The sequence below is a fragment of the Anopheles nili genome, chromosome 2, assembly GCF_943737925.1.
Source record: "Anopheles nili chromosome 2, idAnoNiliSN_F5_01, whole genome shotgun sequence".
In the NCBI taxonomy this organism is placed as follows: domain Eukaryota; kingdom Metazoa; phylum Arthropoda; class Insecta; order Diptera; family Culicidae; genus Anopheles; species Anopheles nili.
In genome coordinates, this window is record NC_071291.1 from 33,841,307 (window position 1) to 33,953,102 (window position 111,796).

Below are 111,796 nucleotides of genomic sequence, written 5' to 3' on the forward strand. Positions count from 1 at the left end.
TGCACCCGGGAAGGGTTGCAGGTAATTGCGTGCGTGCTCTAATAAGGGTGGAATATAGGTTTCAACAGCCCCGAACGAATGGTGAAGCAAAAAAAAGCAAAAGAATTAAAAATGGAAGGCAAACATCCACTCATCCAACTGTGTGCTCCCTCGTCCTTTCAGGCGCCTTTATTCAACGGTTTTCCAGGACGCACGAACGACCGCTTGTCTCGGCACCATCCTGGGCGCCCTATTACTGTGATTACTGGCCCTTTTCCTATTAACCCTTAAGGGGGTGTGCGTGAGTCCTGGTAGTCCTTAACCTTCAGCTTCCTTTGCGAAATGGTGTGCGAATTTTTCCCTCGAAGCAGCACCTCTTTTGAGCGCTAGTGCTCCCGGACACGCGCTATCTTTAAGGGATAAACAGCCCCCAAACGGTTCTTCGCATGAACGCGTGCAAGTCCCTTCAACGTGATGCACGCGTTCGGCAGGACCTTCGTGTCGTGCCTTGCATGGCTGCTAATTCCTGCACCTGTGCAAAACAACGGAAGGCAACGAAATGAAAGAAAAAAAGGGTGTCCGTTGGGTGGGATAGGAGAGCAAATTTTCCGAGCAAATGAAGGGAAGCAAAAAAAAAACGGAACCCCCCACCGAGAAGGAAATCCGCAGCCACAGCATATTCGACGATCAGTTTAATCCTTTTTTTCTCTCTCTCGTGTCCACCTCCGTCCGTCCTTGAAGGTTTTTCCACCGGTCGGGGTCGGTACGTCGGTGAACGTGTTGGATGTCGAAAGGGCAGGTCCTTGCGTGCCTTTTGCACAGAGTCGCCACGTGCTGGGCTGCTGACGAATCTGAGTGCCATATGCGAGAGGGAGAGAGAAAGAGAGAGAGAGAGTAAGAGCGAGAGCATGAAAAAGGCGACAGCAAAGGAAAAATTGGTGGAGGATCGTAGCGCGCTATCGTCAGAGCGCGCTTGTTGGCTCAATTGACACTCGATTTGCTTTATCGTTTATGAGCTCGCTGCAGCAGTAGCTGGAAGCTGAAACCGCTATCGCTACCTATCGCTGGTTTGTTGTGAGGGTAAGCATGCAAAAGAAAAAAAAAGAACCCAAAGAGCCCTCAACGCCAGGTCTAGCGAATCGCGCGTTAATTATGCCCCTCGCGGTGGTGCGTTGTTTTACAATGTAGAGCTCGAGTGGTTAGTTTCTATTTTTTCGAAACGCTTCATGAACGCCAAAAAACAAATGCACAATCTCCTCTTTCTCTCCATGCCATGCCTTGATTGTGCTGTGAAAGGTGTGGCTGGAATTGATGGGAGACTTTTCAAATATTCGTCTGCAGCGAATTAAGAAGCGAAATGCTGCGCGAACCACACACCAGGCCAGCCCGCGGTCCGTTTTTTTTTGGCGTTAGCGCCTTTCCATGTACCAGCATCGGGTGGGTTTGTTGTTGTTGTTGCTGTTTTTGTATGATTACCGACGTCTTCGGTTGGTAGTGATTTTTAATATTCCCCCGCTGCAAAACGCTCTCGCCAATACCGAGACACTAATACACGCGCGTGTGTGTCTCCTTTATTTCTATTGCTTTTCGCTTTTCGTGCATTTTCCTGTAACGTCCTTCCTCTAAGCCTCCTGATTGTGTGTGTGTGTACACGAGAGTGAAGCCGAGATGAACCAGCGCGGGATGGCGTGTGGAGTTTTTCTCCCAACAACTACCCCTATAAAATATGGATTTAAGAAAAAATAAAACAAAAGCGTCGTTCCGCACGCTTGCAGAATAGAAGAGAGAGGGGAGGGGGTGGTGAGGTGGTACGGAGGCGAATATGCTTAGAGTTCGCTCTTTTGGGCACATTATTTGCTCAAAACCAGCATAATAGCCTTGTGCAATCGCGCGGTGCCGCATTTCTGGCTCCCTTTTGCGTGTTTCCTCCAGGATGTTCCCTCCAGGAGGTGGGGAAAACAGCAAGAAAGAGACAGCGAGAGAGAGAGAGAATGAAAGAGTGAGGGGGAACGGCCGAGATGGAGTCTAGTTTGGCCGTTTGCGCGCGTTACTTCAGCCGCGTGCTGATGTTGCTCCTTGCACTCGCGTATCCTTTTTTTTAATGTGGTAGTTACATGACTGACTGACTGACTTCGAGACTCGACTTAGGAGAACAGCAAGGACTCGTGCGGCAGTAGCGTCCACCACCGGAGGCTTCTAGCTCGTTCGCTCCTTCGTTTTTATTCACTCACACGCAGCATTCGCCAGCCTCCCGTTCCGAGCGCTCTCGCGCGAAACTTCTCTCTGTTTATTCTTTGATCTCTCATTTCCCTGATTTTCTTGTGCATTTCCATCGCCGCAGCGCTTCCGTTGCTGGAAGAAGAGGGTGAGCAACGAGCGGGAGCTGCAGTGGACACAATAAAACCATCGTGTTTTAGCAAATCCTTCGAAGGCTGCCGTCGCCAGGACGAGACACCGATCGACCAGATCCCGCGCTTTAGTGCGAATTTTTATCCTTTTGTTGTGCCTAATTTCAGCATCCTTGGAATGGCGTTTGTTTTTTTTTTGCTCTCGTCCAGACGCTGCGTGTCCTTGGCAACGCATGGCATCCTTCAGGATGCATTTTTGTTTAACTTCCGTTCGAACATCCTTTAGGACGTTTGTTTCGCCCAAAGGACTTCCCTTTCGCATGCGGTGCATTTATTTTTGTTCCTCTTTTTACACGCGAGCTGAAGCGGATTTTTCATTCGAACTATTATTTTAAACCCTCCCAGCCATCATCCCAGGGGTTGATGAAAATTCCCCCTTTTCCATTGCCCTTGCAGCCGCGAAACATCGCCGCGACGGCACACACCACCGCCTACTAACACTAAATCCCTACGCACTGCTCAAGGGCCGCATTAAGCGCGTTGTTTGAGCGAGACCGCAGTAGGCGGTGCGAGCGAGATAGCGCAGGCTCCCTGCTGCTGCCGGTGCGATCCTTTCCGCCGGGCGGGTGGTCACGAATTTTTATGTTTTGAGCGAATTGTGTATTTGTGCGACATTTTTCGTTTTTTTTTTTCATTCAACCGTCGCTCATATTTGTATTTATTTTTATTTATTTTTTCCCCTGCCGAGATCCTTCGGTTAGAGCCCCGCGTTGAGCAGTAGAAGAGCCCGTTACTTGCCGCTGAAATGGTATTAGTGATGGGCTATAATGGTTTTTCGGCGGTTGCGTCGTCCTTTCGTTCGTAGTTTGTCGTCGTCCTCGTTCTCGTCGTCGTCGTCGTCGTCGTCGTCGTCGATATGCGATCGTTAAGGAGCGGTTGTTAGAAGCGAACGGTTTTTATGAGAAGAATTTTAGACGTTCGCGGAAAAGGGCCACGCGGCCTGCTGGCAGAAGCGAGAGCGAAAGATGCTTCTGCAACAAGGCCGTGTAGCGATGGAAAACTCGCCGTTCCCGATGGGTGTATTGGGTGGTTGGAAAGAGACAAAAAAAGCGAGGTGAAAAAAAACACCGCACACACAACAGCATGGAAAGGGGGTAAAGTTTTTGGTCGAGCCGCGGAAAAAAGCGAAGTAGGCTTCGGATGTAAACGCGAACGGCACGCGCAGCACGTGGAAAGCGATGAGCGAAAAACACGCGCGCGCTCTCTCTCTCTCTCTCTGCTCTAACACACCGGCGGTCGGTGTGATGGCCCCAGGTCGGGACAGAGAGCGAAAATATGTGGGCTAATAGAAGTAGCAGCAAGTGGCAGCAGCAGCAGCAGCAGCAGCATCCCGGATCCGCGTTCGATGGGAAACACTGGTCGGCACGGTACAGTGCGTCTCCATTTTTATGGCCTTACTATGGCCTAATGAACAATTAGCTAGAGGAGTAGAGAGTCTAAGTAGCCTATTTACCATTGGCTCTGTATATACTATCACAATAATACGAAATATTTTACACATGCAAAACTCATCTACATCAAATTAGTTGTTAGAAATATAGGATATGCTGTTGTTAAAAAAATATTTAATTTACAACAATTACCAATCACTGTTTGCAATGTAATGAATTTAACATGATTTATTGTTCCCCTCTCTCTATATATTGTTTTGCATTCCCTTTTTGTTAGTATTTCATCGATAATCTACAAAATGCCTTTTAAAAAAATGGTATTAAAAATGGTAAAATTCTAACAGTAATATAATCTTATTTTGCTGTGACACTATTACAATTTTAATGCACTCTCATTGGCCTTTTTCTTCATTAACCAATTTTTCAAACGCACAAACGCCTCACAGAACGCAAAAAAGTCCCACCAAGCGCTGCTTTTCCTACACTCCCGAGCGCGTGCTGCACAAAATCGGCAGCGCACTGTAGCGCGGGGAAAAATCGGAAAGTAAAAGATGCTGAATTTTTTCGTCGGTTTCGGGTGCGCGCATTTTTATTTTTCCCCATTTTTCGCCGGCCCGATGTTCCATCTCCGGTTCGATGGCGCGACCGGGTGCGTGGTGGGTGGTTGGTAGGAGGAGGCCGCACTACTTCTGGTTTTCCCGGCGTGGCGTGTCTCGAAGTCGGTCGGTCGGTCGGTCGGTGGGCCGGAGCTCAGTTTTTCCACCAGTTTTCCCAACCCCGTGTAACTTACAAGAAGCACGCACACATAGAAATTGGTGGCCTTTCCCCTTCTCATCCACCCCCCGACTACCACCCCTTGGTTGCGGTCGTTGCGCGCCCGAGAGATCCTTACACGACGTTGACGACGGCGCGCTTTCCCGTCTCGCTTTTCCCGCTGGCTTATTTTTTTCCACTCTCGATTCCTTTTCTTTTTTTCTCGCGCTCGCGCTCGCCCGCTCTCACTTTTTTCCTACCGGCCACGAGACCTCCCCTCGGGCGCGCGATTCTCTCCGCAGCTTCTTTGCAGGCTGCTACTTGAGAGAGACAGAGAGAGAGAGAGAGAGAGATATGCAGCGTGACAAAGATGGAAGCGCGGGAGTTCGCGGGATTCGCGGCGCGGAGATCGGCGGGTACGGATTTTTGCGCTGTTTCTGACGTTTTCTAACGCGCGCGCCACTACCCGTCCCAGGGTTGGGCGGGTGGGTGGGAGAATGAAGTGGAAAAAGGACGAGCGGGGCGGGTGGAGGGGATCGGAAAAGTTTAGTCTCGCTCTGGCCCACGCCGGTTCGGCTCGACGCGTCCTATTCCCGCGAGTATATAATGGTGTGTTTTAGTGTTTGACCGGGCCCCGGAGTGTGTGCGTGTGTGTGTGTGTGTGTGGATGAAGGAACAAAAGGAGGAGAAGAAGGAGAAGGGGGGGGAGGGATGTCTTTTTCCTCCCTAAACATCCCGCTTCTCGCGTTGCTACGCTTCGGGCCACCCGCCACCTGGCGTCTCCTTGCCCGGAAAATGCGCACACACAAACACACACCCACACATCTACAGATGCGTCCCCTTTCGGGCCGGATGAGATGAGATGGGCGCAACAACCGAGGCTCGAAACGACCCGAAGTAATAATAATGGTTATATATATAAGGAAAAACAACATATCATTACATAGAATTTTCACTTTTTTCTTCACCCTGGTGGTGGTGCTTCATCCCCTACCACCCACCCGCCGTGCGACCGCCACCTCCCCTTCCCAACCCACCGGGTTCGGGCGCGCGCGGAATAGAAAGAAAATTAGTGCAGCAAATCAGCAAAATATCTCAAACCGCCAAACTAATAGCACACGGGAAACGGACGCGGATCGACCGGATCCGACCGGAGCGCAAAACCTCTGCGGGCGCTGTTGTTCGCTGTTTTCGCTGCTGCTTCCCTTCGACCGGGCATCATATCGCGTGTGTGTGTGTGTGTGTGTGTTTTTTTTGTTATTTTTCTCTCGCCCCAAAAAAAAACGGTGGATTTGCGCGGGGTTTTATTCGACCGGTAGTTGGTTGCGAGCCGTTTGCAAAACTCCTCGGAGTAGGTAGAAGCGCCAGTACCTTTCGCGGTGGTGCTCGCGACCCAGAGTGTTGTCCGTCTTCAAGTTCACGGCAGAGCATCCGCGGGAGTGTCCCCGTGCGTGTGTTTGTGTTTTGTGTCGTGGTCGCCGAGTCGGTGTCACGACTCGATGGAGCCGCTGTTGGCGATAGTTCGGTGACAAGGCTTGCTCTGGCTGGGGTTTTTTTTGCGATGCATTTTCCAGTGCGTGTATCCTTGTTGATTTACGGGAAAGCCCAGCTGTTGTGTGTATGTGAGTCATGTGGTGTGTCCGGGGAAAGTTGACCCATCAACCTGTCCGTGTCCGTGACCACGTGTGATTGTGTGTGCAAAGGGCTGCTACAATTGACAGGTGTTTGAAAGGGAGTTGATACGAGTTGGAAAACGATCATCGCAGTAGGCGAGCATCCGAAACGTCAACCAGCGCTCGTGTTGCTGGTTGTTGGCTGCAACAACCAGTTTGTGTTGTGATTGATTTTGCTTTTGATCCTGCACATGGATCGTTTGTGCACATGGTGGTGATGAGTGAGCGGGTTTTTCGAGACGATGATGTTTGATATTCCTTTTTCCCGCGTACCTGGTGACCTGGTGTTGGTGTGTGGCTCGTGTGCGGTCGTTTAGGGTGGTCGGAAAAGCGAGCGATGCCCTTGTTTGGATTATTGCGAGTGGAGTTTTAACGATCGAGGGGGAATTTTCACACTAGTGCTGCTCCCACGGCCAGGTGGTCCAAAGGGATTTCGCGTTTATGGTTCCCATTTAATCAACCGAGATCAAAGATCTAACCAACCCCCAACGGTGGGGATACGGCACTGTATGAGCTCTCTTTCACTCGCTATCTCTCGCTCGACCCTGATTAACGCCTCAGGCCGGGGGTGTTAAGATCGTTGAGTCACGCGACGAAAAAGACACCGCTAAATTGATGCCCATGCCATCCAGCGTGTGGATTAACACGCTAACAGGCGGCTTTGGATAAACCGTGCTGATAAAGGCGAACGAAAGTAATCCATCACGCTGCTGGTGAACGGTTGCAAAAAAAACGCATACAGCATACAAACAATGAACACTCAAAATGGGTTACAGCTAATCGAGATGTTTGAATATTTTTGAAGCCAATCGAACTCGTATTATGGCTATTGAAAGTGTGCTTGATTTTTGCTGTTTGAAATTGTTTGAATTTGTGGCTGTTGGAAAACCGCAAACAACGTGTCGAAAGTGTGCGCCTGGTCGTTCACGTTGGATGAATCTCGGAGCTAATGGCTCTCTCAAATCACCTCCTTCAATGGAATTGTACCGTGCTACTAATCTGTCAAACGACGTGTTTTCGAATTCACAAATGAGGGAAAAATCATCTTGCCGCATCATCCCTTATTTGCGTGGCCCCAAACAAAGCGCTTATCAGTTTCCGAAGAAAATGAAAAAAAAAGCGGCGTCCCGATTTGTGTGCCTTATTAGTGCAGATTTTTTTTTGTTTCGCCCCTCTTGCCTGCACCATTATTCCGATCGAATTGATGGCTGCCTTCTGGCCAGCCAGTTCGGCAACGTTCGATTACTTTCGCGGTGCCACGTGATCGTCGTCATGCTGGTGGGGTCGCCATTTGTTTGCATGTGTGCGCCCAATGGTGGGGTGTTTATGTGCGCGTTCGAACGTGTTTACGGCCGTTAAGGAATTTTGAAAATGCAACATTCAAACCAAGAAGTGAATGTTGGATGCAAATGCAACGATTGCCATTCGTTGCAAGATTATTCAAGGTCGCTTTAGCTGTGCCTTTTTAAGGGGAACTCAATTATGAAACCATTTTAAAGAGTTAAAAACATCTACCAGCCAAGTTTCGATAACCCCAAGCAGAGATCACGCCATCCCTTGGTGCCCCTAACTAACCCTGTTCTCGTAAAAGCAATATTTTTTTTGCATCTCATAAACGAGGGGATGATCTTCCTCCTCGGGAAAATCTAGCAAAATAGTGCGTGTGTGTTTTTATTCTGTTTGCTTCCCGTCCGTGCGTTGGATTCCTCGCGAAAACGCACACGTTTAGCGAATTGCCAAACTCGCAGAAATCGCGCTCCTCTCGGTGGTGTGCCAGTGGTGGTGATTATTGGGAGCAAATCACCCAACCCACCCACTCCACGCACACACTCCGCGTGAACCGTGGAACGTTTAGTTCGCGCCTGTCGATGATGGTGTAGTTGCGGTTCTTTCTTTCAGTTTCTCTTTCTTTTTTGTTTTTTGGTAATTACTTTTTTGCAGCAGTTCAACCTTGCGCTGGGGACGGGTGATGGCCAACCATCACCACCACCACCACTAGCGCCTTAAGGGTGGCTGCTAAATTTACGCGCCCGCGGGAAAAGGCAGGTGTGTGATGGATGGTGAGGGCTGCTGCAAAGGCGACTCACCAGTGCCAGGGTTGCACAGATGTACGATACACAGAAGGGTGACCGGGATCTTGAGAGGCTCGCGAGGAGACGATGTGTGATAGTGTTGCGAAGGCGATCACCCAACAGCGAGAGAGAGAGAGAAAGAGAGAGAGAGAGAGCGAAAGAGAGTGTGCGAGCGAGAAACGAGGGCCCCGCGGAGCGGCTTGAGTTGCAAGCCCCGAAATACAAACCAAGCCCACGTTGATAACGGCAGCGCCGAAATAGTAAAGAAAACACAGACCCGGGCCATTATTATCTGCGGTTAGGCCGATTTTTTCGCCCCACCATTGGTCTCGCGAAGTGCGGTTTTAGTTACGGTTGCGCACGTAACCGGGCCTGCTGTTGCTGCTGCTGCTGCTGGTGGCGTAGTTTTTGCTGCTGCTGCTGCAACATTGCGGCGCACCGCTGGTTGATGACGTCGATGACGATCGAAAGCGAAAGGGATATATCGCGCGCGCCGTGTCCTTTCGGTTTCGCGAAGAGAAGTCGATCGGTGGTGTGAGGGCTTTTCGAGGCCATTCTTCGGGATGAAAATGGCCGAAATGCAACTGCTCATGCCACAACGGTGCAATGTAGCTTTTTTTGCTTGATTTTCGTATGATCTTCCCCGTGATCGTGTACGTGCATCGCGTGACTGTGTGTGTTTGCCGGACTTCCAAGTAGTGATTCTGTGCGTGCTCTTCATGGCTTTTTTTGCTAGCCTTTATGGGAGGAGGTGTTGCAAAGTAGTAGAACACCTGCACAAACAGTGGTGAAAAGGCATTATAAAGAGGGCAACTATACTCGCACGACGTACGCGTGACGACAATATGGGCAATTTCGCCATTTTCGGGCGCGTTATCTTATCGGCGAATTAATTTCTGCAATCGATCATACACCGGTTTCATGGCCAGCGTTTTGTCACTGCCCTAGCGGCTAGCGGAAACTATGGATCTCGGGCGTGTGAGAGACCGTCCTGGGGAAGATCGTCCACACACGAGTCTTTGGTGGGGTGTTTTGCATGATATCATCATCCTTCCTTGGGAGGGTCATTGTTTTCGTTTTCGTTGCATCTTTTGCAACACCCCTTCGGTGAATGGTGTGTCAATGTCGTCACTAACGTTCGGAGCATCCCTTTTTTCCAGGTGCAATAGGTAGTGGGTGTAACGTAGGTGATAAAATAGCATCAACGCGATACAGGGTCGTCTAAACTACACATTCCTTTAGAACTAATGGGCGAAGGAATGCGAAAAGAGTGCCAATAGTGTGTCACGAGTTCTCGCACATTCAGCATCATATCTACTTCGTGAAATGTGCATTTTTTTTTTAATTAATGTGTACGCCAGTCGTTGTTGTACAGTGCTGAAATAAAAACGAGCTCTCCCTCTTCCGGTGCATTGCGAAAGTGTGTGCAAAAAGTTTTATCTCTCCGCTAGGGCCGGTTTTTTCCATCGGGAAACGGAAAACGGATCTCCCCGTCGATCACGCAAAAGGATACAATAAATCGTGTAAATCCCCCCCCTGTGTGTGCATCTCGCCCAGAGGGTGCATAATGCGCTTCTCGTGTGCTGCTGTTGCAAGTGCATCACCGTTTGCCCCCGATGTTGCTGCGGTGCGTTGATGTCTCGACAGAAAAAGCATGCATTGTGCGGAAGACGCCGGAACGCAGCAACGGGTGGCCGATGATAAGTCATTGGAGTGCAGCAAAGCAAAAATCAACCGCGATTGCGAAAGCGAAAACGACGGCAACACCGGTGACGCAAAGGGCGGGCGGTGAAGGATAAGCCCAGCAAAGGCGTTTCGAGGCCGCGCGTATGTGTGTGTTTGTGTTGGTATGTGCGCGGTCGGAAACAAACCGTGTCTTTTAGCTGCGTGCATGTGCATGCGACGAGTGCGGGATATGTGTGCCTGTGATACCAAAAATCGTTGCTAATCTCGAAACTAATCAACGATCGCATTTGATTGAGGGCGGTTCAAGGGCCCAAAATAGAAAAAAAAGGTTACGCGATCGAATGAATCCACAGAGCTCTGTGGTACACAATACAGAAGAAAAACTAAGCGCCGAACTCCTCGATGTTGCGAACGCAGGCTAAACTGCTGCACAAAAGACAACGCGTAGAAAAGGTACTACAATCCAGCTGAAATGTTGCTCACTTTTTACATCACCGTTTGTTTACTGCATTTTCGCGAATTTTTTTTTTGACGTGTCAAATGTCAAACGGCAAGGCCCAGTCCAATTTTTAATTCATTACAATTTCACGCAACTGTTATTGATGATTTTTATTGTACTTTAATACTACCCCACGTGGGTCATTTACTCTGAGATCTACGCACATGATGCTCGCAGTCGTGCCTAAACGTGCTGTTTCCACCAAATCAACCCAATCGGCACGATATTTTAAGCTAGTGATTAGCTCGTCGGAATGCATGAAACGTTGGCGGTGTTTTGGTTTGACGCAACGTGCTTAGAACAATCATCCCCCGTTAGGCCCATTTCCGTTTGCCAAAACACCACCGTGACAACGGGATTCTTCGAAGCCTTGATTTACTACTCTTGATAAGGCGTAAACTGCAAACTGATAGTGGAACACGGGCCATTAAAAAAAAACCCAAAGTGACCCAAAAGATGAACGACTGTGACAAAATGGGGAGCATGGTTTTGCAATTGCCAGTCAGGGAGCACATGAGCGTTGAGGCGAGAGAGAGAGAGAGAGAGAGAGAGAGAGAGGGGGGGGGGAATCAAGCGCGTTTTAAGGCTGGAAGGTGTTATCTTATCGATTGCACGCGGCGCACGATGGTGTACTACGTTCCGGTCATTGAACGAGTGTCGTTTTTGCACGTTCACATACAACTACTGTCACTATTGCCGTCTCGAGGTCGGGGAGATTTCGGTTGCATTAGCTCACGTACGCAAGCGTTCGATGGACGTTCACGAATTATCTACGGTTCAAGAAAGTACCACGGTTGTCGGTAGAGATGGCCTTGAAATGGGGGCGTATCAAATGTTGAAGATAGCTTCTAGAGCAGTGCACATTTTGGGTAGCATTTGGTTTTAAATTGTCGCAAATATTAATATGCAACAATGCTTCATTATTTTGACTTTCGAATGTCCATATAGAATATGAAATCTTAAGCGAAACACAATTAATTATACTTTATGGAGTTTTATAAATCAAAATGTTACCAAAAACAGGTTCTTAAAACGGAGAAACTTAACTTATTTGACCCCTATTTTGTCCGTAATTATTAGTTTTATGGCAAAGCATCTAGTTCCTTAAGGAGATAGGGTGATCGAACCTTGGTTTGCCATTTTATAAATTATAATGAACCTTGGTGATCGAAACTTTTAATTATTATTGATTGATTGATTGATTAAATTGTATATTTAATATCTCTTATGCGTTTTTCAATTTTTGCAAATATTATGCCATGTAAAATTTGTTTGAAAAAGTGAATTTCGTTTCGTTGGTTTTCGAACAACGGCAAATACCAATCACAAACTCGTGCTTGTAGAGTACCCGTGTATGGAAATTCCACTGTAAGCTCAAAAAATGATCAATGTTTCAGCCACCTCGAACATAAGAAATCCTCACATTTCAATGCTCTTCCTTAATCGAATGTTTTCCGATCCTCCTGCAACCATCCACAACATAACATACACATTTCATTTTCAATTAAACACACGCTGCGTTGTTCTGTCTGAAGTCCTTCTCTGGTCTTTCGTCCGGTTGCGAACAGTTCCACTTTAACGATGGGTGCGCCTGGTGCCCCGTACAAATCGTTGTTTGACCTTCTGCACGTACACGACACCGAGCACCACTTTGGGTGGATGTTGCGTTTTCTCGTGCCCGTGCCACGGGAAAGTAAAGCAAAAGGTGGCGAAAAAAGAAAAAAGAAAATAGCGCCACCATAAAAGCTGCACACTTTCTTTTTCACACTTTGCCTATCGTATGGAGGCCGCTGCTCTCGCGCTTTTCTCACCATACCATACCATGAAGCTGGAGCTCCACATGTTGCATATATATGGTTCACACGGTGGACTGCTGCTTGGTCGGTGTGTGTTTTTTTTGCACGGTATTCGGGACTCGCGATTTCCTCCCAGAACATCAAGCACATGGTATGTGCAGACGTCCTGCTGTGGAGAAGTCACAGTCCCGAGAGAGAGAGAGAGAAAGAGAGCAGGAAGGCTTGGAAAAGCTTGCCTAGTGAGAGATAGTAATGCCAGTTGCCTAGCCGGGTGCAATTCACACACGTATGATGACCGTGATGGATCGCCACCCCCGCCACACGTGTGGGTGGTGGGCGTTTGGAGTCATTGAGCAATGAGGCATAGGAGTCATCATATCGCTGGAGAGAAAGCAAGAGAACACATGAGCGAATGAGAGTGAGAGTGTGGTGTGAATGCAGGACTCGTTCCAACCACGACGATGGGTGGTAAGCAGAGAACGAGCACACATTCCTTTTTGGTGGGTCTGGTTTTTTTTCTCCTTTTCCGACGTGTTGTGGGAGGTCGGTTCGCTTTGTATGGTCACCATCAGAAACTCACTCATTCGTCCGTTGCCAGCGTTCGCCCGTTCGTTTGGCGGTTTTCCTTGCTAGGACACGCGCACGGACGGGTATGTATGCATGCTCTAGTAGCCAGCATTTTACTTTTTTTTTGTAGCCGTCCTCCTGTGCATGCACGCCGTTGTGGCCGCACACGTGGCCGATGACGGCAGCATGTGGCGCAAAGGAAGGAAATAAGGACTTTTACTCCTTTTTGTTGTGTGCGATGGCTTCCACGTGGTGATGGCGCGATGCAGCTTAACCGGCTACTCGGCTACGGTAGCCAGCTGTTTCTAGGACATTGCAATGCATCACTCTCTCTCTCTTTCTCTCTTGCACTCATTCTGTTCCCACCTCCATCACTGGTCTGTCGTGACCTTGGGACCATTTCCGGGAAAATGCAAAATGCGATTGCGATCTTTCTCTACTTTTTTCTTCCTTTCTTTCGCCGACGTTTGTTTGTTTTGCGTCGCGTCTGACTCACATCACGACAGGGCGGACGTTTGATGCACACACGTGGTCGTTCGAAAAAGAAGCGACTTTTCACCACACAACGCATGAATGGGCGAGAATGCAGTCAGGAGTTTGGCTGGCATCTGGCAGAGGGTACTTCACATGGTCCCATATACATGCAGGATGAATAGTATGTGAGTGTGTAGGTGGTCTGGGTTGTATACGATAAGGTGAAGCGCAACTAGTTTTTCTCCCAGCGATGGGTAGCATTTTCACGGACACGTAAATGTTTTTCTTTGCATTTTCGCAAAACGCATGCACTTTGCAGTCGAGCTGGTAATGGCGTCAACATCTAGAGGTGATGGATTGTTTTAATGTTTAAAAACGAATAGCACTTTGTGCGTTAGTGGCGATGAATCATCAACTGATGAGTTGATTTGTAATACCTAGCGAAATGTGATATGTGTCATATATTCATGGCAATACAGAGAATGAGTTTAGTTTTGAAATAATAAATTTCAACTTTTTTCAAGAAGCATACCAGAAACGAAAGTAGAATATGAAAACCTGGTACATTATACTTGAAAATGTTTAAATATACAATTAAAAAATACAGTACAGCTTTATAATTTTTCATAACCTTCTGCAGACTTCGGCATAAAGCTTAAGACGTATCGAATATGCTATATTACTCACCGCATTTGTCGTTTTATGTGTTGTACATTATTTTATATTTGGCATTATGCTTTAAAGGTATTTCTCAGTGGTGTACAGTTTCCGTCAGATTCAGGTGCTTTTGTCACTCCTCGATTGATCGCGAAATGTTTTCTTATACCATTTCGCATTATTTTGTCGTATTCTCCATGCCGAACGAGTTTTTCGCACATAGATTTATTCTCCTCGATGCACATTGCATGCGGCACCAACTGCAACTGGCTACCTTTCACCTAGAAAACCCCGCGACCACAGAGCTAAGAACGCGAGAAACACACATATCGAGCAGCATAGCGGAACGCAGAATAAACCTCCCGTTCTTCGGCGACGGTGTGTTACGCGCGCGTACCGTTGGTTGTATCTGACCTTCACCTTCACCTAGAGAAAACACGCCGTCGGGCAAACGGTCGATTGCCTTTTGCATCGTCGTCGTCGTCGTCGTCGTCGTTGTCGGTGCGCTCCGGTGGCATTCTCAGCGATATTTTCTGCCTCTTTGCGTTCAACCTAGCAGCAGCAAACCCCAACTCGCCGATGAAAGGGTGTTGAATGGTCTGGTTAGTAGACGCGGCAGCAAACGTTCTGTCTCGCTTCGTCGATCGCGACGTCTTCTCCACTGTTTGCTATATATAGAAAGCGAGAGTGACAGCCGCCGGTGGTGATATCGGAACATACTCTGCAACATCAGGCACACCGTGTAGCAGACATATGCACATGCTTCTTAACCTTAGCATAGTTTTGTGTCGCTTCTGTTCCTTGTGGTTCTGAAACTCTGCTGCAGTCGTTTACCGGCATTAAATGTATGAAACGCGGAAGCTTTAAAAGGATCTCGAACACTTTCTCGCAGCTGTAAACACAGCTGTTGTTGTACTGAAGATTTTATTTAGATGTAATGGTTTTTATTCATTTTTTTGCCAATTGAATGAAGATAAATAAAAAGTATCAGTTATCATTCGACCACGTTTTGAGCATGTTCTTGCTTAAAGTCCATCAAACATTAAGTAAACCCCGATCATTAGTCCATGTAACGATTTTTTCATGTAACTTTACTTGTCGGGGAATTTCACATGCTTTCGTTTTCCAAAAAGAGACCAGTTATGCTTTCATTGTTCATAACACGGCTAATTACAAAGCAACACACACGCTACGCTGCGATTTGGCGTGTTTCTCTCATTGTTACATTGTCTTCACTTGACGCGATCGATTTTGTTTGCGTTCGCTATTCGCTGTGTAGCTATTCGATAGATCCATAAACAACTGCTCAAACTGTGCGATATCACCATCCCCCTCCGGTACAAGAAGGGCTCCTTCCTAACGTGCACTCGTACAAGGGCCCATTCGCGATAGGCGCAGTCGACCCACTCGACTTGAAGAATTAGATTTCCAACCTCCGAATGCGCCGGTCATCAGTTTTTGGTTTTGCCGATTTTTCAACCACTGCACGGACGGCTGGGAGCTGGAGTTAGCGATGAGTCATCAAAATGCGACTACTATGAGGTCTTTTTCTAACCACGAGTTGCTTCCAGGCGGGGTTTGGTCGCTGATTATGTTTCCGTTCAATAATAGTGCCACCGCGGAATCGATGAGAGAAGGAGAAGTAGCGATTCTTTCTACGTGTTGTTTGGTTTTATTTTGTAAACTTGCTCGCATGTAACTATCAAATTTGTTGCAGTAGATGCGTCGTGGTGAGGGGAACATTTGTTCACGCGTGGTGCGATCGCGATCGTCTCATTGGCGTATAACGCTGTTCTAGGATTTCAACGAGACACTTCCACCCGAAAAAACCTTCAGTTCCGATCGGAACCGTGACCGGTTCGCAGGGAGGCCAATCCGTATCGTGCCCAATGCTCAAATTAAGTGAAATGCAAAGTAAATACCATTAATTTTAAATTTTGTGTGCCACTGCTGATAAGTTGAGAGGGAGTTTTCTTTTTTTTTTGCCAGTTGATTTGTCTCTCCTTTTGTCAGTGCTCTACGCTAACAGTTGTGTTAATCGGTTGAAATAAATATACTGCACTTTTTCAATTGAAAACCGCGCGCGCGGCCCCGTTCGGTGCGGATTTGAGAATGAAATATATTATTCATTCACCAAACCAGGCCGCTGCAATAGTTCATAAATTGCGCTCGCTCCAAACGAGCGATGTCCTGGGGATTATCTATATCTGCTCGCTTCGATAGTGCGTGTGTATTTGGTGGCGGGGGATGATTTATGGGCGTGAATTCGTGAGTACCAAACGGGAAGAACGCTAGAATTGCATCACCTACCTTTCTGGCAGCAGCTTATGAGTTTTGGTTAAAATGGTTGCGTTTGATCGCTGATTTATGATAGGGTGGGGATTTAACAAATCTACCGTTCGTTTAATGATTCAATATGATCAGGTGCATTTTTTATCCCTCTTTCAAAACGCTTGCAATTTTTATTGTGTGCTGCGCACGAAAGCTTTCATCAACGGTCGAATGTATGAAGGAATGTTCCATCATTGCGGGTGAAAAACTTTTTTAAACTTGTTTTGATATAACAAAGCCCTTGTGCAATGTTAATTACACATACAAAAGAATGGTGAAAGCTTATAAAAAGTCATAACTAAGCTGATAATACAATTCTTGAGTTTAGTTTGAGATTCTCGTGTCATTGCCAAATATTTAGGTTTTATTGTCAAATGCAATATGCTTCATGAATTTGTAATTATCTCAAAAACCTTGTCCTAAAATTACCCTAAGCCAATATTATCAAATACCTAACAAAAACTGTCTGTTTTCCTTCCTGTCATCCTCATTGCAGATTATTCATATCAACTCGTAAACGGTGTAGCAAGTTATAGCGTGTAGGACACAGAACGGCGAGCAGTGGTACAAAACGGAATCAAAAATACAATAAATCGAACCCACAGTGCAAAACAGTTGACAAAAATGGTGGACACGCAGCACTTCTGCCTGCGATGGAACAACTACCAGAGCAGTATCACGTCGGCCTTCGAGAACCTGCGCGATGATGAGGACTTTGTCGACGTGACGCTAGCCTGCGATGGCCGCAGCCTAAAGGCCCACCGGGTCGTACTGTCCGCGTGCAGTACGTACTTCCGGGAGCTGCTAAAGGTGAGTAGAATCCCCCCTCCTCCCGTTCGTGTCCAACGATCGATCGCGATCCTTGCTCTCCTTCCAGAGCACACCCTGCAAGCATCCCGTGATAGTGCTGCAGGATGTGGCGTTCACCGATCTGCACGCCCTGGTCGAGTTCATCTACCACGGTGAGGTGAACGTGCATCAGCGGTCCCTCAGCTCCTTCCTGAAGACGGCCGAAATATTGAGAGTGTCCGGTTTGACGCAACAGCAAGCCGAAGAAACACACGGTGTAAGTATGCGCGGTGAAAATGGTGCTCCTGCGTCTCGCCATTTCGAAATAGGCAGGTCGAAAGGCTCATGCTTTCCACCTTCACCACACACAGATGCACACATCACTCGGGGCCAACCTGCCGACGGGTGTCATCCACCATCCGATCTACCCGGAGAAGATGCTGGACGAGTCGCTGTACGTGTCGCAGGGTGTTTCGCCTCCACCGCATCTCAGCAGCCTGCAGAACAGCTCCTCCCCGCACAGCGTCATTGGTGGTGGTGGTGGGGGTGGTGGAGGCGGTGGTGGCAGCAATGGTGGCGGGGCACCGATGGTCAATCAGCTGCTGAAGCGGGCTGCGGCAGCGGCCGCACTTCGACGAGAGCGCAACAACTCGACACACTCGGACGAGATGGCACTCAAGCGGCACCGGATGTCGGTGGACAGCAACGGGCCGACGAACAACCGGGACCTGGACGTGATCTGCAATACGCCCCAAACGACCGCCACCGACTTCTCGTCGAGCGCCTCCAAGCAGAACATCAACCTGCCGTCACCACAGGGAAAGGACCAGCTGCTGCGGCAACCGGACAGCTTATCCGGACACGCGAACAGTGGTGAGTTGGTCCATCGAATCCAACCAATTCAGGATACTAAACGCACTCCTTTCGATCTCTCAAAATCCCAACTACAAACAGGCAGCAACAGTTTCTCCATCAACAGCTCGAGTAACTTAATAAAAAGTAGTATTAATAACAATAACAATAACATCAACAACAACAACAACTTGAACAACAATCTGCTGCACAGCAAGGAGAACAGCAGTGGTGGTGGCGGTGGCGTTGGTGGTGGTGGTGGTGTTGGCGGGATCGGTGTCGTCGGTGGTCTCTGCGGATCCGGAAGTATGCCGACCTCACTGGGTACGTCGAATGGCAGCAACGCCGGTAGCCTGTGCTCGGCCGAGAAGGAAAGCCTGGCATCGTCTCCGTCGGAACGATCGGCTGAGGACGTCAAATCGGAACCGCTGGAGCTGCTGTGCGGCACCGGTGGTGATCACGACAACAGCTCCGACTCGGTGACGGACGAACACGGGGACCTCGTCAAGAGTGGCCTGGATATGAAGGGATCCCTGCGGTAAGTGACGCGTCTACACACACGATTCGAGGAACGCGCACATATTTTATTGAACCGTGGGGTGGTTAATGTCACGCTTTGTTTTCGTCCTTTCGTTCTTGATCCTGCAACGCGCGGCATCATGCACACTAGATCACCGAACGATCATGATCTGGATGGTGCGATGCATCACCACGGTGGAGCACAGTTTCTCATGAACGCCAGCGAAAACAAGCTTTTTCAGACGCCGCCTTCCTTTAACTTTTCCATGGCAGCACTAGCAGCAGACCCCGCGGCGTTGGCAGGTGAGTTGTGGGCGTCCTTTTGGCGCGGGAAATCTGGGGAATATACATGTGATAGAGATTGAGGTGGAGATCGCCAGCCTCATGTCGGGCGCGACAGAACAGAAAGACTCACCGACGGTTTTCCCCCTTTTCCCAGGGTTTAACACACAGGCATTGCAGGCGGTAGAGCTGGCCGGATCGCCCCAGGGTAAGTTAGTTTCTGTTTCGATTTGTTATTTTCCTAAATTGAAATCTCAACAAGCCAACAAAATTTATACATACATCGACTACTATCTTTCATAAACTTTCTTATTTATACTTTTTTTTTACAAACGTTATATATTTTCCATTTTCCAATTGAAACCAAATTAAAACAACCAAAACAAAAAAGAAACATAAAATTAATTCAAACCAAAATCAATTACTAACTTGAACATACCTTTTGATAACTTTGTTAATGTTGCGCAAACGGCGGGAAAATATGGACTTTCTTTGTGATAATGTACAGTAACCGTATCATATCGTTTGAACTTGTTTACCCCGTAAAAAAAAGAAGTAAATCAATAATTGTTTAATCCTTCGAGAGAAATCATTTCCAAAACTAAACGGTCAGAAAATATTCGATATTATTTTATCACACTCACGAAAGCGCTTCGGTGCGCTTGTGGTTAAAGAAATAGTAGTAATCCCTTTGGAAAACCGTGCGGGTCTGGTGATTTCCATCACATCCTGGCCAGTAAATTAATTCCGATTCCATATTTTCTTCCTATTTTTTTTCTCACTAACCAGTAAACGCTTTTAACGAAAGACAATTGTACTTACACAACCGTATACTGGAATAAACAAAAATATGGCAAAATTTATGACGGAACAATCCAAACAAAAGCGTTACGATTAACGGTTTTTGACGCATATCAATGTCACTATTACTTTGTTTTAAAATTAAAGGACAAACTAGTTTCAAAATTCAACCCCTTTTTGGATGTGTACAATGTGTTTCTCTCCAAAATTGTGCTTCGGTACAATTTCCTCATCTGAGGGGAGGCAAGAAAACGTTGAATATTTTTTCTTTCTGTTCCAGCTTGTTCTGGATAATTTTTTGATCATTTAGTCTACCGAGAAACCAGTCAATGCAAATCGATGCAACTAACAAGGAACGCGGCTTACCGAAAAGAAAGCGAATTATGTACTACTTCAAGCGATAATTAATTTAGTTTTTTTTATGAATGTTTTCTGTAAAGGAAGGATATTTTGAATTAAGCATTTGTTTTTCTACTTTAAACCGGTGATTCATTTCTAATTGTACTCATTATTGCTTTTCCTCATAAGTTGTGTGCTGTTCCGATTTTTTGACTAGTGTAAGAATGTATAACTGTTGTTTGGTATAATATTACGTGTTTGATCGTGTTTATACGTCGTTGTTGTGTGTTTTCAGTTGTCAACAAAAAAAAAAAGAATTATACAAAACCTCTAAATGTTTAATCTTCATTCCATTCATATTAAAAATAAACAAACTGCTGCATTTATAAAAGTGAACGTGTTTTGTTTGGACATTGGAAATTTCACTTTTCATATCTTCTTTCAAAATCGGTTTTCAAAAAAAAAAATATACACGAAACATATATGGACTTCCTATTTACACTACTATTATAACCACTACTACTACCTTTACTACTACTACTACACCTTTTACTATTATTACCGCTGCCATTACTAAAAATACTACAACTTACTGCTACGTCTACTATTACTATCACTACTACCACCACTACTACTACTACTACTATAACTATAGCTACTACATCTATTGCTATCACTACCAAAACGGCTGCCACTTTTTACTATTACTTTGCCACTACACAATCAACTACTATTATCACTCAATATAAGTACATTTGTTTTTCATTACTTTTATCAACTGTTGGTGCCCGCAAATTGTATAAAGCAAACAAAACAAAAACAAAATCAAATTCGATAAGTATTTTGTTTCAAAAATTGAACGAATTGGATGGATCGAGTGAATAGAACAAAACATAACAAAACGGACAAAACAAACACAAACAAAAAATATAACCTAAGCGAAATCAGCAGAAAAAAAATTGTACAAAATATCTAGAGGTTTGGATTATGTATGAAACTATGCTGTTGTGGTTATTATTGTAATTATTTATATTTTTATTTAGTTTACGTTACTCATAAGATGGCTGATCCTCGGACACGGAAAAATTAACCTTAGTAACAAATCCAGGATGCTATGAAAACAACCGCTACTATTTTTAAGACGCTGTGTATCGGACGATACCTATCAGAGCCCTAATGTAAGACTATGGCACCCCAAATTATGCCACAAACAACTCAACACCAAAGCAATCTGTACAAATTATGGGTGGAGAAATTGGAACATGCTATATATTAGTTGTAAAAGTCGATCGCGATCGAATCGCTCGTATTACCGGTGTATGTACAACGGCGCAAAACAAAACGATCATACTTTGAACTAGTTTTGAACTGGTAGAAAACAAATCTGGTGAAATTCTTTTATTTTCAAATTGTCTCAACCATTCGTTTGATCAATGGAACGTTCTCGTTCATAGTACGAATCAAAAATGATCAACAACAAAATTCAATTGGTTTTCTTGTGGCTGATTGTGATAACAAGTCTAAAAACAAAAAGAATTCGAATAACAAACAACCCGTTGTACACACACACACACTGTAAATATTAGACCGTAGATCGTAAAGCATTTACACTGATCTTAAGAAGCTTTTTGGATAAAGTGGCTTGTGTATAATTGAGAGAGCAGCGAGTAAGCAAAACAAAATGGAGGAGCGCAAACACTAAAAAAATACCCCAAATCGGATCGAACCAAACAAGAGCAAAAATAAAACAACACTTGAAAAGTATCGAGACGCGTGTGTGATGCATTGGAAGGCAACATATATGGAAAAACACAGTTTCAATAATCGCCAATCACCTATGCCTATGCACCGAAACACCAACAAAAACAAAACAGAAACATCGAACCGCAAAACAACACTCAAAACCTTGTCACCCCCGGAGAGTGCATTTGTTTGAAATGCAAATGGAAGAGAAGAAAAAAAAATCCCCCAATTATCTCCTTCCTTTCCCTTCCGCTTGACTGCTCGAACATCGGCTCCTTCTTTCAAATAGGCAATCAGAACAAGTACAAAAAACAACACTCCTTCTTTTGGCTTTGGGTGTGGGTGATCGTCACATGTTGTCATCCGTGTGTTATACACTTCGGTTTAGAAAAAGCTATCAAAAACAAACACTTCCTCTTACCGACACCATTCGCAGTGCCTCGTATACTAATCGCGAATGTGGTAGCAGTTTGCTTGCCATTTGGATTTCAGTTCCATCTGCCGCATTCTAAAGCACTCTCTCATTTAAACCGCGAACGGGGGATTAATAATCGACACACACACCTCGATCACCTGACGAGGATGTGCTGGTTTCCCTGTCAGGCGAACATTTTCCGGGCATTATTTTCATTACACTTCGCAATAATATCGATACACGTGTTTCTCTAGCTGTTGTGAAGGTATAAAGGGCTCCCAGTCTTCATGACTTTAGTTTTGCTCCTGTCCCTGTACTGTTTTCCGGTTTTATCCCCCCATCCTCTTTACACTCGGTAGCTTATGGCGAACGGGATACAATAACACCGCCGTTAACCAGCATAGGCAGAGGGGTTTTTGTTTTCTTTACTTTGTTTTTACTTTTTTGGCCATATACATTACGTTAACATCCTTGCTGGATTTAGAGCTCCGCGTTGTGAAAGCCGTTTACTTGCGCGTGTATCATATGGCGTTTGTTTTTAGAGGTGCAAGCACGCGGATAATGTATTCTAGTAATCGTAGCAATATTGGCTGGTATCACTCTATATCCCCATTCAATCCCCTTACTCACAAATGCAAATCGCTCGCGTGTGTTGTATGTTACCCGGTTGTACACTGTCACCACCATGCTCCGGATTGCAGGACCAAAATTCTGAACCACTCATTAGTATAGCAAGCCTTGTGAAAAGAAACATTTCCCATCTCTCTGTCCTGCTCTTTATCTGCCGAAAGGACGTGAGCAATTATCGTTGGCATGTGTCCTTCGCTAGTTTGGGTTGGCAATGCACCGCAATGCATACACACAAGCAACACAAGCAACACAACTGACCGCCAGTAAATAGTTTTCCGTTTGTTCTCTCGGTGATGGTGTTAATCACGACGCGCGTACCAACTGCTAACTAAGCGACCCGTTTCCGTGGGTAATCGGATTGAACGAAGATCCGGTATCCAGGACCGAGGGTTTCGCAACTCGCTGGTTCGCTATGCTCCCGCTCAGTCCCACTTGGGACTTCGTTTCCCAAATTCCCTTCCCGAAGCTAACCACCATCACGTCCCGGCGTCCCGGTGGGTTCGAGGACGCACAAAAGGCTTCCCAATTCTCCACTCCGTTAATGCGTATGCGTTCTAACGACGAAGCTCTAATATGTTGACACCTCTCTTTATGGACTCTTCCGTCGTCAGGGCGCCTGACGACAAAATGTCTGCAATCGATCTCGTGCGCCGCCAAACCCATCGAACTGCCAAATGCTACCACCATCACACCACCACAACCACCACCACCACCATCACCGTCATATCCCATGTCATCAGTCTTAGGAGAGGATTTCCGGTGCGATCCGTGTAACAAAAACCTTTCATCACTAACGCGCCTGCGACGGCACATACAGAACGTTCACATGCGCCCGACTAAAGAACCGGTGTGCAATATCTGCAAGCGGGTGTACAGTTCCTTGAATAGCCTCCGGAACCACAAGAGCATCTATCACAGAAACATGAAGTATCCCAAAGACGAGAAGAAGTTCGCTCCGCTCACGCTTGGCGCGGGTGGCGCCAATAACAGCAGCCCCAGCTGCCCTCCGTCACCGATGCCACCCTCGACACCGCTAACGCCCATTTCGCAAGCGTCCTCCACCACCGCGGCCATTTCCGGTGGCGGCACGCATCCACCGCCGGCCGGAACAACCGTGCCCGGTAGCCCGCTCGGACCGGGCCGTCAGAGTAGCTACTTTTGAGCGCGCCAACCCAGCAGGCCATGCATGTGTCAATGCGCCACGTGTGAGGATCGCTCGTCACTAGAATGCCGCTAGATGTCGCTGCCGTCGCTGAGGAGAGACGTTTTTGGGGCGGTGTGTGCTGGCGTTTTTTTAAGGGTGGCATAATGGTGCCGGTGGGTGGCCAGGATGATCAGTACACCCTGGTTGGGTGTGTGTGTGCTTGCCAACCGAACCTGCGCACGGAAAGGATCACGAGAACGTAACGCAAATGGAACCAGTAATAGAAACGTGATTGAACGGAGATTTTAGCGTAGCAAAGCTGCGGCGGGGCGATACGAGCGAAAGAGAGCGCAACTGTTCTGATATATTTCTGCTCTCTCTCTCTCTCTCTCTCTCTCGCTTCGGATATGGTGACGATGCAAGATATTACACGCAGGATAATTAAGCGATCGTATAACTACCGTATTATTAAGTGAACACGACATAATCCCTCGAATAAGTGGGGCTAAACTGCGTCATCCCCACGTGGGACACTTAAACGCGCCCTTTAAACGTACTGTTAATTTCGTTTGTTGCACGAAGGCAATATTTTCGGTGGCTTTTTAGTGTAGTTTGCCTGCTAGGGAGAAGGCATTGTTAGCGAGGCAGCTCGAAGTAGCGGAGCGAAGAAATGAGAAAACGATCGGACGGAGCAAGAGGAAAAGCGAGAGTTAATCGATGTGGGTATGAATGAAATGTCCCTGAAAAAACGCCGAATAAGATGAAATTGTAGGTGAACTTAATCGCACGAGGGAGAGCGGAGGGATATGCAGCAAAAAAAAAAGAGTACAAATTTCACACCACCCATCGCGAAAAACTGGGGCGTTAATGGCACTGTGCACCGTGCGATTTATACTAACGGATAGGAAACCATCTCAAACTAACCCCCAAACCGAAGGTCAGCCGGGGAGCAAGTCGAGAAAAAAAGGGGGCAACTAAAGCGAGAGAGAGAGAGAGAGCGAGAGACAGAGAGTAGAGAGACTCGATTGGAATCAATTGGAAAAGAGGGACGATTTCTTGATAGCCACCTTATGGCGTTTATGTTTGTTTTCGAATTGGAAATATGAAATTGAGACACTAGTGACTTTCTAATCAGGCTTGCAAAACGAAGAAAAAACAACAACAATACTTTTATTCAATTGGTTTGTTTCTCATTTATTGAACCACTCTCACAACAATCACATCACACCGTTTATCGTCATGCGTTAGAAAAGCGAATTCGATTGCTAATGGATAGAAGCATTTTGATGTAGTTGGTCACCAACACTCTTGGTCTGCCGGTGGCTGAGAGTGCGGTCTAGGAATAATTTCGAACGATTTTAACATTTGTTTTTAACGCAACACTATGGTTACATTTTAATGATTAATTTCGCTAAACGAAACACCTATCAACACAAGAAAAGAACTACCAAAAAGAAGTGCACGTTTTCACTTTGCCCCCAGCGGTGAAGTTATTGATCCGACTGACTCTATTGGCCGTTACATATTCGATTTATTTTTTGTTTTTACCACGCAATACCTTTTTAGAAACGTTCCCAACACTCCCAATCCATCCTTCCAACCTTTACTTCCATCAGCATCGTGTTGTTGTTTGCACAATTGAACAACCTGCATTATTGTAGTAAAGCCGTTCAACGCGCTTTTTGGAGCGTTTGTTGATCCTTGAACAGCTACAACAGCTACCAACAACAAACAGCGGCAGGTACTAGAGTGTATCCTGATGCTTGTTTTTTTTTACCACTCTTAAATAAAAACCCATGCAAACGCCTGCTCACGGATGCAAATGTGTGTTTCCTTTCGGACGATTTGCATAGCAATTTTTTCGAATTCATAACACTCTAACCGAATCGTAGGCGGGTAGGGCCGAGAGCGAGCAAAGCAAACCAAATATCAGCAACACGCATTTAGCAAAAGGCAAAGCAACAATGCAAAACATGCAGAATGATACCATGCTGGAGGCAGCACAACACACGAGCGCGATTCGATTCGGTGGGAAGAAGGTATTTGCCACCGCACGAATATAAATCATAACTAGCTCCCCGAGCGGTGGGCGAATCTGTTTAAACGTAAGGGGCCGTTTTGGTTGCAAAGGATACGCGAGAGATAACAAAAAAAAACACACAATCATAAAAACGCAGAAAAATCTAGAAAAAAAACTGTGCTATGTACGAAAGCGCTCAACATATGCCTCCACGCGCGCGCTGCCTTCAGAATGTTTGGCAACTTGAAAAGTTATGATGCTCTTTTAATTCGATATCAATTGTAGATCGCGCCGATGCTCCCCTTTTTGGATTTGCGATGCTCTCTCTCTCGCTCTCTCTCTCTATCTCACTTACTTTCTCTCAAATACACACACAGTCACTTTCTAGCATTCTTTCCGTTGTTTCGGAAATTTTTATGTATCTCTCGAGTCCGAGGTCAGTTGTTGGAGATATTCTCTTTGCACACTAATGGTGCAAAAATGCATCCAGGGTTGCGTTCGGTTGTCGCGATCAGCATTTGGTTGTATCGAGCCTGTACAGGAACGCACACCGATAACTTCGTCCTTATATGGTACCTAATTTCATCAAACAACAACACCATAATTATCCTCATATTGTATAGCTTTTATTAATCAAACTACTATCCTCTCACACACACACACACTCCACCCACACACACCTGTCAGTTGTCCTTGCGCCGTTTCCCCACATGGCGGGCCGATGTGAATTATCCTTTCCTTTCCACCTCCTCCTGGCGCTCGCCATCGATCCGCCGTTCCCAAACCAAAGCTCCCCACAAACGACCCACGAACAAAAAAAACAAACAAACCCCACCCCGGGTTTATCACTACTTTTATTGTCAATGTGTTCTATGTGTTTACTTCTTTTTTTCACTTTCACTCTCTTTACCCTTTTGTTATTATTTCATGGATGCTGTTAACTATTTGAAAAATGGAAAATATAATAGCAACGTACGTTACCAATCAAAACGAACAAAAAAACCTTCCCCACTTTCCCGATTGGCTATATCACGCACATTATTCGGCCATGCATATTTGACTTGTGTTTCATTTTTGCCTTATTATTACACTCGTTTTTTTTCTTCTTCTTTGTGTTCTGCAATTGGTACGACCTTAATCTGTAATGTTTTCTATCCAACTGCAAATCGATCGAACGCTATCAATCGGAGAAAAACTAATCGGAAAAACCAAATGAGCACGGTAGAAACGAGAAGAAAAAATGCAAATCAGAACGCAATGTAAAAGAAACAAAAATGGCCGACAACCCCGAACCGGGTGGTTGGTGCATCTAAATTCAAAATCTCAAAATTTTGCTCCCCCCCCAAAAAAAAACGTCCCCCTTTTTACCCCCTTCAAAGTCGATAGTTTGCTTGAAAGATAGAGTTCAACACGTATGAATGTATATGATGAATGATTTATTCTGCCTACTATTTGACAAAACCAAAATCAATTGAACAAAAACAAAACAAAACAAAACAAAAAAAAACAATACCCAAATTAGGCAATTTCGTTTTCGACAATTCGATAATTATAGACGATAATGGATGATTGAAGCTAAAACCAAAATCCAACCAGAAAACAAACCAACAAATCAATCAATCAATCAAACAAACAAACAAACAAAAAAATAATAGAAAAAAAAAACAAACAAATCCACAATCGAACAAACAAACAAAAGCAACGCAAAGTAAGTCACTATTGTCTCTCTTTTCTTTTCCCGGTGCTGCTTATCGGTCGAATCACGATATATGCACGATATCACGTTTAAATGCCTGGTTCGGACTCACACACACACACATCTCCGTACTCTCAATGCTGTGCGTATGTGCGCGCGCATTCCGGCATTCCTCCGCATTCCTCGCGGGCGCCTCTCCCTTCGAAACAAAACACACGTGTGTCGGCACGCGTGTACCAAAACCCGCAAACGGACGCGCGCTCGCGCGTGTGGACCACGTGGTCGTCGTCGTCGTCATCGGCGTGTTGCGCGTGTGAAACAAAATGGCCACGTCGCAGGCATGAGCATTGCGGCCAGCATGGCGTCCCAGCAGCGATCCGCATCGCCACCGGACGGAGGAGGTCCCACGGTGCACGGTGGCCACGGTGGGGGCCACGGCGTCAACCGGCTCTCGCTACCGCTGCCTCTGGCGGCGTGCCATCGGTGCGACGTGTGCGGCAAGCTGCTGAGCACGAAGCTCACCCTCAAGCGGCACAAGGAGCAGCAGCACCTGCAGCCGCTCAACAACGCGGTCTGCAACCTGTGCCACAAGGTGTTCCGCACGCTGAACAGCTTGAACAATCACAAGAGCATCTACCATCGCCGGCAGAAGATCCTGCACCATCACCATCACGCGCATCTGCACGGGCAGCATCCGTTCGCGGCGGTTGCGGCCGCGGTTGGGGGTGGCGGTGGTGCGGCCAGTCCGCTGCATCATGGTTCCGCGGTTGCTGCTGCCGCCGTTGCGGCCGTCGCCGCTGCCGCTTCCGGTGGGGGTCATCACGAGATGCTGAACAACAATGCCGGCGCTTCCGACTGTGATATCAAGCATAGTGTCGCGACCAAGCTCGAATATCTGTAAATAGAAGGCATAGGAAAGGGACGGCGAGATTGGGTAGGGGGGGGGGGGGGGAGAAGGAGTGCGGTGGGTGGGGGTGTGGAAAGAGGACCTCTCTCTAAACCCCCCCATCGCCCACTGGACCGCCGCGTAGTGAGGCGCCCAACCAACCTACACCGGGTGGGTTTAATTTGTCGCGTGGAAAAAGCAGCTCCAGCTTTCCGTCGAAAGAGCACCCTTGTTTGTGAAAATCTCTCTCTCTCTCACTCTCTCACTCACTCTCGCTCTCACACTCTCTCAGTCTGACTCTTCACTCCCTCTCTCGCTCTTGCTTTGTCTCTTACTTCACGTTGCCCCAAAGCGAAGGGACTCTGGTGAAGGGGACGGTGTCCAATCTGCGCGAACTCCTGAAGCAGATCCTGAAATTGATGTAATCGTGTAGCTTAACGAGAGACGTCTAATGAGTCGGAATCTGTGCCACCCCCCCCAAAAAAACAGTCCTTTTTTTTTGGGACCCCTCTAGGGTCTCTACGGTCTCAAGGTTCTCTAGAAGAGAGAAAGGGATTGCAGGCAGGATCATTAGGTCACGTGTTCCTGACCGGGCGTGACTTAGCCAGGGGCGGATGTTAAAGGACATATATTCGATACCGGAAGTTGTCTTCCCACTCTCTCCTCCCCCGCATTTCTTCCAGGCGTTTTCTCCCACTTTGCGCGATCCCAGCAATATGTTATTGTGCTAGCGTTTTTTTTTTTTAATTTTTACATACATAAACATATATATATATAAAGAAATGTCAGACGAGCGCGTTCGTTTTCCCGTTTTCGTTACGCGGTCATAGCTCCTAGGGTATTTTGCAGCATTTTGCCGATCTTTTTTTTTATATGAATAGTTGATTTATTCTTCAGAATTGTTTTGTTGAACCTATACATACATATTTAGTACGCATATTACTCTTAGTCGTATCTCGAGCATGTAGCATATATGGATTATGTTGTCCCGCCCAACCTACCATCTTCCGGTCTTCTCGATGATCCTTCCGAGATCCGGTTCGCGGTGATGCAGTGTGCAGAAGGATATCCTTGCCACACACACACACTCACACAAATCCGCTCGCGTCGAAGGACATGGAGAAGGCTCCCCCCTTTCAGAGGCCCGCAACGGACGATAGGAGCAAAAAAAAAGCGGTTCCTATTCTCCTTCTTTTCGAGTTCTGGTCAATCGATGTCGATCAGTCTGTCTTTTTTCTCTTTCATTATCCTTTTTTGTCGTCCTGCTGCAGCTCAGGAGGCAGCAAAAAGAAAAAGAAAGGACGCGTGTGGACGGGATTCGCGAACACACGGCGCAACCGGCGCGCGATGTATAAATTAACCCTAACGTAGCGAAATTATTTGTTTTGTTTTGTCTCAAAGTGGAAATGGAAAGCCAAAGTCGCGTATTTTCGGTATGGAAACACACATTTATTCTGACTGTACGTAAAATTATTGCGAAGACTGATTTTCATCCAATACCATCTCCGGTTTAGTAATGTTCGTTTAATTTTTTTTTTGTTTATTACTTCGTGCTAGATTGTAAACACGGTTAGCGTACGTTATTTAATCGTTCGACTTAAATTAAATTAATGCTTTCCTTCCATCTCGCCCCCGCCCCCTCATTATATGTTTGTTTTTCTCCTTTAACTCTTTCGGAAATCGTCGCATTAAGTTCGAAAAGAAACCACACACACGCACATGCACATCGACATTTACCTTTTATATTTTAGTGGGTACAACTGGCACAAACGTCTCCGTTCGAAGCGCCTCTAGCAAAATAGTAGATATCGTAGGAAAGACAGAACAAAACACTGTATGCAACTAAGAATCTTTGTTTGCGCATGCTAGCGTTGTGGAAATGGAAATTGTGGAATGTTGAGTTCGCTTTTCCGCAGCTCCACCAAACGAACGGCTGACAGACCAGTCTGGTCTGAAAATCGCGCGGTCTGGTCGCTTTTGGGGACGTTAGGACCATCGACCGCAATTATCGAACGCGCATTACGCTGCCACTCTTCCATTAATAATTATTAATTACATTTAGCATAGTTATCTGCACCACATTAACTGCTGCTACTTTATGCGTACGAATGAGATGGACTAATGAAATCCCATGTTTTAAGTTTAAGTTAGATGAATACTACTACTTTTGCCGTCTCGCCGAGAAAGGGTTTCCGTCTCACCGAGGGAGGAATTTATGGAGCAGTTTATTTCGGAAAACCGGATGGGAAATGAAAAGTGAAACGAGCGTGTCCTTTCCTGTTATGTTTTTGCCCGGTCTCTCGGCTGTTAAGAATGTTAAGTTTATATCAGCTAGAAGTTCTTTTTTTATGCTTCTTCGCGTAAGCGTAACCACACCCAACAACGTGCGTTTTAACGGATGATGGATGTTTTTTTCTTTTGATTTTACACCAACTCAAACCCACCTTTTGGTCTTTTAGCCGATATTCGATGAAGTATGTTGCCATTGGCATTGGTTTGCTTGGTTTTTTGTTGTCCACGCAATAACGACCATCTCTTGGTGGGTGTGTATCGAATTGAATCAATTGAAAGAGAATGCTAGCTTCCTGCACCCAATCGGTTGTGTTGCTAGTTTTTTTCTTTCTCGTTTTTCGCTTCACCAAAATTTGTAAATTTCCCTGCCTTGGTACAATCACACAAATGGTTTGTGTGTGTCGGTCAGTGGCTCTATGGGACGTGGATTTTGGGATGCGTCGAATAAATCGTTAAAGGAAAACGCAACTTATCCGACGGGCTGGGCTGAGTCCAACTTGATTCACTCACAAGAACAGTAGGGAGAAGAAAATGAATATTGTCGTCGTAAATGTTATATTGTAAAAATAACTCGAAGAAATATCGAAGCCGATCAAAAAAATTAGATGGAGAAAATTCATGGAACGGATGAAAGATGTATTTGATCGTTGAACGTTTGTCAACCATGAGGTTTTGGCGGTTTGTGTAAATTACAAAAAAAAAAACAGAACTTTAAATAAAGAAGCACGCTGTAGCGGTGCCACATGAGAATTGAAGGGAACGTACATAGCTAAACGAATGGGGGAGAAAAAATAAAGCAAACATGTAGATTATGGCCTGCAAGTTACAATATGACTGATTAGATTCTAAATCACAAGTAAATTATTGAACGCGGCGTAGGAGAACAAGCGGAATACACCATATATTTGGACACCACGAATTTGGATTATAACAAAATTTCGAAACAAAAGCGAGGAGCGATCCTTTTTTTGGAGCGCTTAACAAGCAACGAAGGCAATGTATTAAGTGGGCGCACATAAACCGTGTATATGATTAAAAAGAAAAAGGGAAAAACAAATAATACAACCCCCCGATCGTGTGACGAAATCGCAGCGATAAAGGGTTGACAAAATTTAAGCGTTAGGAATGTAGAAGAAAAAAAAACGGAGAGGGTCAAAAAGACAAATTATAAAGCGACGAAAAAGTTACCAAAACTGATTTAGTATTACACAAGGCTATTTTTGTTTAGTGTTTTTTTTTTATTTCGGTCCCGGCACATGGGTGCGATCGTTTAGGAAGCACAATAAAACAAACAAAAACTGAGATGGGAAAATGTGAAACACTTAACTATGAACGTGCAGGAAGCAAACAGGAACACAGGAGCATAAGGACATAGGGTTTGACGCGATCTGTGTCGAACGGGAAGGAGCTGATAGCGCGAAATGTAGCGCACTAGAGACGGACATTTGATTCGTTGTTTTTCCACTTTGAAAGGCACTTTTCCTGAGGAACGGAAGCTAATAACAAAATACTAAAAAGCAAATGAACGATGAATTCTTGAACGACCGTATAGCTGAGACGTTGATCCGCGCGCATGTTTGCATTTAAAGATCGGCGTGTGATTTATGCTGTAGGTTTTTTTTCTTTCTTTCGTTTTGTAGCGTTAAGAAGTAACGTTCTCCAAATTCACCTGCGGCGCAGTACGCAGGGAGCCCACATTTTAATGCAACGCGTAATTTTACACACACACGCAATGCAAGAGCAAAATTAACGTTTAGTAAAGCACACAGAAGAAAGGGTGGCAAAATGGGGTGCGCGCAACACCGCAGTAAAAAAAATTAAAGGGAAAAAAAGAAACAAAAACCTGTTTGTGATTGTCTAAAAGACTGAAATTATATAATATTGTTGAATTGGCATGAATGCTCCCCTACGATAAGGAACCAAGGAAGCGGGCACGAGAGCAAACGTGAACCCGAGAATGCAAACAAGCAACAACAAAAAAAAACTTGATTGATTGCGAAGCAAAAAAAAAGTGCAAAACAAAAGTCTGATATTTAATTTTTGAACCAAGTGCGAACGCGGTGCGCAATTAAGGAAAAAGAAAAAGAAAAGAAAATGTTTAACGAACCAAAATTAGCAAAATATTTTTCTTTGTTTAGTGTAATTGTAACATCTGGCAATGTTTTCTGATTTACGTATACTTTTATTTATTGTTTATTTTTTTGTATAATTTCCCACCTTTTCGCCGTATTTTTATTTAATTTATTTTTCGCGAGGAAATCTGTGAAAAGATCAAGAGCAAAACTATGATGTGCGACACAATCATCAGCAGAGCAGGAGTGCATAACCAAAATTGAATACACAAAAAGAAAAAATAAAGCTACCGAAACAAAATGAAGCAAATGAAAACAAATTCAAAATCTCCAGCTTCGCCGCCCGCGTATGAAAGGAGTAAGCAAATCAATGTCATACAAAATTTCAAAATCTGTACAACAAGAAGGTGTCTATTCTGGCACGCCGAGATAATAGAGAACGAGTATCACTGATAAAAATGAAGGGAAATTAATTGAAACTTGCATGCATCGAGAATCGTGTAATCGTAGCAACGATTCCGATCCATGTTCCAAGGACATAGTCTACGAGCAAAGAGGAAACAACATCTGCTACCACCACCAACTCTATCATGAATTTCTTCTTACGCATCTTTATCTTTCATTCTCGAGTGTATCCGATAATGTAACACGGCGTACGTACGCGATTATTGAACGCAACTAACGCATAACTAGCCTAGCGGTGTTCTTAGTTTGATCGATGTGTTTTATCGCGTGAGACACATTGGGCCGGGGCCCAGTTTTGCGAACTGGATTCAAGCCAACAGCCAACGGAACGTAATGGTAGCAGAAGGTTGAGATACACGAAGAGAGAAAAAAAAACGCTAATAATAAAACAATACCACTGAGAAATAGTAAGAATGTAAGATGAAATTGAAATCAAACACAAAAAAAAACCCAGAACCTACGAAGCATACCGATAGTGTTACACCTTACAATGATGGTACTAATAAACGCAACTTCTCACATTATGTAACAAAACAGAAATAGACACAGAGAACCGAAAGGGGAGACAGGCATTACACACACAAAAAAAAACAGAATCATAGAAAATAGGGCAACGAGCAAACTTAAGCTGTACTTCTCTAATGCAAAATGGGAATTAATGTATTCGTGAATTGTAAAAGGCCCTTTCCGTCATTGTGCAGAAAGGAGCAAACTGGGCTACAGAAAAAGAACAACAACGGCATGAAAGAGTTCAAAAACGCCGTAAGGATAACAACACGCATGCGAAACTTTACGTTTGTTGAGCGCCACGAGCGATCAAACTAAATGAAGCATAACAAACACACAACACACAGGATCGCGAAAAGGCGCTCAAGAAAGAGAGAAAAAAAAATACCCAGAACAACCCAGCTTGTAAACAGTTAAAACAATTATCAGTAATTGAATAAAAACAGTATCTAATATTTCGAAAAGCGTTCTTCTTTGCACACTATTGCACCCACTGTTGCGTTGTACTTGAGCGGTGGAAAGCCAGCTGAAAACTATAAAGCAGAACAATAAATGAGCCGTTGGAGTGCAATGAGAGATGAAAGAGAGAGAGAGAGAGAGAGAGAGAGAAAGAGAGTAAATTGTGCGAAATTTAGTGTGGCATCATGCTGAGGAGGCTGAAAAAGCGAGTTACGAGTTTTTTGTTTGTGTTTTTTGTCGAAAACGTCACAAGGGCACTGCTATAATTGCTGTAATCATGTTTAACCACACGCCGTAAGGGATCGCTGTTGATTACTGTTGTATGGTTTTCACTGTTGTATGATTTTCGCATTTACTTAGCAAGGTTTTTGCATTAAATGTGTTTTTTTTAGTTGTTCATTTACTGTGTTCTACTCAGTTCAATGTTGTGGCTTTTATGTCAATGTCGAACAGTGTACCGTAATTAGTGTTCCGATTGCTTATCCTTGTTATACGTGTAAACTTATTACTGTGTTATTCCCTCCACCCCACTCAATTTTTTTCATCTTCGATCTAAATGTACTCACACCAAATGGCAACAATTGATCCGTACAGCGTCAGCTAGAGATGAGAGGTATGAATTGAACCCAACAACAACAAAACAATACAATAAAACAAACAAACTATCGCCGATCCAATATCAATGTACTACATTCCCACAACAGGGCAAAGGAATAGATGGCAACAGCGCGCAAACCTAAGACGTGCTAAGTAAAGCGAGATAAAGCAAGGCCAAGTGTAAATCTGCTACTATTTCCCGGTACTTTCTTCTCCCAAAACAACTTCATCCTGTCACACACCTTCGTCCTTGAACACCCCGGCGTGCATTCATCGTTCGACGATGCGTTAACGTAAAGAACAAGCGAAATTAGGAGGGCCTTTTGATACCACATTGATTATGCTTTTGTTATGCTTTCCTACTGCTGGTCATCCACCGACACATCACGTCTCTTCGAGTCTTTATCCTTCCTTCCGCGCACTGCTAATCTGAACTTTCTCTTTCTACCAAAGCCGCGCTACTTCTCGTTCTTATTCGTTTTTCTTCACTCATCAATCCATCTGTTTCCGGTATCCATTTGAGGGTAGTTTCCCTCGACGACATATGGACACCACCAACTAAAGCAGGTGAAGAGGTCCTTCTGGTACTAAAGGAAGTGCTATCGTCTTTCAGATGCTCAGCCGAAGGTCCTATCTATTCTATCACCTTGTTTCTTCTCTTTTCGAACTTTCTCTCTCCCAACTGAAACCCACACACTCTGAATTTGTATGCAGCCTTGGCCCTTCGGCCCATCTCGGGGTTGACGTTGCGTAAATTTAAAGTTATTAAACAAAGCAGAATGCGTGTACATCAATATACATCACGAAAACAACAGCAACTACAGCGACTACACAAATATATATATGTATACCCTTATGAAGAACGATGATGTCCGTATGACGGTTTGTTATGTCGTTGCATACGAAATGCACCGGGAAAGGACGTTTTCCCAAGGATTGCTATGAGGAAAAGCCTTCGCGTCTATGTTCAATTTGCGTCACAACCGGTACACGGTTCTCCGTAGTGTAGCAACAGCTGTCACTGTCTCTCTTTCTCTCACACCACACGCGAACATTCTGTCTCGTTCTCTTCCTGCAGACACCACACTCTATCTCATTCGCTCTCTCGCTCTCTTTCTCTCTCTCACTCTTTCTATCTTACGACTGTTTTACTCGTCTGTCTGTCTCTCTTCAAAGAATAATCTAAACTTAAAAAAAAAAAAAAAACACTCACCGATTCGATACAACCAAACCAATCAAACCAAAACATCAACAACAAATTGGGTAGTTTTTTGGAATGTTTTTCGTGTGTCTTGTTATATTGCAGGCTGCTCTCCTAAGAAACTGTTTTCATGTCAGCTGTGTGGCAAAGTGCTGTGTTCGAAAGCATCACTGAAGCGGCATATCGCCGACAAACACGCGGAAAGACAGGAGGAGTACCGCTGCATCATATGCGAGCGCGTCTACTGCTCGCGAAACTCACTGATGACACATATCTACACTTACCACAAGTCCCGGCCCGGTGAGCTGGACATGAAGGATGTAAAGTTCTTCTAGAACGCGGTGCCGGCTCCTCCGTTCGTTCCGTTCGCGCTGCCCTTCGTGCTACCGCCATTGTCACGTCCACCAACATCATCACCACCATCACCACCACCACCACCACCACTCCCAGTAGCACATCCTTTGCTCCCACAAACGCCATAGCTGCCTGTTTGAGAATGCTTTCGAACCGAAGCATTCTTCGCCGTACGCTCCTACCCGCCACACTAGTACCGTGGGGTGAGCGGGAAATGCGTCTGACCACGTGCGCGCTACCACGTGGTTGCGCACGCACTGGGTTTGTGGGTGTTAAGGTTGTCGTTTTTTCCCTCCTCCCCGCCATCAAAAACCCAAAAATCAACCAGATTCCCGAACAGCACACTCGTACACAGACAAGGATGAGTGTGAAATGGTGTCGCAAGAACGATGACGAGGAGCAGCATAGTTTGCACATATTCCCGCAGCAGGAGTAGCGCACGCACAAGAAACTTATTACGAAAAATCCTCACTGGCGTTCAGCCTCTCTCAGCCATACCAATCATCATCACGGCTACCATGCGCGAATGGTGAAGCTCAACACGGAGGAATGTTATCGGGGGCAAGAAGGTGCAGAGAAACTTCTTGCGTGATCTCAAACGGGGCCGCTGCACCGCAAATCGTGACTTTCCACGTGTCCTTTCCGCGGGGACCGTTTTGCATTCCACCAATGGCGACACATGCCAGAACCTATATGTATGTGTGTGTATGTGTGTATTTGCGAGCGTACGTGTGTGTGTTCGTCTGCCATAGTACCTACGGACCATAGCATAGCTGGGATCGAAATAGTATCTAAAAGAAAAGAAACGTACCGCCAACGTGCGTTTCCAAGCAACCGCGCGAGCGATGGCTGCGTGCGTGACACAACCATTCATTCAGCAGTGGCTGCGTGCTGTGCACGTGTTGGCGGGTGCCGCATGAAAACGCATGATTTGAACGCAAGCTCAAACGGGAAGTGCTCTACGCAACGCCATCTGCGAGAAGGATAACGAACGAGCGGCGACTCGGGGACCACAGGAGCGTATCGAAACAGCTGCCTCGAGAGCACCGGGGAGAAAAGCCGGCTTTCTAGCTCAACGTTCGCAGCACCAAAACAAACCACCACCCTACTTTTCTATCTCCCTCGATGTGCTTCTCCGTGCTTTCGCAATCGCAAATTTTGACTGTGTGAAAAAATGACGAAAAGGTTGAAGAGAACGATCGATCAGTCGAAGTACCAATAAGAAACTCATGAGAATGAAAAGAAAGACTTTATGTGTGAAAGGTTAGCGTTTTATGTTATTATTTTATTTCTATCTCTCCTAATTAGCTACCTGCCGCTATCTATTTAACTCACGTATCGAATGGCCTCCTTTGAAACCCATCCATCTGCCCAGCTATCTCCCACTATCTATCTATCCAATTCTATCGGCCTCTAGAAAGTATCCACATTTTTCCACACTCCCACTACTCGCTCCATACGCCTTTGCCTCTGCGTCGCTCTGTTAGTAGCTCTTTCACTTTCCAACGCTATAATTACTATGTAATTGTTCGGAGTTGACTACATCTAGAAGTGCCCTTCGTTCCAAGTTTCACGTTCCATTTTTTTGAAACGTTTGCAAATATAAATCTACTTCGCAAGCATACCTTCTATACATGCGCCTTTCGATATTTCTTTTCTATTAGTAAATTTTGCTAAAATAGACCACGTTACTTACTATTTAGGTAGATTGAGATTAACTTTTGTATCTTTGCTTACTCGACATATAATGTTGAATGAAATTTATTAAAAAAAATTGAGTAAACTCTTAGCCAACATAATTCCAATATATCGATTTTCTGCTATCAACATCTATTCCGCTATCATCCCCAATCTTTCTTTCTTTCTTTCTCGCTCTGTTGCGCTACTCCTATCGCTTGCTTCTGTGAAGCATATTGTTTACTTTTTCTCTATTTTACGATGTTAATTTGAATTTCGTGCTCTTTAGATAGCGTTGGGTTTAATCTTTAACATTATTCTCACTCGTACAAGACTCTCTTTGAGCCACGCATTCTCCCAAAAAAAAAATACAAATAGCTTCCTGTTTCTTGCCCTTTCTCTCTGTTATCTTCATGCACTTTAGATGCCCTCATAGTAAGCTAATTAGCTACTTAATGATATTTAACTTCCATGACCGCTCGACGAGCTATTCCACACTGTTTCCCCTTCAGAAGTGTTTCTGTCTTGTCTCTAGTTTACTCATATATAGAATTACGCGTATGATTATTATTTAATTGCAATATATCAAATGCACCCACGTCGGGTTAGTGAGAATATCTCCGGTGAGTTTGAGCAGTAAAATAGGTTTTTCTTATAGCTTAATAAGGCAGACGAACTTTAATTACCACCCACGATTCTGCTAGTGCTACTACTACTACCCAAACAACTACCTCTTCGTCCTTTGAAACGCGTTTGCGCTCCTTGTGCACCTTGCCGCGAACGCTAGTGACTCCAACCTCGCCTTTTTCCTTCGCTCTTACCTTAGGCATAGTTTTTGCAACTGCATCGTCTCACATGTTTCCCTTTCAGTAGATGTTTCAGTGGCTACACGACCAGTGGCACTGTTTTGTTGCAATCTAGAGAAAAATGATAGCACACATATACACACATATATAGCTGTAATGTTAGATTTTTCTAAACCACATCATTCCAGTGCATCAGTAACCGATTATAAACTTTTTATAAGCCACTTGCCATCTCCACCTTTGTGACTTTATTCTGTAACAAGAAAAAAAACTCACACCACCTTTCCGTTGTCTGTCGATTTCAACGAACTCTATCTCTTTTCTACTTCATCGCTATCGCTATATCTAAGTATCTGTATCGATCTAAAATAGCTACTGATATTAATTCGTAATTAGTCGCTAGCAAATACAGTTGTACATATTCCAGTTCAAACGAGCCAACCAAGCAAACCGATGAGCGAAATACAATCAACGATTAAAAGAAAAAAAAATATACACCACAAAAAAGAAACAAGCAAATCAAGCAATGCCATATATATATACAATAAATACTTAGCATACGGATTAAAAATAAAGCATAGTATTTTACCAAGTATGTATCTTTCTAATGCATGTTAGTGCAACCAGCAGACAGCAAAGTACACCGACATACGCACTCTATTCAAACAAGCAAACCGTTCACAGAGGATACAAAAATGAACCCAATTAATGCTTAAATAAATTTAAACGGACAAAACCGACACTCAAAACAGGAACCTACGAAGAATACGATGTGCCCCACGACCCTGCCAGTTGAGAACAGAAGGAGGTTCGGTTCTTGTTCAATCTCTTTATCTCTCTCTCTCTTTTTTTGCTCCATTGATTCTTGTCCTTTCGAAAGATGCTTAAAAATTCCATGAGCTTTCGCTGATAATCCTGTCTGAATGAGAAAGACTCATAATACGTAATGCGTGCTTCCGTTACAGTGTATCGAGTAGCATATGTAGGGTATGAAATATTCTCTAGCATAAAACGGATGTGCTCCCAGGCAAGAGAGATCCTAATTACTTGCAACCTGTCGTCTTTCTACAAAACGTCCCGGACAACCGTGGAGCTTTCTTGTCTAGACGCAACCTTCCCATACTCTTGTCAAATGACGCACCGTGTCCTGTGAGGCTAAAGAAAACCATGCAGCTTTTCCGTTCGTTTCAGTCCATTCCGCTGCATGTGGCACGTTCTCGCTTGCTTCCGTCTCCCGATGAGGTTAAGAAACGTCAGATCTTGTTGCTAGGCAACGTCAGTGACACAAATCACATTGCATCTAGTGATCTTACACTTGATCTCGATAGAAACACCCGCTAGCTGACAACAGTAGGCGTGAATGCTGCATGCTATTCATCTTTTTATTCTCTCATTTTGCACACCTCCTCACGCGTTATATTATACCACCCCATGCTCATACCAACTGATGACGTTCGATCTCTTTGACGACGAGATCGCATCCTCTCGGTTCGTCCTGCGTAGAGTCGTCCTGAGCGCGTTGCGTAGTCCTGCCAGCCGTAAGGGAAGCGAACACACGATCGTGTGTTTTTGGTGTACTGTGCGTGTGTTTTTTTACCAATTTCTTTTGCATTTTAGCCGTTGTTTAAATGTCCCTTTAGTTGCCGCCGCTCGCATGCCGTGTCTGTGTTGCTTGTGTCACTATATATATATGTGTGTGTGTGTGTATTTGTGTAAGTAATATAGTGCGTAAGTATATCTATTTACATATGCCCTTGTGCAACATCCATTAAGTAAGTATGACTGATAATGCTTCCACATTTAATATCCTTCAATGTCCCGCAATGTGGGTTTGCTAATACTTAACCAGGGCAGCATTGTTAAATGTTAAATGTTAAATGCTACTGTCGCCTTTTCATCGTGCTTCCTTTCTCGATGTGGCTATTCATGTCGTCTTTGTATGTTTTACGCTATGAATGCATGTGTGTGCGCGTAGAAGATTGTGTGCCATTTTGTTTATTATTTATTCACCGATTCTAGTTGCGCTCCCCACGTGGCAGGAAAATGCAACGTGGAGATGCTCCATTTGTGACTCAGGATTTTGGTCATGAACTTTTCAAAGTTTTCAGTTTTTTTTTCGTTATAACAGTCGATGGGCTTATCATCGCGTTTTTAGTTTTCACCTTTTTGAATGATGTCACTTGGCAGGGCAACATTTGGTAACGCATCGTTTATGGCTTGCGTACCGTGTTTTTATCGATGTGATATTTTAACTAAAAAAGTGTTTATGAATAGCATTCAAAACGAATGCAGAAAATCAATGGCCCATTTTGTCGTGTTCTATCTCCGTTTTTCGCAGCAAAAAATCTAGATCTAGATTGAACCCACCTGCGCGGTTAACAATGATGGTGATGTGAACGGGAGTTGATCATTAGTTTCAACGGTGATCATCTATCAATAATTTTTTCACGCTCAAGTTATAGTTTCATTGCTTTTCTCTCTGATAGAAATGGCATCTTTTTTTTATTCTTTTATGTTAGAGGTTGCCTTTCACCCATGCAGAACACGCCTGATGCTGCTTTGATTGCATGGCCGGTAGCTGTCGTTTTGTTAGTCGGAGCTATTTTTTTTGTCGGGTTTATTTAAAAACATTTTTTTAACGTATTTTTTCGTTGCATCTCGCACATAACCACAAATAGCGCTTGCGAATAGGTTGTTTACTTGCAATGTATGTAGTGAATGTGGAAGCGCTTCCCTGTACTTATGATTTGCCGATTGAACATGTTTTGTTTTTCTTTTTTCACTTTTGTAACATGTTCCATATCAACTATACTACAAGATCCTGTATAGACAGTTTTCGCTGTACGCCGTACGCAGTATAGCCAACAGCTAAGGATTCTTATTTTTCAATTTTTTTTACTTCTACCGTATTTACCACACACTCTAGCATTATTTTGAACGACAATAGTTCCTCGAATGTTCCGCGAGCACACAGTAGCGTCTTTTGCTGCTGGCTGCTTGCTGCGTGCCGCCGCTGTCGGTGCACTTTTCCTATATCTAGCAATCGAATCGCCTATGTATTGATTCCCATATATATTTATATATATAAATTACTCACTCTCTCTCTCTCTCTATATCTGTCCTCTTGAATTACATTAAAAGCTCTAATGCGCCATGCAAGCACCCCAGAATCTAGGGGTCCTGCCAGACGCATCGAAACTAACGCATCTCTCTTATCTTATTCCCGTTCCGCTTTTCTTTCTTTTCACCCACGATCCGGTGACCTCTCGTGCACAGGACCAGGACAGGGTTCGCCGACGGCATCCTCCTCATCGGCAGCCTCACCGTCGCAGCTAATGCCACTGCGTATGCCTCCGCCGACGAGCGGTGGCATCAACGAGCCTCAGGAGTGTCCCTACTGCCGGCGGACCTTCTCCTGTTACTACTCGCTCAAGCGCCACTTCCAAGACAAGCACGAGCAGTCCGACACGCTGTACGTGTGCGAGTTCTGCCACCGGCGGTACCGGACGAAAAACTCCCTAACCACACACAAGAGCCTGCAGCATCGCGGTTCGAGCGGCATGCTGAAGCGTCTGCTGAAGACGTCCGCCATCAAGACGGTGCTGTCGGGCAATGGCAGCAATGTTGGGGCCGGTTTGCTCGGTTCCCATCCGCATGCCCATCCACATCTGTTCGATTTCAAGACCGAACTGGGTCAACCACCACCGGGAATTCAGTAAGGCGCTGGTCGCAGCAACAGCAAATCGTCCATCAGTACAGTACCTAACGACGCAACCGACAGAAGGATATAGCGAAAGGAGATATAGTATGTGTGTGCAGAGTCATGCGGCTATCTAAGGACGACCCACGACGGAACGAACCTAGAAGTTCGGTTGCCCAACCTGCTGCTCTTTCAGAACACCTCTGCTCTAAACAGTCTGAACCGGGCGTTCCTGACGCTGTCCACCGAAAGCAACCATCATCAGTTCATCAGCCTGCGAAAGGATCCCTGCAAGGATGAGAGATATTCGCGAGAGAAATCACACCGAAATAACGCTTCCATATCCGCCAAACCAATATCAATTCGATTTTAACACGTTGTAGCAGCTATTGTCTGTCTTTAGTTAAAACAATACCGATGTCCATATCATAGGCCGATAACACTGGCCGATAAAATGTTCGCACAATGCGACGTAGAAGAGAAGGGTTTTACTTTAAGATTGTATTGACAAAATGCACAAGCAGATGCAAGACCCAATGGTCATTTCCAAATGGTGCTTTTTTCTTTAGTTACTGCATATCAAGCGACTCCAGTGCATATCAACGACTATTCGGTTGTTACGTTACGTATACATGTGCCATGCTTACATTCTGGCAGATTTCTAATTCACTCGTCGATAAAGTTGTACTTACATAGCTGTCTAAATGCGCGCATCGACGAGACGGTGTCGGTGCTCTCTCGAAGCACACACCATTTAAAACATGAAGATCATTGTGCTGGTAAGCGATCATTGCGGTCTTCCCGGCTCAGGACGAATTTCGAAAGCGTGTGCTAGTGGAGCGAGCTTTCGTGCGTTCCCGGTCTCTAATTGATGCTTTCCCGCACCGGAGATCCGGGATTGATGAGCTTTCTTTCTGTGAGAGCCAAATGTCGTGTGGCTAGTTTTACATATCCAAACCAGTATTTTCAACCACGCGCCATATCGTAAACTCGGTCCCGGTTAACCGGGCAGTAGTTTTTTTTCTTCTTCTCAGTGATCTTAAAGCTCCATTCGCAATTCGAGGAGAAAGAAAGGGATGTAGTTTTTACAGCACCTAACATATCGATTTGTCCTGTATGAATGACAGCCAGAATGGAACGAAAAGATGTCCATCCCGCCCAGTGATCTGCTGTTGTGCAGAAGCTTCATTACGTTAGAATAGGCAAACACCTATACCTTATCGCTTCCAGCTCCAGCAAGAGGTAAGGAAAACTGTGCTAGTTTATGTATGTGCTAAGTTTGAGACAAAAGTCGTACGTTCGTCAATGTCGGTGTTAGGCTGTTAAAGCAACGGCTATGTTCTCGTCATATATATATATTTTTAGGTAAAAACACGTGCAATAAGGAAATGCAGGGAACACGCGGTAAAAAATCCACCAGAAAGGCGTTGCGAAAAAGAAAACGCGAACGGAGTCAGAAATCCGGAAAGCATTCGATGGTGTGATTTTTAATTTCCCCAAAAAGGGACGATCGTATCCTTTTCTTGAACGACACAGTTCCATTCGCGTACGCTTATGTTTATTGAATGCAACATATCATGCGTAATGATTTATGATTTAACATACCTAGTGCTGCGTGTTGTCCGTGGTGGAATGTAGGTAGCGTAGAGGGAAGGATGAAATAAAAGGCGTTTGCGTTATACTTAAGCAAGATTCCAGGGAGGTGTTGAGTCATGGCAGCAGGGATGCTGAACTCTGGGCAACAGTCGATTCGTCACTAGTAGCGCTTCTGCGGTGGGAAGGTGCAACTCTGGGGTGTAGGTACCGCAATCATGCATTTGGCCGGAAGTGTGGTTCGCAAGACGGGGAAAAACCTCCCCATGGGCGTGTATATGCGAGGGAAGACGAGTGCCGAATGGTGGCAAATCGCGACGCGTAAACTTAAGGCGATCAAGACAAAACGAAAAACTGTGATTTTATAAGAAATTAAAAATTAATAATTTAAATGGTTTATTTTTGCTAACTCTACCTTTGGAATATACGGTTCAATAGCAATTCACGCGTGCGCAGTGTCGCAAAACGCAAAACTAGACAAACGCAACAAACTGGCAAAATTACTAAGACAAAACGGGGAGAAAAAAATACGGAAAAGTATATATATATGTACAATAAACAGAGAAGAAAATTAACAAGAATATTACAATTTTTAAAAGAACTGACTAGTAGGCACCCTTCGAGCACCTTCCCTGGTGATCCACTTTCCTGTTGAGCGAAAACTGATAAACTTAATTCTTCCTTTTTCTTTCTCACGCACTCGTTTTTCCACTCATCTTCCTCATGCCAGTAGAAAAAAGAAAGAGCAAACAGGAAAAACGAGGAGGAAAGTGTTGTGAATACACCGATCGGAACTAGTAAAATCGACAAGAGGAGCACATACACAGACACAAAATAAACGGAAAACTTTAAAACACTCAGTGAATTGAATGAAAGCACAAATCATTAGGCAATACTTAGGTTACGGGGTTTCTTTCGAACTAAACGTATGTTTTGGCTGGATGATATTTATTTACATTTCTCCAAAGTACAACTAGCAAAAGATTTTAGTGAAAAGAGCGGAACGTACGCGGAGGGAGTTCAAATAGCAAGGAAACATAAATACGGTGTAAAGCACGCGAACCTTATAAATTAAATATTTTGTAAATGTAAAAAAACAAAAGTTCACAAACGGAGCGAGCACACGAAGCAAAACAGGAAATCATTAACCTCTTCTACCAAGTACCTCTCACTCACTTTCTACGATAATCTTGACAGAAGGAAAAGCGAGCCATTTTTATCGGGTTGCTTCGATGAGAACCTTAAACCGTCAAATTCGTCAACTCGCTGTACACCGTAGAGCAAAAAAAAACAAAAAGTGTGCGAGTGAGAGAGAGAGAGGAAAACAAGAGCCAATTGAAAAGTGCTCTGTCGCATTCGCGGCCCGCGTTGAAGAGAGTATCCTTTTTGGGGAAGGGGGTTGAACTTTCCGTGTCTGAATATCGCTGAACGAGTAAGCCACCCTCAAAACTGGTGGAACCGAGGCGCACCCAAAGTCACACCAAAAACTACAAATACGACAGGGATTCGACCATACAGAAACGTACAATCTTCTCGGCGGGTCGATGGTGGCAATAGCTAGGTGATGTGACAGAATCGGTGGGAGCCGAGTCAGTGGAGTTCTGTACATAATTATAAGACTAAGAGTTTGACTTATCGTAATTCAAAGGGGTGGGAATATAACATCAAAGCAGGAAGGAGAGATACAAAAAAAGAAACAAAAAAATTAAACAAAAATACAAGGAACATGCAAATGAACGCATAACGGAAGGTGTATGAATTACATATATTCAGTATACCAGACCGGCACACCTGCCGGCGCAGAAAATATTGCAATCGGAAAGAATGGTCTACAAGATCTGTTACATTTTTGGCCATAATTGCCAGTTTTTTTAAAATACTGTCTTTGGAAACAAGCAAACAAAACACATATCTATGCTCAAAAATCAAGAAAAAAAAAAGTACACAAAGCAGATGAAGGGGGCGGGTCTTAGAATAGCTGAATGGGGGAAAAGGGGAAGAGAAGAATTATTCATTGAACAATTTGATTGAACGGTAAGAATAGCGCAGTATTAAGAGACTTGCAATGTTTTATAACTCTAAATGTACGAATTAACTATCCAAGATAACTTATAGGCATCGGTATAAATCCTGAGAAACTTGTAAAATGTTCGAATTTATCAAAGTAAACGAAACAAACACACACACACACACAACACACCACACAGAACCCAAAACGCAAACGAAACTAAGTAAATAATTATTGAAGTTGAAGATGCAACTAGCAAATCGTGGGAGGGAACTCATACATATTATATTATATTAATACAAACCAGGTGGGGCTGGGGGGAATCGAGTCAACAAGGCCGGGCAAAAGGAATCGGACACAATAAGCCGAGAAAAAAAAACTATATCAATATTTACACAGAAATTATCACAATTTATCTGGCGAGTACATGAATCGAGAATTAGTTTCCCCAGACCAATGCCTCGTTTTCTGGGTTTTCTGTCACCGCTGGGATAATTCGCATATCTATTGCTCAAGCCAACTCACGGAAGACTAACATTTGTTTTTCGATTCCATAAGCTAGTCGATCGACGGCGGGATCACTTCTTTTCGATCGTTCGTTTAAGACCGTTTGTGTTCCTTAGCAAGTGAAGTGTGGCGCTTGCCATCGCAAGGTAGAGCACGCCAAAATCATGCAGGTTCAGGCTCCAGGCATCAATTACATTCCGATATGCGTGTGCTGAAGGGATCGCTGTTGATCAACGCTGCTCTCAGCACCGCTCGGTAGTGAGCGACATCACAAATGAACAAACGGGTCGGTTGTTTTTTTTTCTTCGTCCGCATTTTAACAGCTTTTCCCCTCTTCGCATTAAGTACTGATCCAGGGTTGTGTGTTGGGAAGTCACCCACGCTAAACGAGCCAAACCGTCGTTAGTCAGACGGTTTCGAGTTCTCCACAAAAAAAAATACCTCTACCTGGGGGGTATCAAACCCCCCCGGGAATGATAAAACGACAAATCATTGCGGCTGGAACGGCACCGCATTCAGGGAAATTTACACACGCCAAAAGGTTTAGTTTTCCGGTGGATTCAGTGACCCTACCCCTAGCGTGAGACCCAGAACCGATGTTCCAGCAAGAAGCGCAAAAGCATCACATATATGTATGTGTGTGTGAGTGTGCGTGTGTGTAGCACCACGTATCGATATAAGTTTTTGGGATGTTAAGGAAAAAGATGAATTGAAAAATGGCACCAAGTATACGCCAAATGGATACCAATTGTGATTCGCATACCGGTTGCACGTGGACACACGGAACGCAATGCTAGCTTACGTTACGTGCCCCCCGGAGAGAACCGGAAACGCACTCGAACGCATGATGTGAAGGCGAAAAGCGTTCCGTTTAGAGGAATTGAGATGAAGAAGGTCAAGATCGATCGGTTCGGCGAGAAAGAAGCAGTGTTACATTTCTTCTCTCCGTCTATTCTGTCAGTGTGCCAAAAGCTCTGGTTAGTACAAGCTCCGGTTAGTGCATTTAGTACAAGCTCCGGTTAGTTCATTTACACACATGCAGTGATTAATTGCTGGAAAAACGCAGAAGAACTTAAACCGCCGCGTTAAGGATACACTCACGTGACTGTGAATTATCGCTTTTAAGTTTCAGGTTGAAAAAAAGGACCAATCGAGGACGTGAATGGCCCCAAACGAGGCGCCAAAGACCATGTGCAACTGCATTGGCGCTTGATGGAATTGTTTTGCTTGTGTGGAATGTTCTTTAAATTCAACGTAAAAAAGCCCCCCCAAACACCTTTTCGAGCTTTTAATCGAAGCTTGTATTCAATCTCGACATCCGATAGCCACGATGGGTGCTGTCTGATTGTTTGTCGTGCTTTCTTTCTGTTTTGCCATCATCAGCACGTGCTGTTCTTAGATTGTCCAAACCGCGCACAAAACACACACTCACACACGAGACGAGATCGAACAAGCATCAAATCAATGTAAAACCATCAGACAGTTCAAATGCAACCAAGCTGCCTTTTATCAAAGTACAACAAAAAAGAAAGAAGAAAGAAAGTGAAGCAAATAAAATATCCAGATAACGACGAGTACGTGTGAGGATCTCCAAAACTCTTGGCACCTTTATCTCTGGGAAGTGGGACTGGAAAATCCGAGACAGAGAGTGCGTGAAGCGATGAAAAGCGAGGGAGTATTTGAGAATGGAACAACTCTAATGCAATAAAGGGTGCCAGGAGGAATCCGGCGTCGTCTCTCTCTCTCTCTCTCTCTAAGAAAAACATACACACTCACTCTCTTTCTCTTACATTTCATCCCAGCACAATACGAAAACGATAAAGTGAAAGTAATGACAAGAGCGAAAGGAGGTTTGCATTGGGCACACGGGACATTGGGGCAACGGAGCCAAACGCAACAAGCAGAATTAGCCAAAAAGCACTGTGAGCAAATCACGGAACCAAATACCAAAAGAAGTCTTAATGAAAGTATAAACGAAATACCTCACGACGAGCCAACACGGCGCAAGAAAAAGAGTTGCACAAGCATAAGACAATGAAAGACATACAAACAATTAGGTAAGGGAAGACGAAAAGTTTCTCTCTCCCTCTCTCTCTCTCTTTCGTTCGACAGTTGTAGGCTATCAGAATCAGAATAAAGGTAAAGCACTCATAAAAGTACGCCAAATGGCATTACAAGAAACGAAAAGAAACCAAAACCAGTGAACGTATTTTTTTAGAAGAGCCAAAACCAAAATAAAAAACAAAACAATTATCACAGAATGTAAAAATAGCTATCCTCCCAAACATCAATATACGGACCGTCGCAGAATACGAAACTCTGTCAAAAGAATAAAACAAAATGAAATGAATACAAAACTATCAGAAACAGATAGACATATATAAACGAGCTGATCGATTTTGCAATGCAATGGAAAACTAAACCAAACGCGCACCACAAACACACATCACAAGCGGGAACACCGAGCGGGCATTTATTTTTTGGTGTGCTCGTGTACGTATGTGTGTATGTGGCCGTATGGGTTGGTTTAAAGGGGGCGCGGAAATAGAACTACACTTAAGGACACTCTTTTAGCTAGGGATCAGTGATGAAGAATGGGGAACGCAAAGGACGGGGCCACGTTGAGCGTTGAAGCGTTGTGGCGCAATAGTGGTGTGGTTTGTGGAACCAAAGGATGCACAGCAGCGGTGTGCGGTGGTTCTGTCCATCGCATCCTGCAAGCTGCTGCTGCTGGCCCTTTTGTCCCTACCACCCGCTATCGGGTCCGACCGACAAAGCGGATGGTTAATAATGGATTCTTTTCGAATCGTGACGAAGTGAACCTACAATACGCGAGATGTACACTAAGCAACTTACACTTACCTTGAAGGTGGTAAACGAATGAAACCTTTTTCCTTTTCGTTGTTGTATCAGTAGATGTGTTTTCTGCATCAAAGTTAGGTCATAAGTTGATCGCGTCGTTCACGACCGGCGATTGTAAATGGTAACGGTGAAGAGAGAGAGAAAGAGAGTGCCAAAAAGCCAAGGCTCTCCACCACAAGGGATAAAAGGGAGAGGGTGTTGCACAGGACGTCGAAGGATGCGTGGGAATGATATGACGATATATGTGTACGGTTCTACTCAGTTACAATCATTAATGCGATGGGTGGAACAAATCCTCCAATTCCGCCCTGTGTCACCCAGAAAAAGTAACAAACGCAACTTCCCAGAGCGGGATTGGGATGGGGGCTGCATGCAATACAGTGTAACAAGTAGGAGCACAGGAGTACAGAATAAAGGGAAAACCCGCAGCAGTAACTACCACGGGGAGCTCTAAAGCACCCGGGTGGATAAACAGTGAGGAGGATAAAAAATGAATTTGGGTCAAAGACATCTTTTGTTGTCCTTTGCTTCAGTAATGATATTCATACATTTTCATGATACCTATAATAAACACAACTAAGAAAATGTACAACAACCGGTTGTGTCTACGCAGCATTTGCTTTTATATCCCAAAACATCCGAAATAATGCCTAGCGCACGTTATACAACCTTCTGAAGTACGAACGTTCGCTATACGTGATTATAAGGACATGCCTGGTGTTCGAGGAATAATGCGCCTAAAGGTATGCTATGGTTGTTCTCTTTCGTTAACTTCGAAATTGCTTTTTCCAGTCGATAAACCTCGATAATGCAATCTGTCGAAAGTTGCAAATCATCTGTGACTTTTAGAAGACACTTCATGTCTTGGTTACCTTAGGTGCTACGTGATACTTTTTCCGAATTTCCTTTTCAACAGGTGACCCAGAACAATTTATTCTATTCACGAGCATCACGAATCTTTTAACCATCTCTTCCAATTGTACATTACTAACAGCAATATGACACATACGTGTTGACTGTGCTGCTGTATGAGAACCAAATTGGTTCAACCGAATTGGATAGTTTGGATTTTGGATAAGGATAACCGATTATATTGCTTCAAGTTGATTATGTTGCTTATGTTGTCGCGGTGAGTGTTGGCTTCGAAATTTGCTTAAATTCAGCCCTTCAAGCTATGAATTGATTGGCATAACAGCCTCGACAAGATCACACATGATATAAAAGACCCATGTAGACTTTTCCAGCCCTGTCGCTATGTACATAATAATTTCGTAGTTGAATTTCTACGATTAGAAACTCCTATCAGTCTCAGAAATTGTACTAATTAAATTACAATAAAATATGATGTCAGCCATACAACATTATATTGCATGATGGACCGACTCATGGACCGACTCACTATGGAAAATAGATGAGCCTTTCCACGCACATCTGGCCTTATTCTGAGCCTGCTCATTAATCCCAATGATCATCAATCTTGGAAAAAAATCATCAATCTTGAAATTTGCCAAAAAGCTTAAACAAACGAATGATTTGATTGCCATTTGATTGCCATTGCCTTCCATGTCTATTGTAAGTAACACTCATTTGTACGTTATTTTCCAGAAACACAAACCAAGTTTTCAAACTAGCGAATAACTGCATTTTTAACAAAAAACGCTTAGATTGTTGATATCCTATGAAATGGGATAAAAACGCCTAGAGGTATGCAATATTAAATCATCGCCTATTCATCCCTTTTCTCAGCGATGTTATTTGTTCAATGTTTTTTGTAAGAAATACATTTATTTCGAAAAAATTCAAATTTATGCAATTTCATATTTTTGGTATATCATCTTATTACTGTTTATAAAACGATGCTTTTTCAAACTGATTTATAACACATTTATAATCAATTGCATCAAGTAAACAAAAGATACTTTATCATCATCATCATCAGCATATTTTTCTTGAGTACCTTCAATTTGCATAGTAGTATATGATTGTCCTTACAACAAGAGCAACAACGTTTTGTTGTCGTGTTCTTCAATCAAAAGACGTGTTTCAAAATTATATTTTACCGCATGTTCAGTCGTAAAAATATCATTTACGAATCTAGTAAAGAAAATGCATGTACAGGACGAAAACAAACGTCAATTTGAATGTCAAAATCGGTTTCAAAACAAACATCCAGACCGTTTGCTACATTCAGCAGGCAGCAATGTACGTGAAGTGGAAGTTCCTTAACTCTTACATGCTTTTAAATAAAAGTACGAAGAATCCGAATTTAAATCGCTTCTACAATTGATCGTAAGCCAACAGTGGGTAAATATACTCATCCAGAAGAGCTGCATGTGCTTTTTGCTTCAACTTTTTCAAACGTTCACGAGCACTGATTTTAAATTTGATTCCTCATATGCTGTAAGAGGGTTTTGTTTATTGTAGGATAATTTCAATGTTCTACTGTACATACACCAAATTGAACGATGGAAAACAGACCTCAAATGATCACACGTTTCACGGATTAGATAAACAACCCGAATGGTAATCGTCCTAAGAGCTAGTCCGAACGAGCAACGGAATAAAATTGCGTGCAGCATGAGCGTCGGTTCGAGTTCAACGGAGCACACAAAATGCCTTATTTGCTTGGATTGTGCATCAGTTATGGTACCGATGGATACCGAGATCGATGTCGACGGAATACCTGAGAGCTGTAGCAAAATGTACAGCACATTTACCAGAATCGACGTAAACAGCCGTTTGGCAGCAACATTTAATCTTCCTGGTCAAAACGATTCACTTTTCTTGATTCCCCCACCAGCATATTGAAGCCTTATGCGAGCATTCTCTCAGACTGTGTTTGCCTTGTTTGAGGCAGCTAAACTCCTGCTACCGCTTCCTACGGCAGGCGCTCGAATCGGCTGACTATTTCATCGACTTTTCACATCACCTCGATGATGCTGCGAATCCCACCGAATCGGATGTTCCGGAAGCCTCGAATGAATCGCTTCCACCTGCCGGATCCGCGGTTGTACTGCAGATAGAAGACGCCACACACGATACGGACACTTCGAACTACGATTTGCTGTCGGAAACACATGCCGTGTCCGAAAACGAAACACAAACCGAGAGCACAAATGCTGCCCTCATAGAGACCACCACTCAATCAGCACCATCGTGTAAGCAGTGCTCGAGCAGCAAACATAACCCGGTGCTGCTGCGGCAACATACCCTCCAAGCGCACAGCATACACCTCCCAAACGGTCTCACCGAATGTACCGTGTGCGGTAGGAAATTCAAAAGCGCGCGTTCCTTCATTCGCCACAGCCGTACGCACCAGGAGGAAAAGCAGCACCGGTGCCAGTTTTGTCCAAAATCGTTCCACTATCTCCAACACCTGCAGGTGCACGAGCGAACGCACACGCACGAGAAACCGTACATCTGCTGTCGGTGTCCCAAGGCGTTCGCGGCCAAAGATCGGTTGATCGCACACGAACGCACCCACCAGGGTGCGTACGCGTTCGAGTGCGAATTTTGCACGCGCAAATTCAACACTAACAAAGCGCTGAGCAGGCATCGATTGCTTAAGCACGACCAAGCAGTCCAGAGCTTCGAACCGCATGGATGCAGCCAGTGTGGTCAACTGTTGCTATCACAATCCGCCGCCAGTTATCACACCCGGCACCAGTGTGTTGAGGAGAAGAAGAAAATGCGCACGCGGCAGGAATCCGTTCGGTGCGCTTTGTGCAAGCAGCTGTTTCTCACGCAGCACCACCTCGAGACGCACCTAGCGGAATGGCACGGAACGCAGGAACTGGAGCAACATCTGCAACGGAACAGGGAGAAGGAACGCACGCACAAGTATCCCTGTGAGGTGTGTGGCAGGAAGTTTAAGCAGAAAATCGTACTAACACGCCACCGGCAAAGGTAAGCCCGGATCATCCCGGAACTGGAACCACAAGAGCTGGGTTGGGCACACGGTCACTCACAATGCTAATCCACTTTGCAGACACGACGGAGTACGGCCCTATCGGTGCGAAATTTGTGGCCGCACGTTCGTGCAGAAGGGCACACTGAAGACGCACATGCGGACGCACACGGACGATAAACCGTTTCTGTGTGCGCGATGTGGAGAAGGCTTCCGTTCGGCGGCATCCCGGCAGTACCACTGGATGAAGACCGGTTGTGAGGAGGACAAACCCGACGATTCGACGAAGGATCCACCAAAGTCGAATAATGATATTAACGAATTAATGAGTTCGGACGCTTCCATCAAATAGAGAGCAACGCGATCACGTTTTCGTTAAACTTTTGTATTAAATTTACCTAGTACTTAAGGAATACCCTTTAACGCTAATGTGGCCGTGTTTCATAGCAGAATTTTGATACGCAGTTAGTAAAGGTCTGTCGGTTTTGGGGTGGTACACGAAACGAGTTCCAAAAACGATCGTCTAATTTTTGCCTTCGAACGCATTCGATAGTCCTGTGTGGCGCGCGAATGTGCTTGGTTTTTTTTTGCGTTAATTTTCTTCGCTGTGTCTCTCGTTCTGGCGTGTCTTGTGCATAATTTGTGGCCTTACAAGAATGCGTCTGGGGAATCGGCATCATCCGGAACAGTGGCTCTTTTTGTCGTACAACGCAAGAGGGCTAAGATGATATCGACAAAGCCGAAACGGGTGCATTGCGATGGAAGCAGGTGGTCTAGGCCAAATCGATTTCGTTCCGAATTCTCGAAAATCCCGCACACTGAAATATGTAGCACTATCGTTTCCCCCCTCCAAACCGACTCCTTTTTCCGTCCACTCCGATACACGGCATGGTAATATGGTAGCAATTAAACTGTACTGAATACGTTCTTCCCGCTTTAGGGTCTCCGCGGCTACATCTCTATGCATTTTTGCATTACCTCCACTGAACCGTTCGATGAGCTTTTTTCTCCCACGTTCTACTCCCTAGCAGGTTGCATTTGTAGTCAAGTGTATTATTCGCTAAGGCAGTGATATTTGTTTACGCTTATGTGTATATCATTAAATCGGTGCAACAGGGGAGCTGCTATATATCTAGCTTAGGCTTAATTCTACGCTTTTGTTCGCCACTTTTTTTTGCATTTTTCTTCGATAACCTTCAGGCTCACGCGCTCGCGCTTTCTAAAAAACATCTAAGCCAAGCCACGCCGGCACAACGTAAGGATAACTTTCATTTGCGTGCTGCTTTCGGTTCGGGTAACGCTGGCGAACACGTTCAAAAAAAAAGCGAACGAACGAACAAAACATTGTTCCGCTTCCAGCTTGACCGTTTTATCTAGCTTGCATATGTCCTTAGGGAGCAAGGAGGGTGAGTTTCTGCAGCTTCATTAAACTATTGCATTAAACTGCTAAGGAACACGTGCGTGTGTGTGTGTGTGTATAATCATTAAAGCGACTAATGCTTTCGCTCCTCATCCGGGGAAAGAGATTGAATAAATGGGACAAACCTTGAAAGTGGAACAGAAACTACCATAGGTAGGTCTCCGTCTGAGACGGCAACTCCTGATGCAATGCATGCCTAGCTTTTCGAGGACATGTGCTGTGTGATTTTCGCTTTTCCCGGCACACGACAGACACACGTCCTCTTGTTGTCCTTTTGCTGGACAAATGCGCTACCAGCGGCATTAATCCTAACACGCTATTTGTTCTACCGGTTGTGTGTGTGTGTAACTATGAATCGGCCCTCTTGCCAGATCGGCCGATCGGCATCCTCTCCTTCCACACACTAATATAAGATGCAATTATTAGTTGTATGACTATTACTAACTTCTTTCTATCACAGCCCGTTGCATTCCACCTTTGCATATGCTCTGTTGCATTTTACTTACACTACGAAAAGAAAAAAAACACAGCAGCTCACGTCGTTCGTCAAACTTGCACGCATCCGTTTCACCTACAATCTATCGCTTCGCATACTGCGCGATGTTACCGCTACTAAACCTATCAACTAACTAGGAAACTGTCCCCGCGAAATTTGTTAATGCAATAGTAGTCAGATAGTTTAAGGATTCTCGCGTTCTCCGGTGTCCCCTTCCGGCGTTCTTCCTACACCTGGCTTCATCTTGGGTTGGGGTTTTCGCTCCTAGGCTAGGCCCTCGACATCCGTGTGCCGCACGCACATTACAACTAAATTTGTTACATTTTCAAACTTATGCACGTAATTTAAAATTATACAAATCGTTTGCATCATTTTCTTTTTATCTTCGTTTGTTTGTTTCTTGCTGATATTGTGTGTGTGTGTGTTTTTTCTTCTGATCGGTCTGTTTTCGTTGCCCAAACGAAACTCGCAAGCCTAACACCTTATGCAGGGAGCTGATAGTTGAATCTCTTCGCTATTGGATTTTTAAAAGCAAAAAAAATCGAAAAGAAAACTACACCCATTTTCTCACCCCGTGCATCGTTATTGACCGTGTGGATTGAGTGGATTGAGCTATTAGTTTCATGTGTTCGATGTCGTCAGTAGTTTGAGATCATTCATTCGGTTTTTGTTGTTTGTTGTTGTAATGGCAAAAGTTGGCACGCAGTTGGTTGCGGGGGTAGGATTCAGTGTTATGGTTTCTGTTCGCTTTCACTTCCTATTTATCGGTAGCTTCTTTCGTGAAGATGCTGGCGGAGGAGGGATATCCTGTTTCGCACTGTGCTAATGCACTGAATGCACTGATGACGATGATCATGATGGGGAGGCTCTCGTGAAGTAACATAAAAAAAACTTGATGACAATAAACAACGGCATCGTCATTTAGGTTCATGTCAGCTAGCAGCATATCACGACGACAACCTTGACCCGTGCGGTCTCCTTTCAATAATCGTTCTTCCTGGCATTCTTCCCAATTTCCCGGCAAAAGCCTCTCGAACGATTTCGCTCAGGAACAAGGCGACCGCCCAGGTTCCAAAGGTCGAATGTGAATATTTCCGGCTAGGCAGGCGGAGTACGCGTTGGATCTTAGCGCCATCACCCACGCTGTTGCACGTAGGACGACGACACTAAAGCATGCCCAGGATGCTCGTGCGCTTCTCCACGGCGACACCTCACGGCGACAGTCCGCTAGCTGCTGGCCAGACAGATACGGCAGATGTGGTCGGGCTATGGAACGTAATATTAACATAAAAGTCTTATGCTTGCGGTTACGTTGCTTCTCCCCTCGCTGTTGCTATTTCAAACGTCTAGAACTGTGGCTCTGTTCCCTCGTTCTGTTCGTTTCGCCAGTTCCCGAGTCCCCTGAACGGACTCTGCTTCCGGTGGCACCGATCGCGGAGCTGGAAGTAACAACCCGCCAGGGGGTCTGGTTCCTGGGTTTGCAATTTGTTTTCACGCAACACCCGACAGCGGGTGCGTTGCAACGGTTGCCTCACTGCATCGGAGGATAGTTATGCGAATGGTTCATCAGACTCGGTGTGTTCATGGTGGATGCCATGTCCTGGTAGCTGAACTAAAAAGAGAAAAGAAAAACCAGAAAATGCATTAATATCAACAGCACACGGTGGCCAGGGACGAAATACATCGCCCACACACACTTACTTCCGAAAAATGGGGCTCCTCTTGAATCGCTCCCAACACCCCGTTGCTGTCCGATGGCGTCAGCTCGACACTCTCGCCGGTAAACTCCCGATCAAAGTAGCGCGTATCCGTGTCACTCGTGACCTGCGGTTTAAACGGCGGCGTTATGCGCTTGTGCAACAGATCCGTCCAGTTGATGCTGGCAAAGAACGGATGGGCCATAATCTCCTTCGCATCCTCCGGGCCACCACCGAGGCGCTGCTTCGGGTTCTTCACCAACAGCCCACTCAGCAGGCTGCGCGCATTCGCGCTTATGTTCCGCGGGAACTTAACCTCCTCCATCAGGATCAGCGTGAACAGGATGTCGTGATCGCGGTTGTAGAACGGCAACCGGCCACAAATCATCTCGTACATCACGACACCCGTTCCCCACCAGTCAACCGCGTGACCGTAATCGTTATCCTCCAGCACTTCCGGGGCGAGATATTCCGGCGTACCGCAGAACGTCTTCGTCGTTCGACCGTACGTGATGTCCTCCTTGCACAGCCCGAAATCGGCAATCTTTATGTGCCCGTCCTTGTCCAGCAGCAGGTTTTCCAGCTTCAAATCACGATAGATGATGCCGTGCGAGTGTAGATAGCTAAAAGAAAAATGAAAAAAAGAGCCCCCCAAAAGGTGAAAATGTGAGCATTATTCGATCATCAGCAAAGCGTTGTTTTTACCACCACATCAGCAGCTCTTTCCGATACAACAACAACAACAACAACAAAGGGAGTGTTATATACTCGGCACCCCCATTCGGAAAAATGTCATTGACGTCAATGTCCCCACCACCCACGTGCCAGACTGACGCCCCATCCGACGATAGTGACCGGCGAACAAACATCCCGCCGGGACGCGGGAGTTAAGTTAAGTAAAGCTGCACCATCACCAACCAACCAACCCGGCCGCTTTTATGAATGAATCTTTGTGCTGCAGTGAAACCCTGCGCTGACGTGGTGCCCTCTGACGCACTTCGGAAACCGGAAACGGGCAGGCCATTGTCACGCGCCCGGCCGTGCCCGCCACAATAATAATAACAAACGGCTGACTAAGCGGCTGTGTACGCGTGTGATCTTCTGCCCAGTTCCCTGCGTTCGGGAATAATAGTTAAATTTATCGTGGTATCATCCACCAGCTCTGCGGGTGGGTCAATATTTATTTTAGCGCTATTCCAACCGGCCTCTGGGTGGTGGAAGCGATGAGAGCCGGAGTTAGTGGGGGGGGGGGGATAACTTCGATTGGCCGATTGGAATTGGATTGTTTAAATAACCAGCGGGCAAATGTTTAACCACCCGACGGTGCGCCATGGCACACAACATTGTATTCGCATGATTCGCCGCACACGGATTCTGTGCATGCGTCATATTATTGTGCTGTTAAGTTTGTGCAATGGGCATCTTTTTTTCTTCGTTATAGCCTCTCTTTAACGCGTGAAAAGAAAAACAATATATGTAGAGCATTCGGCTAGGTTTAGTTATAAAAAAGGCTCTAGCTATAATAACGCTCGATCTGTGGGTTATTTCCAGGCATTTATTGATTCTAAAAATATAGAAATTCACCACCAAATGCATACGAGTTTGGCAAAGTCAGCAAAACCCTCCATGCTGATGCCGTGGATTAAATCAAATACGGCAAACAATATTCGTGAATGATGTTATTGCGTGTGCTTTTAGCATTAGCTTGCATCTTCGCACACTTTGTACTCCTCCGATCGGTAGAAACGTGTCTAAACACACGATTCGTGCCAACCACCGTTGGTTTCTTCGTTCAAAGCTGTTTATCTTACCCTTTAAACCGCGCTTCAAGCGTTCTATCGCCATAATAATAATAATAATAAACTCCCCGCCGCTAAACAAACTTGCCGTTCTGTTGTTCACCCAACCAGTTCTCGCACTCCAAAACGCACCGTCGCCCGCAACCGAAGTGGCAGGCTCATAAATCTGCAACATTGTCAATGTTTGCGATGATGCAGCGGGGTGTTAAAAATACAAACGTATCATCGTGCGGTCAATTCGCGCCCACGTTTTGGCCGTTACAACGTCGATTGCGAATGCGTTCGCGGTAAAAACCCGATCGCGTAAACAAGCGCCCCCGGTGTGGCGGCGTGTGTAAACCATTACGGAGTTTTGATGCACTTGCCAAACTGGATCACACGTTTGCAACGGTTGGGAAAAACAAAAAAAAAACGGGAAGAAAAACCATCTCTCTCGCGCTCCGCCACGTGGCCTACCCGGCGCCTGAACCCGCGATCCATCCCTCATCCGGTGTGGCGCTTTGGGGTGAAGTTTATTTATCAGCGATTTCGCAAACCATTCCGCGTGTTCCCCTCCCCTCCTGGGCTCATTTGCTCCGCCCTCCTCTCCCCTCCTGCCGCTTGTCCACGCCAGCTTTAGTTGTTTTTCTCGGGAAACCCCACACCGTGAGCCGCGGGAAACGATGGCGGGAATTCCTCGTAGATTCCGATTTGCTACACGCGTAGGATAAGGGAACGTACCCCTACGGGGGGTGGGAGGGATGATTGTGCAAGCATGTGCAGTAAAAGGGAAACAAAACAAGCAAACGTGCCCGCCGAGTCGAGTGTCGCAAAAGCCGCAAGAAAAAAACAAGCGTTTGACGCCATTTGCTGATAATCAGCAATGAGCGATACCGATTTGGCGGGATGCAGCGACGAGGGGTTTAAGGAAAGTTAAGCAACAATTTTGCGTTTCTCTCGCTCTCTCTCTCTCTTTTTCTCCCCCGCAAACTGTGCGCGACAATGTACGCCATCAATCGTCATCGATTGATAAGGTGCACGAGTTTTCCCTTTTTTATGCTTTGTCTTTATCGCTTCCATCTGCACTAATCGTGACTTATAAAATTGCGAAATTCCTTATCACGCATTGTTTGTGCCTGTTTTCCTTGTTGTTGCTTGAAGCATTACGTAACGCCTTCGTTCTGTCTGAAGATCATGTTCGTTTGGCAAGGAAAGAAGGAAGCATCTCGTTGTGGAGATCGATGTACAGCAACACCCCCGGCACAATGGTGGCTTACCCGAGTGCGGAGATGATTTCGGCAGCATAGAACCGGGTCCGATCCTCGGGGAATATCCTTTCGCGGCTCAGATGGAAGAACAGTTCGCCCCCGTTTACGTACTGCATCACGAAGCACAGCCGGTCGACGGTTTGGAAGGAGTATTTCAATGACTGGAAGTGGGGAAAAAAAAGCATGCAATCGGTTAGAAAGGATCCTTTTTTTGATGGCGACGAACACTTACTATCAGAAACGGATGGTTGGTCGTCTTTAGGACGCGGCTTTCGGCCAGTGTGTGAGCGACTTCGTCCTTCTGGATGATGACGTCCTTCTTCAGTATTTTGATCGCGTACAGCTTTGCGGTGGTTTTCTCCCGGCACAGGATCACCTTCCCGAACGTGCCCTTACCGAGCACCTTGAGGAATTCGAAGTTTTCCAGTGTCTGAAAGGCGAGGCGTTTGGTTGGCGTTACAAGGACTAAAAGGTTGTCGCTCGACTACTTACCACCTTCCGTTTGCCACCTATCTTCTCCGTGGTCATACCGTACACGAGCGTTTTATCGACGCGATTCTGATCGAACTCGTCCTCGGCGGCGATCGAACCCATCTCGCAATCCTCGTCACTCTGCTGGGACAGCTTCGTCTGGTACTCCTCGTTGAGCTTGTTCGACACGCTGCGGATCGCTTCCACCCACGCTTTGCGTTCTTCTTCGTCCTCGACGTGAAACATCCGCTCGATCACGGTGGTCCACTGCAGCCCGCGGATGATGAACGTAAACGGACGCGGACGATCGACGGACATGATCTGGCAGTCGCGTACGGTGAAGTTGTTCGACGGTTCCGTGTAGGCCTGCGTTCCCGGCCGTACCTTGTAGCCCTCGAGCGTGCCGTTGCTTTTCAGGATGAAGTAACGCGAGCGCCAATTCTTGATGTGTTCTCCGCGTTTGTACAACCAGCCCTGCTTGACGATCGTCGAGGACGACGACGACGACGACGACGACGAGGTGGTGTTGTTGGTTGATGCTGCGGCTGCTGTTGCTGCTGCTGGCATGCCGGGTTCTGGGGCTGAAATCGACATTGTCGAGGACATGCTCGAGGGTGATGACGTCGAGGTTGTCGATGGCATGGACACGTTCGACAGTGACAAGGACGACGGTGCCTTTAGCGCTGATGGTGTGGAAATCGCAATCGTGGGAGGATTTTGAGCCGTTTTTGACGCCATGTTGCGTTGATTTCCTTGGTGGGTTTCTGGCGTTATTTACGGGTGATTTTCACGCTTTTCCGCTGGAGCTGCAATGATAGAGAAGCAAAAGGAACACTATGAATCAGCAACCAGGGAGAGTAAATCAATCAATGCCAACTAATTATCCATTTGCATCCACTCTTCAGCTCGTTTAATGTCCTTGAAATTATAAATACGGCGCCTGTGCCTTATGACCACATTCTTTCCAAGTTATTTGCCTTTCAAAGCATACGCGAGGCTCCTTTCCATATTATCTTCCTCAGTCATTTCAGTCTCCTTATCAACCCCTCCATCCGATAAAGCCTGCAGCACATGACCGACGATCCGGACTCGTAGCTCGCCTCCCGGCGATTTCATGCGCCGCGTGATAATTCTTCACGCGTTATTTTTTGAGCAAGTGCATCGAGAACCATCGCCACGCTCCAATCCGCTCGTACACCGGCACAAAACACAACGAAAAACCCGGAAAAACCCTCCAGAAAATCCACCCACCCACAGTCAGGGCATTTTTCCGCACGAAAAACGATGGCGCAGATGGCCGCCGGGCTGAAAGGCAGCATTTCTTTCCAAACTCGGGGCCGGCCGAAATAAAATACTGCGCAATAACGGGTTCACCTCTCCACGGCCAGCATCCCCTCCCACGGGGACGCCCCCGCGCACTATCACACACACACACACGAGAGGAGGGTGGTTGTTCGTGGGGATGTTGGCTACACAACACCTGCTGTCTAGCGTCATTTTTCGCGTTTTTTTCTTCTTTTCTGCTTCACTCTTTCTTCAGGAACAACCATCGTCCGGCGGGCGGTTTGCGAAGAAAATGACGCAATAACGCGATGGAGAGGAACACGCAACAATGTTGGAAAACCATATTGATCTGTCTTTGCTTCTTGCAAACAATTGCTTGAAAACAATCGATTGCTTGAACAACGGACGTCAATATTTGTGGAGCCTGCAAGGAGCAAGAGTTGTGTGCAGTTCGATTAAAAGAAACAGCCATCAAAAATCGAGCGAATTTTCCTGCCTTCCGCTGGCAAGGCATTCGTGCCCATTGATGGAGTCGTTTTCACGCTCCACAATCTCAGTCTCGACATCAAAAAATTGTATCGCAAAACGCGCAAAACTCAAAAAGAAACCTCAACCGAATTCGTAGTATTTGATGGCGCAGGATTCAAATTTCTCGGAATACCTACAACACGCGAATCGATGGCGTGGTTTTTCCCGTCTTTCCGGGAAACAGCGTCCGGTCGGGAAGATTTGTCGGCACCGAAAGCATATAAACTAGGTCACCACCATCCTACGTAGCTCCCGGCTGTAGCTCGAGGTTCGAAATAACATCATCACCGCAGCAAAAACCGTTAGCTCTAAACAAATTGGGGAAACGTACGACGAATCCGCTCAATTGCGCTTACAATCGGATCTATTTATTGCATTGGGAAAACGGCGTGTGATGTAACGACCCATTTTCGGTTGGTTTGGAAGTGGGTTTTTCTCCCAAAATGGGAGAAAAATATGCTATCATAATTGCGCCCTTATGACTCCCCCCCCCCCAAGTCAGTTCCCACATGGCCCCTCAGTAATTTCCGGCTCAGCTATCGATCAGCAACCGTCAGTAACAGAAGGGCCAGTTGTAAACAAACCTAACCTGCCTCTAGTGGCTGACGGAAAGGGCGAGCGGCAACCGTGCCCTAATTGGAGCCATTTTTTTTTCTTTCGAAAAGTAGGTCATTGCGAGCCGTGAAAAATGGTGACATTTTTCCGCACCAAACTCAAACCGAATTGCTCGATGTTTGGGGGCTCAGAATGTTTGCACCACTCGCTACGGTGTTTTATGTTCACGCACCCGCAGCTTTGTTTATTATTTACACCCGCGAACCCGAGGAAAAAAAACAACAAAACAAAATGGATGGAATGCGCGTTACGCGTGGCTTTTGTTAACCTCATTCCTACGCGTTGACACATCATCATCATCATCATCATGTTACTCGAGGTAGGCGCTGGAATCACTCGATTTTAAATCACCATACAACATCCTAGCAAACTGTGGAACGATATTGTCTGTGTGTATGATGGAAACCTGGACAAATATTGTAAGAGAAAAAGAATAGGGTGACCTTCTCTCAAGCATAAAAACGCACTCAACATGCAGTTCTGCTGCCGCCCAGGTTAACGATGATGGGGGATTGGCGAAAGATCGTAAAACAACTACAACTACTACTGCTACTGCTACTGCTGCTCTCGGTGAGTATCTGCCCTTCCATATACTGCTCAGCTCTTTTCAGCCCTTTTTTTACGACCGGAACACACGACCCCACCGTTCGTTGTACGTTCATTCATTACAGAACGTAAAATGCTGCCTCCCTCTCCACCCAGTGCAGGTCACTAAAAGTGTGGCCTCTGCTCCGGCTCAACCACCCAACTCACCCCCCACCCCCCGTTCGCAGTAGACCAATGTGCAACGTGCCGTATCAAATTGGCTCCGGACGCCATTTCTCACAATGAATCTTCTTCTTACTCATCCCCAGCGCTCTGTAGGACCGGAAGGGGTGTGGGAGGGAGGATGGGCAAGGGGGGGGGGGGTTTATGGAACGCTAGACACCAGAAGGGCCCCGTGGAAAGAGAGTGCTGCTTTCGGAATGGAAAAAAAAACAGCCCCAAAGAGAACGGACCGAAAACCGCCTCGGTGCCTGTCTCCTTCACAACTGAGATTCTTCACTCTCTCTCTCTCTTTCTCGTTCACTCTTCCATCCCAAAAAGCTTATTCGATCCCGAACCACACCCAGGGCGAATCAAAAAACCATGACCTAACCGAACGCAGTTTGCATCGCGTGTGGCGGAGAAGAAAAAAACCTTCCCAAGAATCAGACCTTCCTCCGAGTATGTGTGCGTATGTGTGTGTGTGCACGAAACCGGCCCCGGTTGGGGAGAACGATGTGTATCGAATGTGCACTACCTCCCCCCCCCTCCCCCCGCACCAGGCGGTTTGGTGCATGTGCAATGTGCATGTGCAGTGCTCGATGGCGCGAGCGTGACGACCAGACGTGCATTCGGTGCACTTTTCCGGTCTCAAAAGTGCATGATGCGCCACCGCGCTCGAGAAGCTGGTGAATGGAAGCCGACGGCATGGGAAATGGGAATTTACACATCCATTTTCCAGCGGGTTCGAAGCGGTTTCGGTGCCGATCAAGCCAAGGACATCCGGGCGTGTTTCGTGCCGTTTTTTGCGCTTGAAATTAAATGCACACACGCGGCACACGAAATGGCGGCTTTTTTTGTGTTTCAAACAGCACCAAACAGCTTCCAATAGGTGCTCCAGCTTTCGTCGAGTAGTGCATCTATTATTTCTTCCTCATCTCATGACCATGCGCACCAGCAAACCCGACGGACCGTGGATTCTTCTCGTGCCGAGGACACCCGTATCCTTTTGCGCGAAAAATCGATACTGCATTCAGGAGATCCTAGCAAGGTGGTGGGTTGTGAATTCCCGTTCGAGATGATTCCAGCAGCCATTTGTTGAGTGAGTCACACTGGCTACGGTAGCCTCTCATGGCCTACTTTTGCCATGCCATTCACGTGTACTCCTCCAAGCCATGTTCAAACTTCATTTTGAACGATGACAAGTAACCCGTGCACGAGAGAAAGTATACTGTCCAGGACAAAAGGCAAAATCGATACAAAACGCTGCCCAATGGCGCACCACCCGGGGGCGTTTTATGATGCGTGAATCATTACTTGTTCAACAAATAGTCCATCAAACACACACACGCACCTCCTGCTCAAGTGTAGTAAAAAAAGAAACAAACAACAATCGTGACTACACGAACAGCCTCAATCGAGGCTCAATTCCGATCAATTAGTCTCCCAATTTAGCTTCATTAGCGGTCATCGGGCTGATGATATCAGCCACGAATCGCGGGATATCATTTCGATTAATCAACGCGGTTGAGAAATCATGCGCCTCACACACACACACACACCTCTTTGCTTCCCTCCCCGTGGTCTCCAGCTTCACAATTTCACAGGATTTCAGTCGATGTTGCGAAATTCTGCCACCTGCAAGCAAGCATGTTTGAATTTCCACACACCCCCACGTTGGAACACGCGTCAGGCGGAAAGTGGGGAGTGAGGGGAAGAGGTTCGAAAAATGAAAAAAAAATAAATAAAAACCACCCCTAAGGTGGCGGGGTAGCACATGCTGATAAACAGTGCAAACCAAACCCCGTACACCCCACCGCAGGTGTACTGATAACAGAAACCATCGGTGCCAGCACTATCTTCACTCTCTCTCTCTATCTCTCAGGGGGTGCGATCTGATGCGCCATAAGGTGGCATCGTCATCGTCGTCATTGCACTCCGCGTGTGCAGGTTATTCCGCAGCGCAAAAGTGCGCCGCAGCGCAGTGAAAAGAGAAGGCGAAAAAAAAACAAGTGCACGTGTCGTCGTTTGTCGTTTTCATTTTTTATTTTTTTGCGCGGCCTACTCCGCCTGCGATGGGCCGCAGAAAAAGTGGCACGTTTTGTTACACTGTCAACACGGCCACCTTCGCTCTCGCTCGCTCTCTCTCTCTCTCGCTCTCACGCTCTCTCATTCACTCGCCGCCGGCGCCAAACCGATTCAATGACGAAATGTCACAGTCACGGCTTGTGGCGCACTGATTTTACAAACAAACAAACAACAGAACCGAGCAGAGGTGATATTTTCTTTGCAACCTTCCCCGTGCATGCTTTGTGGATGTGGTGCATGTAAATGTGTGCGCTCGTGATGGGACGCGGGGAGGGCAACAATTACAAATCAATTCATCCTAGAATGCCTCCACAGGTCTGGTGCAATCTTTTTCGACCGACGCCCGATTGTGCCTTTCCAGCCGGATGTAGAATGACCTACCCTGCGATAGGGCATCCACCCGTTGTGAGGTGGATTGCATGTGTGTTAAAGCACCGAGAGGGCCACTTCAAGCGCCTGTAATTAAAACTCGCGAACCCACCTCGGTAGATAGCGATCTGTTTTTCGATGGAATGTAATTTACTCTACTCTCGCGTTCGCTCGCTCACCCGGGGGTGTGATGTACCACCCCCTTCACCCCTTGGTGGTCATTTGACGCCTTATCTGGCGCCAAAAAGGGAAAAATAAAAACACCACCACACAACACCGTGTCGACAGGTGGCGCCGAGCGATAGATAAAGACCCACTGCCAGAGCGCGTGTTTACACACGGGAGCCAACGGTGCGCCATTTGATACACTGTCCGGCTTGACACCGCCTGTGTGTGGGTTGTGCAGCATGAACCGATCCGAGTGAACCGAGTGATCTGAGTGATCGGCGATCGTCGAATGCAATCCCGCGAGCGCAATCCGTGCACTTCGTTCGCGGATGCGCGCGTTCGAACGAAAACAAATCGTTCTGTCTCGTTCTTCAGCCATTGGCGGTCATTCCGAGAAAATCGGACCCTGGCGCGGGTTCACTAGCGCCATTTGATTTTCTTCCGTGGCTTTAGGGGATTATTCGTCTTTCTTTCTAACCCCTTTTTGCCTGGCTGTCTTTTCGGGGTAATAACGGGTGAACGAGAGAGATAGAGAGAGAGAGAGAGAAAAAACAACAACAACAACAACAAATGGTTGTTCCAGGTCGTGGGCTTTTCGGGACGGGCCGCAAAGTTCATTCAACTATTGCAAAATAAATAGTACCCGGCGGGGAAGCGATAAATAAGCCGCGAGGGCGTCGTTCGCCACGTTTCGTCGTTGGGCCACTATTTTTAGCCTGCTCTCCGTCACACACACACATACACATGGTTGTGTGTTTTTTATCGTTTTCGTTTTTTTCCGGTTGTACCGGGCGACAAAACACCCATATGAATGGGGGGCGAAAAATAATCGGCGTACAGGGAAGGCAAAATTTAACGTAAAACTTGACCAAAATCCCCAAACGGACACGGTGATTATTATCGCTGGTAAATGCTCGGGGTTAAAAGATCGAGAACGCCCTGTGTAATCTTTTTTACGGGTGTTTTGTGTGTGACCCCACGTTCCTTTTGGTCATCCTCTTTTTTTTTGGGGCCAGATGTGGGGAGAGAGACAGTTGTTTTGTCTTGTTTTCATTCATCCCCTTAGCCGTGACGACGTGGCGTTTTTTTTTACAGCAATATCGCGGATGAATAACCCGTGAGGTGGTGTATGCTGGAAAATCGATCATTTGACGGGAGGGTTTTTTTTTCTTTGTGATTTGAATTTGATGTTGATGATGAAACGAAACACAAACGACCACGACACTTTGCACAAGTGCGCGCGCGTTTCTGTCAGTGTTTGTACAGTTGGTTTTTTCCTCCCCCCGAGCTCGATCACGATTCCTGTGAAATTCGCCAACCCCGAACGAAGGGGGTTTTTCATTGAGAAAACGAAAAAACTCCCGGCACTTGGGGCGGCGCACATCTCTACTCAACGCGAGCCCAAACAAGCCAAAAGCCCAAAACTGACTCCGTGGCCAAGTCCGAAAAAAGGGGTTCTAAAAACAGCACCCCCCCCCCCCCCCCCAACCAACCAGCCAGGCCAGGCACACGCGTTTGTTGAAAACAACAAACCCAACTCCCCACCCTCCGCCCCTTTGACGATGTTTTTCCGACCACCACTCCCCGCCTCCCCCGGTGTGGCGGTTCCGATTAGCCGGATACCTGCGAGGCCAAATTTAGCACCGTGTCCTATTGCGGCAAACCGCCAAACATTCGCAGACGATGTATTCATAGACTGGCGGCGCGCGGTTTTCTCATCCCCAGCCCCCCCGTTTTGGGGTGGTATTCCTCGCGGCCCTTCCACCCCTTGGTTGTACTATTTTCAGGGGGAAGGAGGGCGAATTTTGTTATTTCATCCCGCGCGCGCGCTCGCTTTTTTGTCAACGATCGGGACGGGGATTTGGACGAGAACGCAAAATTTGCAAAACCCAACCCAACCGCCGGAGGAGCTGCGATCGTTTCCCGTGCCGTCCGACAAACGGATGGATGGATGGGATGGCGCTTAGCAAATCGAGAAACGGGCACAAATTTATTTTTTTTGGTTTTTTAGTGTATGTGTTTGTCTTGTTTTGTCTCGAAACAATCCGCGGAGATCGGTGGTTCCGAGAAATGGTGGTAACACATTTTTGTGTCCAATATTCGTTCCCTTCTCGTGGGGGACCGATTATGTGCGGGTGTTCGCGGGTTGCCAAGAAGAAGTAGAAGAAGAAGAATAAAAAACGACAATCAAACGCGACACACACATTCCCCCTGTCGGCGACAATTTATAGTTCGGCTTTTCCGCCCTTGCCTTTGCACCGAACCGCCAGCGAGCAGCGAATAAAACAGTGAGCAAGTTGAGGAAGAAATAAAAAAATCGCATTCGCGAAATTAGGCACGCACACACACACACACCTCAAAAGGAGGTTGGGGTTTCGAGGATGCGTGGTTAGAGCGAGCTTAGACGAAGGAAAATAAAAACCACACCAAGTAGCCAGAGTAGCACGCTCCGCGATCATGATCATGATCACCGACGTGCCGATCGCCGGTGTATGTGTGTGTGCGTGTGTGTGAGGCTGTAGATTATGCTCTACCTTCGCGTTTGTTTACGCAGCGCCAAAATAGCGCACCCAATCCGATCCGGACGAGGCCGCGAGACATTCGACGTCAGCGAAACCGGCGAGACGTGATCTTCGTTGGTGTGTAGCACGAGCGCACACACAACGGAGAGAAAAACACACGGCGACCAAGCCAGACAGTCACCTTGCAGCCACCGGTGTTGATCCGATGTTGAATGGCTGCGAAGAAACTATTCAACCACAGCAAAACGACACAACAGGCACGCAGGAAGGCCTTCTCCGTGATCCTTCGGTGACCAACAGCAACAACAACAACAACAACGGCTCGGTGTTCCCCGTTTCGACGGAATGAGAAGTTGTGTCCTAAATTCCGAAAGGCAGTTGCGCTCTTGACCTCGTTTAACACCAATTTGACAGCCAGACGACACAGCGAATTAACTGTCAAACGCGTCACGTGGAGGGGTGCTTTTTTTGTGTGTTACGCACCACGAAAAACCCAACGCACTTGTATTGCGTGCGTGTCCTTTCGCCACAGTGTGTGCGCGCGCGCGCGTGTGTGTGTGTGTTTTATTTTTTACGCTTTTCCCTGGGAAGCAATCGTGGCTGTGAGCGAGAGAAAAAAAGGATTCTGCGCAAAAGGATACCCAGGATGATGGCTTTGAGATGGGGTTTCGGTTCTTTTGCAGCCCCCTCCCCCTGCACACACACACACACGGTAACACGTCAGACGGAACCGTAGCGGAACTCATGGTCACTGGGACAACCATGCTGGGGGGTGTTGGAGTTGTGTGAAGGAAAACGAGCAACAACCAAAAGCAACAAAAAACAGCAACGAAAAAGCAGGCTGCTTCTTTCGTCTAGTTTTCACCGACACGACGCATTGCAGACCGGTATATGGGCATCGGTTTGACAGCTCAGCGGTCGTTACGTGACGACGACGTCTCCTCTGCTACGCAATCGAACGGCACACACGCATCGAGATTCGAAGAATACAGCGCGACGCGTGAATAAAAAAACAACAAACGGGGATTTTATCATCCATCCCGGTTTAGGGTGTTTTCGTTTGATCGAAAGCAAAGCTTTCTCCTTCACGAGAGGGGTTGGTTTTTTGGGATTTTTTCCCTTTGGGAAACAAATAAAACAACCTTCCATTAAATACCTACTGCTGGCGCTCTTGCTGCGTAGTTGGTGGTTCACGCGCCTGAAAAGGGTCCCATTCACTATCTCCCACGTCTCCCCGGCGACCTCGTCACACACACACACACACGAACACAGGCACATGCACCTTCCCCGGGGTTGCTCCAGCGACCTCGGATCCTTTCGTCTCTATTTACCTTTCGCAAAATACTGCCGAGTCACTTCCGCAGGTTCGAGGCGGCGGCCGCAGACCAACCAGACCCACAGCCAACTCTTCAGGCCAGGCTGGGCAGACAGACGGACAGACAGACAGGACAGACAGAGCACGCACACACCACTACTCGCGCTCGCTCACTCGCTCGCTCACTAGCGCTGGCTGGATGGCTGCTGCTTCTTACTCTTTTGACTCGGTGGCCTCCTCGCAAGCGTCTGGTGCGTGCGCGTTGCGTGTGCTTCGCGTGACGTATGCGTGCGTGAGTGAGTGTATGTGTGTGTGTGTGTGCGCGCGTTTACGATGAAACGTAGCACTGGCAGCAAATCCTGCGGTAAATCCCTTCGTTTGCAGGATCGTCGGGATATGATGGGTGAGAAAATTCCAGCACACAACCGGAGAGGATCCGGTTGGGTGGGTTTTCTTTTCGTCTTCTTCTTCTTCTGCTTCTTCCTTCCTTCCCACAGCCAGCCAGCGGACTACTGGTCGTCTGGAACACACCCGTGGGGCACCACTGCACACAAACACACAACGGGGAGGGGTTAAAATAAAAGACTTTTCCACCACACCACACGCGTTACTGTCGCGTCGTTCCGAAATGCTCGCGGAAGGCCGTCATATTTGGAGCGCCACCCGTGACACGTTTTCGACAATTCACACCACAAAAACGCAACTCTCACAGCAGTTTAGTAAACCACGCCAACAAAAAAAACCACTACGAGGACGTCGATGACGACTAACTTGCACCGCGGACAACACGCATTAAACGATAAGGAACACTGTTTCGATCTGTTCCAGATCCCCCCCGATCGAAGGAGCGAACAAATTGCGCAACTTTCGAACCTTTCTTCCTGCTCGAAGATTAAAAGCACGGAACGCGAAGCACCGCGGCTCGCAAGAGAACACAACCGAACGCACCGAGCGGACGCACTTTAAAGTGGTGGTCGTCGATTTCGCCAATTGATGCGCGCCCGAATGCTTACTTCTACCGGATGCTCTTCGCCAGGTCGCGGTCGTGGTGGTAGCGTTCTTTGCGGTTGTTTTCTTTCCTCGGCCCGTTCTTTATGGCGTCTTTCTTATGCTCGCCGTCTCGACGGGGCCATTCGCCTCTTCTTCAGTGCTCGCATTTCCGCCGCTTCCCGTCACAAACCCGTGCGCCCCACCAACAAACCGTTTTGCGCACTTCGTTTTATTTTCCCTTTTTTTTCGTTCTTGTTGTTGTTGTTGTAGACTAACGCAGCACTGCTGGCTTCTCGCTCTCTCTCTCTTTCTCTCTCTTCTTTTCGCAGTGTTATTCTGTTTCGGGATAGCGCTTCGCGAAAACCGCAACGATTGATGGTTCCGGCACGGCGTCTACGGTGCGGTCTGTGAACTTATTGTGAAGTCGTACGACTACGTACTACGAGCCGTAGTAATACGTTTTGTTGGGTGATTTTGTTTGTTTGGGATTTTTCACACCCTTCGCAGTGTTGTAAGCAGGCTAGGTTAGACCATGGCGTTTGCGCCATGTTGGGCCAATCGCGTTTGACAGTTCTGTTTCGAGTTGGGCGGGCAAATTTAAACACATTGCTACGGGGAATGTAATAACGTAGCGTCCACGGGTGCTCGTCGATTATTAGCTGTGTTAAAGATTTATCAAACGTTTATGCAATTTTAACGTCTTAGAATATATGGTTCATAGTATCTTAAAAGAGTTTACGAGGTACAATCACATTTCGTATGGTATGGATTCGAAGCTGTTGCGATTTATATGTCTTTTTTAGTCAACTTCAATGAAAGTTGTGTTACATCATCATCCTTATAAGATTCGCGATCTTTTTCTTTATTTACCTATTTGTGTATTTACATAAACATTAACGCAACGGGTGTCTGAATCGGCCTGCCATGATTCGGTAAGGGTCGTGGTTTCCATGCAGGATAAATTGTTTCTTTCACGCATTTGTTTTAATTGTTTGGATTTACGCATAAGGAATGCTAACAGAACTGTAGACGACTAGAAGATTGCGCGTATCCCGTCTGTTTCGACCTACTTAGAGCAGGTGACCAGAGACGTACACTTTCAAATCATGATTTGCATATTTAGTGATATCAACGCTCATTTTCCCAGTGAGAGCTGTATAAATTGTAATAACATCCCACGAGTGTTTGACTTCTTTTGCATGCCCAAACGTGATAGGATTACGGTGAGAACCAAAAGATAGCAGTGTTCAGTTCAGCCGCAAGTCTAACTAGGATGTTCTTCATCTTAATTTTAATTTTAATTTTAATTTTCGCATTGGTATATATATATATATATATATATATATATATATATATATATATATATATATATATATATATATATATATATATATATATATATATATATATATATATATATATATATATATATATATATATATATATATATATATATATAACGATATAACACATCGATAAAAACATATAACATCATATAACACTCGTGTAGACCATGAAGAGCAAAAAGGGAAATGTCAAACACCATCATTATGAGCCAAATCCTTTCCGACGATCTCCTAAATGACTTTAATTAAACAAAGTGAAATAGTTTTACTATAGAATGAAAAATCCGTTGTTTTCTAGTTTTGATTATTGTGTAGTATAACTTCCTCGAACAATAATTTTGTATATTTCAGGATTTGTTGCAACGGTGGAAAGTCAATAATATGAATCTTTCATACGAATGAAATATTTCACCGATTTTGCAGGATGTTGAGCTGTAACGTTTCATTTGATTCTACTAGAAGTTGATTGAATTTTCTTCATTTGTTGTTCCAAATACCTAATTCTTAAAAATAGCTTATAAACTTCATCATAAATATAGAGAAATACTTGTAATTTGAATAAATATGAGGCCATAACATAAGTTATTACCTATACCCTGCTAGTTGCATACATTTAGGCAACTTATGACCAAGGTTGCTATAGTTCTTACCACCATTAATAATTTGAAATAGCATTAACGTTTGACCAATAAAGTAAGCTTAGCCAGCACATATCGAACTAATCTTCTTCGTGCTAGCACGTTTTCGGCTTTTCGGAAAAATAACTCACTTGGTGGAAAAAATTCAACATACTTTTTGTTTATTAGAATCTTAAGAGCTTGACCTTAAGCAAATTTGAATATGCCTGTGGTTTGGAAAAAAAGAAAGAAATAATTAAATTGGATTTGGTTTTATCTTCCTCTCGTTCTTATGTTTACGACGGTCTGCTAAAATTATGTTAACAAAGTTTTCGTAAGATTTGGCTTTCGCATTTCCTGCAAATTTATCTTCCGCGCAATAGTGTTCGGGCTTTTCCGTTGATTTATCTACCTTCTTGATTTGGTTGTATAACTCTCCTATAATGTTTGCTCTCGATGTCTCCCGTGCTACGTGTCTCCGTCCATTACTCGTTCGTTCGAAAATTCACTAATCCTTTATTTGCATTTCATGCCGTTTTCCTTCCGCGTTTTCGCTATCGTCGTGACAACAGGAAACGTTTTGGTTCACTAATTTGCTCTCAAAGTTTTCCTCTCTAGTTTTTTTTAGTTACTCCCCATCCTCCTCCTTATCCTCCACTAAATCCAATCGCGCAATCACACATCGCTTTCTTTTCTAAATCTCCGTGTCCTGTTGTCCCATCGCCAGGACCCGCGCCGCGCAACTGCCGGTGTAACGTTTAATTATTACTTATTTTTTTTCTTCTTTTACTGATTTATATTTTACGTAGGTAAAGGATGGATCGTAATTGCGAAGATTGATGATTGATGCACAAAGATAAACAATTTTATTGATTTAATCTCCATGCCGTGAATGCGTTTCGCCGTGTGGCGCAGACGCACCGCACTCACTAATTGATTGCCTCACTTAAACTGCTCGTTCTCCCTCCCCGTCCCTCCTTATGCTCGAAATATTTGTCATCCTCTTCTACTTCCGCTAGTACGCGTTGGTTCCGCCTTTGGCTTTCGGCCGTTCGCCGTTCAAAAAACTGGTCACAATTGCAAGGATTGCAGCGGGCGGAAAATAGTTTCGTCTATGTGTGCGAGTACGCGTCTGTGCGAGTGTATGTGTGTATGTGTGTGTGTGTATGTGTTTGGTTTGGGCGTTTCTTCTTCTACTGCTCTTCTTCTTCTTCTTTGTTTCTGCTCCTTCGCTTCCTTTTTTGCTAACGCTGCCGTTGATGTTTGCGATTTTTATTTGTTTTATTTGTTTGTTTGCTTGTTGGTAGCGTAACGCTGCGACAAGAGTTATCCCATAATGTTCGTTTAAATAGTATCTTCAATCCTGCTTTCGGCTATTCTATAGTGTCACCTTTCTTAGAAACATGCTGAAATGCAAACATGGACTGAGCCAACGCTATGTGAGTATTTTAAAGAATAAAATAGCCAAGGCAATATTAACGATCAGCACTAGCATGACCAGTTGCTGGCGCGAGAACCAATCCTGTAATAGAAAAGAAAAGAGAGAAAGAGAGTGAGAAAAAGCGAGAAAGGTTAGTGGGTAGTGATGATCCTCGCAGTATCACTCGGCGTATGGAAAGGCCATCGCGGGGGTTTTGTTTTCATTTGAGACTTGAGCGGTCAGATTTCATTATTTGTAAATATCGCCCGCTGGGACCGAGTACGCTTTCTGTTATTTTTCCCCTTAATTTTCTCGTGGCCCAGATTACGCGAAAATAGACTTGGCACAAGCAGAAACGTTCGATCTGTTTCTCGACCGATCAACCGAATCCACACCGTTTCGACACCGTTGCGACATCCCTGCCAAAAATGGCACTCCAGGCCTGTGAAACCTGGCGAAAGTCGGCTCGTCAAACGTACTTACCCTCACTTGTGGACTGACCAGATACAACAATGGATTAACTCGTAAGCGCTCCTGCTCGTCCCTCAGTCGCCGGACCTCCTCGCGGCGGGCAGAACCAAGGATCGACACCTCTTCTCGGCTCATGGCACCGGTCGAGAACGGTAGCTGTTGTACATCTGGTAATGATTTCTTTCTCTGCAGGGTCGCATTTACTGGAATACTCTGAAAAAAAAGGTAACAGAAATAAGCGTAAAACACAAGCACAATCAGTCGCGATCACTCCGTCAGCTGCTGTCACGCGAGTCCTTTCGCACGCGCCAAAAGCAAGCGCATTTGGGATAAAAAAGAACATCCCCCCCACACATAGTAACAACCTCAACCGGTGGAAACTCGATCCAGCTCTCGGAGGCTCGCCGGGCCAGCAGAGCCGGTGAGTACATGAGATCCTCATCATCGACCTCCTGTTGCCACTGCATCCTGATCTTCTGGTCTGGTGACGTCTGGACGTCAAGGCTCTAGCACAATCGCAATCCGTCCGCAATCGGGAAGTCCTGGTGGGAAAACTTCCGCATCAACTCCCACTTCCGGTTCGAGCACCGAATCGCTCTCTCTCTCTCTCGCGCGCGCTTTACCCGCGTGTCACACGCTCACACACACACTCTCGATCGCACTAGGAGGGCAATAAACAACACACACGATCACCTGCGATCGTTCACGACTGGTGAACCAATTCACCACCGAAAGCGCGATCGCGTGTGCGTACACTGAACGATGAGAGCTGGTTCTCTCTTACTTTATCTCTCTCTCTCTCTTTGATTAGCTCTTTGCAAGAAGGTCCAGGGCGCAGGGCTATTTATAGGCGTCGCAGGAACTGGCGCCGATCCAGGGCCGATCATATGCTGCTCCTTTACGGGGCGAGAGTCCGCGTGGCCAACAAACGCACGACCACCACCAACACTACCACTGCTGACTCACCACCTGCGAGCCAGTGTGGGCACTATCACACGAACACGGTGCACACTCGACGCGGGCTCTGGCCGGTAAGGAATGGGCACATGTTTACCCGCAAACTAGCCAGGTGTCGGGAGACGCTCGATCCACTCGATCCACGACCAGAAGTGCTCGGTGACCGAACGCGCTAGTGTCACGAACCTCTGTGTGCACCACACCGACCATTCCCGACTCGGAGAGCGCACGAAATCGTGACAATCGTGAATCGCCAGGAGATGGGACCGCAAAAAAGGGCGTCTCGCACTCCCGATCCCTAACCCCAGCACAAAACCTCAATCCGGCTTGAAAGTGGTCAACAACAGGGTGACAGACAATGTTGGCTGGCGGTGATACTAACACACAAACGCACGCACAGGCACGGGGAAGCCACCCCACACGGCAAGGACACGCACGACACGCGGAGCCGCACTACCCATCCCCCCCCCCTCCCCAACCCTCCTCAAACCAATCGACGGAAAAGCGCGACGATCGCGACGATATGGCCACCGTGCCGTGGTGAGTTCTAAAAATGTACTAAGTCCGCGGAAGGCGCTGCAGCTGAGCAGAAAAGCTATTTGTGGATCGTTATGCGCGGGAGAGAGCCAAAGCCTCCGCCATCGTCGTCGTGCACGTTGTCACCAACACTCGAAAAGGGGGGGGGGGGGTGGGTGGGTTTCAATGTTACCCCATACGTGGGGATGGTGCTACTTTCCTATTGTCACCCGCAACAACCCGTCGAATTGATCCCAAAACATCTCGATAATTGGTCGCACAATTCGCGAGCCAATCGTTGGGAACATTTCCACCCAAGGACAATGGGGGGGAGGAAGAAAAAGAAAAAAAAAAGAAAAGAAAATACAAACTCCCTCTCATCCCTTCACGGTCACAGTGCGCTTAAGTCATCTGTCATTTTCCCCACAATGGCTACTACGATGACCGTAGCTTGCTGTCTCTCTCTCTCTCACTCTCTCTCGCTCTCTCGTACACGGGTGCTCTTTGACACACACATCGTTCCTGTTTCCGGTGCTTTCCCGCTGCACCAGCCGCCGGGAATGTTGAAAATGAAAGTCGGAAAATTGCCACCCAATGGGTTGACATTAGCGTGTGTGTGGGTGTGCAGTTGCATCGCTTGCAACGAGTGCAGGCTCGGGGATCGGTGAATCTTTGCTACGACATTGGCCTGGTTTTGTGCACGGGCCCTGCCAACCACCAGCACGAGCGGGTGGAAAATGATCGGAAAACTCCCGGTCACCCGGAGCAGCCGTTTGCACCTGCGCGATACACGCGATCGTGCGAGTGTGTGTTTTGGTGCGGGAAAGTGTAGTGCCTGTGGGTGGGAACGCGCCTTAGGCACACCGTGCAAGGTGGCTGGGCAGTGTTTTTTCTTAGTCACGTTCTCTCTTTCGCCTTTATTTTCTCTCTCTCCGGGATCAGGAGTCGAGTGAGCGATCGTTTTCCCGGCTGGGAGATCTGATGAATGTGGAATCATGATGCATAATTGCCATCGGGGACGCATCAAAGAGCCCGTGAGAGAGAGAGAGAGAGAGAGAGAGAAGATACCTGACACATTGGTGGAAAACCCAGAAACGAGAGAACGCCAAAAGGGAGCTATCGGGGATTTCCCTCCCAAATGGCAGCCATTTTTCTTTTCCCCATTCGCGAGATTCGAGAGAGAGGGAGAGAGAGAGGGAGAGAAAGATCCACTCCCCTACCAGTCTCCTGTCTCTCTTCAACCTTATCCCGACCGCTTAGCCTGACCGACTGCGTAATTGTACGTGCGGCCATTAAATGAAAATAGAAAATTGAGGAACCTTTCAATGGACGTGAATGCGTCCGGCCTCTCCCACTACCCTTCGAGACATCGCAGGTTCCATTGAGCCATCTGGAGTGCGGCCATTCTCAGGTGGGGCTCTTCTCTAACACCTCAGGACACTCTCGGGAACACTTTGCGCACCCTTGGAAAAGAACCTCGGTTCAGGGATGCTTGGATCACCTACCTTGGGCTCCCTACTGAACGCCGCCATACCGTTGCCGCCTCCTCTCGCTCGCATGCCGCCTCCACCACCTCCACCTCCACCTCCACCTCCGCCACCACCTCCACCGCCACCTCCACCAAAGCCACCACCCAGTGGGACACTGTTGATGGCAGGCTTCGACAGATAGAGACTCTCCGTGCGCTTGGGTTGCGTCATCGACGGGATGATGTCCTGTCCGAGAGTTCGCTGCCTCAGCAGCACATCCTCAAACGGTTGCTGAGTGGCTGGTACCGCGCCCAGCTCCTGATGAACGCCATGCAGCTGATGTAACGGCGTAGTAGCTCTCGAACCCGGTCGAACACCTCCATTGCTCATACCACTCGCCGAAGGAACGGATCCATTCGCAGGACCTCCACCGGCCATCAGTTGCGAACCGCGGCGCAACGTGCTGACCCGCGGTTCTGGCGCATCCATACCATCTCCCATGCCACCCATCATCATCCCGGACGTCAGGTAGCTCGCGGGTGTCTTCTCAACAGAGGGCGCTCGTGAGGATACACCTCCACCAGCACCACCCAGCTTGCTGGCGGCTCGCGTGTACCGATCGACGGATCCATCCCGGCTCGGTGGTCGCTTGTAGTGATCGAAGTAGTCTATCGACGACTGACTGCCGATGGTGCCGAGAGAGGGCGCTGGTCGTGCGTTTGCCGCCGATCGGGACGCAGGTTCACCGTACGAGGACGCCTGTTGCATGGTGGAGTTACGGCGGGGACTTGCGGCCCCACCCAACCCACCATCCTCCCGACCCATCGGTAAGCTCTGGTCGTAGGAAAGTTTCGTGTTCGCAGTGGAACCGACCGGCACGTGCCCTGCTCGGTTGGTGGCTGCTGCGTAGTAGTTTGTGGTGGCGCCACCTGGCGGCTTACCGTACAACGAGCCCATTCCGTCATCCATCAGTCGCGCACCTGTCATGTTGTCGTGGTTTAGTGAGCTTATGCCACTCATCGCACCACCATAACCCACGCTGGGGCCCTTTTGGTCGTAGTAGTTGGCGTTGAGACGTGCGTTTCCTGAGACGGCCGCAGCTGACATCCCGGTGGAAGGACTTCCCAGCGTCGGGTTTTTGGTGTGGTTGTGCAGGGGATGATTGTGTCCGTACTCTAGGTCCGGCCCTGGTGGACCACCTGATCGTATCGGTAGATCGTTCATCAGCAACGCACCGTCGGTGAGTGGGTAGGCTCTGCTACGTCGCAACCGATCGAACCGCTCCAAAAGTGAAGGGTTAAAGTCGGGCGCGAATTCTCGCGCAGTTCGAATGGCGTGGTCTGACTCTGCCCGTGCCTCGTCTGCGGCCGCATCGGCTAGTTCGGCTTTACCGCGGGCCGTGGCCGTGCGCGAGATCGCAATGTCCGCTTTCTGGAGGGCGTACTTTGAGGAGCGTTGGGCGGAATCGACAGCCGCGTCTATCCGCTCGCGGAACTTGGCCGAGCGGATCAGGAACAGGTGCTTCTTCTTCTGGCTTGTGATCAGCACGTTGTTCTTGTATTTGCCTTCCTCCTTGGTGCCATCCTTGAACGTCGTCACACCGTAGCCGTACTTTTTGTTCGCGTACCATTCACCCTCGTATCTGTGGGCGAAAAAAAACCCCCCGCATTAGGACAGCGTTTGACAGGTGAAAGTGAGGTTCCACCGAAAGATACACACTTCAATCCATCACTACGCTCTGAGATGCCGTATCCACAACGTTTGTCGTTCTTCCATTCACCCATGTACGTCTCCACAACGCTCGCGTCCAGTTGCTCGTCCTCCACGATGAAGCTTGCGTTTGAGTCCGTGTGCATTGTCCTGCAGGCAGATCAGATGGTCAGAAACGGGGCTCGATCGTGCCCACGCAATACGTACTTGTTGGTCATTCCCGACTGGGACGACTCCGTGCTCAGCCAGGATGCCGTCGAAGCCGTCGATCGGATGCTGCCCGTGCCCGTTCCACGCTTCTCAAGGTCACCCGTACTTTTCTGCTTCCTAATTTTGAGTCCCTGCAAAGCGAAAAAGATTCCAAAGACATCCCGATTAGAAGATCCTGGCCAATTCCGGGTCTTCTTCGCGCCCCTCTTACTCACCGATAAAAGGCCCTTCTTTGTCTTCTCCACCAGGCTGTTCCGACGGACGGGCGTTTCGTCGGATTTTGCCTTCAACACAAACCCACCACGTGCGTCATCGATCCGGTGGTTGCGCTTTTCACCCGGTTCCGGTGTTGGAGCTTGGTTTCCTCCCCCACCCCCACCACCGTCCGTGCTCCGGAGTGACGTCATCGACACGCGGACGGATTTGGGGCGAAAGCGGGCGGCCATGCCGAAGGGTGCGGAAGTCCGCACACCGTACCCATGCCGCATGCCCCGCTGCCACTGGCCCTGGTAGCTGCCTGGTGAGAGGATGGTGGAACAAAGCAAAAAAAAATGGTGAAAATCCTTCCGAAAGCCTTTCGAGTGGGGCATTCGCTGGTGTACCTCCGTCGGCGTACGTTTCCGAACCGTAGCCATCTTGCAGCCCGTTGGCCCATGTGCCCTCGTACCGGGCCGTGGAGGATGCGCTTTGCCGCACACCGTACCGGCCCTTGAAACCTTGCGTCCATTCGCCCCTGTACACCCATCTGCCTCTAACCTCGATGCCCAGCCCATGTCTTTTTCCGTTTTGCCAGTGACCCTCGTACGTGGAGCCGCTGTAACGAAAGGGAGAGAGTGATGAAACGCGATGATCGTGAAGGATCGTCGGGGAGCAAAAAAAACGGGGCGAAAGTGGTCACTTGCTGGTGTCGCTGCAGAGATAGCACGTGTCGGGATGGAGCTGTTTCGGATCTAGAGTGCCATGAACTTGGAGGTGGTGTCAGAAATAATAACCTCCTGCGTAAAACGTCAGAAAGCCGCGTTCATTAATCTAGTGAGCATTGATCACGAGAGGCATTGATCAAACGGAAGTCGACATGCCGCCAATAAGCGAAGTGCTAATTTGTTCCTGAACCAGTGCGGTCCGTTTGAAATGTCCATTGACGTCCCAAAAGGCGTGCCGCCAAAGGCTTTCATTCGCAAAGCAAAAAAAAAAACCCCACCAAATGCCGCCACGTGCGAAAGGACAAAGCGTACTTGTGTGGCCGGGAAAACCACATCGGTTATCCTTCACGTTCGGCGTTTTTTTTTTCATTTTTCGCAAGCTCAACTCCTCATTCAAGAAGGCGGATGGCGCAAGACCCGTTTGCGTGAGATCGCCGCCTGTTGCGTAGCGTTTCCGCGCGTGTGCACGAAAATGCAAATGAGTAACGCGGCCGCGCCTGGTCCCGAGGACCGAATTGTTACCGAGCAATAAACACAACCGCGGCTGGCGCCAAGCAAGCATCGGGGTGGCGTCATCGGTCGAGAAAGTGTTTTAATTCTGGCAGGGCAGCATTCGGTGCCGTCGCCATCTTTAATCCACACCACGCCGGACGCGCTGTTGCATCGCGGAATGGTCGTCGGGCTTTCACGGCCCTGCTGGGGTTGCTGAACAGCAATCGATTCTTGCCTGTCGGCGGTGAGTCGAAGGCGCCGGGAATAAAGTTTTTTTGCCGGGTAGTTCGTGAGAGGAGAAGGAAATTTTGGGCGTCATGAACCTGACCGGGGGGTGTTGTCGATTTATCCTTTTTAGGGTCCCGAACATTTCTGTGAGGCGTCAATGTGAGGCCTTTTTTTAGGGTGATACACTTCACGTTGGCGTTATTTTGGGAAGTCGACGGTTTTTATCACGAGAACACACGAGACAACGTTCATGAGATCTTTGGGAAATGGCCCAAGATCCAAAGGTTCACTGAAGTTTTAGAGTTTTGGTTTCGTAACCCGACTCCACATCACTCCCACAAAGTCCACAAAATCACGCTCCAAATCACTGTTGCACTGTTCGAACTGGACATATCGTTTACGATGAGCTGTGAACGACACCACCTGAGCTGGACCACCAACAAGAACCGTTCCGAAAGCCGGGGGAACTCCCAGCACACTTACCTTGGCCAACAATATATCCCCGACACCTCGAAACCGTAATGCCATGCTCCGGAATAAGCACCCTTGTTCTTTGGACCCGTACAAACACCATGACCGTGCGCCTTGTTGTCCTCCCAGCCGCCACAGAATGTGCCACCATCTTCGAAGTCGTACCGACCGCCGCTGATGGGCGTACTATCGGCACGGGACGGAGCCCCCGCGGCTCCACCACCACCTCCTCCCACCGCCTGCATTGCCGCCGTGTGCGCCATCTTTCATTTCTCGTCTCACTGATCCCGCTGCCGCCAATAAGCAATATGTGATATCCTGCGCGTCGTCGTCGTCGTCGTCGGGTGCTGCACCCCGGCCTGCTCACCGCGCTCGCTGTCACGCCGTCCTTCGAATCGATGCCGCAGGACCGGAACCGGTCGACTCATCGCACCAGCTCGGCGATGGTGCGGTTGCGGATGGCACGATGCCGATCGCGCTGGACCATAGTCCTTAGTTTTCCTTCTCCCCACGAATCTCGCGCCTTTTGCTGCTGGGTGGTGCGATGCCGTGGGTTCTGTTGTATTCCCGTATGCCGGCGAGGTAAGGAAGAAACGCGAAGAAGCCGGAAAATCGATCACCTGCCGGAAGCTAACCTAAAATCACGAGGACCTCACGGTGCTGCGATGTGCGTATCTGCTGCGAGACGCAACCAGCCACGATCGCATCCACGCAATGAGAAACGAATACCCCGGGAAGAGAGAGAGAGAGAGAGAGAAAGAGAGAGAGAGTGAGAGAGTGCGTGAGACAGTGAAAGAGAGAGAGAGAGAGCGCGTTAAATGGTATGAGATCAAGCGATCGAGAGAGAGAGAGCGATCGATCCGGCGCTCATTGGGTGGGAAAATTCGGAAAATTCAGCCAACAATGAGAGAGTGCGAGGGCAATTTTCCGCCGTGTGCGTGTAGTGGTGGTGGTGGTGAATGGCCCGACAGACGATCGCATACTCGATCCTTGGTGGTGTTGGTGTAGGCACAATGGGTTTCGCATGATCGATGGTATTAATAATGGATCGCGAACGATCATGCGGCGTATCATGTTGCGAGCCAAGGGAAAAAAACTCAACCACCGTGGGAGCGAAGCGGGAAAGTGAAAAGCGCGCGCGCGCGCGTGTGTGTGTGTGTGTGGCAAAGGAGCTCTTCCCGTTTGCGTCCATCTCGTTGGGATTGCTGCTCGAATTTCAGCTCGAGATCAGCTTTCGCTTTCGCCCATCGGGGGACGGGATGGTGAGGGGGCACGGTTTTTCCCATTCCCCCGCAACATTCATCTCGCGCCAGCACACACTCACAACCACCGTGCAGTGTTTCAGCTCATTTACTGATCACTCGGGAAGCCCCTCACTGTGAAGGGGCCCTTTCACGTGTCCTTCAAAGAGAGAATGTTCCCCTTCGAGATGCCCACGATCCATCGATCCGGGTCCAGAAAAGGTCTACACCTCAGGGTTTGTGGCTTTTCCCGCTGGCAGAGTGTTTTTCGCGTTTTCCCAACGCGCTCACCACCAAGCGCTCATTTCCATATGGCCACGTTCGAGAGCGCGCACGCCTGCAAAAAGGTGGCCACCCCGTGCGACCGTGTATGTGTGCTGGGGTGGGGTGGGGGTGTGGGTGGATGGTTGGCGAAAGGCAGGACGAATGAAGGATGGGGTGTGGAAGCGGCCAGCACGCAAGCAGCCAGGCCCAACCACATGCACGTATTATTTTTACGTGTTGAAGTAAAGCGAGATTAAATACCAACGTAGACGGACGGACCAAGTAGGCTTAGTCTTAAAAATAGCACCACCGTTGAACCAAAAATTTGACTCACCAACACTCACACACACACTCACACACACACGCGCACACACGCACACACAGACGCTCAATCACACTCATACACCTGGGGTGGTCTCGCACACGTGCACGCACGCACGGTCAACGCATGTAACGGGGCAACCCTACGGCCCCCTAGGGTTTTCCCCCCGCCTCCACCACCCCCTCTCCCCCTATCCCCGACGGATTGGGCCAAGGGCCTGTTGACCGGGCGATGAAGAGGGCGCGTGCCGCAGAACGACCGACTGGCGCGTAGTGGTGCCCTAGCCTATTCGCGGACTACTAAACTGTGTACAATTTGTACCCAACTGACATTGACATAAGCTTCGTTACGGGGTGGGTTGCTGGTTGGTTCGCTCTCCCACTGCGAGCTCCCACAATCCCTATATGTGTGTGTGTGTGTGTGCTTTTTTTAATTTATTATTGTTTTTTTTTTTATCACCCACCAATTGCTCTTTTTGGCCGATTTTTGCATCCAATGAGAAAAAAAAGTCCTACAGCATTCCCCTATTCGTCAGGATTCGCCGATCGGGATGTGATCGCTTTTGCGGGGATCAAAACACCACCGATCGACAGAAAGGGTGATTGCCCCCTTTCTGTCCCCAGGAAGCAAAAGAAAAAAGCCACAGCCCCGATATTTTCCCTGCAACCAGACCGCGAAAAAAAAAACGGCCATTTCCCGTTGCAGGTCCCCGGGAGGGACGTGCGTTGTTTCGTGCACGATTCACTCGCCGCGAATTTGTACTCGCCAACCGGGAAAAGAGAGGTCGCCACCGGGAAGGACGACAGGGGTCGGACGCTTGCGGCGCATCCATTTCCCTCGTTTGGGCCACCACCTCCCCATCCGAAGCAAATGGGGCAGTATTTTGGGAAACAGCTAGGCCGCGGTTACCGCCACGATTAGCAGCTACTATTTACCCTGCAGCACCGGGGCGCAGATACGCCAACCCTAATATACGCGGCACCGTCTCTTGCCGCGATCTCGTGCGTCCCTTCTCTGTCACTTCTCCCGGTAAAACAAATGCTGTCAATCTCGTCCCAGCGGTTCCTTTTTTCGCGTTTGCGATCGCGGCTTGCTGGCCTGCTCGCACGCACGGTTGGCTCTCTCACACACTCTCTTTCTCTCTCACTCTCTCTCTCTGTCGCTCTCACTTGCTTGTTCTTGCTCTCGCGTGATCGCTTTGCCACGCACCGAAAGATCGCACTCGATCAACATTTAGTCATCTCGCCATTTCTAATCCAACTAACTGACTGATGAATGTCCTTTCTGTGACTTTTATCACGCACACACACACGTGTCTCTGGAAAAGGGAAGGGGGGGGGGGGGTGGATGTGACTTGAGCAGGAAGCAACCGCACAGGACAATCACAAGAAGGACACTCTGTCAAACCCGGCGTGTACAGTGTGTGCCACAAAAACAGCACCACGCACCATGAAAGCCGGCGCGATTCCTGCTCTCGGTTGACGCACGAGAAGAACTGGGCAGCTGGCCGTTTTTCCACCCCTTCGAGCCCCCCAAACACACACACGCACACACGCACACGCGCGTACTCACGAACACGCACGTGTGTACGTGAGCGAGGATCCGCGGAAAAGCGTTCCGTCGATGCCGTTTCTATGCACTCGCGATCATGCGATCATGCCTGTGGACAGGTTGTACGAAAGGGCACGAAGCAGTGAAGTGGAGAATGATGCCACCCGAGCAGCGGTGGAGGGACCATCGGTGGTCCGGAGATACAAAGTAACGCAGGCCAACTTGGCAGTGGCCCCGACGTGCCGATCGTGCAGCTTCGATTGGCAGCTCAACTGGCGCACGATCGACACATTGTCATTATCAACACCACAACGCGAAAGGAAGCCAATGCCACCGTACCACACACACACGTACACGCACACAAACACACAGCGCAGAGTGTCGAACGTATGCGAAGTGCAACAAAAAAAAAATGCAACCATCGAGCTGCAAACTGCAAGGACCTTTGACGCTTTGCACCCGCCACACGGAGGTCAACCGTTTCCGTTCGGAAGGGCGAAAAAACGATGCCTCTACACTCCACTGTACACACACACGTGCACTCACACACACGACAGGTCCAGCCAGAATGACGCAGCCAGTGCCAGTGCCCATTGTCGGACGTTCCAGCGGAACCATTACCCGTGGAGGGCTTCTATTTGGGCTCATAATTGTCCTTAAATTGACCACTGTCGCTGAAGCCGACGTGTGTTTCGGGCCAAACATTCTTACTCTCTCTCTCACTCTCTCACTCACACACACACACGCACACGCGCCCCCAAACGACTTTCAAAAACACTGCTCGAGTGCGAGTTTTCCCACCCAACCAACCGCGCGGCCAAAGGATACGCTCGAGCAGGAAAAACAGGTGTTCCTCGTGTGTATGTGTCATGTGCGGTGGGCAGGGGGGGGGGGGAGAGGAGAGGGCAGGTGAAGGGGAGAGGGGTGGTGGGTGGAATTTCCCAACGCAAACATCCCCCCGCCCTCGCCTACCCCCTACCCTCCCACCAGCACCACGCAAAGGGGTGGCCCAATTTCTCGCGCGGCTAACAATAACGGCAGCGCCGTGTCACCGGGAACTTGGGTGGTTGGGGTGTATGTGTGTGTGTGTGTGTAATTGTTGTACCGTGTGGTGTCCCGAAGGGGGCACAGGCGAAGAGAGGGAAGCAGCAGGTCGAAGCGTGGTCGAGCGTTTTGCCTCTCCACCTCCACCAAGCACTTGCGGTGTGATGGTCAGGATGGTGGAAAAATTCAAGCTCGCCTATCTCCTTAGGATCGGGTATCGGTCTCCGTTTCTATCTATATCTACCGTTTCTATCTATCCACACACGCACGCACACGCGGAGGTTCGTGACGTGGACGGTGTTACTGGCGGCTAAGCCCGTGTGGGCTTTTCGTGCAACTCTGGATCGATGGGAAAATGTGAAATTCACCACCGTGCGTGCGGCAGCTTTTCTTCGATTTTTCCGCTCACTGTTTTCGCACACACACACACATACACACACGCGCGCACGCACGCACAGGCACACAGAGAAGGTGCACTCTGTAGGACGGCACTTTTGCCCGGCCCACCGTTTCGTGTCGTTTTGGGGGGTTTTTTTTTGTGGGGGGGAAATTGCACTCCCAGCTTTCGCACTGGATTTCGTTACGCGTTTCGTTTCGTCGTCGTTTTTTTGCTGTTGTTGTTGCTGCGCTGCTGCTACTGTTGTTGTTACGGTTGCTGCTGTTGTTGGTATCGTCGTCGTAGAAGGGAGGCCACTTTTCGCAAGCGCGCGGTCGGAAAATTTCCCGTCACAGCTCGAACCGAACCGTTGTTGCTCGACACTGATGTGTGTTCATGTACCTCTCGAAGGCCCCACCGTGTGCTCGCAAAACACCGTCCGTAAGGGTGGACGACGACGACGTCGGCGGCACACACACACACGTACACACACACACACACACACACACACTTACTCACTCGCGCGGTCAGGTGCCAAGTGGTGGTACACGCGAGATCTCGCTTGCACCCCGATTTTTTTTTTTGGTTCGTCTTTTCGCGACGGATTTTTCCACCGCAGGATGGAAAGCTGCCTGCTGCCGAATCGAAGCCCTTTGGCGTGCGGTGGCGTGGTGGTGGTTGTGGTGGCGGTTGCGACGAAGACGCAAGAAAAGCGATATTGTGAAATCGAATATATTATACCACCACGCGAACCGAGTTCTGTCCCTATCCGCGCACACGAGGACAATAGGTGCCGTCTTTGGCTGGTCCCGTCAAAAAAGAAAGAATCTTCGCGTGCTGAGAAAAACCTTCCCTCCGCTCGTTGGAGGCGAATGGTGGACCTGCTTGACGGGGGAGAAGAGATAGAGAGGGTATGAAAAACTCGCGCGCTCTGCGGGAAAAACTACCGTGAGCGGAGCGTTTTGCGCGCCACAGAGAGCCCAGAGAACAAGAGCGTGAGAGAGTGAGAGAGACAGGAAGCGTGTGTGAATGCGAGCTGCTGGTAAGGCAGAACGAGGTAGCGAGAGAGAGAGATAGAGAGAGAGAGACAGAGAACGAGCGAGAGGGATAAAAACAGAAAGCGAGAGAGTGAGCGGAAAACCCTCAACGTCCGAAGCGTAGTGGTCTCAGGAAAATTGGGGAAAATCCCACCTAACGACGTGAGAGAATGTGAGAGAGCGTAAGTGTGAGAGCGAGCACAATGCGCGAATGAGTGAGACAGAGAGCGAAACATCGCACGTCAGTGAGCTGAAGTGAGCAAAATGGAAGGATATCGGTGAGAGTGAATGAAACTCACCGCAAGTGAGCGATTTCTCACTATTCGTGAGAGTCTCGGAGCGTGAAAGAGCGCGAACCGCGTGAGATGAGTCGCTTTTTTGCGAGACTCATCAAAGACCGCGAGAGAGCCAATTTTCTCCTCACCAACAGCGGCATTGAGGGGGAATTGAATGGACGAAATTCCGCAGGACAGCCGCGAATCTAAATTCCACCCCTCCTCGGTGTGTCCCCCATCTCGCCCCCTGCAGCACCCACCCAAAAAGCCGAAGGTTACCGGTGGTGCGAGTGAGACGGCTGCCACAATGGCCATTGTAGCTGCCACATGGCCACGGAACACGCGCTAAGGAAATCATATTTCACCATACGCTCTCGCCCTCGTCGGGCACCCCTTTAGCGTAGCGGGAAACGTGGGGTGGTTGGGAAATGCGCGTCTCGAGTGAAATGGATCCCTTCGTCGTGCTGCGCTGCGTGACATATGGCGCGGGCTCAAAACGGACGAATGCAGATGCATGATGATGATAATGTTTTTTTTGTGTGTGTGCGAGAAAATTTAAATGTTTCGCCGATTAAAGCAACCTGTTATTAGCGCATAGCGCGTTCGGTCGGCCCTTAAACGGATCGCTCACACCACAAACGACGGCCTCGAACGACCCTCACCGATCGACGGTGGGTTGAATTTGCATCCCTAACGAGGGGTTGCGCTGTTTACTCACCATGCCTTGGGGTTCGAGCGTTCGCTTGAAATGGGGATGTTTCACCGATTTCCGGTTTCGGAAACGCCTCCGCCTGCCGTATAAATACGCGCACCGGTCATCGTGGCGTGGCGTGAGTAATGGGGCTACAATGAGTTGGAAAAATATTTGCCTTCCACACAACCGCACCACCGAAAACGCGCAACAACGCGAGATGCGGAATGAATGCGCTCTGATCTTTACCCGCTACCCGAAAAGAGCAGCATTTGATCGTAATAATATGCGGCCCGCTTGAAACCGGATCGGCGACCGAATCACCCTTATAAACGGTGGGGGGGTGGATGGGCGTGAGTAAAATTAGACGGCTTTTCCTTGAGGCGCTCTCATAGGGCATAGCGCCACTGACATTTGCCTTGTGTACCGTTCGATTGTCTGTGATGGCGTGTGTCTGTGATGGCGTCCCGAGGCTGGCTCACACCCGACCGGCTGTTTCGTTTTCACCACAAGCGCCACTGCGCCACAGCGCCACAAGGACATGATGGAGCCCATGGAGACGCCCAGCTAATGACGAAATGGTTGAAAGCAAAGATGGACATGGAAAACCATAGACCAGCTGTTTCGCGCGGTTCCAAAGTCCGTGACACCTGGCGCCAAAACCGTCACGCTGTTGTCGCAGCCGAGCTTCACGGAAGAAAAGAAGCAACAACAAAAAAAAAACGTACTAAATGCCCCGCGTTTGCGTGCGTGAGTTACACTTTGTTTACACACATCATATGACAAATGTCAAACAGACGTCGTCGTCCACGTGCGTGTCCGCGCAGGCGTCAACATCGAGCTCCAGCTCTCGCTCTCTCTCTCTCTCTCCGTTGGGGCCACTTAACGGTTGGGAATGTTCGGCCGTTGTGCGTTGACACGCTCCATCACTAAATGGGTGGAGGTGGGGGTTGCGAGTGAGCCCCCACATTCACGCACGCAGGTTTCAATGCGTGAGCGCTGCATATTGCGACACAGGTGGATGGGACGTTTTGTATCGTTTTTTTTCTTCTCCTCTCTCTTCCGCGTAATGGCGCATCACGCCGGCAAAACGCACTGCGTGACAGTTGCAACACGCGTGAGCCACCCGTGGAATGTAAACACACACACACACACACACACACACACACACACACACACACAAATGCGCTCGGGAATGCCCTCTCCCGCGGGATGACATCATACAGTGCTGTGCGAAAAAAAAGCAAAACAACCAACAACATCACACAATTCGTCACGCTAATTGAAACGGTAGCCAGGGGGGGGGGTGGTGGAGTGGTCGGAGTGGGGGGGAGGGGCACGGCGATTAGGAGCAATAAAAAATAACGCCCTCTCTGGGCCGTACGGTACAGGGAAATCGTTTTAATGCGTGCGTGCTATTTTTACGGACGCTCACTGTTGGCGCCGGTGGCGAGTGCAGTTTGGGGGAATTTTCTTTTTTTTCGTATCTACTGCTTCCGTGGCGATAAAGATAAATTTTTGTCATTTATTTACGCACCGCGGTTAAAGAGCACCGCCGGGTTGAAGGCCCTTGGGGTGGATTAGGGTTTCATTGGGGGTTTATGCCCCCCACCCGCCCCAGGTGGGTGGGGATTAGGATGCGTTTATTTGAATTGTTTTCCCGAGGATTCATGTTGGCCGTTACTTAAAACGGCATCTAGGGCGGCATTTCGAGTGCCATAGTGGGCCGTTAAGGATGCACAATAACCACTAAAATGGTTTGAATTATGTGCTATGAATGCGTAATTAGTTTTTTCTTCGCCATGGTATTTAATAAAAAATAACGTATACCTTTAGTGTGCATGTATAACGAGGCCAGAAGCTGTTTCGTGGCAAGTTGTAGTTCTAAGTAGGAGCCTCCATAGGACCACAAGGACATCTGCATGCCAGCTGTCGCCCGCGGTGTTTTTTTTTTCTTTATTGGGACGGACAAGCCGTATGGACGACTCTACGTGAGCCGCCGACGTAATATACAAAGGGCATTTACTCCCTTTCTTTGCCTTATCCCGGGCATACTCGGTTATGTCGCCCGCGGCTGTCCTATCATAATTATAGTACCTCTCGCACGATGGGACAATAAATCGCCACACCAGCTACCGGCGACGAGCCACGCCAGAAAGGACGGTATTGATGAATTGATTATCAAACCGTCGTGAGAGGGCCCGATGCAGTCTTAATCAGGCGTCTGCACCAACTCACCGATGGCAGACCTTCAGCTCAAGGCTATGAAGGGCCCGGCGGGCACAGGGTCAGCTAGTCAGAGAAGCCCAGTTGCCAGTTGCTGGTTGGCGTTAACCGGGAGGGTTTTTTTTTGCCTCTGATCGATCGATCAACATACCAGACAGCAGTAGGTTTTACCATCGCTGGATAATTGCAAGCGGCGCAATTATCCGCGTGTCTTACCAGCAGAAGAAGAAAAAGACCAGAGTTCTTTGGTGAAGAAGAAGAGACACCCGCTTTGGTTTCCCAATTATCACCACAATGTGCAGGCAATGGCGAACTTATGAGAAAATAATTAACACGAAACACAGTTTGCGCACGGTTTTGGTTTTAAGATCAACCCATCGGTCCATGGTCTGAAGCGCCAGGGATCCGCAAAAAGGGAGTAATCGTCCGACGACATCTGTTACATATGCAAATTGGGAGCAAGCAAAAACAAAAAAAAAAAACAAAAAAATACAATCCCCAGTCCAGACGGCACGCCGCCCACGGATTTTCCGATTAGGCGGGTTTCGTTCGCAAAAAACAGAAAAAAAATCACCCGAAATGAGACGAAAAAAAAACTTGTTGTCAACTTGAGGGGTGACAATCAGGAGGAGGGGGTGGCTTTGAGATGGGAATGAACAAGGGGGAGATCTTGGTGCGGGAGAGGGGGGGGGGACTAATGAGAAAAACATTACGAAGCTTTCCGACCCGGTTCCGGTCGCGGGATAATGTGCTCCATAAAGTACGAATCTCAACGATGGTTGGTAACGCGACGCGTCACCATCCATCCCAACCCCCCTTTACGGGGGTCCACCCTTCCTCCCTCCCCCTCTCTTCTACCTCCCACAACCCCACCCCCTCCCCCTCCATCCCTTCAAGCAATGTCATCGTCGCTTCGTCGCGGGCTAGGTGGTAATCTTTTTTTTTTTCTCTCCAACTAACACCAAGCATCGTTCGCGTTCGACGTCGAATGCGGGGGTTGGACAGGTTTCCTTTATATTCACCCCCCCCCCCCTTACCACCCCCCCCAGCAACCCCTCTTGCACATTGGTCTTCCGCATCGGAGGCGACAGGCGAGGGATTTTTGATTTTATTAACCGAAAGCCTCCCATCCCATTAGATCGTGGAATGGCGGCATTATGCGGCAAGGTTGGACCACCTCGAGCCGCGCTTCCACTGACCAGCTGATTTTGCCATACACCGCACACACACACACGCGCTGTGATTGTGACATTTTTATTTCCCTTCCCGGCGTGCAAGGAAAAAACGGGGATCGAACGGGGAGATCGAGAAAAAAAAAGGGAATCACCCAAAAAACCGATCGACCCAAACGATGGCGCGATTCTCAAACACCTTCACAGAACCCCCCCTCGGTCAAGTCCTGCGGCTAATGGGTGCGACCCCCCCCCCTTTGTTTAGGGCGCCCGGTTTCCCCATTTCCCCACATCCAGGTGAAAACCCATCACACCCTGCGACGCTTCATCCCGGGATACACACCCGGGGGTAATCATAATCTGTTTCACAAACGCCCAGCATCCGATCGCACAGCATCTCGCTCGTGCCCGCTTGTGTGCTCTCTCTCTCTCTCACTCTCTCTCGCTCGCTCGCTCAGGAGGACGGTGCACTGCCCACCTCGATGGGCTTGCCAGTGCCAGAAGATATACAAGCGCGTGGACCCGCGCGATCGCGATCACGTCTAGACGGATCCGTGGCTTAGTCTGCTGCGAGATCCCGCAGTGGTTGGTTGAGGTCCGAGTCTTTTCCTTCGCTCGCACCTAAGGGTGTTCTGGTTGGTCCGCGATCAGGACACGCGGCCTACGCGGTGTGTGAGGTTGTGTGTGTGTGTGTTTCCAACGCCAACTGCCAACAAAACGGGCGCGTATCCTTGCCGGGTTTTGAACAGTGAGTAGGGGTTGTAGTTCTGTGATCCTGTGATCCCTTGCCAAGGGTTGATTTTCGTGGAAAGCTTCGCGTGGTACTTTTGCGCTGAGGTGAGGTGTATCAACCACCCCCACCACGAAGATCCTCGTAAATAGCGCGTGTTTTTGGGGTCCGATCGGGGTGGCGTTTGCTCGGCATTCGATTATTTTGGGGCTGGTGCGATCGAAACACGTGTCCATTTCCGGACCGGGTGCTTCCGAAATTGGCAAATCAACGTCCAAACTCCCATATGGCTCGAGTAGGCGAGTCCCATTTCGCGCGCTCACCCATCCTGCCCTCCCCACCTACCTCCCCACCTACCCCCAAAGGTGCTCCGTCTCGTCGCCCCGGATACGTCGTCTGGAGGAGGCCGCTCGGCTCGTCGGAATCGAAGCGATTTCCACCGCTCACGCCCGTCGAGGGCCGACAGCCTCCACACGGTGGGTCGCCTGCCCACACACTTTTTTCCTCTCCTTCTCTCTCTCTCTCTCACTCGATCTTTTCTTTTTGTTGCTGTTGCTGTTGAATGCTGCCTCAGCCACCTATTGCTGCAACGCGTTTTGAAAAACGCCTACGCGCCTCGATTCTCCAGCTCCGGGGCACAGCAACTCGCGATCGCGGCCCTCCACAAGCAACCCCCTCTCTCTTGCCCTCCCTTCCCTCTTCCTCCCTCGACCAGGAGCAGCTTCTTCTCTCGCCGTCCTCCATTCTACCTCCGTTTGTGGCTTTGATTGCCAGCCTTTTTTTTTTGTTGTTGTATGCTCGCGCGCCCGCACGCGCGTTGACGGCCCAGCGTGGCGACATGCGTACGCGCGATCGCGAGCCGTTAGCGCTTTTTGGTTGGAAATTCCTGTTTTGAGGCCGTTCGGTCGCTCGGATGGGACCGACAGGGCAACGCAGGAACCCATGGCCCCGGTACCTGTTGGACGCGCGAGCCCATCCGTGGATCGTAATGTCGCTCACCCGCTCGTCTGTTGGTGTATTATTTTGCTTCATAAAAATCCCAACCGGGAACCACAAAAGCCCCCCCCCCGGCTTTTGGGAAGGGGAAGCGATCAAGCGCACATTTGGTGGCAATTGGAGACCCCACGAAGCAATTAATAAAAGATGTTCGACTGCCAATGGAGTAGTGCTTGTGTGGGTTTTGAGCTCGCGAAAATAAAGAGAGAAAAAAAAAACACGTACAAAATCAACCGGCGTGCGAAACTCGACGAGCCCACGTGCGTCCATTCGCGTCCCAAGCTCGTTATCCTTCACCGTGGGTTTTTGTGTGTCCTCTGTGTGTTTGTGAATGTGTGTTTGGCGCCGCGGCAGGATTCCCGGTTTTGCTTCGATTGAGTGAAACGTGTGCGCGCACCCGAATTATCACCTGTTACCGTTACCGGGTGTCCTTTCGTTGCAAATTAATTTACGAACGGCTGTGTTAAAGTGTGCATTAAAGTGTGCTTCTTTTTCTTTTGCCCGTTTCTCTCGATTCCCATCTTTCCGCAGCACAGAAAGCGAGCCCGAGTGAGAGAGAGAGAGAGAGAGAGAGAGAGAGAAAAAGGGTGCGAAATGAAATCAACCCTGCCACTGGCAGGGCTGTTGCTGCTGCTGTCCCTGTTTGCACTCATCCAGCAAGTGCACCCGCTGTCCCTTGATCCCGGTAAGTGTCGCATTTAATTAACCGCGAATAATCGATTCCACGATCAGACGCTGCGTAAGACCGGCTATATGGTCGTTTTCCGAATGTGCAGCTCCAACTGGACAACCCGACCAAAGTCTGAGCCGGAATTTCGATTTCTGGGAGGGTGGGTGACAAGATCGCTTAATGGCGATGGATTAATGCTTCATAAATCTTCATACGGTGGGTTCCACATGCGGCCCACACGCGACCCACAGATCGCGCCCACACCACGCAAACAATCGCGTGTACTCGCCATTGCGCGATGGCGGCGGTATTGATTGATTTATTTAAATTAATTTCTTATTTGGGGCGCCAGTGACACACGGGGTGGCCTCCGCGTGACCGGTGGGCCGATGATTTCATTATGCTTCTTTCATTATGCGTGCTTCTTTTTTTGCTCTGTGACCTCCGTTCTGAACAGTTGCATCGGCCGAGCTGGAGGAATACATTAAGGATGATTTCTTGATATCGCTCAGGCATATTAGGTGAGTTGTGAGTCGTGCCGTTACGTTTGATGGCATTCCAAGCTGCTTCGGACCATGCGTTGCCGCTTGTTTATTTGGTATCTATTTTGGTTGCAAATCTTTTCTTTTCTTTTTTTTTCACCGCGCCCCCGCACCCAGACCCCGCAGGAAGTTCCGCATCACCATTGAGGCGCTCTTTATGATCGATTTTCCCGAGTCGAAGAACAAGTTTTCCTTCTATCTCGACCGCAAAAACAAGCGAGGTAAGCCGCCCTCTAATCGAAACCGATAAATCACGCACTCAAAACGAACGCCCCTTCCCCCCTCCCCCCTCCCCCTCAACCCTCTACTCCCAGTGACCATCGACATCAACACCCACTCGAAGGTGTACTCGAAGAATCTGATCCTGAACGATCTGAACGAATCAACAACGATCAAGTCGCTGGCGTTCGCGTTCCACCAGAGCTCGATCACGGTTTACATGAACTGTAAACAGTCGTCCACAGAGGAGCTGGACGTCAATCTCTCGAAGCTGTTCGCCGGTAGCGAGGAACCGACCGTCAAGCTGGTAATTAATCGTTCCCATTCTAATTCATCCCCTAACGCACACGCCACATAATGGCGCACGTGGGTGATGCGTGAGTGCAAAAAGAAAAATCCCTCTTTTGATCCGTAACGCATTCCGCAGTTCCGTGAGCGAAAGTATCCGCTGTTCCTGGACGCCGAGCTGGAGAAGGCCCTGAGCCGGGCCAGCTGTCAGAAGATCCTTCGCCGGAATGGCAATCACGTTCACTCGCGCCAGAAGCAGGCCGTCGAGAAGATGCTGAAGAACAAGGCGCAAGGTAAGCGTGTATGCGAGCTTTTGATCGTTGACCGAATGACGTGACCGCTAGCTGACCTCTAGGCGATGCTATACCTGAGCGCAACAAGAAACGAGACATCCGCAACTGGCACCACACGTCGGAGAAGTACAAGCAGGAATTCTCCACGGATTTTTCGTCCAACCGGGGCGACATTCCCATCATCCATGGTGATTGTGATGGTAAGGACGCATTCGGGTGGGGTCGAGATATTTTGCGATCGTTCGATCGTACCATTGGATCAATCTTAACCTTCTATCCGCCCCTCGTTAGAGAACATCCTTAAGCTGCTGGGAGAGCTGCTGAAGTTGGTCAAAGAGCTAAAGGAGGAAGTGAAGGGACAGCGCCACGAAATCAACTACCTGCGTGGGTTGATCGAGAACTGTGCCGGCTGTCAAACGGCGCAGCCATTGCGAGAGAACTGTCAGTACAGCAATCCGTGCTTCCCAGGTATGACTCAAGAAAGTTCAGGTCTGTCGAATAAAATCGTGGCTTTTCTGATATCCTTCGCTTCCGTTCCGTAGGCGTGCAGTGCTACGACACGTCCACCGGTATGCGATGTGGCCACTGTCCGCGAGGATACGTCGGTGATGGCCGAAACTGTCGCCCGGGTCAGACTTGTGCGGACCAGCCATGCTTTAAGTAAGAACTCGGAAGGTCGATCGTATCGACATGTTGGGACCATTTGAGACTTGAATTTTCGTTTCTTCCACCCCAAAACAGTGGTGTCCAGTGCTATGACACGGTCGAGGGAGCCCAGTGTGGTCCCTGTCCGGCCGGGTACGAGGGCGACGGTAAGCACTGCCGGTTTCGGGACGCCTGCGAAGACAAACCCTGTGCTCCAGGTAGGAAGTAATAAGTCAAAAAAAACCCCTTCAACAGCCATTGCCTTGATTGAACTCCCTTCTTAACCTGATGAGACTGTCGTTCGAAGGAGGCTCCCTAGAACGCATGGGCTATGGCAAGCTTCTCGAAATCGAACCTCTTTACGCATCCAACCAATCATCTTATCATCCCTTACACTATCCACACACCCCACTCGAGTGTACGAGAATGTGCCGTCGTGAATGTAAAGGTGCCCTTCTGCGACGAGGGCGGCACAGTGAATCCAAATAATACTCCATACGTCTTTCCAGCGCGGCCAACTTACAGCATTATATATTGCACTTTATATGGACATTCTTCATTGATTTTATTTTATTTTTTTGTCTTGAATTACTACCTTAATGTTATCCGGTATTCCGCTAAATGTACTTAACCGTAAGCTTTACTACCCACGATATTTACAAAGCCAGACAATAAACCGATCATCGTTCGTGAAGTTTGGTCAGTGGATTGCGCTGTTATTTTACTCGTTTTCGCTAGGCTGGCCCGGCGGGTTAACACAACGACGTTGCATTCTTTCCGAAAACAGACCTAAAGTGACAACACCACACCCGTAAGAGTCGGGTTGGGTTTGCCTGTCACCGATCTTTCCATTAGATCACGTCCTTGCAGAGCGAAAGCCTGTTTTCGAAGTCATCCGGTAGGTGGCCTATGGACGTCTATGTGATCCTCAGAATCCTGGAGCTGATATCGGAAAGAACTCGAGAACTCGGTGGCTCGAGTGGTACGAAGCGTGAATCACAAAAAAAAAGCAACCATTCCCTCCTTTTTAACCATTGACGCAAGCAAATGTGTACCATTCCATTCTTTAAACACGCTCCCTTGAATGTTCCCAACTGAAGGTGTTCACTGCAGTAGGTTAGATCAGCACCCGTTCTTCCGCTGTGGTGCCTGTCCGGCCGGTTTCACCGGCAACGGTACTGCCTGTCACGATCTGGACGAGGTATGTGTGATGCGTGTGCTCCGGTTCCTGGTTCCGGTTGTTCGGTTTCGGTGCCGCATAAGGTTACGTCTCGTCGTCTGAACGACCAACGGTTCTGACCAAGCGCTTCTCTTTCTCTACCACTCGCAAGTGTGACCTCGTGGAGCCGTGTGACGTGCGTGTACGGTGTACCAACACGGCACCAGGCTTCCGGTGTGATCCATGTCCTGGCGGGTTCGCTGGCGTTCACTACGAGGGCTTGACGGCGATGTCCTTCGAAGGGTCGATGCAACGGCAGCGCTGTTCGGATCGTAACGAGTGTGCGGATGGTTCAGCTCGCTGTGGTACAGGCACGGTGTGTCACAACACTGAGGGATCGTACGAGTGTCAATGCAAACCGGGGTTCATCAGAAACTCCTCGCACGAGTGTCTTCCTTCCGATCGGATGTGCATGGATGGGACTATCTGCGACACGAACGCGGTTTGCAAGCACGCTGGCAACAACAAGTACAGGTATTATGTCACAGTTTGAGGATCTTCTACGAGACTTCATGAACTCATGGTTTGTTGACTTCACTCTTCCAAATAGGTGCAAGTGTAAAGTAGGATGGGCAGGTGATGGCTTCTTGTGCGGATCAGATAAGGACCTGGACGGCTGGCCTGATGCTAATCTGCAATGCAACGACGAAAAGTGTCGAGCCGATAACTGCGTCAGCATTCCCAACTCCGGCCAGGAAGATGCCGATCGCGATGGTATTGGTGATGCCTGTGATCCCGATGCGGACAACGATGGAATTCTGAACAACCCGGTAATGAAGATGGCGATCATCGCGAGGAAGATGTTCCAGTTGTTGGTGGGGGTTCCTTCGCTAATTGCTTTCGGTTTGCTTCTTCAACGCAGGATAACTGCCCGTTGGTGCACAATCCTGATCAACTGGATAGCGACGTGGATGGTGGTGATAAGCAGGGAGACGCGTGCGATAACTGTCCCACGGTGTCGAACGTCGATCAGAATGATGTCGATAAGGATGGGTTGGGTGATGCGTGCGATCCGGATATCGACAATGACGGCATCCGCAATGAAGATGACAACTGTCCGAAAGTGAGCAACTTTAACCAGCTGGACACTGACGGTGATCGAATTGGTGACGTGTGTGACAACTGCCCGATGATTCCGAACCCCAATCAGGTAGGTGACCTTTGGTTAATTTAATTCCACGTCTCCAGAAAGAACATTTCGGTCTGATGTTTGTTCTTCCAGCTCGACTCTGACAATGATCTCATCGGTGACGCGTGCGATAGTGATGTCGATCGTGATCGGGATGGTATTCAGGATAGCCGTGACAATTGCCCAAAGTTGGCCAATTCGGACCAGCTCGATTCTGACGGTGATGGACGGGGAGATCTGTGCGACACCGACGCTGATAATGATGGCATTTTGAACCACGAAGACAACTGCCCGATCGTGTTCAACCCCGATCAAACGGACGCAAATAGTAAGTGCTGAAACATGGCTGGCACGTGGCGAAAAAGTTCTGCATTCTATACCGTGAGAGCGTTTTCATCTGCCTTTCAGACGACGGTATCGGCGATATCTGCGAGGAAGATTTCGACTTGGATCTGATACCCAACTATCTCGATAACTGCCCGAACAACTCGAAGATCTTCTCCACCGACTTCCGCACGTACCAGACGGTGGTGCTCGATCCGGAGGGTGATTCTCAGATCGATCCAAACTGGGTGATCTACAACAAGGGCGCTGAAATTGTGCAGACTCAGAACAGCGATCCTGGTCTTGCTGTTGGGTAGGTTTATTGCTTTAGCCTATCGTTACTGGAAGAAACTCACATGATTTGCTCTTATATGCTTCGCTTCACGTCTTCCTCAGCTACGACGCCTTTGGTGGGGTTGACTTCGAGGGCACTTTCTTCGTCGACACGGAAATCGATGACGATTACGTCGGGTTCATCTTCAGCTACCAGGATAACCACAAATTCTACGCGGTGATGTGGAAGAAGAACATCCAGACGTACTGGCAAGCGACACCGTTCCGCGCATCAGCAGAACCAGGCATTCAGCTGAAGCTGATCAACAGCAACACGGGACCGGGTGAGATGCTACGAAACAGCTTGTGGCACACGGGCGACACCAAGGATCAGGTGAAGCTGCTCTGGAAGGATCCTCGCAATGTCGGCTGGTCCGAGCGTACGGCTTACCGCTGGTTACTGCTGCACCGACCCAAGATCGGGTTGATCCGTTTGCGTATTTTCGATGGCGACAAAATGGTGGCCGATTCGGGTAACATCTTCGATTCCACGCTGAAGGGAGGCCGATTGGGCGTGTTCTGTTTCTCGCAGGAGATGATCATCTGGTCGGATCTTGTATACCGTTGCAATGGTAAGTCCGAGCGGGATCAACCACCTTTCGAACGTGATTCCTAACGAATGGTTTCTTTTATAGATAACGTTCCGGAGGCCATTTATCGCGAACTGCCACCACGCTTGCAGCGCGAAGTTCAGGTGGATCATCGATCCTAAATCCTCGATTCAGTTCAACCTCAGCAAAGCTAATCTTAGGTGTACAACTAAATGTAGCCCATAAAATTATATATATACTTCAAAGCTGCTTCGTGCAAACAGTTTCCACCTATTGTACTCCAAATTCTAGCTACCTCAGTTCGTTGTCGCTGAGATTAGTGGTCGGGACGCAGAGCAATAGATCAGGTCTAGAAAAGAGGCGGGCTAGCGTTTTCCCCCAAATACCGATGATGAGATGTTACAATGCGAAAATAAACCCTATACGATAGCAGCCCGGTGGCGTTTGATTTGGTTCCCATGGTGGAAAACTTATCGCAAATCACAAATTGATTTCATAATTCACCCACGGCTCATTTGTACTCGTCCATTTATTTCTCAACAGGTAAACCGGAGTGTTTCTTAGTTACTGAATCACTTAAACTATTTATTGCATCAAGGTGCACGCAACCTTGAGTCGCTGAAGGTAAAATACACCAACTACAAGCTAAACAAACACTGAACACTTTTTCAGCGAGTCACACCTTCACGGTTAAGTGACTGCCACAGCTTTTATCCTGAGTTTTCAGGTGGTTTTTGTGGTGTTTCTTCCGCACATTGTAGATACCATACACCACTGGGTTCATGCAGCTGTTCGTGCTGGCGAACAGGAACAAACCCTTCTGTATACGCTGGTCCACATTTTTGGCCGACTCCTTATCCAGCCAGTACCTGCAACAGTGCGTTTCGAAATGGGTCATTTTATGAGGATTCAAACGAGATGGAGGAGGGCTTAGAAACTCACCACAAGGACATAACATAGTATGGCGTCCAGCAAACAACGAACACTATCACGATGGTTATGGTCATCCGTAGCGTTTTTCTTTTCGCTCTTCCGAGCACGTCTATACTCGAACGACGGAAGCTTTCTGCAAGTGAGACGACGCAAATTTAGTTCCAAAGTTTAGCGAAACACTTCCTCAACACACTGTACAACGGACCTAGGTTTCTGGGATTAGTTTGGCTGAAGATTTCGTAGTATATCGAGCCATAGCAGAACAGAATGACAATCAGTGGAAACGCGTACATGAGACACATTCCCAGCACGTTGTAAATGATTTCATAAATTTCCTCCTCGAAGAAATGGTACGTGACGCACTGCTGGTAGCCGGTGATATTCGGGTGTCCTTCCAGATGGAAGATGAACGACTGCAAACAATCACCAAGCCATCAGAACGAAAACCTTCGTGAGCAACGTCCGTTTACTCACCTGCGGTAAACTGCAGATACCGGACATTATCCAAGCGGCAGTGATCATTAAAAATGCACGATTTTCATGCACCTTCAAAGGTTTCAAAACCGCAAAGTACCTGCCCAAACAGACGCTATGTTAAGATATAATCAAGCCGATAAGGAAGCAACGTCCTACCTGTCAACTGAGATGCAAATTAAGATGAAGCTGGAGAGATACAGTCCAAAGGTGCGGAAGAAAGCCATCACACGGCACATCAAGTCCCCAGCGGTCCATCTGACCGTGTAAGCCCACCCTATCTCTAGTGGCATCATGAGAAAGGTTACCTATGCGAAATGTGACACAAAAACCGTAACAGCAAACGTCGGCACGCGCTTTCGTAGCATAAACCTACCAACAAATCAGCAATGGCCAGATGTGCGAGCATTATGTTGATGCGAGACGAGGCGCGTACCTTCCTTTGCGCAAGGATGCTGAGCACGGTGATGTTGCCGGTAGCCGAAAAAACCATCAGTGTGCTGGAATGCAAGCAAAGGATGGCCAGTGTCACCAGAGATGTCAGAGATCTTTAATCTGGCTGGGCTTACGTGTAGACCATGATGGACAGGATGTGGCCCGAGTTGAAGCGCATATCGATGGGCATCTCGTAGTACTGCTCGCCTGAAGACTCATTCGCGTAGAACGACCAATCGGCGAGATTGCGATGGTCCTCGATACGTTGGTTCGATTTTACGTGCGCCATAATGCTGAGCATGTTGCTGTTGCTGCGCAGTGCCGCGGAAAATGTCACTCTACAGGGTGGCTTTTAAAATAATCTATTTAACTGTGCAGCGTTTCGGCTGCAGGTGGGCGTTTCCTTCGGAACCGCAAAAACTGCTCCACAACACATTCTCACCCAAACCGAATGGAACCACAAATTGACACAAGGTAGTGAGCTTTCAATCTCTTTCGTAACACTTTTCACTCACTGTTTCACTCCGACGGTGATCGACAGGATTGCCGCGGGAAGGAACTGCACATGGTCCCTAGGGGTTAGCTTACGGTATTGGATTGTTTTCTTGGGTTTCTATGCGATCGATCGCACATTTCCGTACGATCCCGATTCCCGTAAAACACTAGAACATGCCACACACACACGAACCATCCGAACGCCGTGAGGATGGCTATTTTTCGCCGCACCAGGTCCGGTACAGTCCGAGGTCGGAATCGTAATACCCACAATCACAATCACGCCCGCACGCAAACACCCGCAGCCCGTTCAACCAAGGCTCCGGCTCATCACGAGCACACGCGAACCGAGAGCCCATCAAGACCCGGACACGGTTCCGATCGTGGCGATCGTGGCGATCGCGGAACTTTGCCGCTTGTTTGTTGTACGACGGTATGAACACTCGCTCACCGCGTGTCACGACAACTCATAGTCCAGATGAGCGTGCTGCAACACATGCACCCGTAGCCTGATGATGAAGCGTACGTAGACTGATCCTTGCGATCGATCGATTAGCGATGATCGCGAGTTCGCTTTGCCCGTCGTTTTTCGTTGTCGCGAGGAATCTTTTTACCGTACAGATACCATCTCTCGATCAGGAGAACGCGAACCAACTAAACTCACCATCTGCGCATCAACGTTCGCAAGCCGGCATGAGACCGTACGGTGGATGAATTTGACCAACACCAAGACGGTTCTTATTATACTACTCCCTGCCGGAAAGTGGCTAGTAGCGCCACAAAGATGCGTCCGAGACCGAAACCAATGCTGTCGCTTCCGTGACCCTGCACAGCAGAGTCGGACTTTTCCCTCACGGCTGGCCTATTCCTACTAGTGTTATGATGGGCCGCGAGATTGATAGGCAAGCGGGATCTAATGCCAGCCAATCAACCGTCCGGTCGGTTTGTGTCACACTAGGTCGTCTTCTCCGGTTATCAATATTCCTACCCCATCCGTGGTTGTGAGTGTTGGGAAACTTACTTAGCAGTACCGCTCGCGTAAACTGGGACACACCGTTTCGTTGGTTCGCTTATTTTGGTTTCGAGTTTCACGCCTCCCAGGGGTTTGTTAATCATGATTTCTTTCGTATCACGGTATACGGTATTGACTAAGGACACACCTTTTCTTATTGCATTCATCGAAGTCCGATTTGGAAACAGAAGAAAAAAACCAGTCGTTTTATTTGCACTTTTCGTCCCAGAAAACAGAAGAAAAAAAAACAAGTCTATAATAGTTTCCTTTACGGTAGTTTGCGGAAAACAGGAGGAAAATGGAAAGGGTTATGGGACAGTACCTAACCTACGCAAAGAGTATAACAATCACCTCCCGGATGCACGCCACCTGTATTGAATATATGTACAGAACCCTACCTCACCTCACCAAACGCGTTTGACTTGGGTATAACTATGCTATAGCGTCACAATTGTAATGGATTTTATTCATTGTTCCTACTTCTGCTCCTATAACAAAAAAAGATGAAACATAAAAAAAACCTCTGACCACTGTATAACGCGGAATTCGTGGTACAACTCACGAACCCCGCCGCCGTCACATCTTTCGTGAAACTTAACATGCTCAATTTTCCCATAACCGAAGAACCGACAGTATGGGTTCTAACAAAAAAAAACAAAATTACCTCAACAGAAAGAGAACAAAAAAACATTCGTAAAATGAAACAAAAATTTGCTAAACTATAAAAAAACGGAGAAAAATTCTACCTTATCAGTAATCTTGCACCGTAAATATCAATATTGCTTCATTTTGTATTTTTTATGCTCCCTTCGCAATTGCATTCCCCCTTTTTTTGTCTAATATTGCACACGCATGCACACACACACACACCAAAACGACACACACTCATACACGCACGCACGCAGGCGCGCGCACGCGAGGATGATGGCAAGGATGATGCCGGTAATTATGCGTTTTCTGGCTCTCGTTTAGTCTCGATTTTCACAATCTCACAACCCTTGCCGGAGTGGTGCATCTCGCTCTGGCAGCAGCTAAGATTGTTGTTGTTGTACATGGCAACATCACTGTCGAGCTGAAGCGCCGTCGAACCGACGCCCGACGTCGGTGCGTGAAAGTATATGTCCGCTATCGTCACAGCGGATTCGGCCGAACTGACCGCGATGTGTCGCGATTGCGCCTGGTGTTCCTGTTGCATGAAATCTGCGGTATCACCGGTACCGGCACCGGCACCTGTAGTTGATTGGCCAACTCTGGAACCATGCAGTTGGTGCCCGTTCAGCGTGTCTGGCGTTTTCCGGTTGCAGTATCCACCTGCACCGTGACTGGGCACCGTGTCCATGGGGGAGATGAGCAAGCCGTCAGCATCGCCGCTGTAACCTGGGCCAGGTCCGAGCGTCGACATTTGTACTAGGGGGTCTTGTGTGTCGTGATCCACGGTCGAACCCATGGAAGACGCCAGTTGCGTCGTATCGCACGAGTCCGAGGGACTATTGTTTGTGTTCATCATGTTCAATGGTGACGTGATCGTGGACGACGTGTCGATGGTGTCGCCTGGAGGACGGTAAAGCAAACAAGCAGAGTTAATAATGCACAACCCCCATCTTGAAGAAGTGATCAACGGGCGAACAATGATCCTCGCTCTGTTCAGTACCTCCGAGCAACATCTCCTGCAGCAAGCTGTCGATGTGTGCCACACCGAACATTTTGGCAAGCTCTATCTGCTGGATCATTTGCCACGTAATCGACTGCAGCACCGGTAGCAACAGCAGTATCTCTCCAAACCGACCTCTGCGAAAGAGCGGGAAAAAACAGAATGTAGAACGATCGAGGGAGTTTTCATGCATCATGCTTACCGCGAGTCGTACAGCTTATCTGATATGTAATCCTCGAGGTTGTTCAGCACCTGATGCCTTAGTGATTTAATCTTGGCGGGTTCGTTCAGTCCTTTTGCACCTGCGATAAAGAGAAGAGGGAGAATTAAAATTACCCACTGCTCGAGCCCAACACATCGGATGCCCCCAAATCCGAAAAACAAAGCAACATACTTGGGTCAAAGAATACCAGCGCCTTTATGCACGCCAGCTCCGAGTCGTCGATCTGTATCTCTTTCATGGCACTCACAAGCTCGTCGATAATGCGCGCCCCAATCCGTGAAATGTCCAAATTAGGCGACATATTGGCATCCGGGCACTGCTTCGTGATGATGCAGTTGTTCCCCAGCAGCAGCATCTCCGGCAAGTGCATCGAACGTCGTGACAACCCCAACAGCAGATGCTCACCAGCGTGGGCCCGCAACAATGCCACCTGATCGTCAAGCTGCAGCTCAGCAAACGCTGGAATCGATTTGGCCCACTCGACCAGTATCAGCAGCTGCTGCTTCATCGAATCGCACACATCGTTGATGCTGGCGAACCGCTTCGAGGACAGATCCGCTTCCTCGCCATCGTTTGACTCGTCCAGGGCGGCACCGAAATGGCGGCTGAAGTTTTCTGCCCGCAGTAGAAACTTCACCGACAGCCCGTTGATGGTGTTCTTATCATCCGTGCTCGGTTTGCGGCAGCTTATGCGGTCCCGCTCGTTCTGGACCGCTGCTCGGTGTCGCCATACCGTGGAACAGAGAGATAGAGAGAGAGAGAGATAGAGGGAAAAAAGCGTTACTATCTCAGTGCCGGGAGATCCGGGAGCAGCCCGCGAGCTGATGATCGCATGCTCGGTGGTGTTCGTGGCCCTTGTGTACCGTACCTTCTTTTTTCATTCCAGCTTTGAAGCATTTCTTTAACCTGCAGTACCGGCACTGGTTCCGCTTGTCTTTGTCCACCACGCAATTGCGCGAGAACCTGCAGCAAAAGGCGCACAAAAAGGACACTATTAGTGGGTTGCGCTCAAGTGCCGACACACATGGTCGAAACGTACCTGCAGGAGTAGGTGTGGTTTTTCCGCACACTTCGGCGGAAAAATCCCTTACAACCATCGCAGGATGCCGCACCGTAGTGTTTTCCGGTGGCACGATCGCAGCAGATAGCGCACACGTTGATTGTGCTGAAGCTGCCACTATCGTTCGGCTGCAGGGGACTCAGACATGATTCATACGCCGTATCGGACGTGTGGCTCGGGCTGTCGTGGCTTTCTGTGGAAAGGGAGCAAGCAAGGAAAAACACGTCAATTTAGATAAAGGAATCATGCGCTTGGCAGTGACTTACCCTTCGTCCTGTCGTTCACCAGCTCGCCGTATTCTAGTCCGGTGTTAGACATTTTGGTAGCAGCATATTGGCTCGCGAGGAGAGGCACACATTCTGTAAGAGGCAAAAACTGCATCATCATTGCCGCACGGAACGAATCATTCGACGATTAAGAGCGATCGCGATCGTCTGCGGGTCTCGCAGAACACTGGGTTGCAACAGTAGCGTCCGTAATAGCACCCTGCTTCCGTCGTCGAATCGGGCTTCGGTAATCGTCGCTGGTTTGCCCACGCCGCGCGGTTTGCTAGTGTTCGTACGCGAATACGTGTGATTCGTGGTGTTCGGGAACGCGCGCGACACGGTGATCGATGGGCTTCGCGCGCGCTTGCGATCACCACTATTGGCACCGGACCAGAACCTTCTCAGCTTGGCTTCAGGCTTGGGAACCGTAACCGGATCGGGATCAATACCGACGTTGATGCGCGATGGCGGAGTTGATCAGCTGCACGCCGGACTCGAAACTATACTGCGCGATTACACGACCCCGGTGCGTGTGTTTTTCTCGCGCAGCGCGCGCGCGTTCGCTCTCTTTCTCTATACGGTACGAGACGTGCCTACAATCTAGTGGAACTCTTTCGTCCTCATCTGTGGCTCGCGGTCGAGAAGTGACCGTTCTTTAAGCCCTCCCGATTGGGGTCTTATCTCTTATCTATTGCTGCTTTTCGGAGCGCCAGTCGGGCTCGGGTTACGCTTTTATAATTGGTCAATTTTACCCCCGCATCTCGTGGCGCTGGTTCGAGATTGCGAGATGGAAAGGGTGAGGGTGCCAAATTTATCCTTTATGTAATGCAATGCATTTTGCGTCCACACGCCACATTCATCTCCTGTTTTTTTTTGTTTGTTTTTCGTTTGTGTCAACCAACTAACTAGCCACCTAAACGGTACACAGATAACGACTTGAAATCTACCCAAAAACAAGATTCGCGCAAATGCTTTTTTTTTTCGCGAACAGACGTCATCTTGTAGTCGGGAGTCTCTTGTCGGAGTCTCCGTGACACGACGTTTACGTCTGTACAAACAAAAACCCGGTGGGCAGAACCAACCGGTGCAGCTCTCGGCAACCATTTGCGTGCTGAATGTGAAGGAGCTACGCAACAACCGCACACTTTTTTTTATATCTTTGTTCAATTGAAAAGACAATCAAGAACGTGATCTTAGCTGGACGGCTCTCAACGCCTGGCCATCTTGTCAGCGCGATTTCCTAGCAATCGCCTGCTGTTGTCAGCGTCATCATCATCATCATCATCGTCGGATGTCTGGATGGTGTGTGCTGCACGTCCCACACCACATCTCTGACTCCATTTGATTCATTGGAAAATTGCGTATGATGGTGGTTGGGTGGGGCGTGAAACAGTGCATAAATTAACTGACCGCTTGCGGAAGAGAGCGAGAGAGAGAGAGTGAACTGCGTTAGGGACGTTTTTGCTGTTGCATTTGAATCCAGGGCCCTAGAAGCCTTCCGAGGTGCCGTCTTAATGTTTCAGGGAAGTCGACGAACACACACACACTCACACAGGGGTCGTGTATTTTATGCCACTCAACAACACACGTTCCACAACTCAAGCTTGTGACTCGCACCGCCAGCTAAGAAGGTGGAATTAAACCCGCTTAAGCCACCCATCCTTTTGGTAGCAATGACCGTGGGGTGGGTGCCTGGCCCGCTGCCTATCGATAATTATCGACAACGACAGGCGATATCGCGACACTCCGGTATCAACAAAAAAAGAAAATGACCATGGCTTTATCTGAGCTCGGGTGCGAGCGAGCCGTGCTCGAGAGGGTTGCAAAATAAACCACGATCGTTTGAGGCATTTTTCCGAGGATCGACGGCCTAATCGACGGGCTAAAAGAATATTCGGGGAAAAAAATAAATTTCAACCACCCGACGGTGCCGAATGGCCGATTCTTTGCGTTTTGCAGCCTGCTGAGTTGGCGTTAATTGTGTGTTTGCTTGAAAAACAACGCCAGTCACGCCAGGTTGCCGCCTCGTCCCGTGGTTTGCTCTCTGTACATAACTTCTTCCAGGCGCTATTTAATCACGAAGCAGAGTGGCGAATGTGAACAGCAAAAAATAGAAAATACTGCGCTGTTCAAACAAGTGCGCGCGGGTCTCAGCCGACGACGCCGCATTTTTTTCTCCACACATGATTATTCGCATACTATGCTGCTGCTTTTTTGTTGTTGTTGATGTTGTTGTTCTCCTACTTGTCTCGGGTGAAGCGAGATTGTTGGCCTTCTAGCTGCCTATCTGCCTATCTGTCGTTTCGTTGACAAAGCCTCCATCTTCCTGGGAGGATAATTACGGGCCACCGAGCCTCGCATCTCGCTTGACGGGTTTGCGGGCGCAGGAAATCCCATCAATTCCGATCGCCAACGGTGTGTTTTGATTTCAACTTATCAGCTGCACAAGCTACCTCTCACTGCTTAAAAGGGATTTATGTTTACCCACCGCGGTGCCACCCCCTTCTTTTACGGGTACGGAAGGATTTGATAGGAAAAAGGAGCTGCAGCTGAAAAGGAACGCCGTCGCTTTTTTCCTTCTCCGCTTCTCATAATCGTGGGCGATGATTTGTTTCAAAACTTTCCTATCGCTTTCGCTCCCGTTCCGTGGGATCGATTTTGTTGATGAGGGTGTGTTGTTGTTTACAAGCAAACCAACTCCTCTTAGACAGACATCGATCGCGGATGTAACAACACACGATCTTCGGTTCCCGCGGGTTCTCTCGGGAGAGTGTGAGAGAGAGAGCAAGAGAGTGTCTGATCCTCGATACGGCCCAGCACACACCTACTCAGAGCTTTCTAAACACCACACGGATGCCGCGATCGCACGGAACGGATGAAAAACCTGTGGAATGCACATCACACCACGAACCGTGCGTCTGCAGAGTACTTTACCCATTGCACCGTGCCACGCCGTGTGATTGTCCCGAACCGTGTACTTCCGGTGCTCGACGGATTGCACTGCTCTCAGACCGCGAACCATTCGGTCGGCTCGAATCGAGCTACCATTTAAAATGCACCACCACCTTGCACACGGAAACACTTGGACGGCCCTGTATGGCGACTGGGTTGCGTTCCGGTGCTGCTTGCTCCGTGTTGGCGACGGCGATGGATGAAGTGTGGCGCCTTATCAATCCGTTCCACGCGTTCCAGAAAGATACGAAACACGGCACGAACACGGACAACAGTCGAGATGGGAATTGCGACCTACCGGGCCACGGCTAGCTGGGTGAGGGTGCGCGAACCGTGACGCAACGACACACAACCAACCGTACGAACCACGACGACTGCGACGGCGACGGCGACGGCGACGACGACGACGACGGTCACGGTAATGTTCGCGAACGCATTTTGGGCACAAATGGACGACTGCGCAAATCGGCGCACGCACACACCACGGATACGGGGGCGGTATTTACCTTCCAGTTAAAAACAATAACAATTCTCTAGACTACGAGTCGAACTACGAATATTTACAACAAAAATTACATAAAACAACTGATCGCGATCATACATGCACCATCGCAAACAATTACGAGTACGACAGCTGCTTGGGTATGCCTGCGGGTTGAGTGATCGGATGGCCGGGAAGCTGATGTAGCGAAGCTACACGTGGCAGACCAGTCAGCCACACACTTTTTGGATGATTTTCTTTTGAAAATGTTGATGATATGAATGAAAAATTGACCCGGTTTTTTGCATAATGTTAATCATATTTTCACATACTTTAGTTGCGAAAGGAAGTCATGTTTTTATATTCTTACATGCCACCATTATGCTACGTTGTATTATCGAAACGATCGAGTCGTTTGAATAAGAAAAGACTTTTTCGGCTTTCTATGACGTAACCTTTGTTTACATTTTGGACATGTTTAATCTTGATCCATCTCTATGCACATGCTCTAATTTATTAAAATATCAACATAACCAAAAGATTAACAATATATCATTAACGAGATCTATAAGAGCGATTTCAAAAACTGACGATACATATTGCATAGATTCAGGCGTCTTTTTTAACGATGTAAAACAGTCATATCACAAGAATAATGCAGTAGTAGCAGCTTAGGTTACTAAGCAGAATTTCGTACTTCATCACATTTAAAATCCACGAAATCGTAAGTATTCGTTAGTTTTCTCCCTTATCTTTTGAATGCAGGTTATGTAAGATATTTGAGCTTAACTATCGTAATCTAGCCAACGATATATTAAGAAATATATTTTATCTACTATTGTGAAATTAAATCCTCTCCTACATAAATTTAAAAATCCTCGGTTGACCTTAACACATTTCGGTTTTGTTTGTTTTGACTAATCTCCGTATCAATATGAAGTTGATTGAAATGATGACGTTGATGATTCATATTGCTAACGATAATTCGTTTGAAGGTGTTGATTTGTGGTGCTAAATAAATTTAGCCAATCTTTTTGTTAGGTTATTCTTGTCTTCCATATTCTCTTGCGAGATGTATTCTTTCTGCATTCTTGTTTGTTAATATATTTCGCGGTTTTGAGCATAAGTTAGTATACGCTTGATATCACCATCTGCACGAAGGTTGATGAACGGCTAAGGGCTACGAACGGATACCGTTCAAGGGCACTTGACGATTTATACAAAAAAGCATCAGATTCACTCTTGACAATTGTAATGAGCCCTGAGTATGGGAACATAAATTTCGGCTCCGAACACGGGAGTATGATGATAAAACAATAAAAACCTTCCCAAAACACTGCCCCCAACGTGCACAATGGAAGCACCCCATTGTGCCCTAAGTAAAGCCCTCCCCCTCAAATTGCCTTCCTTTCGCCTTGGCTTCACTGCGGTCGATGCATAATTTATCCTACCTCACTGGAAGCCGATGGAAGGCCGAAACGATAACGCCACCAAACGGAATGACCCGTTAAATGGCGTCAGGGGTTTTTAACATCCTGCCACGATCGGTCGGATTTCCGCCATTACGCCATTAACATTTCAACCGAAAAAGGAAGACGCATACACACACACACAAAGTGAGCAAGAACCGGAGCGAGATACAATCGTTTCCATGCCATGAAAGGCGCTTTGCGGGAGATAAACA

The 111,796-nt window shown here is 47.8% G+C and overlaps 7 protein-coding genes across 8 annotated transcripts; 3 read left to right on the forward strand and 4 right to left on the reverse strand.

The window, feature by feature from the left end:
* The first annotated feature begins 16,910 nt into the window (after positions 1–16,910).
* Positions 16,911–28,417, forward strand: LOC128731982 (broad-complex core protein-like). Its single transcript, XM_053825142.1, has 7 exons — positions 16,911–17,096; positions 17,164–17,352; positions 17,447–17,948; positions 18,030–18,465; positions 18,598–18,749; positions 18,886–18,936; positions 27,855–28,417. Exons 1-7 carry the CDS (start codon positions 16,911–16,913, stop codon positions 28,415–28,417), a joined length of 2,079 nt encoding a protein of 692 aa, XP_053681117.1.
* Positions 28,418–43,293: 14,876 nt separating this feature from the next.
* LOC128721863 (zinc finger protein 674-like) lies at positions 43,294–53,761 on the forward strand. The gene is made up of 3 exons (XM_053815665.1): positions 43,294–43,311; positions 52,885–53,408; positions 53,491–53,761. The coding sequence occupies exons 1-3, from the start codon at positions 43,294–43,296 to the stop codon at positions 53,759–53,761; spliced, it is 813 nt and encodes a 270-aa protein (XP_053671640.1).
* Positions 53,762–56,856: 3,095 nt separating this feature from the next.
* Positions 56,857–61,277, reverse strand: LOC128722049 (RAC serine/threonine-protein kinase). The gene is made up of 5 exons (XM_053815865.1): positions 60,561–61,277; positions 60,301–60,498; positions 60,078–60,229; positions 57,027–57,645; positions 56,857–56,937 (listed from the first exon to the last, which is right to left on the reverse strand). Exons 1-5 carry the CDS (start codon positions 61,275–61,277, stop codon positions 56,857–56,859), a joined length of 1,767 nt encoding a protein of 588 aa, XP_053671840.1.
* A 12,004-nt stretch (positions 61,278–73,281) lies between these two features.
* LOC128721029 (uncharacterized) lies at positions 73,282–86,752 on the reverse strand. Of its 2 annotated transcripts, XM_053814732.1 has the most exons (9): positions 86,659–86,752; positions 82,005–82,670; positions 80,481–80,692; positions 80,094–80,395; positions 79,876–80,009; positions 79,678–79,818; positions 77,995–79,600; positions 75,029–75,229; positions 73,282–74,647 (listed from the first exon to the last, which is right to left on the reverse strand). In XM_053814732.1, exons 2-9 carry the CDS (start codon positions 82,253–82,255, stop codon positions 74,561–74,563), a joined length of 2,934 nt encoding a protein of 977 aa, XP_053670707.1. In that variant the 5' UTR covers positions 82,256–82,670; positions 86,659–86,752; the 3' UTR covers positions 73,282–74,560. The 2 variants fall into 2 exon arrangements, with proteins under 2 accessions (XP_053670707.1, XP_053670708.1); XM_053814733.1 differs by lacking the exons at positions 77,995–79,600; positions 79,678–79,818; positions 79,876–80,009; ... (2 more) ...; positions 82,005–82,670; positions 86,659–86,752 and adding an exon at positions 75,382–76,103.
* A 7,759-nt stretch (positions 86,753–94,511) lies between these two features.
* LOC128732211 (cartilage oligomeric matrix protein) lies at positions 94,512–100,545 on the forward strand. The gene is made up of 17 exons (XM_053825382.1): positions 94,512–94,602; positions 95,045–95,108; positions 95,247–95,350; positions 95,444–95,655; positions 95,776–95,929; positions 95,992–96,129; positions 96,221–96,397; positions 96,472–96,589; positions 96,671–96,792; positions 97,675–97,775; positions 97,906–98,267; positions 98,344–98,563; positions 98,656–98,943; positions 99,016–99,250; positions 99,331–99,559; positions 99,643–100,151; positions 100,215–100,545. The coding sequence occupies exons 1-17, from the start codon at positions 94,512–94,514 to the stop codon at positions 100,289–100,291; spliced, it is 3,201 nt and encodes a 1,066-aa protein (XP_053681357.1). The 3' UTR covers positions 100,292–100,545.
* A 261-nt stretch (positions 100,546–100,806) lies between these two features.
* Positions 100,807–102,273, reverse strand: LOC128732214 (adipokinetic hormone/corazonin-related peptide receptor variant I). The gene is made up of 7 exons (XM_053825384.1): positions 102,107–102,273; positions 101,914–102,037; positions 101,697–101,845; positions 101,538–101,637; positions 101,269–101,476; positions 101,073–101,196; positions 100,807–100,999 (listed from the first exon to the last, which is right to left on the reverse strand). The coding sequence occupies exons 1-7, from the start codon at positions 102,271–102,273 to the stop codon at positions 100,807–100,809; spliced, it is 1,065 nt and encodes a 354-aa protein (XP_053681359.1).
* Positions 102,274–103,643: 1,370 nt separating this feature from the next.
* LOC128732212 (hepatocyte nuclear factor 4-gamma) lies at positions 103,644–106,800 on the reverse strand. The gene is made up of 7 exons (XM_053825383.1): positions 106,676–106,800; positions 106,393–106,602; positions 106,222–106,316; positions 105,525–106,067; positions 105,333–105,432; positions 105,131–105,267; positions 103,644–105,030 (listed from the first exon to the last, which is right to left on the reverse strand). Exons 1-7 carry the CDS (start codon positions 106,798–106,800, stop codon positions 104,426–104,428), a joined length of 1,815 nt encoding a protein of 604 aa, XP_053681358.1. The 3' UTR covers positions 103,644–104,425.
* Positions 106,801–111,796: the final 4,996 nt, after the last annotated feature.

Bases quoted from the DNA above. Each gene is read 5' to 3' on its own strand.
- LOC128722049 (XM_053815865.1), bottom strand. From the start codon at position 61,277: ATGGCGTCAAAAACGGCTCAAAATCCTCCCACGATTGCGATTTCCACA. The intron at 60,499-60,560 runs GTAAGTAGTCGA...CTCGCCTTTCAG, and splicing joins TAGGTGGCAAACGGAAGGTG to ACACTGGAAAACTTCGAATT. The intron at 57,646-60,077 runs GTAAGCCACCAT...TTTTTCTTTTAG, and splicing joins GAAATCATCTCCGCACTCGG to CTATCTACACTCGCACGGCA.
- LOC128732211 (XM_053825382.1), top strand. From the start codon at position 94,512: ATGAAATCAACCCTGCCACTGGCAGGGCTGTTGCTGCTGCTGTCCCTG. The intron at 96,130-96,220 runs GTAAGGACGCAT...GCCCCTCGTTAG, and splicing joins CATCCATGGTGATTGTGATG to AGAACATCCTTAAGCTGCTG. The intron at 100,152-100,214 runs GTAAGTCCGAGC...TTTCTTTTATAG, and splicing joins TCTTGTATACCGTTGCAATG to ATAACGTTCCGGAGGCCATT.
- LOC128732212 (XM_053825383.1), bottom strand. From the start codon at position 106,800: ATGATGATGCAGTTTTTGCCTCTTACAGAATGTGTGCCTCTCCTCGCG. The intron at 106,603-106,675 runs GTCACTGCCAAG...TTCCACAGAAAG, and splicing joins AACGACAGGACGAAGGGTAA to CCACGACAGCCCGAGCCACA. The intron at 105,268-105,332 runs GTAAGCATGATG...GCTCTTTCGCAG, and splicing joins GATAAGCTGTACGACTCGCG to AGGTCGGTTTGGAGAGATAC.
- LOC128732214 (XM_053825384.1), bottom strand. From the start codon at position 102,273: ATGCTCAGCATTATGGCGCACGTAAAATCGAACCAACGTATCGAGGAC. The intron at 101,846-101,913 runs GTAGGTTTATGC...CATTTCGCATAG, and splicing joins TGGCCATTGCTGATTTGTTG to GTAACCTTTCTCATGATGCC. The intron at 101,197-101,268 runs GTCCGTTGTACA...TCTCACTTGCAG, and splicing joins AACTAATCCCAGAAACCTAG to AAAGCTTCCGTCGTTCGAGT.
- LOC128731982 (XM_053825142.1), top strand. From the start codon at position 16,911: ATGGTGGACACGCAGCACTTCTGCCTGCGATGGAACAACTACCAGAGC. The intron at 17,949-18,029 runs GTGAGTTGGTCC...AACTACAAACAG, and splicing joins ATCCGGACACGCGAACAGTG to GCAGCAACAGTTTCTCCATC. The intron at 18,750-18,885 runs GTGAGTTGTGGG...CCCTTTTCCCAG, and splicing joins AGACCCCGCGGCGTTGGCAG to GGTTTAACACACAGGCATTG.
- LOC128721029 (XM_053814732.1), bottom strand. From the start codon at position 82,255: ATGGCGCACACGGCGGCAATGCAGGCGGTGGGAGGAGGTGGTGGTGGA. The intron at 80,693-82,004 runs GTAAGTGTGCTG...CTTTCGTTACAG, and splicing joins GGGATATATTGTTGGCCAAG to CGGCTCCACGTACGAGGGTC. The intron at 80,010-80,093 runs GTGAGTAAGAGG...TTCGCTTTGCAG, and splicing joins CAAAGAAGGGCCTTTTATCG to GGACTCAAAATTAGGAAGCA.
- LOC128721863 (XM_053815665.1), top strand. The intron at 53,409-53,490 runs GTAAGCCCGGAT...TCCACTTTGCAG, and splicing joins CTAACACGCCACCGGCAAAG to ACACGACGGAGTACGGCCCT.